Genomic DNA, 144179 nt, shown 5'->3' with positions numbered 1-144179 from the left:
TCCAGATTGGATAAGGTAAATCTGTACGTCCAGGTTTTGACAAACATATATCATCAAGACTATGATGAGATTAAAACATTTTATCCAAAACATTTATTGGCAAAGACATATTGAAATGAACAATATTTCAATCTTCCCAAACCTTCCTGAATATATTGAGTTAATCAAGGTGTGTTGAGGTTAAAGACTAACAGTATAATTAAAAGGCATTTGATAAGATTTTTTGTTTGTGGGTTTTTTCTTTTTCATTTTCTCATAGTCTCAAGAAATTGAGAACTGAATGAGTCGACAGAGTTATACATTCATTTGCAGTATCCACAAATTATGTCTAACATAATTTAACCTTATATGGGCACTTATATGGACAAGTTTATTTAAACCATTTATTTTTATTAAAAACTAAAAATTCAGTGTAACTGTTTAAACTGGTAATGAATAATTTCAGATTCCAACCTAAAATAATGTGTGAGAGAGCATACAGTGCAATTTTTAAAGTACAAACTAATGAAAATATTTCAAAAAATCACTATTCTGGAAAATAGAGGCTGGGTTATTGTCTGTGGCTGTGAGTGTGGAGCAGGAAAGAGGTGCAGGGAAATTGACTAATACACTTTTCATTCTTTTGTAATGAACCAATAGCAAAAAATAAGGTATATATATTATATTAATCAGATTATTCCACTACACTGTGTTTCTTGGAGCAATTTTTGTGACTTTTATTATTTTTGTTCTTATTCATCCATATAAAACGATCCCTGTTCCTTTTAATTCTTTTCAGATTTGACTAGGACCATGTTTTCATAGCACTTAATTCTACAAAAAAAAATGTGATTTTTTTGAAACCTGGGTTTGACTATCCTAAGACAAAGAATCTTGTTTATAATAGTCAAGTAGGACTTATCAAACCCAAGTATCTCTATATTGTGAAATATGTAACTCATATATGAAAGGGCTAACCCTAGTAGAATACACCCAGCAAACAGCTTTATCAAACATACTTTACCACATTTGCTTCTTCTACCACTTGGTGACATCTAGCTAGGAGAGATCCAATTGATTTCTGTTCTATTTGAACCATGAGAAGATTACACAAATTTAGGTATTTAAAGTAAAACAAAACATACCTGAATTTAAGGTTAAAAAAAAAAACAAAATGATAAGCTAAGTCAAATGACAAGGGACAAATAGAGAAAATATTTGTCAATCATATTGTAAAGGACCAAACTTACTGCACATACAGCATCTAGAAATTGAGAAGAAACTACTATCAAACCAAAGGAAAAATGTACAAAGGTGTCAACAGAGAATCCTCTGAAACACAGAGGCCTTAAACTACAAAGAGGAATAATCTCAGACTTAACTGGAGAAATTCAAATATAAAGGACACTAAGATATAATTTCTTCCTTCTCAGATTGGGAAAAATCCAAAAGTTTAACATGATCAGTTGCAGAGTCTGTTGAGAAATAGATATACTGATAAGTTGTTGCAGTGCAAAATGGTACTATTGCTGTGGAGTGAAATTTGGCAATACTTATCAAAATAAAAATTGCATTTACCCTTTGACCCAGAAATCTCAGTTCTGGAAATTTAGCCTCACTCTGCTAGTTCAGTTTTTGTGGCAGCAATAAGCAACACGGAAATCTCGGTGGCTTGCAACAAAAGCATTTAATTATTGCTTGAATTACACGAGGGCAGCAGGTCAGCTTCTGGTCTGTCTGGGGCCTTCTCATTCCTGGACCAGGGCTGAAGTATCTCCTGCTATCGGGTTCATGCTGTTCTTAATGCAGGGCAGAGGCTAAAGGGGCTTAGTGGAAACACAGTGGACTTCAAGTCTCTGCTTGAAATTAGCACTCTCTTACTTCTGCCCACATTCTATTGGGCAAAGAAGTCACATGACTAAGTCTAACGTCATCGGGACAATGAAGTATACTCCACCTATGGGGAAGCATTGCAAAGGCTCATGGGGAGAACTGTGAATGCCAAATCCTATTACAGACAGGAAGCAAGGACCTGAAAGCCCTGCCTGCCTGTCCATGGAAGATAAGAAATACATACAAGGTTATTCATTGCTGCATTGTTAGTAATAATAAGAGCATTGATTTGTAAACATTTATGGAGAGGTATCAGACAGACTGTCTCAGTACATCTATCCTTTCTCTTAGAAAAGTGTATGGTGGACAGTAATGCTCTCTGTGTTAAAAATTCCTATTTCCAGCAGCCATTGTGCTTGAGTGTTTTTCCAGGTGCAAAGTGATCTTTCCTGGACTACAGATCTTACATCATTTAAAACATGAACTTGTGCTTCCAATTCATTCATTCAATAAACATTTGTGGAGGGCCTGGTATGGTTCAGGCTGACTTATGTTGAAGAAGTCTGATGGATTAGGGTTGTAGGAAAGGCATAATTAACCCTGCAGAGAACAAAATTCAGTATCTCTCAATCCTGGTTTTTCTTACTTGGCTGCCTTTGCCAATGTCCTAGCCCAGCTTATTGGTACAGGAGTTTGAGAGAAATGAACAAGGGGTAGACTTTTGACACTAGGAGCTAGGAGTCTGTGACAAGAAAGTCTTTGGAAGAAAATTAAGTCAACTTAAAAAATGTGCTTGAGGGTGTTTGTTTGGGCCTAATATTACTGCAGAAATGTCTGTGGAAGGTCCCAGTCGCCAGTCACCAGTGCATAGCCAGCGTAAGCTTTTAAAATGTTTGTTTGTTTGTTTGTTTTTTGAGGATTTCTAGCCTGAGAAGGGCTCTGAAGGAACATTCTAACTTGGGAAGGCAGATGGTATTTTACAGGGCTTTAAAAGTAGGGAAGCAAGCAAAACGTAGCTTGTTTTGGACATAATTGATTAAGGATATTTCTCAGAAAAGAGAAAAACTATACTGTGGATTAGAAGCCACTGTTTGGGCATTTTTAGAAGGACAATTAGGAGAATATGTGAAACAGCCATTTCAGACAAGAATGCAGGAGGGCTGCAGTGAAGTGTTCTCAGTTCTCTGGTGTCATGTGCACTTTACTGGTAAGAAATATTTAAGTTCCATTGGTAATATTAAGAACTGGAGATTTCAGGTGTCTGCCAGAAGCAAATTCTTGGGATTTTTTTGATACATGGCATTGTTACCAAGAGAAGTTTTTTGAGCAGGAATTGGCAGGCTACAGTTTCAGCCCGTTTCTCTAAATAAAGTTTTATTGAAACACAGCTATACCTGTTTATTTACATATTATCTACGACTGCCTTCACAGTGTAACAGCAGAGTTGAGTAGCTGACACATTTTCTTATGACCCACAAAGCTGAAAACATTTACTATTTATCTCTTTGTAGAAAAACCTTGTAGATACTTGTTCTAGTAGTAGGTTGGTGGTTATATTTGTCGGCTAGGGCTGCCATAACAAAGTACCACAGTCTAGGTGACTTAAGCAAGAGAGTGTTTCTCACAGTTTTGGAGACTGGAAATCTAAGATCTAAGTGCCCTCAGGTTTGGTTTCTGGGCATGCATTTCTTCTTGGCTTTTAGATGGTCACCTTCTTGCTACATCCGCACAGGGCCTTTCCTCTATGTGTGTACAGATAGAGAGCAAGTGCTCTGGTCTGTCCTTCTTATCAGACTACGGCCTCACCCTTATGACCTCATTTAATTGAAGTTACCCTGTCTGCAAATGCAGTCACATTGGGGGTTAGGGTTTCGGCATTCAAATTTTGAGGGAACAAAATTCAGTGCATACAGTCTAACCTTGATTCAGGGAGCAAATGGGAGGGTGATCTCTATGAGCATGTTGCAAATCGGGACTAAGCTAAATGTTTCCCAAATATTCAAAGAGCTAAAACAATTAGTTATTATAGATTAAAGCAGAACCAAAAAAGGCAGGTCAATAGCGTTTGTCAAACTTTATTTTCAGGCTAAAATTGTGTTATGTTTATCTGACATGTCCCTATTTTGAGGGATGCAGTTTTAAAGGATTATATAATTCAGGCTGTTCCTAATTTCCTTTTTTCTCAGGAAATATAGTATTTGGTCTTCTAGGGCCTCCTAAGAGCAAGTGTTTAAATGTCTTATGGAATTGGGTATACACTGAGTGGCTAGATATTAGTTTTCTAAATATTGCAAAAGCTATTTTACTTAATGGTATTTATAGTACTCTCTTCTGAAAAAAAACACTAAAAACAATAACTGTGTCTCACAGATTTGTGTGATATTGAAAAGAAATTTTTAAATACTTGAAAATTGTGTTGCTTAAAAGAATAGTTTCCTTTTTTTCCAGAACAGTCCCCATTATATTTCTTTTTTTTAAACAATCAATAGACTTTAAAAGTCCTACTCAATGATACACTACACTTTGATATTTAAAGTGATTAGAAATATTGTTTCAAGAAAAATGGTTATAGTCCCCACCTTACTATAACCACCAAATTCTTTCAACCCTCTGGCAACCACTTGAGAACCTAGAAATGGCTTTTGTCTCTTCAGATGCTTCCTTCCAACTCCTGGGATTTGATGATCTCATTTAATTATTTTCAAAATATGTTATCATCATGTTTTCTCTTGTCCTTAATTAAATTGATACAAGTTCCCAGTTATATTCATTCCTCAATGCTTTTTACTTTTGATCTGTCTTTCTTTGTCTTCAGGTGTCTCTTGGATCCATTTATCATTTTACTCAAGTCCTTTCTCAAGTATGGAAATACGGAACATGGGTAGACACATTTTCTAAATTCTTGCATAGGCACAAGTATCTTTCTAATCACCCAGAGAGACGGATTAGTTCTTGGGATTCTTAGATTTTGAACCCTTGTCTCATGAGCCATTCTATGAACTATTCTCTCTCAAACTTTTCCATTGCTTCCTAGTTCCCTGTGTTACATATGAAAAATCTCAGCCGAGTTTGATTCATCTCCACATTTAGTCTAGAAATCTGTAAGGTTTTTTTTCTTTATTCTTCCACGTCTGGAATTCTTCCATACTCTTCCAATCAGAGTATGTTGACATGTGTGTAAGCTTTGTCATGAGTTCTGTTTGTGACTCAGGGATCTCTTTCAGTCTTATAAGGCAAACCATTCCACAGCTGAGGGGAGTATTCATCTATTGTGTTAATCATTACCCTATAAGTTATCTTCATTTTCTTTTGTTCCCCTTTGCAGAATTTTTAAGAATGCCCCATTGAAAATTCTTTTTATATCTATCGTGGTCTGTTTGAGATTTTTATCAGGTTTCATAATTTTTCCCTCACAATTCCTATCTGTCTTTGTCTCTCTTTCCAATCCACCACTAATTATATTCTCAATGATAACAACTCCTTTTACAGTTCATCTATAGAAACTTTATTTTAAACAAAAAAATTCTGTAAAGTCTTTCTTCTGGGCTCTAATCACATAACCCCAAGAATTATTATATTTTAAATTTTGTTTGGACTCTTTTCCTTCAGTTCTAATTAAAAGGCAACCCCTTCTTCTAGATGTTCAGCTTGATTTTTATCCTTTAGGCTTTGATTTCCTTAGATGTGGGGTTTTAGTTTAGTTTAGTTAGTTAGTTTGTTTCTTTTGCCATCTTGTATCATTTTGCTAGAGCCTCTTGACCAGAGTCTGGCTAGTTTGGTAAGGGCACAATATTATTTTTTCTTGAGAGTTACCAGTAACAGATGGGCTTGGCTGAATTGAGTTTTCCTGCCATCGTCAGAAATTGAAAGAAATCTAGACATCCAGGGTAGTTCCCTATCCCATGGGTGGTGGAATTGGAGAGTCAGTTTAGAAGCACCAGCATTAAAGTGACTGTTGAAAGTCTGTCCTCAGGGCATTTACAAGGTTCTGCCACCTGACTCTGCAGGGAACCTGGAAAGCATAAACTTTGCCTCAAGCAGTGGTTCTCTAACTTGGATACAGATTTTTTAAAAAAACCTAGGGATTCTGGGTTATTCACAGTGTTCAGGTCACATCCAAGGCCTACTCAATTAGAATTTCTAGGATTGAAACCCCAGCATCAGTACTTTTTATAGTTCCCCACTTGATTCTAACAAGTAACCAACACTGACTTAAGGGCTCCAGGAAACGCAGGCCTTCTCTTTTATCACTGATAACCTCGGCTCTCCCTCTGGACCAACACTTATTCTACTAGTAGGCTTCACCTGTTTTGCTACTCCAGACAGATGGGGAGGATGGGATGGAACTGTGTTTGTTACCTTCCCAGAATTTGACATGTGGGAGATGTTCTCTCTCTTTTGAATTTTTTAAATTAATTGCCTGTAAAAAATCACACCACATAATCACTTGATTAAAATTAATTTTTTCAGTAGCTTCTCTCAGGAAGAGAATTTACCTTCTTTTCTCTTTAACAGTACAAGTGGGAGATCACTCCCACTGGTCATGTTCTTTGATTCAGTGTTTTCACTCCCTCAGCACTTGGACAGGTTTTTGTACTTAAGAGATGCTTTTTCAACCTCACAAAAGTTGAAGAGAAAGCCTTATAATTTATATTCTAAATGCCTAGTATTACAATTATTTTTCAAGTTCTGGCCTAGTATTCTCTTTAACTTAGTATGTTTATTTATCTAAATAAATAAAAGGAAATGATTTCTCAAAATGACAATGTGACACATTCCCACCAATTTTTATTTCTCGAAATATATTTATATCATTTAGCTTGTCATGGAAACACATCAAATTGTTTTTCTCCATCCTCAAAATATCTAACGCTATTCCTTTTAAAATATTCTCTGATGTTTAATGAACCATATGCTATAGCTTAAGAATCTGGGAATCTTATTGCTTAGTTTTTAATTCAGTTTCACTCTAGATACTTTCAGCCTTCATAGTATTAATTGACCTTAAATATTTAGTCTTTAAGACTAGATGAAATGAGATTTAATCAGCTTCATGAGAAGCCATTCTCTTTTAAATAATTATATTGCTTTAAAACTAAGAAAAAAATTGGTATGATAAATATTTCACTGATAATATGAAAAAAAGTCACAACAGACATTTTCTTGTTTTATCCTGATGCAAAGAAATAGACAAGTCTTAATTTGGGGAGAATTTACAAGGTAAAAACTTAGAAAATATAACAGGACGAATCCATCTGTTTCTCAAGAATTGTCCATTTTATGAACATGTATAGTATTTTAGAAACCCAGCAGGGCATATTTCTTGAAACTCATTGAAAAAGGCATATCCGTAGGCAGCAGAAGTGTTAACAGGAGGGGGCCAGCAAACTTAATGCTACTATACATATGTATTATTTGCTCTTTTCATACCCAGCACACTTTCTCCGACACATGTATTGCTGGTTTGTCAGTTGATTTGTTAAACTATGGAATAATTCAATATACAAATAGCTAAATAATAGTAGCCATATTTCTTCACTTATTTTTTCTTGAATTTAACTTGTCTTATTTTCAGAAATTCTTGTTAAAATTCTAGCTTCCTGCCCTCTTATAAGAAGTTGGTCTTTGTAATAAAAATATAGTACAATAATTTCTAGCAGGATTTTGAAGAGCCTAGAAGAAGTATTAAATTTTTATTTTGAGAACTCCTTATTCAAGGAGAAATTATTCTGAAAACTCAAAGGCACATTTTTATTATCATATTTGTGACATTCAAAGTTTATGTTCATTTGAAGATAAGTTCTCTATCATTGATAAATACAGATTTTTTTCTATGTATATAAACTCAGCTTTGAAAGTTTTTTTAATAAATCTACTCTAATTGCAATAGACTCCTATTTATATGTTCTCAAAGTTAATAACAGAATCAGGGAGTGGCCAATATCTTCCACTGCTGCTTTTCCTATATTCTTTCTTAGTACCGATGGTGATGTACAGCCCTGGGCTTGTCTGGGAGGAGCCTATGGCAGCTTCCAGCATCCACTTAGCTCAGGAAATACATTGTGATACTGCATCTGATCTTAACTTTATCTCTAAATGTGGTCACATAAGCTACTGAGTTCTCACTTGCACTAGCAAAATTGACACCATAACGTAGGGCAGAAAGATTGAGATTCCATCTCCTCCGTTTCCCTTTTGGACAAACAGGGAAATAAATAATTGTAGCCAGCACACATTACTGTGAAGAGAAAAGGAAAACCATTTTTCTTTTTTTATGTTTTTTTTTAAAATGGTTTAAAAAAACCATTTTCTTTTATGACTTCTACTGAGATTGAAAATATTTTTAAAAGAGTGTAGTTAACATTTACATCTCATACAAGTTTTTTTTCCCAGCTTCTTTCTCTAGATGACCCCCAAAGAAGGTTATCTTAGTTATATAGGGAAATTTTCACTTGAGCAGTCATTTTCTGAAGGATATTTCATACTGAAAAGTCTGTGAAATACCATTTTTCATCTACCCACTAAACCTATTGAAAATGTCTCCACAGCACCTGAAACATTTTCTCTGTTGAAATATATCATTTTACATTACTCAGATGTTCTGAAAATTCATAAAGTGGCAATCATAATTTATTGAAATTTCTTTCTGTCAGTCAGAAATGAATAGAACTATACAGTGCATTCAAGCGGAAAAGGAAAAGAAAAATGAAGAGAGTAACTCGGTACTTTTGGTTTAGAAGTAACAGAAGATTGTTCTGAGTAAATAACCTTAATTTCAGCAGTTCTCTATAATTCTTATTATTTATTTATTTCAAGCTTGTGAAAAACTGAGCCTAAAATCGTGTGGCAAACTTTACACTGTAGATCTCTAATAAGATTGTTCTTTTACTGACATCAATAATTATTCAATATTTTTTCTGTGGGATTCCAACAATTTAGCCTTGTTTCCTTTACTCCTCAGCTGTCTTTTACTTACTTACTTTCTAGAAGATGGCTGAAGGGCCTCTGCTGCCCATTCCTTTTGTAGGTTCGGAGCCTGGGGAGTGTCTAGGTTTGTTCTTATCTCTGCTGATTTTGAACTTTTTTCTTGCACATCCATCTGCTTTTGTTTCTCTAGCTATACACGTCCATCTGATTAATGCAAACAGGATGTTATATTGAATGGCGCTTTTTCTTACTTTACAGGAGAGTTAAGGATACAAGGTACCAACAGCAGAGGATTGGTATAAGGATTATATGAATTAATAATGGTAATCATAACATGAGCCTGGCATAGCTCAACATATGTTCTTAGTATTTTTGTTATTATTACATGTTCTGTCATTTCAGAAAAAAAGAGAAAATAGAATTGCTCCAAATTACTTACCTTACTTTTTCAATGCGTGGTATCTGTGTATGCTGGAAACTATAGAAATTTTAGCAGGAAAATTTCTCAAAAATACAATTGGATAGATATCTGGAAGTGACTTCATTCCTCAATTAAACTTGAGCCATCTTTGAGGAAACATATATTTTTGAACGGCTTCACCATGATTTGTTTATTCACCTGTGGTATGTTATGTTTTTAAATACATTTTTTTTACTGTTATATACAATTCACAGTAATGAACTTGTGTCTATTTCTTTGCAAACTTCTTTAAGTATATCGGTAAGGTTAAAACCAAGAAGTAGACTTGCTGAGCTAAAGGACATGAGGCACTTTAATTTAGGTCCATATCATGAAACTGCTTTCTGAAGTCGATGCTGATCAACATTAGCTCTAAGAATGAATGCGTGTTCCCGGTCCCCATGTTTTTCCAACACTGCTAAATATATACTTTCAGTGTCAACAATTTAAGAAGTGAGAAGTGGCATCTAGTTCTACTTTAGATTTCTCCAATTATGACTGAAATCTGACATGGTCTCATATGTTATTGGTTATTTTTAAGGGGAGAGAGGCATCTGCCTTATCTGTTCTTCATTTTTATCCTAAAGATCCAAGGCATGCCTCCTGCTCTGAAATAACTTTTGTGTTTGTTGTATATCCTGCCTCTTTTTTTCTTTCATTCCATCTGCTTTAGGTTCTCATTTAATACAATCTCATCTCTTTTCCTCACAATTTCAAGTATACTGACTGTTACCGTTTCTTGTTTATAGCACATTTAAAAACACGTCTCTATTACACTGAGTTGTTGTGAGGACTGGATGAGCTAATATAGGCAAAGGTTTGAAACGGTGCGTGGTATACAAGCGCAGGTCAAAGTGTGGCATGAAATTTTTCTTCTTTGCATTTTAAAAAAATTAACATCTTACAATAAGTTGATTACCATATTATACAAAATTAAGGTTACTTTTTATTTATAAGAGCTCTTTTTATTAAGACAATATTGTCTTATATGTTGCCTTTTACATTTTTCTGGGTTTTTTCCCCCTGGAAAAAAGAATGTTTATGTACATTTATTTTCTGTGTGGTTTTCACTGTGGGATTATTTTAAGTGGATATTGCTTATAAATAAATGAAATCAAATAATGAGAAGGAAAATAGGGAAATTGTAAGGGGGAAATTAAAGAGAAAAATAATACAGGTAAGAATAAAAACTAAAAATTTAGCTGAGCTCAAATATAAATAGGTACAAAAATTAAGATATTAGGAAACAAAAATGAAGAAAAAAGTTAATATAAAAATTAGGCAAGGGCTTCCCTGGTGGCGCAGTGGTTGAGAGTCCGCCTGCCCATGCAGGGGACACAAGTTCGTGCCCCGGTCTGGGAAGATCCCACATGCCGCAGAGCGGCTGGGCCCGTGAGCCATGGCCGCTGAGCCTGCGCGTCCGGAGCCTGTGCTCCGCAACGGGAGAGGCCACAGCAGTGAGAGGCCCGCATACCGCAAAGAAAAAAAAAAATAGGCAAGATGAGGAAACAAGAAAACAAATGAAAAAATATGATGCAATTTTTAAAATTAAATGTGATTCAAGAAGAGAAATTTACAGAAAAAAAGTATGTTGCTCCTTCCTAGCCATTAGAACCAATTTCTTTTTACCAAATATGTAGCATAGCTGTTATCAATACATCATGTAGATATCCTACTTTATTGCTCCTCATCAAAAGCAGAAACATACCCACATTTAGGGTCCAAAATCACAAGGCCTAAATTCAAGTGCTGGCAACTGGGGAAATTACCTTCGGCTAATTCTTTGAAGCTGCTAAAACCATAGACACCGATTTCAGAGTTTCTCCAACTCAACTAAGAGAGTGTTAACACTCAGATCTATATATTCAGTTAGACTACAAAGTTAAATTGAGATCCCTTCTCTCCCCTAACCAATAACATAAATATATGGTAAAGAATAATTTATTGTTTTACTGTAGAATTTGTTGTAATATTTTGGGGGATGAAGAAAATATCTGGGACACCATTATTATTTTATGTTGTCAGTTGTATAACATTGGATAAGGTGATTAATGTCAAAGTACCTTACTTTTTGAATCTAAAAGTAACTCTTAGGGGCACAAGGATAAAAATAGAAAATAGATATTAAATATGTATTCAATATGCTTACTATGATATAACCTAACACTGGCTATTATTGTAAAACAATACAATTTATAGAGTCAATGCAATTCCACTCATAATCCCAGCAATTTCTTTTTGTGGAGTTGGCAGGCCAATTTTAAAATTAATTTGGAAATGCAAAAGACCTAGGAAAATCAAGGCAATCCTGAAAAAAATTAAAAACAAGCACACTTGCATTATCAGATTTCAAGAGTTATGAAGTGAAAGTAATCAAGACAATATGATATTGGGACAAGTACAGGCATGCAGTATAATGGAACACAGTGGAATAGAATAAACATTCCAAAAGTAGACCTCATATACCAAGACCTGATTTAGCACGAAGACCTGATTTAGCACAAAAACAAAATGGCAATTTGGTGAGAATGAATGGCATTTCAATAAATGGTGCCAGATTAACTGGATATCTGTATGGTAAAAACAAACAAACAAACAAAACCCCCTGAAACTTGAACCTTTATAACTTACACAGAAATTAATTCAAGCTGTATTAGGAACCTAGAGGCAAAAAGAAAACAAAAAAGCTTCCAGATGAAAAAAGGGCAATATTTTCATGACCTTGGGTAGGAAAAATTTCTTTTTTCCCCCCACACTTTATTAAGAAAAATTTGAAAGACATTTGTTGTAAGTACCTGTATATACATACCCTAAGTTACACTATTAACAGTTTACCCTACTTGTTTTATCATATTAAATTATATCAACTTCCTTTTCTCCAAGGATGAAATCTTAGATTCTCCTAGGAACAAATTCCATAATTACCCATTTTTTTCACTTCATGAGATACAGACAACAGTTATAGACTAACAATACTAATATCAACACAAATTAGGTTTCTAACCAAATGATTTTAATATGATTTAGGGTTCCTGTTCTTTTTAGATGGTATCCCACTAGCGATGTAAAGATAATTATGTTTTAAATTCACTTGAAATATTTTTCTATCTTTGATTATACCAGCAATTCATTATACAAGTCAATTCATTTGCTTCCTGTTACTCTGATTTTTTTAGGGATTGCTTATTTAATTAGAGTTTGATTTTTACCTAAAATTTACATGGTCTTAAACTCAGGTTGATGGAAATAATATATTAAAAGAAGTGTAACTTCTATCCCTGTATATGCCACCTTGTTTTCTCCCACCTCTCCATAAACAATCATTATCTAAAATTAATTTTGTTTTACACTACCATTGTTTTATTTTAACACAATGAAAATGTTCTCCTCTTGCTTTGTTCATTTGTTTTCGTTTTTAATAACCTTTATTTTTTTAGGGCAGTTTTATATTCACAACAATATTGAGCAGAAGATACAGAGATTTCCTGTATAGCCCCTACCCTAACACATGCACAGCCTCACCATTATCACCATACCCCACCTGAGCGGTAAAGGCTCTACAATTGATGAACCTACATGTTACATCAGTGTTATTCAAAGTCCATACTTTACATTAGGATTCACTCAATTCATCCGTCCCTCCCCCCAACTGCTAGCAACCACTGATCTTTTTACTGCCTCCACAGATTTTTTCTTTTCCAGAATATCATGTAGTTGAAATCATACATTATGTAGTGTTTTCATTGGCTTCTTTCACTTAGTAATATTCATTTAAATTTCCTCCATATCTTTTCATGGTTTGATAGCTCATTTCTTTTTAGTGCAAAATAATATTTAATTGTCTGGTTGTACCACAGTTTATGTACCCACTCACCTACTGAAAGACATCTTGGTTACTTCCAAGTTTTGACAGTTATAAATCAAGCTGCTATAAACATCCTTGTGCAGGCTTTTATGTGGACATTCAACTCCTTACAGTAAATACCAAGGAATGCAATTGCTGGATCATATGGTAAGAATATGTTTAATTAGGTCAGAAACAGCCAAACTGTTTTCCAAAGTAATTGTACCATTTTTCATTCTTAGCACAATGATTGAGAGTTCATGTTGCCCCACATCCTTGCCAGGTTTTTCTGTTGTCAGTGTTCTGGATTTTAGTCATGGTGAGATGTGTGTAGTGGTATAGCATTGTTGTTATAGTTTGCATCTCCCTGATGACATATGATGTGGAGCATCTTTTCATATGCTTATTTGCCTTCTGTATATCTCTGGTGAGGTGTCTAGTAAACTCTTTGGTGCACTTTTTAATTGGGTTGTTTGTTTGTGTATTATTGAATTTTAAGAATTTTTTGGATTGCAGTCATTTACAGATGTGTCTTTTGCCAGTCTTTTCTCCCAGTCTGGCTTGTTTTTTCATTTTCTTGACAGTGTTCTGTAATTAATTTTCACTTGATTCTAATGAAGCCCAGCATATCCATTCTTTCCTTCATGGATTGTGTTTTGGTGTCATTTCTAAAAAGCCACTGCCATACCCAAGGTCTTCTAGCTTTTCTCCTATGTTATCTTCTAGAAGTTTTATACTTCTGCATTTTACATTTAGGTCTGTAGTCAATTTTGAGTTATTTTATTCAGGATATAAGGTCTGTATCTAGACTCATTTTTTTGCATGTGGATGTCCAGTTGTTTTGAAACTTGTTGAAGAAACTATCTTTGCTCTATTATATACCCTTTGCTTCCTTGTCAAAGATCAGTTGATTATATTTATGGGGGTCTATTTTGGGGCTCTCTATTCTGTTCCATTGATCTATTTGTTCATTTTTTGCCTCCCTCCTGTCCTTTTCTGGATCTGTACTTTGGTGTCTGACATTAATTTGGGGAAATACTCAGTCATTGTTATTTCAAATATTTCTTCTGTTCCTTTTTCTCTTTCTTCTCTTGGTATTCCCATTAAATATATGTTATACCTTTTGTATTTGTCCCACAGTTTGGGGATGTTCTGGGAATTTTTTTTTCAGTCTTTTTTCAGGTTTTTTTTTTTTTTTGAGCTTTGGGGATTTCTATTGAGATATCCTTAGACTCAGATTCTTTCCTTAGTTGTATCCCATGTAATAATAAGCCCAATAAAGACATTCTTGATTACTGTTAACAGTATTTTTGATTTGTAATATTTCTTTTTTTTTGCAAGTATTTTATTTTATTTAAATTTTATTTATTTTTGGCTGCATTGGGTCTTCGTTGCTGCGTGTGGGCTTTCTCTAGTTGCGGCAAGCAGGGGCTACTCTTGATTGTGGTGTGTGGGCTTCTCACCGTGGTGGCTTCTCTTGTTGTGGAGCATGGGCTCTAGGTGCCTGGGCTCAGTAGTTGTGGCTCACAGGCTCTAGAGCGCAGGCTCAGTAGTTGCGGCACACTGGCTTAGTTGCTCTGCAGCATGTGGGATCTTCCCGGGCCAGGGATCGAAACTGTGTCCCTTGCATTGGCAGGCGGATTCTTAACCACTGAGCCAAAAGGGAAGTCCCATGTAGTATTTCTTTTTGTTTTTGTTTTTTCCTTAAGATTTCAACTCTTTACTTACATTTACTTCCATCTATTCTTTCATGCTATCTACTTTTTTTCCATTAATGCCATTAGCATCTTAATCATAGTTGATTTATATTCCAACTTCCTTGCCATACCTGTGTCTGGTTCTGATGCTTACTCTGCCTATTCAAGCTCTATCCTTCGCTTTTTTGCGTGTAATATATATTTTTGGTAGCCAGGCCTGATATACTGGGTAAGAAAAACAAACTGCTGTAAATAGGCCTTCAGTAATATGATGAGGTGGGGATGGGGGAAGAGAAGCATCCTATTTTCCTATGATTATGTTTCAGTCTTTCAGTGGCTTGTGCCCTGGGGCGTGAACTTCACAAGTGTTTCTCATTTTTTTCTCCCTGCTCAGGTGGGTCAGGTTGGCAATCTGGGCTGTAGCTTGTTATTTCCCTTCCTTTTAGTGGAAGCCTTGACAGCTGAGATTGGGTGTTTCCCTTCCTCCCACTCATTTAGGCTCTGATAAAACCCCCGCGGGTTAAGCTCTGGTTAGTTTTTCCAGAGGGCCGGCCGTGTTAAGAAGAACAAAATGCTCTGGTGTATTTCAGAGAGGTTCATTTTCTCTTCCTCCTGCTTGAAGCACAAGAGGATTTTTCTCAGTCACTGTGAGAACCTGGTAGAACCCCAGGAGACTAAAAAACTGAAAAGACTGGAGGCCCTCGTCCCCCATCTCAGATGACTGGACTCCCCTGGAGTTTTTATCACTCAGACTTGTCTACACTGAGCCACAAGCATCTTGTCGTTTCAAATGCCCGTTTTCCTACCTTGGCACTGCTTCCTGCAGATGTTTCAGGTCCGTGGGTGTCTGTTCTGGTAAGTTATCCTTCTCTGTATTTGCCTGTCTCTCCAATTTTGGGGGAAGCGTTATACCCGGAAATCTCATTCCTCTTATAGTTCTAAGAAGAGCTGATGATTTTTCAGTTTGTTTAGCATTTACTTCTTAGTACAGAGTGGTGACTTCTAAGCTTCTTTCATACTGGACCACAATCTGGAAATCTCTCCTCTTTGTTTTTTTAATAAACAATCCAAGGTAGAGTGATCTCCTTAACTGTATATAGAGGTATATTTTATTCATTTTGAAATCCTCATGGTAACGGTTGTTCTATTTTTTATTAATTCTACAGTTTACAAATATATTCAATTAATTTTGTATTGATAGACATTGGGTTGCCTCTCAGTTTTGCTAGTACAAATGGTGCCACAATGAATAGTCTGTGCCTGTGACATTTTATGGTTTTTACCACTATCTTTAGGGTAGATGTCTTGAAGTAGGAGTTCTGGATCAAAGGGTCGATATGTATTTAATTTTGTTAATATTGGCAAACTCCTCTGCTTAGCGACTGTATTACTTTGCAACCCCACCAGCACTCTCTGAGAATGAGGCCTAGTCACAGCTTTATGCAATTGTGTGTTTTGTCAAATGTATGCATTTATGCTAATCTGACAGGTGATAATGGCCTCAGGGTGTTTTGATTTACATTTCTCTAATTGTGGCAAGGTTAACTATTTTATCATAAATGTAACGGGCATTTGAATTTATTTTGAATGTATGTACTCGTGTAATGAATTTATCTCCTGCTTATTTGGGTTGGAGTATTGATTTACTTTTTTTCTTTACTATTTTTAGGAGCAAAGAAAATTCCTTTCTGTATTAGGAATATTAACGTTTTCAGTGATAAAAGTTGCAAATAGAAAAAACTTTTAAACAGTGATTTTATTTAAGTAGTAGCATGAAGTGTGCTATTTACAGTCTACCTCTCTATACTTCTGAACTTTCCACGTTTTGAAAATAGGCAAAATCAAGAATTGTGGAATAAATGATACGCTTATTTTCCTTTATTAATATACATTTTTCTTCTTACTCCAATTCTTCACTTCACAGACTTTGTTTCCTATACAGAAAGAAATTTAGACTCTAATTTTCTTTAAATTTGTCTATTAAAATTTTGACTAACCAAGAATTCATAACTAGAGTCATGCATTTCTGAGTGTAGGGAAATGCTTTCCCATTTAAAAAAATCCAGCCTCCTAGCTTGACACTCTAGTCATTGTGACCCAGAGAGATGACTTTGATCCCCTAGAGCCCCAAACTGAGTAGCAGTTCATGGATCCCTGAATTCCTTCTGCCAGGGAGCGTGGTCTCAGCAGTATCAGCAGTAGTAGTGATGTGCCAGGTGATAGGAAGACTGCAGGGCATAAAAAGAAAACTCTACATTTTCTTCTCTTGTTTTGCTTAAAATCTAGTGGAAAAGTAGGGCATTCAGATATATAAAATCACATCCCTGGGCTCCACCACAGATTCTGCTTGAGTTGATCTTAAACGTAGGAGGAATGTGGTGATAGATGCTCTAAGATGTGAAAACAGTAAGTTCAGTATCAGGGGTCCTACCCCATCTTCCCACAATATGAATTTCAGTGCTTTCAGAGAAGTAAATGTTGCTGTTTTATCATTTTATTTTAACCACTACTAATCATACTGAGCATTAGGCAATCACTCTAATTTCAGTAGTCTTTTTGTCTGTAATTTTCAGATTAATTTTGTAAGCATTCCTCAGAAGATAAGAATGGAGAAGGTGATTATTTGTACCCTGAGAGAGAAATTTACAGAGAGAAGTTAAGCAAATGTTTCCATTAGAAATAGATAACACACTGGATTTTATATGTGACTTCAATTATGTTATGTTCTAGGGATAGAAAAGTTTTTTTTTAACCTGGGAATATTTATGGACATATAATGCCAACTATGACACAAACTTATTCTCCTTGAAGTTATTCATTTAGGGTACTCACAGAGGAGAGAATATCTGATATGACAAGCTTGTTATGTTTGTTACTGCATTTTAATGAGTTTTTCACATAAACCCTACCAAAAAAGATAACTGTAGTAAATGACAAGTAATAAAAGACTGTACTTTGATGCAAATAAATTTGTTATTTTTGTTAGGTGGTGAATCAGACTGCTTAAGGCATTCAAATACTGTCTTCTGTTTCTAACAAGTCTTTTTTTCATTTTAATAAAAAGTATTTTCTGACATTCTGGAAAGGTGTTTTTTGAAAGAAATAGGAACTGAGCATTGTTCTTAATAAGCTTAATTAAAAAATAAAATATGTAAGCCGACATTTTAAAATGTGATACTCATTTAATTTGCATGTTTTCCAGATACTTATCATGATACCATAATTTGCCCCTTTGTTAGGTGTAGAATTTGGTGAAAAGGCAGGATGACAGATTTAACCATATGTTTTAACCTGGGAAACATGTTGTGGATTTTAATCAAACTGAATTTCAATTAAATTGAAGTTTCCCATACTCTGTAATAGAGAATAATTTGAAAAATCTTTAATATGTAGCTCAAGTTCCTCTTCTGTCTCTTTTTGTCTTTCCTCTCTCCTTCCCATTTTCCTTTCTTCAAGAGATTTTCATCTCTATTTATACTCTAACTGCTTCCAAATATATGCCTGGAGCTCAGACCTCTCCCCTGTGTTCTAAGTGTCTAAATGAATGTGGCCAGGACATTTCAAACACAACATATACAACATTAAACATATACATTTTCTTTTCAAACATCCCCTCCTACTCTATTTCTATCTGTTGTTCACCAATCAACTAGTATAAAACTGTGACTATCCTTCCCTCTAACTTATACTAAATAATTGATTAGTTTTCTTCCTCCAATTTGTTTCTTAAATAGCATTATTATCCCTTTGATAAAGGACTACATTCAAGTATTTATTCATAACTAGATAACATGTTCTAATGTGTCTTTAAACCCATCCCATTTCTGTTACTGAAGTTTTTCTTTTTTAATTACAAGACCTATCACCTTATTCTCCTGTGCATAGATCTTGTGACTGTCCACTGTGTACAAAATAAAGGACAAACTCTTCTTCATAACACTCAAGAACCTTCATGTTTTGCTCCTGTTCAATTTGAATCTGTCTCCCTCATATTACCTTACAAACTAGCATTTCTGGAGTATGGCTGGTGCAGGCACGAACACGGCCTTTCACATTCTGCTGCTCCTATTAAAATCTGCTCATCATCAGTTACTGACTCTTCCTCCCTTTCGGCACTAAAGTCCCTGTGAAGTTATCTAAGATACCACCTCCATTCTCCAGATGAAACGAACACCTGTTTAAAGTGGTGCTTCAAGCATAAAACAATTTACATACATAAAACAAGGGATCACACTTTACCCTACATTTGTAAATAAGCTCACCCTCTAAACTGTGGGCATTTTGTGTGCAGGATCATTTTGGTATCCCTAGCATAGCACTCACCTTCTAGTAGCTACTTATGATCTATTACTTCATAAAGAGAGGCTGATTGAAAGCCAAGACACTCATTCCTTTTTTGTCTCGTATCACATGGCCATGTTCAAGTCTCAGTTTCTTCGAGCTTCGGTGTTTGTGGCTGCCAAGTAAGGAGGTTTGATTAGATTTTAACCTTCTTTCAACTAGCTGATTTTTCTGAGTTGTTTCTTTGATCTTTGGTAATATTTGTTGTTTATTCTATACAGACAGATAGTCTAAAATTGTAATTACTAAAGAATAGATGCATCAGCCTAGGTGAATATTAACACACCTGCTTCATTTGGAAGCATTTGCTTTTGTTTATAATAAGACAGTTTAAAGAATAGTACATGATTTTTCGTTAGAACTGAAGTTGGAAAAGATTTTAAAACTGCTTGTTACTGAAATCTGGGACAGATACTGGCAATATTTCATATATTCCATATATGAAATATAGTCTTTCAAGGAGCTCAGATTATTTTCTAAATATGATTTTACTATTCTTTCAATCCAGCTATGGAATTGCAACGGATGGGTCAGCTCTTTTATAGTATTTATGCTCTGCGAATTGTAAAGAAATTAAGGTAAAGCAATATCATATTTTTTATAAGGTTCTTTCAGCATAGAGTTACCCAGCATGAGGTAACACACAGGGAGAGTCTGTCCTTAATAACATCAAGTCTGTTCATCAAACACAATGAGCTGTGTGCATGTATTTTCTTCCTTCCCTCTCCTCATCCTTCTTCTTCTTTTCACAAATATGTTTTCAAGTGATGTGTAAAATAATTTTCAGGGACTTATTTGAAGTAACTATATTTCTCTCCATTGGTATTATATAGTACCTACTTGTCTTTAAAGATAAATTTTAATTTCATTTTATATTAGTTAGGCTACAGTGAGTTCCAACAATTTCACTAGGTAAATTGTGGCCAGAAATTGCAATATATTGAAGTTATTAAATATTTTTTAATATTTTGACATGTACTTATATATGTTACTCATAACATACTTATGCGTGTTACTCATTCCCATATTCAAGAAAAGTTTTATTTTTGAGGATATTCTTTCTTAATTTTGTTAATTTATTGTGTTCTAAATATTAATCCTAGTGATGACGTTGAGATAAATGAAATGTCTGTTTTCACTGACTAAAGATGACTTATAGGAAATTTTTGGATAGAACTGTCCCCGTTGATTTCAGTGAATGTTTTTTACAGTAAGTAAAACAGTTTTAATAAGAAGTGTTAAGGATTCGTGTGTGTGTGTGCGCGTGTGTGCATGCACACTTCTTTTTTTGATACTTGTGTATTTAGGAATGATAAACGAAGAAATCTATATTTTGAGGTATACGTTTTTACATGATCTATTATTAATATCTGTGGCAGGAACAGAAATCGTGTTCAGTCTTTTACTTTCTTTGGATAAGAAAGGAAATTCTAAGAAAGAAGGTGAAGCATAAAAAGCTATTATCTCTGCACATTCTTATAATATTTTTGAGACAAAAAAATATTGAGGAAACAGCACATACACAAAGAAAACCCTGAAAAATTACCAAGAGGAATTGAAAATGAGAGATTGATATCTCCCTAGAGAATTAAAAGTTCACTTTCTTCATGATGGAGAATTCCTCCCCTCAAAAAAGAATGAATAAATAAAATGAAATGATATGTTTAATTAAAATATTGAGAACACTAAGTTAATCAGTATTCCTATGGATAATCATGATGTTAGAGACATGAAATATGGAAGGAAAAGATTCAAAATCTATTGAGGTTCCTTTCTAAGCCTGAAATAAGATACAACAGGTATACCCTAAGGAAAAGTAATAACATTGTCACAGTGCAAATAAACCATATGTTTACAAACGTATTTTAAGTAGGAGGGAACATCTTGAGAGCAGTGCAGTCTAACCAAGGCCCAAGTTTTTCTAAGTCTTGATTCTTTATGAGCATTCAGGGAAGATACTTAGAAATGCTTAGAACAATGTTATGGAACAGACTGACTATACATTATTTATTCTTTCCTCAATTTTATATTTGAAATCTTTCAAAAATGGAGAAAAAAGGAAAGGCTAGTACACTAAAAACCTGTATCCTTTCCCATCTAGGTTTAAGAAGTATTAACATTTTTCTACATTTACTTTTCATCTCTCTCACATTCTCTCTATAAATATGTAGAGAACCATTTTTAAAATAATTTGCAGACATTGTGAAACTTTCACTCTAAATGCTTCGGCATGCATTTACTACAAATATTATATTCTCTGACACAATTGGAACACTTTCTCCTCATCTGTATCTGTATAAGTAAAAAATAGTGGTAAAGTGACAGTAATTTAACAATATTATCTAATAGTCAGTCAATTTTCAAATTTCTCAAATAACCCCCAATGACTTTTATTGTCATCATCCCCAACAAGGATTTACATTGCATTTGGTTACTACAAATTTCAAATCTAAGAGCATTCTTATGCTTTAACAATGTTTTGAATAACATTGATGTTTTTGAAGAGTGTGGTTCAGTTTTCTTATAACAAATGTTGAATGTATCTGCTTGTTTCTTCATTGTTCTCATTGAACTTGTTCTGTTATCCCCTGTATTTCCTGTCAACTGGAAGTTGAGTCTACAGGCTTGATTAGATTCAGATTATATCTTGGGCGAGACAATTTACAAATGATGTTGCATCATATCTGCAGGCCCAGTAAGAACTCCTGCATGCTGACCTCTGTTTCCTATAACATAACCCAGTTAGGCTTTACACAGTTTCTTGCTTCTTGCCACTACCAGAGGGCCCAATTTGATCTGCCCCAGATCTAGAACTTCTCAAGTGGGAGGAATGTGAAACTTTGTGAGCAAGAGGGCATACTTTGATAAACTGAAGTACTACTCAGTAAATATCCATTCATGTCTCTCTCTCTCTCTCCCCCAACTTCCCCTCCCCCTCCCCCTCCCTCTCTCCTTCTTTTGCCTTGGGGCAGAGGATACTTCCCTTGCTCTGTTACTTTGGGGCTAGCCCCATGATTGGCTGTGGTCAATAGAATGTGAGTCGATATGAAAGCAGAAGCTTTAAATGTACTTAGTTGTTTTGTCTATCATGATCTGTTGATTCACCATGAGAATATGCCTTGGATAGGTTCTAGGTAAAGGAGAATGAGGCATCCATAGAGCAGAACTAAACTCAATCCACAGCCTGCTGGATATAAACAACTTAAAAAAGAACAGCCACAGCCAATGCTGCGGTAAAAATAATAACAATATTCTCATTTCAGTTGCTAAAATTTGCTTCTTTTCTTATGCAGTATTTTTGTGATAATAGCTGACTGATGCGTAGGTCAGAGTATATGCATAAGTAATCCTGCTACATATTGCCAAATTTCCATCCTGAAAAGAAAATACCACTTTTACTACCAAAAACAATGTAAAAGAGTTAGTGTTTTTACCCAGACTTGTCAACAAAATGTATCATCAAACTGTTGAATTTTACTCAAGCTGGTGAAAAATACTATGTAATGTGCATTTTTTATTGTAGTAAAAGTGAGCATATTTGATGTGTTTAAGGGCATTTCACATACACCCTTCTTCTGAGACTATCTATTCATACCCTTATTTTTAACAAGTTGCTGTTTTTTACTTCGTGATTTTCAATATTTCTTTACATTTAAGGATGTTAATCCTTTGTCTGCTATGTAAGTTGCAAATATTTTTTCAGTTTGATTTCCTATATGGTATATTTTGTCAAGAAATATTGTACATAGTTTGAGAAATTATATTTCTAAGTTAGCTAGAAAGACCTTACTCCCATGTTTTAAAGAAATTTAGTCATATGCATTTCTGGTTCTTGTATGGTTAACTTGTAACACAATGCATGTGTGCATGTGCACACACACACACACACACACACACACTTAATCATAACGAATGAGAAAATAAGCCTCTATGAACAAGAGTTAGTAGACCTAACAAAGAACTAAATTAGTCCTAAAATATATCAGATACCAGAATATTAAGATGAAAAATGCAAAACCAGTATTTTAATTATGTCTAAGTAAACAAAAGAGACATATTAGATGAACAAGGCATGACAGGGAAGTCAATATTTTCAAAGATTCAAACAGTACTTAAAGCAAGATCAAATGTTTGACATTAAAATTTCAGTGAGTGGATAAAACATCAGTTTAAACCCAGCTGGGAAAGAATGATTGCTGTGGCTAGTAGATCTCAAGAAATTACTTAAAGTGAATCACAGAGAAACGTGAGATTGAAAATGTGGCAGAATGTCTAAGAGTCTAAAGAGCATGAAGTAAAGCATCTAATAATTGAGCAAATAAAAGTTGAAAAAAAGAAAGAACAATGAAGATTAAAATGAAGGAAGCTCAAGAATAGTATGGTTCAGAATATTCTAGAATTTATAAAAACATGAATTCTCAGGTTGAGAATAAAACAAATCTGAAAAAGGATCATATGAAGTTACACATACCTAGATACTTCACAGTGAAACTTTAGATAACCAAAAACAAAAAGAAGGTCCAAGTGCCTAGGGAGAAATCTAGATTTATTATGGAGAACTGACAATTATAGACAGACAGCAGATTTTTCAATGGAAGCAAATGAAGCTGCAAAGAAATGAAATGTTTTCTACATAGTGTATTGACAGAATAAGTGTGAAATAATATTCTAAAATACTGTATACAACAAAACTTATAGTTTTACATTTAGAGACTCACTAATTAAAATTCCAAAATAAAAGTACTTTGAGAAGAAGAAAAAAAAAGATTTCAAAAAGAAATATGAAGTAAAATATGACAAGATAAGGAAAAAGAAAATGGTGGATAAACCTAAAAAGTGACTATATAAAATAACAATGACAATATCTAATTGAAATATAAGGAAATAGTAATATATAGGTGAACACATTTCAAAAACTGGGTGTCATTCAAATCAGTGTTTCTGAAAAAAAGTAAGTGGATTAGAAACATAAAGTTAGAGATGGTAATATCAACACGACATAAGTACATGGAAGAACATTTTTAGAGTGTAGCTTAATTACCTAAGTTTCAAAGATTGGGCTTCCCTGGTGGCGTAGTGGTTGAGAGTCCGCCTGCCGATGCAGGGGACACGGGTTCGTGCCCCGGTCCGGGAAGATCCCACATGCCGCGGAGCGGCTGGGCCCGTGAGCCATGGCCGCTGGGCCTGCGCATCCGGAGCCTGTGCTCCACAACGGGAGAGGCCACAACAGTGAGAGGCCCGCATACTGCAAAAAAAAAAAAAAAAAAAAAGAAAGATTAAAATGGCCTTATAGAATTACTAAAACTGAATGTAAATAATATGAAAATATGAACATTCATTTATTATTAATAATTATGTTATATATGTTCCTTAGTTTACAATGCATTTTTAAAGTACAATTCAGGTATTGTATAAAAGATGTGTGAGAAAATAAAAGTGTGTATCTACATGTGCCTATACATGTGTACATGCGTTTAGTTTTGGAATTTTTACTTTGCATGTTATGAAAAATGTTTTACTTTATTGTATGAAGTTTAAACACTTTACTTAGACAACCCACTTTCTGCTTTCTATGTATTTACCCAGCTATAGCTTAATTTAGATTTTGAGATATAGAAAAACATTAAAACTGTGAGGAGATACATGCCTAGAACGTGAACAGCTCTGATATTTTGCTGCTAGTTCATATTTGGAAATTCGTCAGCAATGTTCAAATAATATCCATTACTGTAGACTCTCAAAATAGAATTTTGCTAATTAACCTATTTCTTTTATATATCCAAGTATTAAAATTTTTAAGAGCAAAGTGAGTAGTATTAAAAAGCCAAACTTCTCATTGTCTGCATTTCTCCATAGAACTTAGATTTTAGAAAGAATATTTACAATTACACATATCAACTTCTTTTAGAAGAGTGAATAAAAACCCATATTTAAAGAAAAAAATACTAATAAAGTTAGAAATGGCTAACACAACCTTAGCCCTAATATGTTCCAAATATTTTGAAGATTCTTACATATATTAATTGATTTAATCCTTAAAATACTATTATTTCTGTTTGCAAGTGAGAAAAGGACATCTTAGTGAATTAAAGTAATGAGGAACACGTAGAATGTGGTAGTGTTAGAAGTGGAGCAGGTGATTTAACACCATAGCCTGTGCTTCTTATACCATTACACAAAGGAGAGTCAAAAATTACACATTTCCCTACCCTGAAACTGGACAGAGGAGAAAAACGATGGAGAAAATGAGTGGGACCAAGAGAAGGTGTATTTGAATATAGTACAACTTGACCTCTTTTTAAAATTCAGTGACACAATTCAGGCCCTTACAGTAGAACAGAATCATAGAACAATGCAACGAAGATGTCCTTAAGTCTGAAGAACCAAAAATGAAAGTGTTGTGCTTAGAAGGAGGAGAGCTAATGAGGATGGAGATACAGGCACGTGATTCTGAGGAAAAAGAGCAGCTGACGTAAGCCATACTTGAATACACCTTGTTAACCTTAAAGTAAGTTTGAGTGAGTGGGGTTGATAGGGAAGATACAGAGCTTATGTGAGTGGCAGCAATGCAAAATTAGCAAGAAACCAATAACACTGTAAGGTATGCAAACTAATATATTGATGGAGAACAGAGAGATAAGTTAGACATTAGTTGGTATAAACATATGTTGGAGTGCTTGGAGCCATTGGATTCATTATAATAGCACATTTTTTCAGAGCTCAGGAGACCAAAGCAGGCAATAAACAGGAGCAAGTAGATTAACCAGGGTCTAAGAATTGGAAAGACGGATGCAGAAAAGAGAAGATACAAGGCTTTAATCATTTAAAAGTCCATCCTCAAAGAGACCTAAGTAATAAACTGTGTAGGACCAGAAATTGTAAAATCGTTTTCCTCTTATTTACTGCCAGAGAGTATTTGATGATGGAACAGCTTCAAATTATCACACATCTGCACATGACATTGTTTTATGTGAATTATAGAAAACATTTGGTGATTAAAAGCCCAACCAAAGCAATGAACCTAAGGAATGAATATACAATTGGACCACTTTCACGCAATTTGGAAAATGCGAATTCTGTCTGTGTATTGTTTTTACCCTGGCCAATAAATATATTTAGGAGTTTTGGGATTCAGCATGGTTCAAGAAAAAGTGTAGTTGTGGTCTAAATGGAATATAGACCAGAGTGGACCAGACACTTTGGAGCATGGAGACTTAGCTGGCAGCATCAGTCTGCCTCATCTACTCAAGTTCCTTCTGCTTATCTTCCACCACGGATAACAGAGACCCATGTGTTACGTTGGAAGGGATTGGACTTGTTGTAAGGCTGCCTAGAAAGTTATTTTTATTTTGGAGTAACGACATCTTTGTTTTTGCTGACTCAGCCTTGTGTGAGACAAGATTTGTATTCTGTAGTGTCAAAGGCAATCATGTGGTCTTTAAAAATCTCCCAATATTCTTTTCACAAATTCTATCTTAATTATGCACACACCCAATTTTTTATCAGCTTTGTTGGAGTTAGACTATAGATAATTGGTATGGGAAGGCATAAAAGAGAATACAATTAAAAGAGGAAAACATTTTGGCTTAGTTAGAATAGAGGTGATGTTTCTGATCATCCAGGTCAGGCTGGGTAGAGAAGCATGTGAATCTTGGAAAAAGCTGATGGAGGAAGAAATTGGAGGTGGTGTCAAGAAAAACGAAGCCACAATGAATGGGAAGGAATCATGTTATCATCTCAGAGAAGTAGAAAATTTTAAATGCATGGGATTTTGACTGAAGTTAAGTTTTCAATATGAGACCATGGCATCAGAGTATATTCCAGTAGAAATGCCCTTAACTTCTAGTCCCTTAACAATATTTTAGAAAATTGTCTCTAAACAAATGACCATCTAAACTTTTATTAACACATCAATGGATGGGAACAACTGATAGGAAAGGTTATCTCACAGGTATTTAATCCTAATTTTAAGGACCTAGTTCCTTCTTATTATTAAGTGATATTTCTTTTCCTATAACTTGCATTCATGGAATCCAATTTTATCTTCTGGGACAACCTAGACAATTTTCTACATTGCTCTTTTCCTCATATTAAAAAGCTTTAAGTATTTTTAGGGCTTTTCTGTTTCCTTCAAGTCTTCTGTTTTCAAGATAAATATTTTCCATTTCTTCAGCTAATTTTTAATTGTATCATTTCAAGCAGTCTCACCTATTCTCTTCTAGATCTTTTGTATTTGCCAACAGCTCCTAACAAGTATGGCCTACAAGCCTCAGTGAACTATCTAAAATACAATTCCAAGTCTAAAGGAGAGTGACTATTATTTCTCTTCTTATGTACATTATAATCTTTAAAGTGGTCTAAAAGCTCTATGTTTATCATTTCCCTAATATTTTGACTCTTCATTTCATATGCAGAGAACTAAATTCCCTCCCTTTTGTTTTCCATACATCATGCTGTTAGTCAGGCTTTACCATCTTGCACTTGACATTTACATTCATGTCCCCATTAAATGTCATCTTCTTTCAATCTGTATTGGATTTTTATTTTTTGCTATCCTTCCCACATTCATGCTATTTAAAAATTAGTTACGTGCACAATCAGTGTTAGCCTTGAAAGACTTAGATAAAAATGATTGAAATTATATGACTGCAGGACATGGTAAAGACAAAATCACTAGAATGTATATAATGACAAGAGGAAGAGGTAAATGGGGGAAAAAGATTGGGAAAAAGAAGAATCGTATTGAACTACAATCCTGCTAGCAAACAGGGTGTTTTCAGATATAATTAATTTTGCGGGGAGGGAGCTAAAACAAAGATATTTGCACCAGCAGGATCCAACATGTTGGCACTTCAATATGGACAGATTACCAGGAGGGATGGAGAGAGGGAAGGAGGTGGGGGAACCTATATACCATATATTCATTTCATTTAGGCTTACTTCTGGTGGGTGATTTTTCTTTTCCAAGCTAAAGCTTATTCTTTTTCTTATGGAGAAATATTATATATTTGAATCAAGGCAGTGCCTGGACTAAGTGGTGTGATAAAACCCAAAACTGACATTAGATAATATAACAGAAATGAAGTATAAGTCAAAAGAGCTCCTTTCCTAAATAATTGAATTCATAACCCATGTCTTTGAATTTCAGATTTTACTCATTCATATTATAATGGCTTTCTAAATTGGCTTTCTCCAGCTGATATGCCAAAAACACTTGATAGCCCAAATTTTCCCATTATAGAAGTACTTTGATAAACTAACTTTGAAGTCAGTTGGATCATTACAGGCAAAAAGAAATGCAATGTTTGCAAATTTAGGTCAATATATAGAGATCTTCTTAAAGATGATTTTGTAGTTGGATGCAGACATTTTCCTGTCAAGGTGCTAAGTATTAAGAAGGATACGAATAATTAAAGTTTCAGAGCTTATCCTTAGTGTGTTTGAAATCTCATAAGGTAGAAAATAAATGTAATATTCATTTATTCTTTCATCATTTATTTAACAAATATTGACAAAACAAATTCCATGTGCCAGACACATCTAGGCATTTGGGCTACATTAATTAAAACATTCTTGCCTTCATGAAGCTTGCATTGGAGCCCTCAGAGATAGACAATAAACAGTACAGGAATTAAATAAGTAAATTAAATGATATGCCAAGATGTGATATTGCTATGTATAACATAAGAACACGAAAGGGAGTTATTTAGGCTTTAGAGGTGGGGGAAGGATGCTGTTTTATACTAAGTCCTCATTGAGAAGGAAAGATAAGAAAATATTTGAATGAAGTGATGGAGTTAGCCTTGGAAGAAGAGTATTACAAACAGAAGGAGAGCAGAGAACAAAACCTATAGGGACATGCTTGGTGTGTTTAAGGAATTAGTGGGGGGCCACAGTGACTGGGGCAGAGTACCAGTGGGGATAGAATAGGAGATGAGGAAAGAAAGGGATAGGTTGAGAGATTATAAATGATGTGGTAGGTAGCTTCTAACCTGGCCCCAATGATTCCCCACCTCCTGGTGCTCATAACCTCTGTCATCCTCTACCCTGGAGTGTGGGATGAACCTAGTTAATTGTTTCTAGCCAGTAGAATATGGCAAAAGTGATAGAGAATCACGTCCATGATTAGGTTGCAAAAGATAGTGACTTTCATCTTGCTGGTACTCGCTTTCTTCCTGGAACTCTTTCTTGCTCTCTTCCTTACTCATTCTGATAAAAAGCCAGCTGCTGTGTTGTGAGATGCTCTGGGAAGAGGCCTACATGGTAAGGAATTGAAAGACACCTCTGACCAACAGCTCACAAGAACCTAGGTCCTTAAATTCTACTACCAATCTTGTGAGTGATTTAGAAAACAGTACCTTCCCTGTTGAACCTTGAGGTGGTTGAAGTCTCTCAGAGTTGCCACATAAATGTATGCTCAGTTAAATCTGAAGTTAGGATAAACAGTAAAATTTGTTATGTGTGTAAGTATACAATATTTTGGACAGAAGCTAAGATTGTTGTTTATCTGAAGTAAAAATTTAATTGGTCTTCCTATATGTTATCTGCTAAAACCAGCAACCCTACTTGTGAATGACCCAGAACCAGAGGAATGATCTAATCTTCTCCCTGATTCCTGACCCACAGAATAATAAATGTGTGTTTATTGCTGTTAGGTTTCAGGGCCATTTGTTATGCAGCGATAAATTTAAAAGCTAGCTAAAAATAAAAAAAGCCAGCTAAAAATAAAAAAGCTAGCTAAAAATAAAAACAGCTAGCTAAAATAAGGTAGTTTTGATAAAAGTGAAAGGAGAAAAGTGCTAACCCAGGTTTGAATGAAGACCCAGGAGGTACTGAGGAAGAAAGTAGGGTTTGTACTATGTTTTAATTAATTGGTAAGAATGCTAAGGTGGATTAGAATATACATAGAAGTTTAAGTTTTTCCGTTCTTCTTTTACATTGGCCTAGAGGATATCACAACTCTTCTATTCACTAATTTACACATCCATAATAATCATAAATTGTCTCTTTGAACATATTCCTAAAGTAGCTTCATTGTATTAACTTTGCAAAAAATTAAAATATTTTATGATATGTTCTTGCTGTATCTCCATGCTATAACAATAGCAAATATATATGTATATAGCCCTACCTATGTGCCAGTTACTGTTCTAAATGCTTTCTGCATATTAATTTAATTGCCATAATAGCTAAATAAATAATGTTATTATTTATATAGATGATGAAGTTGAGACGCAGGTGGTAAAGTAATTTGCCTAGGATCATAGAGATGGTAAGAGACAGACCAATACACACTCAGTGGACACCAAACTTTTTGATTTTAACAAACATAAACTACTTTTTTTCTGTTGTCATCTCGCACAAACTCTAGATTCATCTTTAACTATTTAGATGACTATTTTATCATAAGAATATACATTTAATCTCTTAGAAGCTTCATTATTATCTTTTCCATGAAATCCATCCCTTGCAAATCCAAATTGTCACAGTCAGCTCGATGTTACACATGAGGCTTACTTTCATGTGATCTGTTTATCCCCTCTGGCGGGTACTCAGTCAACCTGGGTATAAATCCTGGTTCTGTTTCAAGTGAACTTCAAAACCTTTAGCAATTAAAAAAAATCCTCTTAGTCTCAGTTGTTCTCAACTATGAAATGGGAATAATAATAACTATTATAATAAGACATGGAGAAGATTTTAACATATATTTTACATAAAGTGCCTATATAGCACCTGAGTTAAGAAATGCATACCAAACACTAATTCCATGTCACCTCACATTTTTCATTGTGCCTAACCTCCAATCACTTCCATCTAATCCCCTGAAATCTGGCCAGAATTCACAGCTAACACTGAAGTATTCTCTTCGGACACATCCGTGATTCGTTTCTGTCCAAAAGCAGAAGCATTTCCTCCGTCCTAATTCCCCTCGTTGTCTTTAGAGTTTTTGACACTTTTACCGCCCCTTTGATTTAAAAATTTATTGCTCCCTGACTTGTTGCATCATCTTACTAGAATCTTACCATTCTCTTTGACCCTTTCTTTTTGTGTGATTTTGCTACTGATAAGGAGATGACTCTGTCAGTCGCCAGGTGTTACTAAGCCTGTCCCATGTGATCTGTAGATTGGGCTTCTCAAGATCTATCTACATCCTTACACATTTTCTCAATGTCTTCTAATCGTATTAGTTTATTCCTGAAGTTCTTATGGTTAGTCACCTAATTCTTCCTTAGACCAGGTATTGATTTGTGGCCTCTCAACTCCCAGTCTACCCGTATTTACCTTGCTTTATGACTTATGAATATTTCTTTTTGGTCAGCTGATGTTAAGCTTTGCCAGTAAAGGATGCTGGAGAGATACTGTGGAGGAAAGGGATTCTCCTCCTGGTTCTGATGCACTTTTCTCTCTCTTGCTCTGGCTGCCAGTATTGTACACACCAAGACAGTGTTTGCCCTTCAGCAGGTTTGCTTGCCCATCCTGTCACATGGTGTCCTGCACGCCAGCCTCAGCCTCCCAGCAGTCTGGCAGGAAGCTTCCTGCTCATCAGGATTTATCTGCTAGCTGTGGGCTGGCTCTACCAGGGGACAATGTAGGCACCATCTTCACCATTTAGTTGGTTTCTTACTTCTCAGCCTTGTCCCCACAGTGGGACTTAATGTCCCTGCAACTCAGGAACTTTGTCAAGCATCAGTGGGTTACGGCCACACCCTCTCCAAGAAGGCTTGAATCTCAGCCTTGGGGAGGAAGCTTCTTCTCTAGTTGGTTTCTTCCTTGCCTAGTTCTCTCAGCCCTAGGCTATTCTATAAAATTTGAGCTTATTTTCCTTTGGTAGGTTTTCCCCTGTTTGTAATTAATACTTTTTTTAAAGTCTTTATTGAATTTGTTACAATATTGCTTCTGTTTTATGTTTTGGTTTTTTGGCCGCAAGGCATGTGGGATCTTAGCTCCCCAACCAGGGATCGAACACACACCCCCTGCATTGGAAGGTGAAGTCTTAACCATGAGACTGCCAGGAAAGTCCCTATTAATATGTTTTTAATATTACTTTTTAAGTATTCAAACTACTGGTGTGGTTTATGTGTCCTAACTGAATTCTAACTGTTACAGGATAGGAATGTGAAAGGTCCTAGGAGGTAAATCCTAAAAGATGGTATTGTGGAATTAGTTTAATCATGTTTGTGGTCCTAGCATAGTGCCGGGCTCCTTGCCAATGGGAAGTGAGATGTTAATAAACCATATGAATGCATCTGACTTAGTATGTTAGGCCAGGTAATTCTCCAAAATGGCTGTACAAATTTACACTTTGACCAATAGTGTATTTGAGCTCCCATTACTTTATGTCCCTGTGAATACTTGCCATGTGTATCTTCTTGGCTTTAGCCATATTGGCAAATGTGTAGTGCTATCCATTTATGGTTTTAATTAATTTTTATTTATATTAAGATTAATGAGGTTGAGTACCTTTTCATATGCTTACTGTCCATGTGAATATCCTTTTAACCATTTCCTGTTTGGATATCTTGCCCATTTTTTCCACTGGCTCAGCTACCTTTTACTTATTGATTTATAGGAATTCTTGACATATTCCATAAAACATAACTTTTATTAGTTGCATGTATTGCAAATACTTTTTTTCAGTCTATGAAGATACCGTTTAGAATAATAAGAACATGTAAATGCTAAAGAATAAATCTTAAAATAAATGTACAAGACACCACTGTAAAACTGTAAGTTGAAGAAATAATATGATCTACACAAGATGTGCTATGTTTATGGATAGTAAACCTACAAAATGTAGAGATAACGATTCTACCAATCCTATCTATAAAATCAAAAAATCCTCAATCAAAATCTAAGCTAGTCTGATTGGAAATTGGAAAAACTGATTGCAAAATTCATATGGAAACATGACAAGCTTGAAGATTTACTCTACCAGATACCTGCTCTAAAGCATCACGAATTTATAGTGTGAATATGGAACAAATATACATATATTTGTATTTATATATATAAAGCAATGAAAAACAACAGTTTAGTAACAGAACCAGCACTCTTTTCCTCAGAGTTGTGTGCATGGTGCCTAGAGATGATTGATTTGCACGTCTTTGGCCTCTATTTATATAAAAATATTTGCTCTCCAGGTTTCTTCCAAATCCTATACTGTATTGGCATCTTATATTACTTCCTCTTCAATTTTCCCTAAATAGGATTCATGAGGAAAGTTTTTAATACTTCTTTGCATATATATCTCTGACACACAGCAAGGGATTTCCCTTTGAAGTCTACTGTATAATGTTTATTTCCACAGAAATTTTCATATGTTTTATTTCTTAAATTATTTCAAGGTAGTATTTAGCATGTCAATTTCCAAATTACATTATATTTCCTCTACTCTCCTGTGAGTAAATTAATTCCTTTTTAGAAGTTACTGTGATACTTTATCCGAGATTAAATTTAGCATCTCTCTTTAAATTTAGAGACATAATTGTGGTGGTTGTGTGGGAGGGGAAGGCCGTTTCATCTCATCAGCATTGTTCCCAATGAAAAACATCGTGTTGTGACAGACTTGTGTGTTTTCAATGAAGAACATTTAATTTCCAAGGGCTAGTTTTATAGAGAATATTATTGCCCATTCATAGAAAACAGCAAGAGCCAGTGATAACAACATGCTTACCTTTGAAGATATTGTTCTGCTTTTGAGCTTCCTTGAAAAGATTATGCCAGTTTGGGATGGCATTCCCAATAGGAAAAATTGAAAACTCTATTACAAGCATCACTAACATACATGTCAAGTTTGAGCTCGCTTTCTTCCCTGCTGATTCAGGTAATTACTCTTAAAAATAGTTTCACATTTTTTCCCCCTGCAATTAAAGGCAAGGTACTGCTCAAACGATCAGTACAGTACAAATGATTAGATATTTTTTCCTCAGTCTTTCACCTCTTCCTTGTTGATATTAATTTAAAATAGTTGCATTTTGAAAAAAATAATAGAAAATTTATCTTTCAAAGGATGAGTAGAGGAGAGTATAGACATCTACAGGAAGGATGAGCTATTCTGAACTGCTTCATAAAAGAGAAACTTTTATGAATGTTATTGAAAAATGTACTTAATAGATTTTTTATTTACAAATAAAAGATTAAAATTTATGGAAATATTTTATATTTATATTAAGACAGCTGTGAGAAGGGAGAGGGTAGGTGACATCCTCCAGCTGTTAACTTAGGTTTTGCCTCAGCTGCACAAACAGAGATCTCGTTTTGCTTAGGACACTTCCAGTACCTGAGCAAGGCAGGGGTCATTGAGGATGTGCTTTTCAGGGTGGATGGTGGCCACTGTCTGAGCAAAGCCATTGTGAAAGGTCCTAGACATTTGCACCCTCTGTGGGACTCCCTTATTGGGCAGGATTTACTCTGAAGCTCACCTTTGGGTTGAGAGAGACTCTAATGACAGGTCTTCATTATGGTCTGATCAGTCCCCTGCCCAATCCTGCTTCTCCCCCTGTTGGTTCACAAGTGTTCCTCCCTGATAAGCCTTTTCCACACCTATCTCCATCTCGGCATCTACTTCCCAGAGAACTGGACTTATGCCAGGGAAGTTTTTAAATGTAATATAGAGTCTTGTTAGAAATCAGAGACAAAAGGAGACAGAGACAAAGCAGAGACATAAAGTTAAACCAAATAGTGCCGGACTTTTTATCCACTAAAATAAATTGGCTTAAAGCTTCATAGTTAAAGCGATTTACTATGGATTCTTTTAAGCAACTTTGAAATGCTTTCTGTAAGAGTAGTAGAAAAGAGAAGAAAATTCTTCTAAGCAAAAACATGTACATGCTGACTGAACAATTTGGTATCAAATAATGACTGCTATGATGGTGAGACCATTGTTAAAAATTACTTTCATGTTGTTAATTGCTTTTTTTTTCCCTAAGTAATGCTCTTTTGGAGAAAAGTAAGTTGATATCTTAATATCAGTGGAAAAGTAGACAATTTCATTAGTATGTTTCAGGAATGATGACTGTTATTAGCAGGGAAGAATACTTGTCAAATACTCTGATTTTTAAAATTAAAAAAAAAACCTAAAAAAATTTTACTTATACTTTTGCTCTACTTTTGCTCAGTAACAACTATTACTTTGGAACTACATTTTAACTACACAGCATATTTGAATTTAATGATCTTTATTTTAATCAAAAGAAACCAAATTCAGAAGTTAAATTGATATCTACCTCTACAGTATTCTAATTGGACTATATACATGATGTTAGTTAATGTAATTGTGGATTGCCCTGTTTAATATGGACCAGAATTTGGCCTTTAAATATAGCATTTTCAGAGATGTTCAAATACATGTAATAATATTTGAGATGCACATATATCCTTATGAAAACATTGCTAACATAAAGCTCTTCCTTTCTTTTGTTTTGAGGGAGTTGAAGAGAGTCCCTGTTTAGATGCTGGGGTTATGCCCTACAAACACTCCCACTGTTCTACTTTCCTGTATTCTGAATTCCATAATATCAGTACAGAGGAGTCATACCAGGAAGGGATAGAAACTTGATGCTTAAATAAGGTTTCAAAAAGTTTGGGCTGGGCTTCCCTGGTGGCGCAGTGGTTGGGAGTCCGCCTGCCGATGCAGGGGACGCGAGTTCGTGCCCCGGTCCGGGAAGATCCCACATGCCGCGGAGTGTCTGGGCCCGTGAGCCATGGCCGCTGGGCCTGCGTGTCCGGAGCCTGTGCTCCGCAGCGGGAGAGGCCACAGAAGTGAGAGGCCCGCATACCGCAAAAAAAAAAAAAAAAAAAAAAAAAAAAAAAAAAAGTTTGGGCTGTTGGAGAGATTGTTTCTTCTCACAGCTAGCCATATTTGTCTTCTCTTTTCTTGGCATGTAAGATTTACAACTCTGTCTCAAGTTTTTAAGTTCTTTAACGATAACCATAGTTTCCTGACTGTTTCAAGAGGCTTCCTCCTAGGACACTGGGTAGCATTTATCTACCTTTCTCCTAGCTATTCTTAGGCGTTATTATTTATATGACTTATTTTAGCATTTGATTATATTCAACTTAGCACTTTCTTGTATTCCTTTTATTTCTATATTTTTAGATTATCCCCTACTTTTGAAAGTACCTAATATGTCACATTTTCCCCAAATACTATCACTTTCAGGGATGAACTATGTCAAGTATTTGTTTGGTATCCATTTTTTCTCCCCACAGTATTCCAACTTCTATTAGGGACGAACCATGTCATCTATTTAAACATCCATGAGAATATTTAAAGTTTAATAAATCTTTTATTGAATGGAACTGACAGTAAGTCTCCTGTGGATAATACTGTGCTTAGTGTTATCTTCAGTTAATGTGGCTCAATGAATGGAGTGAGCCGTTCATAGATAGTGAATTTCAGATGTTCATGTTTTCCACAAATAAAATTCAGTATCTATGAGAATCACTTGTTGAGGGATCTGAAGAGTAAATAATCAAGGAAAACATATTTATTTTCTCTTATAGTATTTTCTCTTATAGTATGGGATTTAGTTGTAGCCACATGTGAGAAAATATTAAAATGTGTAATTTTCTTTAACTCAAATATGATTCGCTTCTTTGTCCTTGGTCTCTCTTCCTTTACCTCTCTAAATTCCACTGATGATGTAAACAGAATTTCCCGCACTGCCACCTTGGTTTCTTTTCTGTCAGACTGAAGAAGCAAGGCTTATTTGTGTGGCCTTAAGTGAAATAAAGATGGGCCTAATTTGTATGGTTGCATCCTACCTTTGCAGAATCTACTTAATGGGTCTTAAAAACTTTTGAGATTGTTTCAAGAGTTAATAGACACGGGAATTTTAAGACTAGAGGTATTTTTCCAAAGTCACTCAATGATAATTTATAATATATGATTCAAATTAAAAATATATAATTATATACATACTTATATATAATTAAGACTCAATGTTGTTTAGCATTCTCTTCAACATTATGTTTTGTATATTTATTTGTGTGTAGGAGATGCATAATATAGATATAACTTAATAAAAAAACAATTTTCATTCCATACGTGCTTTTACTCTGTGTATATTCATATATTCATTAAACAAATATTAAGTTCTTAATATATTTCAGTTATTGTTCCAAACTCTTGGAATAAGGTGGTAGAGAAGAAAGTAAATCTCTGTTTCCAAGGACTTCAATTGCTGAGTTCTTGAGAATCTAAATTGTTTCAGACTCTTGCATATATGATGAGCAGTTTTTATGTTATAATTCCAGGTGAAATTGACCTGTCTGACCAAACTTGTTAGACTGCTAAAACCTTGTCAGTCTTTCGTGTGAATTATTTATCATCATGTAGACATGTTTAATAGTTTAAAATCCACCTGCTAATAATTGCTGTCTTTACCTCATGCCTTGTATTTGTGAGTAACACAGGTAAGAACTTTTGTACATAGTCAAGAATACTGTAGCATTCCATAAGAGCATCTACACCATATAAAAATCCCAAGATGTTCAAGGAAACAGATAATAGATTCCATAGTCACAGACACATAGACACAAGTGTGTATGTACACCTGTGTGTGTACGTGCTGTATGTCCCACAAGCTGATTGTATAGGTGCAGAAATTAGAGAGTAAGTAACTATCACTGTTTTGGGGGACCACTCATCTCCACACAAGAATGCTGGCCTAAAGCAGAGCATTTCAAGAGAGCTGTAATTCCATTCCTTCAGGGCAGATATATGACAGATGCAATGAAAAAAAATGGATTCAATACAAATACTTCAAGAAGGTTGTCAGCTCTTTTTACTTTTTGCTGAGCAGCCTCGGGGGGAAAAGGAGACATTACCAATTAAGATAGGGTTGTGGGAATCAACACAAAGGAAACAGAGAGGATCCTGCTAATACAATATCACTCTCATCTAAGCAACTGCATTAGCAAGAAAATAGAGTGCTCAATTAATAGAGTGGCAGTGCATTTTTTGGGAGATAATTTTTGCATTTAGATTTTTAAGTAGCTAAAGTATTCAGTTCCATTCCCTAAAAATTAAACAAAAATAGTAGACTAATTGAACTATCAAAAAGAAATGTTTTAAGGAATTTGAGGCCAGATGATAATCCATTATGGAAAGAAATTTAACGTTCTCTAGCTCTGTTGAAACAGTTGATGAAAGATCAACTAGCAATGAAATATACCAGTCAATATTCTAGTTTATTTTACATTGTCTTAGGATCAATTGATATTCTGCTACTGCTTTTTAACATACATAGTATTTGGTGTCTACCTATATTTAGATGTGTCTTTATTAATTCAATATTTTTCATGAGAAAACCTTGTTAGTAATTTGAAAACTGCAAACTAGTTTAGGTTTTGAATGCCAGCCTGAGAAGAATGGTCAGTATAAAATTTCTAGGTGATAACAAAGCCACAGGAATGTGTTTTGAGCTCTCGAGCATGATGAAATGGAGTTTAGGAATTATATCAGAATTTCAGAGCTCAAAGATACCTGTGCTACATTTACTGGTCATGAGATGCTGTACAATGCTATTTCAATATTTTAAAAAATGTAAATAGTCATACCTACTTTGGAATATTTTCTTTTTAAGGACTTCTAGTTAAAGTATAACATTTATACAAAAGTGTATCTATCATTAGTATACAGCTGGAAGCATTTCACAAATTGACTCTTAAAACGGGTACCCAATTCAGGAAACAGAGGATTCACACCTGAGAATCCCTTCTTATGCTCCCCTCCAGTCTCTACTGCCTCCCAAGTTTAGCTACTATTAATTTTTTCCACTTTAAAAAATTGAGGTGAAATTTATATTACATAAAAGTAACCATTGCAAAATACATCATTCAGTGGCAGCTAGTACATTCACAATATTGTGCAACCATCACTTTTATCAAATGTCAAGACATTATCATCTCTCCGATGATAAGGTGTATGGGAAACCCCATACACATTAAGTATTCACTTCTCATTCTCCCTTCCCTTGAGCTCCTGGTAATCACCAAACGCCTTTCTGGATGTTTTGTATAAATGTAATTATACACTACATGGCCTTTTGTGTATGTCTTCTCTCACTTAGCATGAAGTTTTTGAGGTCCAACCATGTTGGAGTATGTGTCAGTACCTTGTTCCTTTTTACAGTTAAATAATATTCCATTGTATGTATATGTGTGTGTATCTTACAACTCAACAGAAAAAACTCAATTAAAAATAGCCAAAAACTTGAACATACATTTCTCCAAAGAAGATATACAAAGGACAAACAAGAATATTAGGTCATATTAGTCATTAGGGAAATGGAAATCAAAACCACAAGGTAGTATTTTATACCCACTAGGATGGTTATAATAAAAAATATGGAAAATAACAAGTGTTGGTGAGGAGGTGGGGAAATTCAAACCCTCATACATTGTTTGTGAGAACCACAAACATGGAAAACATTTTGGTGGTACTTCAAAAACGTAAACAGAATTGCCATACGACCCAGCAATTTCACTTCTGGATATAAACCCCAAAGAACTGATAACATGTATTCAAACAAATACTTGTTCAGTAATGCTCATTGCTGATATGAATAACTATCCTGACACAGGGAGATTAGACTGGGCCCTAAATGTAATCACAAGTGTCCTTATAAAAGTTAGGCAGAGGTAGATTTGATGAAAGTAGATGTGACCACAGACACAGGCAGTTGGAGTAATGTAGGGAAAGGGTCATGAACCAAGGAATTGAGGTGGCCTCCAGGAGTTAAAAAAAGGCAACTAAACAGTGTCCCCTAGAATCTCCAGAAGGAAGTAGCTCTGTTAACACTTTGACTTCAGCTTAGTTAAACTAATTTTAGACTTCTGGCCTCCAGAATTGTAAGAATAAATTTGCATTGTCTGTAGCTACCGAGTAAGTAGGAATTCATTACAGGAGTCATAGGAAACTGATACAGGGTCAATTCTTATTATTTTTTATTCCACATGGCTAGCCCAATGATCTGGATTATTTATTAATAATCCATATTTTATCCCCTGTACTACAGTATCATCTTGTCATAAATCAGGTGGCCATATATTTATAGATCCGTTTCTAGATTCTCTTCAGTTTCCTGGTAGATTTGTTTGTCCTTGCATCAATGCCACACCATTTGAGTTTCTATAGGTAAATAATAAATCATGATTTATGGTAGAATAAATCCACCAGCTTTATTTTTCTATTTAGGTTTGTCTTGGTTATTTTTCATATTTTACATTTCCATAAAAACCTTTAAAATTAGGTTTGCATTTCAGATAAAGTATTTACTAGATTTTGGGGGGGAATTGCTTTACATCTATAGATCAATTGGGGAAGAACTAACACAGCACTGAGCCTTTCAATCTATGAAGATTTTATATCTCTCAATGTATTTAGGATTTATTTAATTTTTCCTTCTAATTTTTTTCTGTATTGAGGTTGGGCACATCTTTCTTTTTTTAAAAAATATATTTCTATATATTTTATGCTTTTAAAGCTACCTGGAATCTGTTTTTAACATTTTAATTTACTATTTGCTGCTGGCATAGAGTCTAATTATGTGTGTTATGTGTATGATGATTTGTATCCAGTGGCCTTGATAAATTTTCTTATTAATTGTAATAGTTTGTAGAATCTTTGTTTTGTCTATGTACATTATATTTTTATTTGGAAATAAGAATGCTTTTATTTCTTTCCAAAATTTTTGGTTTTTCTTCAATTATTGTACTTTCTAAGATATCCAGTTCAATGATGAATAGAAATGGTGGTGAGAATCTTTGTATCATTTTCAGTCACCAGGGACAAAGATTTTAATATTTCATCATTAATTATAGTGTTTTATATATTCAGTTCTGTGGATAGTATTTTTAAGATGAAAGGACTTTCCTTCTATTTCTAATTGGCTGAGAGTTGTTTATCAGGAATTATATTGAATATTTTCCATATTTTCTGCATAATTTATTGCTGAGGTGTTTTCTGTAAACCTCTTATAAGAATAGGAATTTTCCTTCTATTTCTAATTTCCAGAAATTATTTAACAAGAATGGATAAAATATTTTTAAATTCTATTTTTAAAATCTATTATCATGATACTATGGTTTTTAATTCCTGTTTTAAAATTTTTTCCTATTCCATCTTTTCTTTATCCTTTGCTTCTTTTTTCATGACTTTCAGTGGATAATGTATTTTTGTTTTACCAATTTTTACTATAACACTTAGTATTCTCTTCAGTGTTTACAATTTGCATTCTTAACATTACAATCCATCTTGAGTTACTATTCTATGACATCAAACAAGCTATAAAACATCACATTATAATTCTATTTAACACCATCTGCATGTAGTCATTATATATTTTATCTTTACATGTAAGACCTATAATACATTATTGTTGTTTCAAAAAAATCAGTAGTCTTTACATATAAAAATAATTTTCAACATGTGTCTTAAGGATGGGAGATGGGGGTTGGGGATGAAGTTTTAGATGTTTCCCCTTGGCTTTTCCCAACAGAGAAATTTGAGGAAATAATAAAAATCTCATTAAAATAGAACCAGAATGGGCAGGGAAAAATTGATGCTAGAACGTAGTTAAATACTGAGAGTACAGGGAAAACTAGTAGATTAAAGGTCAAATTGGGAGCAAAGAAGGTAGGTAAGGAAATTCTAATTTCACTGGAAGTGAGGATATTCTCTGATTATTTTATTGATTAGTTCATTTATTTAACATAAGTGATGTGTTACTTAGAGGCATAAAATTGTTAACTATACTAAAAACCAGATATAAATAAGCAAATTCCAAACTAAATAAGTACATAACTAAGAATGTGACAGATGCTATCATTGAGTAAGTATAGGGATTCTTCTAGCACATAGCAACAGGACCTATGTTTGTCCAGTAAGGTTTAAGAAAAATCCCCCAGGTTTTACATTTGAGATTCTACTTGAAATATAAATATAATATTGGCTGGAAAAGGGAGAGGAATAAGAAAAAAGCACATGAGTTAGTATGATCATGGAGACAAGGCATGCAGACTGGAGCAATTCTGGGCACCCTATGTAACTGATTCTGAAAATTATCCAGGATTTATTTAGTTATAGACACCAGAATTTCTAATTTTCAACATTCAGAATTGGTTTCTTGGAAATATACATTGTAAAAGGTCCACAAGTTTTCTGATTAGTCTCCCAAGCAGTGCATAGAACCATACTCTGGAAGTTCCATCATACAGAGAGTAAAAATTTAGGGTCAGTTTACCAAGCATAAACTGAGTCAAGTTGAAATAAGCAGGAGGAGATATAAAGGCATTCAGTCTAGAACTTTGAGCTGCAAAGCATAGGAAGGTGAACAGAGCAGAAGTAAGGAAGAAAGGCCTAGAAGGATCTTCAATACTGAGTTTCAGGCTTGGGCATCTTTGTGTAAAGTGCTGGCTCTCACTGGTTTCAAGAGTATGGTCTGCCTAACAGATTAAATAGATTTTTAGGAAAAGACTTTCAATTTGTGTGTCTTAAGTGAATTTATCTAGAGACTATTTCAAATAAACAGAGGCATATATGAAGTAAAAATAGAGAAACTCACAATGGGCAAGGGTGAAGTTTAGACTTTGAAGTTTTGAGCTGATATGGATAAGATTGGATTTGTTCATGATGAAAACAGTGGAGAGGCAAATGTGACTTACACAGATGAATGAAGTAAAAGTCTGTTTGAAATTAGTAAGAGGGGATGGGGGAATTGAATTGATTAAACTGGAATGTTGGTGTGAGTATAGTTTTAACAATCTCACATATGGTGGAATTAACCTGATGTGATTCTGAAGATGGGTTATGTTGACCCTTGACCCAGGTCCACCTCTACTTGGAGTTTTTCAATAGTAAATAGTATAGTACAACACAGAGATATGTAATCATGAATGTGGAAGAACCATCAATACTGACTATAAATTATACGTGGATTTTCCACTGCATGGAGGGTTGGCTCCCCCAACCCCTTTGTTGATGAAGGGTCAAATGTATTTCAAAGTCTTTTCATTTACACACTAAAAAATTCTTCATCGAAGCAAGTTCATGTTATGAAAAACCTTCTTAGTCCTCAGCTGCAAGAGTAAATTGCTTTAGGGCTCAGTTTGCAGTGAAGACTCTTACAGGTATTTTACCATTCGTTTACAGCAACTATTTTTACCAGGAATTTTCTTTTGGGTGGTTTAAATGTGTGTAAATACTGATATAGCAACTTAAAATATTCTCATATGAAATAACACTAAAATATCAATTCAGAGTTCTTTATTTTGTTCTAAAAGTTTTATATTAAATTTATGATCCCTTTTGAGTTATTGTATAAGTTATGAGGTTTAAGAAAAATTGTGGGTTTTTTGGCCTAAGGATATCCAGAATTATTTGGTGAAAGAAGTATTGTTTCTCATTTTGATTTGCTTTTGAAACTGTCAAATATCAGTTGCCTATACTTATGTGAACCTATTTCTGGGGTCTCTAATCTGTTACTTTGATCTATGTGTCTATCCCTCCAGGATAACCAAATAGTCTTGACTACTGTAGTTATGTAATACATAAGTCATGGAATCAGGTAGACTGATTCTTCCTGTTTTATTCTGCTTTAAAATTGTTTTAGCCATTCCAATTCCTTTGCATTTCCATATAAATTTTAGACTAATTTTGGCTATACTTACCAAAATCCCAGTAATACTTTTTGTAGGAATTGCTTTGTACCTGTATATGAATTTGGAGAAAATTAACATCTTTATTGCCTTGAGTTTCAAATCTATGAGTGCCATATGTCTCTAGTACTTATGTCTTCTTTGAATTCTTTCATGAACATTCTCTAGTTTTCAGTATAAAAGTTATGTAAAATTTTCTTTTAGATTGCACCTAAGTATTTCATCTTTGGATGATTGTAAATGGTATTTGTTATTATATATAAATAAAATTGATTTTTGCATATTGATTTTGTATCTTGTGAACTTACTTAATGCATTTATAATTTCAGAAGGGTTTCTTGTAGTTTTCTTGGAATTTTCTAGAAGTAGGTATAGTTATCTGCAAGTAGGTGTAGTTTTATTTCTTCCTTTCTGATCTCTTTGCCTTTTATTTCCTTTTTTGTTTTTTCTTATATCACTGGCACTTATTCTTTCCATTAAGTATGCTATTAACTGTAGGTTTATTGTAGATCTTTTTAATCAAGTTGAAGAAATTCCTCCTATTCTCATTTTCTAAGTTTTAAAAAATTTATGAATAGATATTGAATATTGTCAAATACTTTATCTGCGTCAATTAACATGATCTCTTCTTCTTTACACTGATAATACAGTGTATTACAATAATTATTTTCCAAATATTGAACTATCCTTGCATCTATGGATCCCTGGAATAAGGCTCACTTGATATTGTATATAATTAATTTTATAAATTGCTGAAATCTATTTGATAATATTTTGTCAAAGACTTTTGCATCTATATTCAAGAGGAATAGTGTTCGGTAGTTTTCTTTCATAAATGAGTTGGGAAGTGTTCTCCATTTTATTATTTGGAAAAAATTGTATAGAAGTATTAATTCTTGTTTAAACATACTGATAGAATGCTCTAGGGAAACTACCTTGACCTGTAAGTTTACTTTTCAGAAATTTTTAAATTATTAATTCAATTTCTTTAATAGTTATGGAGTAGTTCAAAATATCTATTTCATACTGGGTTACTTGATACAGTTTTATTTTTTTGGAGCTCATTTCATCTAATTTGTCAAATTTATGTATGTAGGGTTTTTTGTATTCTTTATTATGTTTCTGATATATGCAAGTTGTGTAGTGATATCTGCTATTTCATTCTTGGTATTCTTCATTTCTATCTTCTTTTTTAATTTGTCAGTCTTGCTAGAGGTATATTAATTTTATTGATCTTTACAAAGAACCTACTCCTTTTTTCATTGATTTTATTACTTTTTGGTTTTCAATTTCATTGATTTAGGTTTTATCATTATTATTCCCTTACTTCCTATTGTTTGAGGTTTATGCTGCTCTTCTTTTATTTGGTTTTTTAGATAAAAGTTCAGATAATAAATTAGAGACTACTTTTTTTATAACAAGAGCAGTTTACATTTGTTGCTATGTATCCATTGAATCACTGTTTTTCTTGTGTTCTGCATATTTTGATAGCTGTATTTTGAATTTCATTCAGTTTAACACATTTAAAAAGTTTCCTTGGAGATTTCCTCTTTCCAATGAGTTATTTAGAAGTGTCTTAATTTCCAAGGGTTTGAGGGTTTTCCTGTTATATTTCTTTTATTGATTTCTAGTCTGATTTTGTTGTAATTAAACATACTCTGAATGATTTAATTATTTTGGATACATTAAAATTTCTTTATGATCCAGGATATGATATATTTTGGTATTTGTTGCATAGAAACTTGTAAATAATGTACTTTCTGATGTCGTTGGGTAGAGTTTTCAATAATGTTCATTATATCCTGTTGGTTGATGATACTGTTGAGTTCTTCCATATCCTTACTGATTCTTCTAACAGTTCTTGTGAGAGGAGTGTTGAAGTCTCCAGCTATAATTGTATACTTTCTATTTCTCATTTCTATTTATCAGCTAGTGTGTCACATATTATGCAACACTTTTTTCGATGCATACACGTTTAGGGCTGCTATGTCTTCTTCGTGAATTGATTATTTTATCATTATGTAATGTCCCTCTCTGTCTCTAGAAATTTTCTTTGCTCTGAAGTGTACTTAATGTGATATTAATAGAGCTATCCCTCCTTCCTTTTGTTAATAATTTTGTGATCTATCTTTTTCTATATTTTTTACATACAATCTCCTGTATAATTGTATTTGAAGTGAGTGTGTGATACAGACAACATTTAGTTGGGTCATGTGATTAACCATTCTGCATTCTGTCTTTTAGCCTGTGTATTTAGAGCATCTACATTTAATATAATTGCTGATAATTTTAGGATTGTCTACTATTTTATTATTTGTTTTGTTCCTTCTATTTTTTGTTTCTCTGTTTTCTTATTCCTGCCTTCCTGTGGAGTCCTTGAACAAATTTAGAAATATATTTTTACTTATCAATGCTGTTTTTTAGTGTATTTCTTTGTATAGCTCTTTTGGCAGTTGGTCTAGGTATTACACATACATATTGTACATATACAGATATACCTATTGTTCCATTTTTAAAATTTTATTTAATTTATTTTTTATGCAGCAGGTCCTTATTAGTCATCAATTTTATACACATCAATGTGTACATGTCAATCCCAATCGCCCAAATGATCACCCCCCCCCCCACCGCTTCCCCTCTTGGTGTCCATACGTTTGTTCTCTACATCAGTGTCTCTATTTCTGCCCTGCAAACCGGTTCATCTGTACCATTTTTCTAGGTTCCACATATATGTGTTAATATACGATATTTGTTTTTCTCTTTCTGACTTACTTCACTCTGTATGACAGTCTCTAGATACATCCATGTCTCTACAAATGACCCAATTTTGTTCCTTTATATGGCTGAGTAATATTCCATTGTATATATGTACCACATCTTCTTCATCCATTCGTCTGTTGATGGGCATTTAGGTTGCTTCCATGACCTGGCTATTGTTAATAGTGCTGCAATGAACATTGGGGTGCATATGTCGTTTTGAATTATGGTTTTCTCTGGGTATATGCCCAGTAGTGGGGTTGCTGGATCATATAGTAATTCTATTTTTAGTTTTTTAAGGAAGATCCATACTGTTCTCCATAGTGGCTATATCAATTTACATTCCCACCAACAGTGCAAGAGGTTTCCATTTTCTCCACACCCTCCCCAGCATTTGTTGTTTGTAGATTTTCTGATGATACCCATTCGAACTGGTGTGCGGTGATACCTCATTGGAGTTTTGATTTGCATTTCTCTACTAATTAGTGATGTTGAGAAGCTTTTCATGTGCATCTTGGACATCTGTATGTCTTCTTTGGAGAAATGTCTATTTAGGTCTTCTGCCCATTTTTGGATTGGGTTGTTTGTTTTTTTAATATTGAACTGCATGAGCTGTTTATATATTTTGGAGTTTAATCCTTTGTCTGTTGATTCGTTTGCAAATATTTTCTCCCATTCTGAGGGGTGTATTTTCATCTTGTTTATGGTTTCCTTTGCTGTGCAAAAGCTTTGAAGTTTCATTACATCCCATTTGTTGATTTTTTTAAATTTCCATTACTCTAGGAGGTGGATCAAAAAGATCTTGCTGTGATTTATGTCAAAGAGTGTTCTTCCTATGTTTTCCTCTAGGAGTTTTATAGTGTCTGGTCTTACATTTAGGTCTCTAATTCATTTTGAGTTTATTTTTGTGTATGGTGTTAGGGAGTGTTCTAATTTCATTCTTTTACATGTAGCTGTCCAGTTTTCCCAGCACAACTAATTGAAGAGACTGTCTTTCCTCCATTGTATATCCTTGCCTCCTTTCTCATAGATTAGTTGACCATACATGCGTGGTTTTACCTCTGGGCTTTCTATCTTGTTCCATTGATCTATGTTTCTGTTTTTGTGCCAGCACCATATTGTCTTGATTACTGTAGCTTTGTAGTATAGTCTGAAATCAGAGAGTCTGATTCCTCCAGCTCTGTTTTTTTCCCTCAGACTGCTTTGGCTATTCGGGGTCTTTTGTGTCTCCATACAAATTTTAAGATTTTTTATTCTAGTTCTTTAAAAAAAATGCCACTGGTAATTTGATAGGAATTGCATTGAATCTGTAGATTGCTTTGGGTAGTGTAGTCATTTTCACAATATTGATTCTTCCAGCCCAAGAACATGGTATATCTCTCCATCTGTTTGTGTCATCTTTGATTTCTTTCATCAGTGTCTTATAGTTTTCTGAGTACAAGTCTTTTACCTCCTTAGGTAGGTTTATTCCTAGGAGTTTTATTCTTTTTGTTGCAATGGTGAATGGGATTGTTTCCTTAATTTCTCTTTCTGATCTTTCATTGTTAGTGTATAGGAATGCAGGACATTTCTGTGCATTAATTTTGTATCCTGCAACTTTACCAAATTCATTGATTAGCTCTAGTAGTTTTCTGGTGGCATCCTTAGGATTCTCTCTATATAGTACTATGTCATCTGCAAACAGTGACAGTTTTACTTCTTCTTTTCCAATTTGTATTCCTTTTACTTCTTTTTCTTCTCTGATTGCCGTGGCTAGGACTTCCAAAACTATGTTGAATAATAGTGGTGAGAGTGGACATCCTTGTCTTGTTCCTGATCTTAGAGGAAATGCTTTCAGTTTTTCACCACTGAGAATGATGTTTGCTGTGGGTTTGTCATGTATGGCCTTTATTATGTTGATGTAGGTTCCCTCTATGCCCACTCTCTGGAGAGTTTTTATCATAAATGGGTGTTGAATTTTGTCAAAAGTTTTCCTGCATCTATTGAGATGATCATATGGTTTTTATTCTTCATTTTGTTAATATGGTGTAGCACATTGATTGATTTGCATATACTGAAGAATCCTTGCATCCCTGGGATAAATCCCACTTGATCATAGTGTATTATCCTTTTAATGTGTTGTTGGATTCTGTTTCCTAGTATTTTGTTGAGGACTTTTGCATCTGTATTCATCAGTGATATTGGTCTGTAATTTTCTTTTTTTGTAGTACCTTTTCTGGTTTTGGTATCAGGGTGATGGTCTCCTCATAGAATAAGTTTGGGAGTGTTCCTTCCTCCGCAATTTTTTGGAAGAGTTTGAGAAGGATGGGTGTTAGTTGTTCTCTAAATGTTTGATAGAATTCACCTGTGAAGCCATCTGGTCCTGGACTTTGTTTCTTTGGAATATTTTTAATCACAGTTTCAATTTCATTACTTGTGATTGGTCTCTTTATATTTTCTGTTTCTTCCTGGTTCAGTCTTGGAAGGTTATACTTTTCTAGGAATTTGTCCCTTTTTTCCAGGTTGTTCATTTTATTGGCATAGAGTTACTTGTAGTGGTCTCTTAGGATGCTTTGTATTTCTGTGGTGTCTGTTGTAACTTCTCCTTTTTCATTTCTAATTTTATTGATTTAAGTCTTCTCCCTCTTTTTCTTGATGAGTCTGGCTAAAGGTTTATCAATTTTATCTTCTCAAGGAACCAGTTTTTAGTTTTATTGATCTCTGCTATTGTTTTATTTGTTCCTATTTCATTTATTTCTGCTCTGATCCTTATGATTTATTTCCTTCTACTAAGTTTTGGGTTTTGTTTGTTCTTCTTCCTCTAGTTCCTTTAGGTGTAAGGTTAGATTGTTTATTTGAGATTTTTTTTGTTTCTTGAAGTAGGCTTGTATTGCTATAAACTTCCCTCTTAGAACTGCTTTTGCTGCATCCCATAGGTTTTGGATCGTCGTGTTTTTGTTGTAATTTGTCTCTAGGTATTTTTTGATTTCCTCTTTGATTTCTTCAGTGATCTCTTCGTTTTAAGTAACATATTGTTTAGCCTCCATGTATTTGTTTTTTTTACGGTTTCTTCCCTGAAATTGATTTCTGATCTCATAGTGCTGTGGTTGGAAAAGATGCTTGATATAATTTCAATTTTTTAAGTTTACCGAGGCTTGATTTGTGACGCAAGATGTGATCTATCCTGGAGAATGTTCCATGTGCACTTGAGAAGAAAGTGTAATCTGCTGTTTTTGGATGGAATGTCCTATAAATATCAGTTAAATCTGTCTGGTCTATTGTGTTATTTAAAGCCTGTGTTTCCTTATTAATTTTCTGTCTGGATATACTGTAACCATTCAAATTTTTTTCTCTATATGTGTTCCTCTATTTCTTTATGTAATATCACTATTATTAGTTAATGCTATATTTTTTCATTTGCTATGCAAAATCCATTATTAAAATTGTTAAAATTAGAATACTTTGGCATGGGTAATGAGTGCAAAATTAGATCTCCATTATTTTTAGATTAGAAATTTCATAATATTAATGTTATTTATATTCCATTTTTATGAGACAATAAATCACATTGTAAAATCTGTTTTCAGATGAGATATAACTCTACATAGATGGTAATAAACATCAAAAGTTGTTTTTGCATTTATTTTCATCCTTCTTTTCTGATATTAACTTTGTTTTATCAGTAGCAGAATGCTCAGTGCCAATTTAGATTTCATTATTAGCTTCAAGGAAAAGATTAGTATATGGTTGGGTCACACATTTGAGTGATCTAAAACAATAAAAACTAAGAAGAAAAAGAATAATAAATCCATCGTTTTAAAAAATATAAAATATATTCATTAATTACTTTCTTCTACTTCCCTGAAAAAACGTTTAAGGTTTTCCAGCTTTTTTAAAGCTTTTTTTACAGCCTTCCTTTTGTGACTTTTTTGAAAAGCTCTAACATATGCCTTATTCACATTATAGAGAAACACTTTTATGTTTTAAAAAGTTGATGATAATAGTCAGTGTTTGTGGTACCAAAAAGTCATTTTTGAAAATCAAGAAATTTATAGATTTTTAAATTACACGGAGTTGAATAATAAATTGAAACTCCCCCCTTTCCACCCTAACAGAATTATTAACTGCCAATTTCCTCTATACGTTTAAATATATTTGGTTTTATCATGGAAATAGTTGATTATGTGAGCAACAAAATATTCTTCTGCTTAAAATTTGTTTGATTTACCCTAAAACTTAACCAACCAAAAAAATCAAATACTGTTCTTAATCCTCTTAAAAAGATTAACATCATATCATAATTTTAGGCAGAATCCAGATGAAAAGTACAGTCATAATTTGGTCAGCTTTTTACTGAATTGTTATAGTCATACACTATTTTAAATTAAAAGTCAGTGGGATATTTTCTGAATCTCAAAACATTTATTCTAAATGAATCTCAGATGGAAATAAAAGTGGTAAATTTGGATAAAGGAGATAATTTACCCACATATCTTTTTGAAGTTTGAAAATTTATTTTTTGTTTGTTTCCCAGTCTTATTTTTATCTAACTTTAAGAATAGAATACTAAAGCTCAAACAGAATCTATTCCTGGACTTTTCTGATCTACCTTAAGCCAAAATGCATTTACAGTATCCTGAGAAGTTGTTTTCCCACAAAATGTTACTATATTTTCAAGACCAGAAAACTTCAGATATAGTGTTCAGCTCTGAGCCCCTTGTCTAAAAATATAATGCCAAAACTCAGTTGTACTCACTGGCTCTCCAAATCCAACGAATTTATAGGAAACATGGTATACATTATTTTCCCAGTGCATAGCCTTTTTGTATTCTAGCTATTTATATGTGAACTTGGTGGAGGTGGCTGTTTTTAAAGAGTATGCCTTATGGTATAATTAAATCCCTATTTACCCCCCAAAAATCAGTTCTACGATGTCTTTATGTGTGATTTTAAACAAAGGGCAATACAGTTGATGACAGAATTTATAAGAAATAGACAGGTTCAGGAATATAGAGGGCAGGGCAATGTATAAAACAAATTATTTTAGACCAGTGTTAGAAAGATAGCTTATTGAGTTATTACTGTTATCAAGCCATATCCCTTTCACTGACATTGTTTCAGAAAATGTATTGAATTATTAAGAATATATAGGGTTTTTTTTTTCTTTTGCATGGGAGAAAAGATAGCTTTCTTTACTTAAATAGTAGAAACAGATTTAGAGATTATGCCCCGTAAAAATAAGTATTTTATTTCTATTTTTCTCTTCTTTTCAAAAGAGAGGAGAGAAAATTAAATACAACAAAAATATTCGATTTTCTAATGAGTACCTTTATTTTCCAGTTTTTATGACTTTAGCTCTGTGAAGACAATTATGTTTTAAAATGTGGTGATACAGATATGTCTTCTTTTGAGTTCTTCTTGACTACAGTATTAAAAAAAAAGGACTTTAGTGATGGTAGTTTTATTTAGGGGGAGATCCCAGGAAGATGTGAGGTGTAGAGAAAGTAAAAGAAAATAGGACAGGGAGAAAAACCAGTAAAGGGGTACATTGAGGAGTGGGAAAAATGATGTAAGCAGCAGAGGCTAAAGCCTATTGGAGTCCTCTAAGGAACTATGTCGAATTAGTCTCAGAATTGTCTTTTTGGATTTTACTTCCACAACAGATGTCTAAAGCTGGTATGGCCAGCCACTGACATCCTAATAACAAAGAGTTGGATAAACTACAAAAATCCTATGTTTTCTTCAAACCATCAGGCAGCTGAGGTTGCAGGGCAAGTAAGTAGCCTGAAATCTTTGGAAAGACCAGCTCCTCCAAAGAGAAATGGAAGACAAACACTGGGTCACCTTGTCAGAACATGAGCTAAAGCACACCAAGTATTATATGAGCGGATGAAAATAATTTAGCTGCAATACTTAAAAATGTACTGAAGCTTGAATGTGTGCTGGGGGAGAGTGTAAGCTTCAGACACCAAGAGAGTTAGGACCTCTTTGCAGGCTTTTCTCCGTAGAACTCTACTGGGTACTTAGAATGGAGAGAGGTAAGGCAGGGACTGAAGAAAGCCTCCCTCACTGGTACAGACCTGGAGGATGAAGGATGAAAGTGCTGTCACTGAAGGAAAAGGCAAAATGGGCCAGAAAGACAATTAGTCTCTACTGAACAAAAACCTTAAGCCACTGGAGAAGGGCAGGAATCTCTGTGAGCACATGTGAAGATGCTGAGTGGCTAGGGGATGGGAACTAAAGGCAAAACAAAACACAAAACATCTTTGCCACAGCCTGAGGGGCAGGAAATGATCCTGAGATGAGGACCTTATACAACTAAACTTAGAGATTCCCTTCCTCTGAAGGAAAGACAAGAAACCCTTTCCAAAGAAGAACTGCCAAAAAGGCAGAGTTTGGCTTCCATGAGAGGAGGAATAGTATCACTGTTATCGACCAGGTTTCTTGGCCTCCTCAATCAATAGAAATTGATCAGAGGCCAGATAAGAAATTCAGGCAAGGCTTTATTGGGGCCCCTGCTGCAGCAGGAGGCAGAGAGAACAAACAACAGGTTCCCTTGCTCGCTCCCTTGCTGACAGTGGTGGGTAATGGGGTGAGTGTAGGGGGTGTGTCCTGGGGTCAGGCCGGAGGGGTAGCTTAGGTGGTTTGCCCTCCCCTTTGGAGGTGTTGAGTGCAGGGGGCATGCACAGTACCCTGGTTTTGCTCCCACCCTTGGGAAGTGGCAGTGGGCTTTTCAGTCTCTTTGTATCTTGTTGTCCAGAATTTACCCCAACTGCTCATGCACACAGTTATTTTTAGTCCCTTATAGTTTCTTTGTATTTTGTTGCTGAGGAGATGTTTGTCCCATGCACGCATTGGGACTCTGCAGCAAAGGGTCCCAGGTCCCAGTCTGTCTCATCACCAGGAAAGCCATATCCCTGAGGCCCAGGGCATATATGGCGTGCCAAAGATCCAGACTAGACTAGGACAACAGAAACCCACCTAACTCCACTGGCATGGTAACAAACACTGACATAAGCAGTAGCAATCTGCCACTGAAGGAGGGGTATGTACATCGAAGCAACCAAGCCTCCATCCTAACCACAGGTAATGCTGGAAGAATTTGAACTGGAGCCATAGAAGTCAACCGTATCAACAACCAACATCTAAACTAGCACATCTCTGGAAGAGATTGATTCAAAAACACACTCTAATAATCTAGTGCAGGAAGAGGTATATTCAGGTATACCATTTTCAGGTACAAATGCTTTGTAACCCAGTCTCTATGGTTTTTCACATAATGACCAGAATTTAATAAAAAATAATGAGGCAAACACAAAAAGCTAGAAAATAAGCACAACATACTGTCAAGCGGCAGACAATACACATATACTCAAATAAAGAGCCAGATGCTGAATCTATCAGATAAGGATGTTAAAATAACAATGCTTAATACGTAAATGAATCTAGTGTAAAAGATGGGTGGGCAGGCTCTATTAATTTCAGGAATAAGATGGAAAGTACCAGAAAGAGTTAATGGAAATGCTAACACAACAACAACTACAACTACAGGTTGAAGCCCAAAGAGAATGACCTTGACAGGCTCATGAGTAGACTTGAAAAATCCTAGGAAAGAATCAGTGTCCTAAGAGATAGCTTAATACAAATTATCCAAACTGAAACACAAAATGAAAAAAGAATTACCAGCAACAACAGCAGCAAAATTCCCAAGACATCCAAAAGCTGTTACTATCAAACTGGGCAACTCTTTTGGAGGGGAATTTGGAAATATCTAACAAAGCTACATATGCATTTATCTTTTGATAGTCCAGGACTGAACAAATAAACTATATTTTAAATACTGAGAGCCACTGTCAGAGAAGTGTTACAACTAAGGAAAGGAGGGAAACTAAAATGAAGCTTGAGGTGTTGAATTGGAATTGGAGTTGTCACTAAGAACGCATGAGGTGTGGGTATGTGTTTGTGTATGTAGATAGAGCACATCTAGTTCCCAGATATTTGTTTCTACCTACTATTTCTTGATAAAATTAACCAGGGCTCTGTAGCAAAATCAGTTTCATTAGAAATTCCACTGGTTTTAAAAAGTGCATTTGTTTTTTGTCCACAGTTGCTAGAAAGATAGGTGTTTTGGTGTTTAGATGGACATAAACAGGAAGTATTCACAAAGAAGAAAGAAATATTATGTAACATTGTCTCCATTTATTTCTTTTTTAAATTTATATGCCCAAGCTAGATGTAGCATTTTACAATACATTTAATGCATTGAATTTTTGTCACAAACCTCAGCATATACTCTTCAAGCGATTTGAAATTAACATAAATTGTAAAATTCATCTTGTAAAAAAATATGGAAACATGAGATGAAACTGATCATTTGAAAATAATAAGAAATGAACCCTCCAGAGTAAAAATATGTATATATATACTTGGTCACATTATTTTTTAGACTAAGGAATCAATCAGTTCCACAATAAAATCCAACACACACAAAATGCTTCTTTTCATAACCACCACATCTAATAAAACCTTACTTTTTGAGAGTTGATTTCCATTCTCCTTTTGCACAAGGTTGTATTGGCATTAGCAACTACCATCCATTGTCATTGATGTAGCCACCGAAGTGCTAACCTCTATTCAGACTCTTTCAAAAACATTAGTTTCAGAGATCTGATTTTTTTGTGGAAGCTTAGACATAAATTTAACTATAATATTGTTTAAAATTTATTTATTTGGTTGCACCAGATCTTTAGTTGAGACACGTGGGTTCCTTAGTTGTGGCATGTGGGCTTCCCAGTTGTGGCATGCAAACATCCAGTTGCGGCATGCAAACTCCCAGTTGTGTCTTGCATGTGGGATCTAGTTCCCTGACCAGGGATCAAACCCTGGCCCCCTGCCTTGGGAGTACAGAGTCCTAACCACTGCACCACCAGGGAAGTCCCTAACTATAATATTTTAAAGCCATTCTTTCAAACCTAAAATTCATGACTGATACTGAGTGGAAATTAAAAATAATATTTCTAATTCTTTCTTGGTTTTGCATAGCAAATGAATTTTTTTAAAAACCCATTTTAACGTACTTTTAATGTCATATCTCTGCAAGACAGATCATCACTCATTTCCATCAAAAATGTCATCAGTGATGCCGGTGTTACACCTAAAACAAATGTCTTTATTTTTTCCTGGATTTACATCAATTTTATAAACACATGCTTGATGACAATCAATCATATGGTGATTGAGCCAGGGCATAATTTGACATGGCATTCAAAGTATGTTTATACTCACTTAGTCTGGCTACCTTGTACATAGTATGCAGTTCTATTTCCTTGAGTCCCAGGGATTCTAGACTCTTGAATATTAAAGAGGGATCCTTCTACTTTCTAGATATTGCTACCATGAAAGAATATCACATGTGGTATGAAAATCTTTGTTCTGCCAATGTCCCCTGGGAGTTACAAGGCTTTAAAGTACCAAACTAGATGAATGGGGAAATTTGGATATACAGGAAGGTTTGCATCAGAGGAAAGTGTATCATTATATACCAGGAACTGCAGAGGAGGTCCATATAGTAGGAGGGGTGAATTCTTGTGGATAATATACTATCTGTGACTGAAAACACAGGTCCTTTCAACATAGACAATATTTTACTACTCCCAGTTGTGATAATGGCCATCCTTCCTATACCTCATTTTCTGGCAGTTGCATCTCAGCAGTGTTCCCAAACAGCAGTCCTTTTGTACAGTGCCACCCTAGTCTTGGTTGACCAGTATACAAATGGACAAATATTAATGTTGGCTCTCTCTTGGGCACAGTCTTTCCACCAGGTGGAGGGAGAGAGAATAGTGAAGACATATACAGGAAAAAATCCCAACATCTGATCCCTGGTTCTAGTAGTTCCTAAGGGGCAAGTATCACTGACATTCCTGCAGCTTTCCTGATGTATCTCAATAAGATTCCAATAATTTCTCCCTTTTTCTTGGATTTTCACCGGAATCAGTGAGTTAACAAGCATAGCAAAACTTTTTGGCTTAAAATAACAATTTATTAGTGCTTAGGAGTTCATGAGTCAACTGGGCACGTGGGCTGGTCTGAAGTTAAGTGAGCACAACTGATGTTGGCTGCACTCCCACAGATGGTGGATGGCTTGTTTCTGCTCCATGTGGTCTCTTTTAATCCAGAGAGCCAGTCCAGGCTTAATCAAATGGCAACTGGGTAGAGTTCCAAGAGAAAGAAAGGAAGGGAACAAGGCCTTCTAAAGTCTAGGCTTGGAACTTATACACTGTTCTATTTGCCACCGTTTTGGCAAAGAAGTTCCAAGGCCAACCAGATTCAAAGGGTGAAGAAATAAACTCCATTTCTTGATGAAAAGAACTGCAAAATCACAATGTAAAAGAGCATTATCTGGGGAGTGGTGGACAATTATGGTCATTTTTACAATCTGCCACACTATAAATCGCAATCTAACCTATCCTGAGTCCTCATTATGAAGAGAATTCTGTTGCTAAAACAGAAGAATCTTGCAATGTGACTCAGGCTTGCTTCAGAATGCTTTTTATACGACAGTGGGAATTTACTTAGCCTTTGTTTAATTAAATTATTGAATGACGATTTAAAGTCTTGATAGCACTGCTCTACCATAGTAATATCAGAAATTTTGTTAAGATAAATGATTAAAAATAACTAATATGAATCAGAAATGAGGCTTAATGGTTATTACTGGCTAACGGAACTTTCCCAAATTGTTTGGACTGTGAGAAAGGCAATTTTTGTCCCTCCTGTAGATGTAAGGAATAAAATTATTATCAGTATTGAGAGAACAATGTGAAACTTATGTTGAACAGGCTGCTTAAACTAAAATACACAGGGAAAGCAAGAACTGTTCAACTTTAAGGTACTAAATGCATGAGGCACAGATGGACTGAATAGATGAGGGAATTCTAGAATTATTACATGATTAGTCAACTGTGAAGACATCTTCCACTTTATAATGTCCTATTACCATAGAGAGAAGATAATGTAGTAGATTTGAATCCTGTTTAGATCGACTGTAGTACTGATTTTCATTTTGATGATAGTGATGGAGGTAGGGGACCAAAGTGAATTGATCTTTTAAAAAATCTAAAGTTATCTTACATACAGTCTTTATTCTGTTTATAACAATGTGAAATGTATTTTTATATAAAATTTGACTGCAAAAATCATAACAATCATTAATAAGAAACATTAATACGTTCTTACAGTGGACAGTTTGCTGGGTGTGCCAATCAAAAGGTCTTTAGACCTAACCAAGACCTAAGTGTTTCTGGAGGTTATACACTTACCTTCCTCACTTTGCCAACATTTCTGAAAGTTAGTTTATCTCTTTTGCCTCCTTCTCTTCTCATGAGTCGTGGTGTAAGTTTTAATTAATTGGTTGATTCAATTGTTTCATCTCAGTTTCTGGGTAAGTAGGGAATATGAGCAGTGCATCTATATAACAGAATCTATTTGTAGACATCTATTCCTATTGATATATAAAATACAATTTTAAGCAGGTCTTCATGAAAATAGTACAGTTCATAAACAAAACATACAGCTTGGACAAATGGCTGTGACAATATTACTACATAATTTGTGCTATTGTGTTGGAGATGCAAAACATATAGGCTATTATGCCAACTCTAGGAACTTATTAAAGTTATGAATTCTTCTCAAAAGTGGGCTTTAGTGTAAACATTTATAAAGAAGGAAACGAAACACTTTTTTCTCCAATCAGTTGTTATTTGTTTCAAAGCTATGGGTAGAATGTTATAGAACAAGAGGAAAGTCAGAGGAGAACAATTTGAAGAATCAAGATAACTACTTTTTACTTGCTAGAATTTGATAGATTATGTAAATTCTCTTTTATGCTGCAGTTTTGATTTCCAGGCTAAGACAAAATAGGCAATTTTGCCAAAATACAAACTGTATTTGATATCTTTTACATTTACTCTTAATGGAAATGGAAATAATATTATTCATTGATGATATAGATTTGCATCATAGTAAGGTTTTGGGCTCTTTTATTTTCTCTATACTATTATGTCCAACAGTGAAGTTGTCACTTATCCTCACCATTTTTCTTCTAATTTCCACTATCTTTTTTTTTTTTTTTTTTTTTTGCGATACGTGGGCCTCTCACTCTTGTGGCCTCTACCGTTGCGGAGCACAGGCTCCGGACGCGCAGGCTCAGCAGCCATGGCTCATGGGCCAAGCCGCTCCACGGCATGTGGGATCTTCCCGGACCAGGGCACGAACCCGTGTCCCCTGCATCGGCAGGCGGACCCTTAACCACTGCACCACCAGGGAAGCCCTCCACTGTCTTAATTCAAGCTCCCATCTTATCTCACTGAGATATTGCCACATGCTTCTAAACCAAGAGTCTTGAACTCTTCCAGTCTATCTTCCATACTAATTCTAGAAAAAAAAAAAACTTTATTGACTGCTACAATAGACAGAATGGTTGCCCAAAATGCCCACATCCTAATCCCCAGAACCTATAAATATGCTATATGGAAAGAGGGGACTGAGGCTGCAGATGAAATTCAGGTTGCTAATCAGCAGACCTTGAGATGGGGAGGTTACCGTGGATCATCCAGGCAGACCCAGTGTAATCATAAGGGTCCTTGTAAGTGTGGGAAGAGTCAGGAAACGGTGTCAGAATGATGTGATATAAGAAATACTCTTTAATCCTTGCTGCTTTTGAATAAGAAAGGGGACGAGAGCCAAGAAATGTGGGCAGCTGAAAAAGGAAAGGAAACCAAGTCTCTCTAGAGCTTCCAGAAGGAAAGCCCCACAGATACCTTGATTTTGGCCAACTGAAATCCATCATGGGCTTCTGACTTTGAGAACGGTATGATGACAATTATGTTGTTTCAAGCCACTGAGTTTGTGGTAATTTGTTGCTGCAGCAGTAGGAAACTCAAAGTCACGCCCTGATTTAAAATCTTTTAATGATTCCTCATTACACGTGCGGTAAAGTCAGTAGTATGTCAGTAGATGCTTAACAACTAGATCTCTGGGATAAAAGCCATAGTTTGTAGTGTTTGTCAATTTCCATGGTATAGTTACTCAAATTATGGCAAATTATGGCCTATTTCAAGCTACCAGCCTGCCCTAACTGAAGGCCGAGTTGAAAGGACATACCCAAGCATCATGTCGTACAAGCTGGTGCAAGCTTGGTGATGGATAAATTCTATCCCCCCGGTGACAGGACTTTTAAGATCATCCTTAATCTAACCCCTAAGTCTCTAGTTGTACTTCATACATCTTTGCTTGGTCTCTTTCATGTTCTTTGCTTATACTGGCCTTTTCCCTGGGCTACCTCCCCTGTATCTGTCTATTGGAATTCCACTAACTATTTACAAATAAGCAAAGCCAATACCTCTGTGAAGCCTTCCTCTACCCATGTACTCCAATGCAATTAAGTTTCCACACAGCAAAGAGATCACAGATGCCCTTTTTTTTCTGGTAGCAAAACTACCTTGTAGCTTCTTTTATCACAGAATTAATCCCAAATGGTTGTGATTTATTTATTTTCATTTTCTTCCCTTAGGCTGAGACTCCAGAAAGGGCAGAAATTTCTGTTTTTTTAAGTTCAATATGTAAAATACCTAACATAAACATAGCCCCATAATAAAAATGTGAAAATGTTTGATAAAAAAAATAAGATAATGTGTGTTAAGCTCATACTCAAATAAGAGAAATGCAGAAAAGATTAGTTTCATTTGAAAGAGAACCATTCACCATACAGAAGCCATATTTCAGTTTTGTAAAGAAGATGAGAGGTTGAAGGCATATTGGGTATGAATGGAATAATTGTGGTAAATGAGTAAAGCTTAAGCTCACAATTGCTTGATCCTCTCCTTGATCCCTGACACTGTGCTGGCCGAGCAGAGGAAATATCACATGCCCTAGGCAGTCTGGAATGTAAAATATAAATCAGCTCTCTGAAAATGAGAAATTCTCAGATTAGATTTCAAAAGAAGAAAAAAATAATTTTATGGTGTTTTCAAAGGCCAAATTTAAAAAAATCGATTAAAAGAATTAAGAGCAAAATTTTGGAATTTTCATAATTAGCAAATTAAAAAGCCAGTATAGTAATATTGGTATCATAATATGAAATCTAAGGTGAAGAATTGTAATAAAGTAAAAGGATCACAACAGAAAATATTCAGGTAATCCACAAAAAAGTGATAAATCAGTCATGCACTTATAAGCAATTCAACTAACAAAATAGAATCAACCTATACAAAGGAAAAAGTGCTGATTTTATTAGAATAGGATCATGACTAATTTGGAAAAGTTCAAAGCATCTATTTCACAATCTTATGTATCAAGAAGAAAAAGAAAAGAAGGCAGAAAGAAAAATAAATTATTCCAGTTCCAATTAATACTTGAGATAGGTAGATGGATGTATCTTCCACTGAAAACAACCAAAAATCCTAGTTAAAACAGTTAAAATGTAGTTTAAAAAACTTTTATAACTAGTAAAGATGTAAGGTCTCAGTCTTAATTGTACACTGTACTGAACACACACATGGGTATTGTATCAAGTACACAATAATATATACAATGATTAATTATTCATAATTTTATCATACCTTGTACACTGCTCATTTTTATCATTAATCAGTGCATGCTTAAGGGTCTACAGATGTCACTATTATCTAGTTAGAACCTAGAGCTTCATGAAAATTAACATTAGAAAAAAAAATCTATTATGGGACTCATCTGTCCACAAAATATATTTTGCTATCTCTTACATCTTTTCTTTTAAGTACCCAGATTTCCAGAGTCGAGATCAATTTTGTTGTTTAGATAACATGTATAACAACTGGTAATCCATGTATGTAGATTAAAGGAAGAATACTTACTGGTCAAGATCTCTTTCAGTGGCCTGTTTCTAAATGATGTGTGTATCGATTTGAAAGAAGCATCAGTGTGGCAAAGAGAACTTACAAGATAGTGGCTGTGAGGTCTTCCACTATCTATCTATCTATCTATCTGTCTATCTATCTATTTATTTATTTATAACTTTTCTGGAATCCTGGTCTCTGGTATATTCAGAGATAGAATTTTTTGAAAAATCGTTTTATGGTCCATCTCTGAATCTGTGGTTACTAGCTCAAACAACATTCACACATACTTACAACTTACCAGGAACTCTTCTAAAAACTATACAAATGGGGAATGATTTGATACTCTTAATACCTTCCAATAATAGTACCCTCAATTGACAAATGAGAAACTGAGGTACAGATATCCCTGGGTCACACCACTAATAAATGCTAGAATGTGAATCCGTATATTCTCTCTCTACAGTCTGTGCATTTACTTTCTATGCTGATTTATCAGTTCATTTTTCAGAGAACAGTGATGTTGATTGACTGCATGATAGAAAAGTTATATATTGTAGCTGGGACCTTTCCTTGGCCAATGTACCTTTTGTTGTACCAGAAGTCCACATTTACCACATAAAACAAGGAGAAAAATGTGCCACAGGGTCTAACAAAGTCTATCAGGTCTTGCCTCATAATATCCAGTCAAGTCCCATGAGATACTGATTCCCACCTTTTCCCTTTCTCTCTAGGATAACCTGGTTTCTGATGTCTGCTTCTCTTGGTTTCTCCTTCATTTAATTCTTTCTGTAAACAAACAAACAAACAAACAAAAACTCCCCAGGGTGACATTCCCCACCCCTCCCCACAAAGGCCTCATTTTATTCTTGGATACTTAGATCATTGTCTTTTTTCTTTTTTTAAATTGGGGTATAGTTGCTTTACGATGTTGTATTAGTTTCTGCTGTACAATGAAGTGAATCAGGTATATGTATACATATATCCCCACCATCTTGGACCTCCCTCCCACCCGCCCCCCCATCCCACACACCTAGGTCACCACAGAGCACTGAGCTGAACTCCCTGAACTATACAGCAGGCTCCCACTAGCTATCTGTTTTATACATGGTAGTGTATATGTGCCAATCCCAATCTCTCAATTCATCCCACACCCCGCCCTGTGTCCACATGTCCATTCTGTACGTCTATGTCTCTATTCCTGCCCTGCAAATAGGTTTACCTGTGCCATTTTTGTAGATTCTGATTTCCCAATTAGTTTTACTCCCAAGGCTTTCTGGTGTGTAATTATCCAGTTTCATATTTGTGACAGACATTTCCTAACTCTGGTGCTCCTAGAGTTATTACAACATACCAAAAAGAGAGCTAGACTTTCTGTAGTGGGCTGTGGTCAAGTTGGCACTGTGACCACCACTTCCATTTATGCCTGGGCACGCTCCTTTGTATTGTTCTTGGTTAGGGATTTCCTATGATGGGGATTTGTTCAAGATTCAGAAGACAGAAGTGAAACCACATAATCACTGGGAGGTCAAGAGTGTTATACCTAGAGGCTTCATCAGTTTGTCGACTTTGATATTTACATATGGCAAAAGCAGCAGCTTCTGGGACCCATGCCCTAGCTTCCAGTCTGCTTTCGTGGAGAGATTGCAGATTTCCTTGCAAATTCTTCTTTTCCAAAATGCACTCCTATCCTTCAGACCAAGGTCAACATGTGTGTGTATCCGACCTTGGGCAGCAACTACCCAGATCTTCAGAAGCATCTTTCTTGTCTTTCTTTCTTGAACTCTTCTAAGAGTCATGTAAGATCATAATTTCTTTTAAATCCTTTTTAATAAGAATGAATAGATAAACTTGTTTTCCTGAATAATCCCATACTGGTATAAACCCTTGTTATGTCTTAAGAAATTTTTTTGTTTTTTATATGCAATGTTGATTCAAAATCATGTCCCAATAATTTAGTTTAAAATATATTGACTATTCTTAGGAGAGCGGCAACATATCTAAGCTGTGGTTTTTCCTACTTTTATCTACATTACAAATTTAATGGCCTAAAATACCTACATTACCGTGTATGGATATAAGAGCACCTCTGCTTGAATGAGTTTTTGAGTAGCTCAATTACAGAAAATAGATAACACCAATCCCCATGAGGGCACTAATGTCAGTATCCCCTGAAGTTAGTACACACTGAATAGATTCACATTATTAAGAAAGACTCTACATTTTTTTCTTACTAAATTTAAAATCTCCCTTCAGTCAGAAACAGAAAAAAAATGAGGGCATGAAATTTTGGAACACTACTTGTTAAGGGAAACTCCATTCATTTAAGCTTATCTTTTCCATCCTAGATCTTTTTTTCTGAAATAAAACTTTCAACTTTTATGAAAATGCTCTCTATATAGAGGAAAAAGATAAGCCAGAAGGTAAAGTATACCTCATAGAGATGACAATAACAAGACCAAAAGAAGAAGGATGAGGGGACAGACAAGAGTCTGGAGCCCAATACATTGGTTGCTGAAAATTGCTTCCCTTTCTCATCACTCTTCTTTTGTCTTTTCTTTTTTTTGACAGTGAAATATCCATGTAGAATTATCTTGTACATAGATGGAAAAATGGCACTGGAGTTTGTAGGAAGATAGGAAACTGAAAATATCTGTCGTTATCAGTACTGACATGGTGATGTCATCACTCTTCTAAAGAATCACATGCAGAGGAAATAAATATGAGGAAAAAATTTAACTCACTCAAATGAACCTGTATCAAAGAAAACAGATTTTACAATTAAAGTAGTTTTCTTAGTGTAATCACTATTTCCTATACTTAACAAGACAATTTTTCTAGCCTTGTAAAATAATTATAATGGTAAGATTCAATTCCATGTTTCTATATTTTATTTACAGAATTTCTAAGTAAATATTTGATAATATTGTTAAGACAGCTTCATGATGTACTTCTTTAACTCTAGAAGTGGTGGAAAAGGTAATATTTACTGAATGATAGTTTGATTGATCATGCACGTGTGCAAGAAATGGTTTTAGGTTGTATCAGTTAGGGTTTTCCAAAGAGAGAGAGAGAGAGATTGATTTTCAGCAAATAGGTTACACGATTGTGGGAGGTGCAAGTCCAAAACCTGTGGGGCAGACCAGCAGGTAGGAAACTAAGAAAAGCTTTCTGTGTTACGCTCTTGAGGTAGAATTCCTTTTTCTCCAGGAAACGTCCATTTTTTGCTTCCAAGGGCCTTCAATGGATTGGATGAGGCCCACTCACATTATGAAAGGTGATCCAATTACTTAAAGTCAACTGGATTGTAACTATTAATCGTATCTACAAAATACTTTCACAGCAACATCTAGACTAATGTTTGACCAAACAACGGGGCACCAGAGTCTAGTTGAGTTGACACATAAAATCATCACATAATCTTATCAAAAATCTGTCATAGATAGACAAAGATAGATCCAGAGGAGAAATAGGAGGGGACTGTAAAATTAAGGTGACCCATAAAACATAACTTGGGAAAATTTTTGAATATTAGAAGAAAACTCTCAGTGTGGCTGTCAAACTTCCCTATCTTATATTTCAATAAGTGGATAGATTGTGGGGCCGCAGTTGGCTGATCTACACAAGTATTGATAATTTAACTTCTCTGTGCCTCAGTTTCCTCATATGTCAAATGGAGCTGAAAATAGTTTCATAGAGTTTCTATGAAGACTAAGTTATGGAAAACATATAAAGTACTTAGAAGAGTGCCTACTCATAGTTTGTGTTATTATTATTATTGTCATTATTAGAAATAAAAACCTTTTTTATAAGAAAGTTATTTATATAATGGGAGGCATTGTATTATTAATCATTTAAAATCATTTCTAAGTGAAAACAAGTTGCTGTTGTATTTTTTAAATTACCACTACCACTGGAAATGAGTTTTATTTTTTTATTTTAATTTTTTTTATTGAAAATAGTTGATTTACAATGTTGTGCCAGTCTCTGCTGTACAGCAAATTGACTCAGTTATACACATACACACATTCTCTTTTTCATATTCTTTTCCATTATGGTTTATCACAGGATACTGAATATAGTTCCCTGTGCTACACAGTAGGACCTTGTTGTTTATCCATCCTGTATATAATAGTTTGCGTCCACTAATCCCAAACTCCCAGCCCTTCCCTCCCCCACCCCCTTTTATTAAATTGAATAAAATTCAATTTAATTTTAACATAAAACAGGATTCGTTATAAATATAAAAATGCCGAGTATTTTTATAATGTATGTATTGATTTTATATATTTATATTGTAATTTCAAAAACTGTTTCTTTTTAAAAAAAATTTGTGAGTTAAATTTACCAGGTGCATATCTAAGTATGTGTATAGAGGAAAAACATGCACAACTTTAGCGCTCTAAAGATCATAAATGCCAAATCCTTAATTTTGCAATGAAATTGAGGCCTTTGGTACTTGCCTCCTACTTCAAGATCCTGTATTTTCTTGTGTCACAACACCTCTGTTTCCAAGCAATAGTCCCCCTTATTCATTTGACTACATGTACTGTATATGCATTCAACAGATACTAGTTAGGTTCTTACTATATCCTGGATATTGTTCTAGAACTAGAAAATACACAAATCAAAGAATCCTAGACTCTAAAGAGCTTAAATTTGAAAAGGGACAGATTTTGACACATTCATAAACAAGTGTCAGAATTGTCCTAAGTGTTTCAGTAGAAGCATACAGCCACTGAGTATGGAGTTTTTAATTATCTGAATGAGAATGAGGGTGGGTGGGGCAGGTAGGGAGTGTGAAACTTAAGCTGAGCATTGAAAAGTCAAGAGGTATTTGCTAAGCAATATACAAAGATATTATGAATAATCAGAAGGGTTTGAGTAGACCAGGAGAGAAGAATGGGAGAATGAAGTAAAGTATATGAAGAGAGAGGCAGACGTGAAATCACAGGTGGCTTTTGTTATTTTTGTTTTTTTTTTAAAGCAACGACGATTAAATGCTGATTTAACTTTGTTTCTTATCTTACAAACTCATAACACTATTTCCCCACTTCCAGTTGCAGCCAGCTCAGAAGGATCTGTGATAGGGAAGACCATTCTGCATTATTCCCCTTAAAAGCTCAATATTTATGCAGTAATTTCCACCCCTCATAGCTAGGCCATGCCAATGCAGGCATGCTCACCTCTCATTCAAATTAATAGAAACTTTCATAGTAGATTTGGACAATCACATTTGTTAGTCATCTGCCTGGCTTTCATTCCCTTAATTGACTGCCTTGTATTTTTTCTTGACACTTGGAACTTGCAGGCCCCTGTAGTCTCAGTCAGACCATGATAAAATCCATCCTATTGTCAACCTACTATCCAGGTTAACAATAGATTTGGGTTTTATGAACTCTCCTTTACCCAGTCTACTTCTGCTTTCAGAAGTCAACTGTTCTACTTACATATGAAAGAGATCTCTAAAATATCCTGAGGTCTTTCTTTTCTTTAAATTTGGTTGGACAAGATTTTCTTTAAAATTTTTTGGTTACAAAAAAGTTTAGAGAGACCTGTTACCTTTATCCATCACTTTGTTTCAAAGCAGAAAAATCCTATTGTCAGAGTAAAAGTACTATGTTGGTAGTTTGCTTCCAAAAGGCAAAAACAAGCAAACAAAAAACAAACAAAATCCTTAAAATAAAAAGCCATCAGGGAAGTGTTTAAATACAAACAGCTTAATCAAATATTTTGCTTCTGCTCAACATGGTAGATACAGTTAAGAAAAATAAGGTGTTCTTCTCTTGCAGGACATACTATAATATTACATGTGTCTTATGTAGACACATTGATAATGTCAACAGAGCAGATTAAAGTGACTTGGCATATAAGCAACTCCTTCAATTTTAATGTTAGTGTAGTTTCTGTGACATTTTCTTCAGATCCCAACTGTTCCATGAGAAAGTCTTAGTAACATTTTCACGGGCATTAATCTTCCTATGATGATTTGATGAAACAGATTAAAAGAAACATGCTTTTTTCAAATTAAAGCGTTGTTCACTAATGATTGCTCACTGATGTATCTTGTCAGTTGTTTCCCCATAGCTGATATGAGTAGTCTTGTCACCCCCAGATACACAGGTGGGACTTTTCAATTTTATATGATTCTTAGAGATTACACCTATTCCTCTAGTAAGTAAGAACAGGCTCATGTAATATATAAACATTACATAGAGATGAGATATTGGAAATGTAGAAATTGAGGCCAATGTAAAATTTTATGTCTGAGTAAATTAGAGTAGAAAATCTTCATTGGTTGAGATATTTTTCATATACATATTTTATCAATTACTGAAAGAGAGGTATCGATGTCTCATACTATAATTATAGATATGTCTATTTCTCCTTTCCCTTCTCTCAGATTTTGCTGCATATATTTTTAAGCTTTGTGACTGGTCCATACACATTTAGAATATTTATGTTTTTTGGAGAGCTGACTCCTTTATCATCGTACAATATCTTTTTTTAGTCCTGGTAAATTCCTTGTACTGAAGTCTACTTTATCTGAAATTAATAGACCAGTTTTAGTTCTTTGTTTAAAATTAGAGTTTGCATGTTATATCTTTTATATTAGTATTTTTTGACCAATTTATTCCTTTATTTTTAAAGTGCGTTTCTTGTAGACATTTTAAAGTTGGGTCTTACTTTTTCATCCCATTTGACAATCTCTGTATTTTAATTGGTACTAACAGATTTATTATATTTAATGTCATTATTGATAAGGCTGGATTAAAACACCATCTTGACAGCTGTTTCCTATTTTTTTCTAACTGTTCCTTGTTTTTCCTCTTTTTTCTGCCATTTTTGGTTAATAAGATTTTAAAATCAATTTTATCTATACTATTGACAAATTTATAGCTTGTAAATATTTTACATATTGTTCTAGGCCTTATAATGTAAATCTTGAAATAATAGGAATCTATCTTCAAATAATACTGTTCCACTTCACATGTAGTTAAGGACCTTACGGTAGTGTGTTCCCAATGCTTCTTCCCATTCCTTATACTGTTTTCGTCAAGTATTTTCCTTTTACTTCTGCTATAAACACACAATGCATTGCAACTCTTTTGCTCTAAGTAGTTTCCTTTTAGAACAATTAACATTAATGGAATATGTTTTATTTTTATTTATTTCGTTTCCATGATTTTGTATAGGTCCTTTTTTCTATCAAGTATTATAATACATCTGCATGAAGGTCTTCCTTAACATTTCTCTCATTGCAAATCTACTGGCCATTAATTCTCTCTTTTTTCGTCTGAGTCTTTATTCCCACTTCAAATCAGAAGGATATTTCACTGAGTTGCCAAAGAACAGTCTGGTACAGGAGTGAGAAAGGCACAAGAGCCAATGTCAGTTTTGTCTATGTCGCAAAAATTCTGTTTAACAAACAATAATCATGTCGTATTGAACATGACTAATCCAAGGATTAGTAAATAGTGTCTCAACAGATTAAAATAGTTGAGTTAATGAGAATTAGGAAGCTACTTTTAATGACTTTGAACAAGGGTGTAAGTAAGCCCATATAAACGTAAAAGCACATCCCTTATGTTAGAAATCTTGGAGCAAAGGGGATCAGTGAAGGGTAGGAGAAATGTTGAACAAGAATTGATTCCTGGTCTTGGGAGACTGCTGTCTTATCCTAGCCCGCATGAATGTATTTACGGAGCGACAACTAAACTCCTTGGTTTCTGCCTCTGCCCAAGCAACCGAAGATGGAATCCCAGTGATTTTTAAGCCATGATCCAAAAGGTGCCAATATCATTAAATGGTTGCCCTGGTTTTAAGAGTGGGAAACTAGGAGGGACAGAGAGTGGTTGCCACTATTTATTATTCTACTAATTCATCTAAAAATATGCATTTTATTTCCTTTGGAGAGACAGGTGTTCATTTATCATTTTCCATATGTGAAGTTTTAAGGAACGGTGGCATAAGGTCCATTACCCTGTCTTAAATTAATCTAGTCAATTTCGGGGACAAACGGGAAAAAAAAATAAGGAATTCTAAAACCCATATTTACCTACTTCTCAAGTTCAAATACAAAGGCATAACTTTCTACCCCTCCATGAGCAATGCAAATTAGAGCATGTTTTATACTCTTCCATGTTTTTAGCAGATCTCCTATATCTATGATGGTGAGTTTACTCATAAGTAAAGTACTCCAAGAATTTTTAAAGTTCCAAAATTGCTATTTTGCTACTGAAAGGACAGCAGCTTACAGTGATACATAAAATGCAACTAAATAGATGAGTTTAAAAAAAGGGAAAAGAAAAACAAGGGCAGGGCAGCGTGTGTGTGTCTGTCTGTATGTGTGGGTGTGTTTGTGTGTGTATGGATGTATGTAGGGGGGTGTAGTTTGGAGGATTTTAAAGAAAACTAAAAAGGTATAATTCCACTAATCTCTCAATCCTAAAGTCTCTTAGAATATATATTCAAAGTACTGTAGAATCCTACCTGAGTCATACTTTTTCATGTTACTACAGTCATCTTTTCTCCCTAGGTTCTTGTTTTCTGATTTTACATCTGTGGTGATTGACAGTCTTTGCTGAGAGTCTCCTCTCTTCCCTCACAACTTGTTTTTCTCTCCCTGCCTTTGGTTCCCGCTGACTCTAAGCAAACAGCCCTCTGGGTGGTTGAATCATCTTGCTTAGCTCAAAGAAATACAAAGCCAGATGTTTTTACTGTGAACTTTCCATTTTGACACAGTTTGTCAGTTGTTGTGAAAGCACTTTTCTGTCAAAAGTCTGTCCTCTGATTTTATAAGGAAAAACAAAAGAAAACAAAATCTTTAAAAGTGCCGAACACACACTTGAATAACTGAAGTCAGAATCAAAGAGATGAAATGAAATGACAACACTAATGAAACAAATACAATGATAATGTAATGGATTCGCTTGTCCAGTTAATATCTGAGGAAACTGCAGCTTAAAACAATTAACTGCCCTTGTTTGTGCATTTATAAAAAAGCAGAACCAAAATTTGATTCCATCAATAACATCAATCTTATGTCCTTTCATCTACAAAACATTATTTGTCAATGCTAGAGCATGGTGACAGTTTTTCCATATTGTGAAAGATGTGGCATATCGTGGCCATCCATGGAACAGATATTTGAGGAAAGAAATTTGTGTGAAAAATCATAAATATATCTTAGTGTATAGAATATGTATCAGCAATTTAAATATTATGGAAAATACTTTCAAAAATATTTTCAGAAAAGAAAAATAAATTATTACATTTTAATGTATTAACATTTTATGATGGAAATATAATGGATTTTGTCCGTAGTTAGTCTCTCCCATAAAATGCAACAATGATTTCTAAGGAAAACAAAATCCCATAACTACACCCATAGATGCTTAAGAAGATTTGAAAGAAATTCAGTGTCTATTTTTGATTTAAAAATCAGTCAGACAGATATTTACTTAACAAATAGATATTTACTTAACACCTATCTATCTCAGACATTATTCTTTTTTTTTTTTTTTTTTTGCGGTACGTGGGCCTCTCACTGTTGTGGCCTCTCCCATTGTGGAGCACAGGCTCCGGACGCTCAGGCTCAGCGGCCATGGCTCACGGGCCCAGCCGCTCCGCGGCATGTGGGATCGTCCCGGACCAGGGCACGAACCCGTGTCCCCTGCATCGGCAGGTGGACTCTCAACCACTGAGCCACCGGGGAAGCCCTCAGACATTATTCTTAATGTGGAAAAATTCACTTTAAAGTTAAGTGCTAAGAAAAATAGCCTCAGTCTCTCTGCCAAAACTGCTAAACATTGAACTGGAGATATTAGTCATTTGGTTAAACATAAGTAAAATGAAATTAAAAATGTGAAGAAATAAAGTATAACCTTTGCCAAAGATATGATTATTTTTATAGAAAACCCTAGAGAGTGAGAGATTTATCTTAAAAATACTACAGAGTAATTTAGTGGAATACAAATAGTGACATAAAAATATATATACAGATAGCAATTGATTTCATGTTTACCGCTAACCTGATAGAAAACATCATGGGTGATTAAAAAAAAAAAATTACAGGGCTTCCCTGGTGGTGCGGTGGTTGAGAGTCTGCCTGCCGATGCAGGGGACACGGGTTCATGCCCCGGTCCGGGAAGATCCCACATGCCATGGGAGCAGCTGGGCCCATGAGCCATGGCTGCTGAGCCTGCACATCTGGAGCCTGTGCTCCGCAACGGGAGAGGCCACAATGGTGAGAGGCCCGCGTACTGCAAAAAAAGAAAAGAAAAAAAAATTACAATAGCAAGTCAAAGTCACATTATATGGGAGTAAATTAACTAATAATGTGCATGCCCCATGTAAGAAAATTTAAAACATAAAATTGGACTTAAAGGGAAAGACAAACCAAGATTATGTGTAAGAAGACTCAACATCATTAAGACATCAGTTCTCCCTGATTAATTTAGAAATTTACATGACATCTGTAAAAATTTTCAAGTGTCTTACTTTACATATTGTATCTCAAAAAATGGATTCTAATATGCATTTGGAAAATCAAACAGAAAAGGTAAACACTGGAGGGAAAAATGATCAAGAATGGTGAAACTGTTCTACCAGATATTAAAATATATTATTAAGCTTCAACAATTAGAGCAATGTGAGACTAGAATCTGAATAGACAAGATAGAAAACTCAGTGGGGGGGAAATTCAGTCATCAACATGTATACAATAATATAGTATATGATAATGGTAGGCCTCTAATCAGTGGGGGGAAGAAAGTCTATTCACTAAAAGTTTTTGAGACTCCAGGGTAATATATCTATTTCTTCCTCTCTTTCACTTCACATTTTACACCATGTAACATGTTTTTCTTCTTTTTAAAATTATTTATTTATTTATTTATTTTTGGCTGTGTTGGGTCTTAGTTGCAGTGTGTGGGCTTCTTGCAGTGGCTTCTCGTTGCAGAGCACGGGCTCTAGGTGCACGGGCTTCAGTAGTTGTGGCATGCGGGCTCTAGAGTGCAGACTCACTTGTTGCAGCGCATGGGCTCAGTTGCTCTGCGGCATGTGGGATCTTCCCAGACCAGGGATCGAACCCATGTCTCCCACATTGGCAGGCAGATTCTTAACCACTCTGCCACTAGGGAAGTCCCTCTCCTTTTTTTTTTTTTTTGTAGCGATATATTTGATATATAGCATTGTGCAAATTTAAAATGTATGTGTTAACTTGATTCATTTATAGTAATATTGTCACTGTAGCAATAAAATTAGCACTTCTATAATGTTTCAAAATTTCTTTGCTTTTTGGTGTGCTAAATCATTAAGTTCTAATCTCTTAGTAAATTTGAGATTATAATAAAATATTATTGTCTATATTCACTATACTGTGCATTGGATCTCCAGGGCTTATTTACTACTTGTTTCAAGTTTGTATACTTAAACATCTTTACTATCCCTCATAATCCCCCCATCACCTAGTAATCACCATTTTACTTTGTTTTCATAAATTTTTTTTATATTCTACATGTAGTTATATCATACAGTATTTGTCTTTCTCTGACTGACTTATCTCACTTAAATAATAAGCTCAAGGTTCATCCATGTTGTTGCAAATGGTGGGATGCCCATCTTTCTCATGGGTGAATAATATTCCAGTGTGTGTATCACATTTTCTTTAGCTATTTATCTATGGACACTTAGGTGTTTTCATGTTTTGGCTAATGCAAATAATACTGCAAAAAACATGGTGGTACACATATCTCTTCAGTATCCTGTTTTCATTTCATTTCAGTATATACCCAGAAGTGGAATTGCTGGTGGATCATATGATAGATCTATTTTCAATTTTTTGAGAAACCTCCCTATTGTTTTCCATAGTGGTTAAACCAGTTTGCATTCCCACCAAACAGATTTCCTGTTTCTCCATGTCATCACCAACACTTATCTTGTCTTCTTGATGATAGCCATAATGGGTGGGAGGTGATATCTCATTGTGATCTTGATTTTCATTACCCTGGTATTAGTGATGTTGAGCATCTTTTCATGTAACTATTGGCCATTTGTATGTCTTCTTTTGAAAAATGTGTATTCAGTTTCTCTGCCCATGTTTAAATGATTATTTTTTTTGCTATTGAGTTGTATAAATTATTTATATATTTGGATATTAATCTTTTATCCATTATATGGTTTGTAAACATTTTCACCATTCTGCAGGTTGCCTTTTCAGTTGTTTCTTTTGCTATGCAGAAACTTTTAAGTTTGATGTAGTCTCATTTGTTGATTTTTGCTCTTGTGCTTTTGATGTCATAGACAGAAAGTCATTGCCAAGACAATGTTGAGGAGCTTTTTTCTTATGTTTCGTTCTAGGAGTTTTATGGTATTGGGTCATATATTTAAATTTTTTATTCATTTTGAGTTAATTTTTGTAAATGGTGTAAGATAGGGATCCAATTTCATTGTTTTGCATGTGTTTATCCAGTTTTCCCAGCACCATATGTTGAAGAGACTATTTCTTCCCCATTGGGTGTTCTTGGCTCCCTTGTGGAATATTAATTGATTGTAAATGTGGGGTTTTAATTATGGGCTCTCTATTCTATTCCCTTGGTCTATGTGTTTATTTTTATGCTAGTAGTTTGCTGTTTTTATTACTGTAATTGTATGAAGATTGGTATACTGTTGGGGATTACATTGAGTCTATAGATGGCTTTGGATAGTATGGATATTTTAACAATATCAATTCTTCCGATCCATGAACACAGATGTCTTTCCATTTGTTTGTGTCTTCTTTGATTTCTATCAGCAAAGTCTTGTAGTTTTTGTTGTACAGATCTTTCACTTCCTTGGTTAAATTTATTCCTAGGTATTTTATTTTTTTGATGCTGTTATGAGTGGAATAGTTTCCTTTATTGTTTTTCAGATATTTTATTATTAGTGTATAGAATTGCAACTGATTTCTCTATGTTGATTTTATATCCTGTATCTTTACTGAAATCTTTGATTAATTCCAGGTTTGTTGGTTGAGTCTGAGATTTTCTGTGTACAAAATCATGTCATTCATGTGGCAACAATTTAAAAAATCTAACTGGATTAAATATTTAAATACAAAAATGAAATCACAAAAGTAGTTCAAAGAGTGTGAAAATTTAAACCTTGGAGTGAGGAAGCCCATCCCAACTGAATCAAGATCCAGAAACCATAAATTAAAAAATAACAAATATCACCTAAATATAAAAGAAATACTTTTGTATTGTTAATTAAAAACCCCACAAATCTCAAAAATAAATGACACACTGGGAAACAAATATTTGCAACTCATGGCTATAATCTCCTGGATATATAAAGAGAAAATAATCCAAACCCCAATCAAAAAATGATCAAAGGTTATGAACAAGATGAATACAAAATGGAAACTGTAAGTGGTTCTTCACCATGTACAGATGGTACAAATGTCTAAACGTCCAATTTCACTCATAATGAGAGAAGTGCAAACTAAAACTATGCTGATGTTAAAATAAATAAATAAATAAAATTATGCTGAGGCAAGGAGATGTATTTTAACCCTATCAATTGACAATAATCTAAAAATTTAATCACACTGAGGTGTTGGTCCATGAATAATATGTACTCTCATAAAATGTAACGTAAATTGTGTGCAAACTGGTTCTAAGCCCTTTAGGATGAAAACTTGGTAATTTGGCAAAATTATGAATGCAAAGGTTCTATGAATTTAGTCTAGATACCCTTATGTGTGTATAAAACAACATGAGCTATGTTATTCATTGCATCATTGCTTATAAAAGCATGAGACTGGAAACTAAAGGCAGTCAATAGGTGTGCTTAAATTAACTGGTACATTCATGCAATGGAATATGATATTGCCAAAAAAAGAATGGGTAAACTCTCACCATGATATAGAAAAATATCTCAATATACATTTTTATAAGCAAGAACTAATGGACAGAGGAGTATCTATGCAATGACATTTGTGTCTAAAAGAGAAAATACAAGTTATATACCTATATTTATTTGGATATTCATAACATTTGGAATGGTTCAGGAAAAATAATAAAAGTGCCTGATTTTGTAATGGGTAAAAGAAATCTTTAACTTTTAAAATACAAATGTTGTGATCTATTATGTATCCAGAAAATTAAATCAATTAAATTAATTTAGTTATTTTATCATCCAGGACAGTATTTGAATACTAATAAAAGCTTCTGAGGTTAAAACCTCAATACAAGGACAAACACTTTTCTCCCACTAGAATGTAAGTTCCATGAGTAAAGGGATTGTGTTTTGTTCACTAATATATTCTAAGCATCTAGAAAACTTCTTGGCACATAGTAGGTATTCAATACACATTGAATGAATGAGTGAATGAACAAATGAATGAAGCATATGTTAAGAATCATAGGGACTATAGGTATATACCTTCTGGTACAAGTTGAGTGAAAGAATTTGATTCAATAAGTATATGTTCTGACATGAACACACTTATAGCTTTTCCAATGCCCTCCAAGGTCAATAATAAAAATATATTGTTGCTTTTTCAAGCTGATAAAATTTAGAAAAACGCTATGTCAGAGCAAAAATGAAGTACTATGTAAGGAAAAATGAAATACCCATATGACTAATTCCATTATCAATCATAACAAAACCATAAATTTCTCTGAAGGAAAGAGAATAACAGAAACTAAGAGGAAGGACATTACAATCTGCTTAGTTTCAACCTTCCTAGGGTGGCAGTGAATCACTGCTAGTTATGCAGAGTCTATTTTATCTGAGTTTAAACTCAACTAGGAGAACTCAGACACCAATAGTAATTCAACTACATCAGAATTTTTCAAACCTTAAAGCAATTCAAAATTCTTTTAATCCACTCTACTGTTCAGATCACTGAACAGATATCTGTCTTCAGACCAGATATCCTAGTTTTCCAGGTCAGTCTGGTTTATACATGTTGTTCCAAGTAATTACGAAAAGCTCCCTCATTTCCTGTTCAGGATTGCTCCAGTTTGAATGATAACGTATTTGGTTACCCTTTCTGAGTCTGTGCCTTCAAAAGCCATGACCAGTCAGAGGCAAAGAATTCTGCCGGAATGCTGCTCCTACAGTAAAGCCAACACTGAGAGCTTACACTGTGCCAGTTATAGAACCTAAATGTTTTGCATCTATTAACTAATTTAATCCTTTCAAGAATGCAAACGATTTATTGTTATCCCTTTTTACTGATATAAAAACTGAGGCACCAACTGGCTATGTAAATTGTCATAGATCATACGTTTAGTAAATAGTGAAGCCAGGATTCAAAACCAGGAACATGACTCGGCTCTGGAACTCTTTAACTACTTCTGCCTTACTTTTTATATATGTCTACCTTAGAAAATCAATAAATTAATGAGTTTTTGATAAGTCACAGTTATCAAAATTAATCTCATCTACTCCATACTGCTTTTTTAAAAATGGTGATTACTAATACAAGGATGAAATACGAAAATAGTGTAGGAGATATAAAGAGCAAAAAAGTTCTTGCTGATACTCTCTGAGTTGACATCAGATATTCCTAGGCTTAGTAGGTGTTTATAGGTGACACTCTCATAGACTATTTTTGTCATGTATTCAGGAGTCATCTCCTCTCATTTGGCATGTTCTTTGAGATTCATCCATGTTGTAGCATGTTTTAGTATACATTTCTTTCTACTGCTGAGTAGTAATACATTGTAGGGATATACCACATGTTGTTGATTAACCAGTTGACAGACATTTGGATTGTTTCAGTTTTTGGCTATTATGATTAATGGTGCTATGAACATTCAAGTACACATCTATGTGAGAACATATTTTCATCATTTTGGAAAGATTACAAAGAGTGGAATTTACCAAACCATATGTTAAATTTACATTTAACTGTTTGAGAAACTAACAAACTCTTTTCCAAAGTTCAGTGTCATTTTACATTCCCACCAGCAATATATGAGTGCTTCCATTCCTCCACATCATTGTCAACACTTGTTATTGTCTATCTTTTTGATTATAGCCTTGCTACTGGGTGTGAAGTGGAATCTCACTGTGGTTTTAATTTTCATTTTCCTAATATCAGTCACTCCATACTTCTAATTACTATATTTTTCATAACTTCAAAATGTATCTTTCAGTCCAGAAATCTCTCCTGAGATCCCTCAAGCATCTCTACCTAATCTTCAACATCATCATGAGTGAACGTCTTATCATCCCCCAAATATGACTGTCCTAATTTTTATATGCTGGTTGAAACTCCTTGAATGGGTATCTATACTCAATATTTCTAAATCCTTCCTATCATTTTTTAATTTTTATTTTGCATGAAAAAATCTTAACCACAAAGTTGCAGGTATGATATAAAGAACTGTTTTCCTGACCCATTTGATAGTAAGTTACTGATACAATGCACTATCCCCTTCAAATGTTACTTCAGTGTGCACTTCCTAAAAACAAGGACATTCTCATGTGTAACCACAGTACAACCATGAAAATCAGGACATTTGCTGTAGTGCGCTACTAATTTCTAATCCTCAGGTCTGATTCAAGTTCCACTGGTGGTCCCACAATGTGCATCATAGCAAATCATCTAATTCAGAATTGCAAGTACTGCTGAGTGTTCACGTCTCTGGTTATCTTCAATCTGGGTCACTTATTCAGTCTTGCTTTGACTTTCACTATCTGGACACTTGTGACTCTATAGACCAGTTATTTTACAGAATGTTCCTCAACCTGTGCTTGTCTGATGTTTCTCATGATTAGTTTCAAGTTGTACTTCTTTGATTATGAAAGTAATCCTCTTGTTTTTATCGTTACATCCTATCAGGCGGCACATGATTTTGATTTGTTCCTTTACTGGTTATGTTAACTAATCACTTGTCAGACTTCTCAGCTGTCAGACTTCTTACAGACTTGTCAGTCAATAAATATTTCACAGGGAACTACAATGAGACTGTAAATACCTTGTAACTTACAAACTTTCAATATACTCCATTCAATAGAGTATTCAAACTGACCGTGGTTTCCTATTTTTTTTAATTGTTACTATAATTACTTGTTACCATCATTATTAATTTTTAACCTAAAATTGTCCAAGTTTAATCAGTGAGAGTCCATTCAAGTTGGCTTCTGTGACCTTTTAACATGCTCCTTTTTTTCTTTGAGCACGTCTTTTCTAGTACAAGATATTCCAGGCTTATTTTGTTTTTCACCTGCCCCTGCCCTGAAATCAACCATTTCTTCAAGGAGTCTTATTTTCCTTTTAGTAGAAAATAACACTTAGAAACCAATATCCAGGTGCTAGGTTTGCTAAAGGCTACAGAGATGTCACTGCCGAGCCTTCTCAGCAGACAGAACTGAAGAAATGTTTGTATCTATCTACCTACCTACCTACGTACCTACCTACCTACCTATCTGTACCTTTTAATGCCTATTTACTTCTGTGTAGCTATATGTTGAAAACCATGTGTTCACACTAATACCTCCAATTTCAGACTAGTACCACAGACTTTAATCTACTGTTATTTCTTTTTCAAAACAAAATTCTATTTATTTAAACAAAAACAAAAACAGTTCACCCACTCCTCCTACCTCCCCACCTCCCCTTCCCCCCACCTCCCTTGCGTCTGGCAGCCAAATCCATTCCCTGTATCTATGAGCGGGCACTGATTGATTGTTCTTTCTTCCTTCCTCCCTTTCTTCCTTCCTTCCTGACCTCCTCCCTCTCTCCCTCTCTTTCCTTCCTTTCCTCCCTCCCTTCCTTCTTTTCTTCCTTCCTTTCCTCCCTCCCTCCCTTCCTTCCTTTCCTCCCTCCCTTCCTTCCTTCCTTCTTTCTTTTCTTTTCTTTTTTCTGTATTTGTTACCCCTTTTTCTCATAGTGCAAAACCTGGTCCTCATAAACATCAAAATATCTTTTTCTTAATCTCCTTGTATGTATCTGATCATTGTCTCTTCTCCCGCCTACATTCTGTCCTCAGGCCACTTGGCTTTAACACCCTGCCTGGGCTATTTCCACTGTCACACACATGAAGGTTGTCCTCATCCTACCCAAGGCTAATACTCTATGCTGGCTGCCTCTTCCCAAGCCTAACCACTCATGTGCTCTGATACCGTGAACCACAGAGCACCCCCATGTAACACCTTCTCCACCCTGGTTGGGATACCAACCTACTCTAGCCCATTGTGGCTGTCCTCCCACCAGTGCAGATACTAACCTTGTCAAAAACCCACTTAATGACTTTAGGTTTGAATTGTCCATGACGGGAAAAGGAAACCTCTCCTTCTCTCTTAAATCAGTAAGATTTTTCTCACACCACTGCACCAAATATGCACTGCCAAGGGGACAAATGGCTTTCACCCTGCTACATCCAATTGTCAAGGTCCAGTCTTTTCCTAGTTTGATCTATTCACAGCATTTGACACAGCAGATCCCTCTTTCCCCCTTCATATACATTCCCTAGTTGACTTCCAGGATACCACACTCTTGGTTTTCCTCCTGTCGCTGCATTTCACACTTATTTACTGGATCTTTCTCTGTTCCCTGACATCTCTGTTTTGGAGTGCCCATTATCAGACTTTGGTTCTCTTCACATTTTGTGCACTTCTCTGGTAATGTCGTCCAGCCTCATCATCCAAATGCAGATGACCCTGAAATTTCTATCTGCAGTCCAGATTTCTATGGAACTCCCTGCCCATATATTCAACTGACCATTAAGCATCTTTATTTACATGCCTAATGGATCTTTGAAATTTAATGTGCCTCACGCTGATGTTTTAACTCAAAGGGTACCATACTTGCAGCTTCATTGTGTTCAACTGAGGCAATTCCATGCATCCATTTGGACAGGACAAAACCCTGGTACTTATATTAGACTCTTCTTACTCCCTTACTCTCCATATCCAATCTTTAAGAAAATATTTCTGGTTTTATTATTTTTTTTAAGTTTGTACTTTCATAACTACATATATGTTACAGATATGGACATGGATCCAGATGTAGACTTGAATAACCCTATAAGTGAATGTACTTTGAGGTTTGTATTCTTGCTCTGCCAGGTAGTTATGAGTACTTTCATGACCTGATAACTGAGTTTTGTCTTTTTGATAGCAAAAGTAATAAAATGCTAGAAAATTTAGCCTAACATATTAAATTAAAAGTGATATTCCTATGATGTGTAATAAAAATTTAGGAAATTCATCTTTAAGTTTCCTCAAGCAAAGATAAAATTCGCTTATCACATAATTATTTAGCTCCCTCTATGCCCAGACACAATTCCAGAATCTGGTAATACATCAGAAAATAAAGCAAGTAAGGCTGGCATTCATGTTACTTACAGTCTATTCTATAGAATATTGAGAATAAAGCCATTATATCTTTATGAACTAAAAAATTTACCTATGTAAAACAGAAGCACTTCAAAAGTATCAGAGCAGATTATTTGAAAGGGGTTTGTACAAATGTTTAAAGATAGTTTCACCCATGACTTTGATACTCTGTCAATATAAGTTGGTTTTAGTTTTCCTCCTATAAAATGATGCAAGTAATTGGGTATAAAGATAGATGTACCTTTATACCTTTGTATTCATCCTTACAATGTACTTGTCATGCTTAGTTTGGCTAGAAGAAATAGGGAGTAATTTTTCATTTATTTTCCATTATCCTCACCCCAATAGGACCCACTTAGTTTATGAAAATAAAACTGCATGGACATCTGTTTGCATGGACATTTCATATTGCCACCACGAATCATTCCAGAATCAGATACAGTTTCCATTACTTCACATCTTTTGCTTATAATTTATGAAGCAGACAGGATTTTGTTTGATTTTCCTAAGCTTCACTGAATCCGTAGGTTTGAGAACAACATTTATTTTGACTGGAAAGCTGAATAAACACAATTTTACAGTTTAACGGGAATCATTTATCAAATTCATTGAGGTAAAATAGTGGCATAATTCAACAGAATATTTATGTGTTTTCTTCTTTCTTTTAATCTTAATTGTGTCAATAACATTTCAGGGTATGGATTAGGCTACAGACACTAGACTACAGAGAACAAAATGTGATTATCCATTGATTCTAAGATGTTCACATTTGTTTTAATCTGTGCTACTTATAAAGTATGTTTGTTTCTAACCTCCATTCAATCTATTTGGATAATTTGATTTTGCCATGTATTCTTGAGTATTGTAGTCTGTATTTTGACCAAGTAGGTCCAAGAAGTAACATGGGAGATTAGAATTTCAAAAAAAATTCGTAAACACCTGATTGTTCTTGAGTTAAGGTGAAATTTTAGTGTCTTTTCCAGAGAATTTTTTTATGACTGCAAGACTGTTTTAAACTTCTTAATTTACAGCTCTCAAAACTTGTACCATTCAAACAAAAGTATGCCCTGTCTGGTAGTACGATGTAAAAAGATTACAAGTCGATTTCAACCAACTCTTTAAAATATAGATAGTCCATAAAAGGTTGATCATAATTCTTATTCCTATTTCCCTAGAACATTAGTTCCTTTGAGATGAATGAAATGTAATGACTGTTCTTTTAGATAAGACAGAAGCTCATGGTAAAACATGAACATTTTTAGAGTATTTGCTTTTTGGTTTTCTTTTTAATCTTTGTGTCCTGTTCAAAGTGAGTTAATTTAGACACAGGATAGGTATTAATTTGGGTAGAGGGTAAAGTTTGTTTTGGGTGAAATGATTAACATTCAGAAACTCCTAAAAGTTTATCTTAGGTAGATTTATACTTGCATTTAATATCAGTAAAAGCAAGTTTTAAGAACCACAATATGATATTAGTTTGGGACACTATTTGGATCCAGTAGCATTGGAAAAAAAGAAAACAAGGATTATGTATGTTTAGGGTAAGCTGAAGAAACAGGAGACGGACATGAAATTAGCTGGGCCTAAGGTAGACATCAAAATATTGGTGAAGACATGGTCAAGAGTATGAAACATATCAACATATGACATGAATCATAGATTCATATTTTCACTAATCACAAAGTACCTCCTATATGTTAAGTCCTCGTCTAGAAACTGGCACACTGAGGTGACATACATGAGTAAGACTGGCTACCAAGAAACTGACATTTTATCAGCTAGAGAGATCTCCACCAGAAGAGGATAATAACCACGGGGCATGGTAAAATCTGACCATAACAAATATCATGATAATTATAGACACTAGTAAACAAATGCTCATTTAGTATCTCACATTTTAAGATAAAAGTAACGGAATAAACATGAAAAAAGGTCTTCTTTCTCAAAATATAAGTTTTTTGTATTAATATTAATAAATTTTCTTCCCATTTGCTTTGGGAAGAATCATAGCTCATAGTTTATTCCTTCTGCATCTCCCCCAAAGTCCAAATTAACAGTGTCTCTTGATTTTCTCTCTTTAATATCATTATATTCTGTTCAGTTTCTTTAATTAAATGCAACTAGATACTCTTCCTGCCTCTAGTCTTGTCCATTCTAGTTGATTCTAAAAATTGAAGCCAGGCTTATCTTTTAAATACACATATCTGATCTAAAAAGACTGGAAGAAAATTTTGGCTAGCAATACACGTGAAAAAGAATTTGCATCCAGAATATATAAGGTTCTCTAAAAACCCAATGACAAGAAAAGCAAACAGCCAAATAAAGTATGTGGAAGATGTGGAGACACTTCACCAAAAAGATATATGGATAGTATATAATAGCATCTGTATTAATAATGTTACTATCCAAACTATATATGGAGAATAATAAAAATATGAATGTTCAATATCAATAGTCATGAGGAAAATGCAAATTAAAACCACAATGAGGGCTTCCCTGGTGGCGCAGTGGTTGAGAGTCCGCCTGCCGATGCAGGGGACATGGGTTCGTGCCCCGGTCCGGGAAGATCCCACATGCCGCGGAGCAGCTGGACCCGTGAGCCATGGCCGCTGAGCCTGCGGGTCCAGAGCCCGTGGTCCACAATGGGAGAGGCCACAACAGTGAGAGGCCCGCGTACCCAAAAACAAAAACAAAAACAAAAAAACCACAATGAAGTACCTCTACATGCCTATTAGAATATCTAAAATCATAAACATATAAGATAGCATGGATGCAGGGCAACTAGATCTCTCATATATATTGCTGGTGTGAATACCAAATTGAACAGCCACTTCAGAAAATATTTTGGCAATTTCTAGTAAAGTTAAACCTATAAGTGACATATGACCCAGCAATCCCAATCTTAGATATCTTATCAAGAGATACGAAAACTTATGTTCACACACGTTTATAGCTATATCCATTGTATCACAGAAACAGGAAGCAAGCTAGTGCTTTTCAACTGGAATGGCTTAACAATCTGTGGTAAATTGATAAAATTAAATATTACTTAGCAAGAAAAGATGATAGACATAACACCAGGGATGAATCTCAAGTGTGTCATCCTGAGTAAAACAACCAATTATAAAGGCTACATAGTATATGAGTCCATTAATATGATATTTTGGAAAAGCCAAAATTATAGTGATAAAAAATGAGTCAATATTAAGACCTGGAGATGGGGGAGAGAACAAGGGATTTCTTGGGTGAGGAAACTCTTCTATAATTTGACTATGGTGGTGTTTCTGACTCTATCCCTTTGTCAAAACTTATAAAACTCTACACTGAAAAGGGTGAATTGCTGTAAGTAATTACATCTCAGTAAACCTGAAGTAAATAATGTGGTTGTTCCACTATTTAAAACCTTCAGTGATTCTACATTATCCGAAGAATGAAATCCACACTCTTACCACATAAAAGAAGTTTTTATTTCATGATTTTCTCTGACTGGCCTCCCTAAACTCCTCATTTCCCATTTAGTAATCAAATCCCATATTGTTTTTATACAATTTTTCAAGTCTTTTTTATTCATATTCTTGCTCATCGCTTTTTAATTTTTCTTAGTTATTACTTTTTATAATATTGTGGTAGAAATCTTAAAAGATGCAATCTTTTATTATGTTTTCTAACTGATATTGGTGTAGAGAAAATATATAGATTTTATGCCTCTTTTATCAATTTTACTATATTTTTAACATAATAGTACCACTAGATGATATTTTTATAAATCACTTTTTTCTTTTGTAAAATTTTCCTTTAAGTGATGACCATGATAAAGGGAATCCTTTTTCTTTTTACTGTGTCTTTTTTTTAATCTTTAACACTCTTTAAAAAATCTATATTTAGCATGGCACAGATAATATACAAATGATTTAAACATAAAATGTATCAATTTAAGCAAATGTTTAAAGACATTTTATAGCTGTACATCCCTCAAATGAATTTAATGCTAATAAATTAGCATTAGATAGTTATTTTCTTTTGTGGTTAAATTGTTAAAGTATTTGAGGCCAAGAGGAATTGACTAAAAGTCAGTGCACAATTATTTAAAAGGCATTTGTTTGTGTGTGTTAACCTGTAAACATAAGGTAAAATAGGACCCGACTAAGTCAAATAAACTTGTTTCTCAGGGCAAGTTAGCTGGGTCCCCTAAAGAAAAAGATAAAACAAATTGAGTGCTTCAATGTGAACAGGGTCTATCAACCAGGGTTACAGGCATGTATGTCTAAGACAACTCAAGGTTATAAAACAAATTCCTAAAAGTTCAGGTTTATGGCTTCACAGTGAGTCACTGTAAAACCTTCTGAATCCCACAGGGAACCTTTTATTTCAAAGTCAATGTTGGAGTTGTTTGAAGAGACGAGAACTGTCTCTGAACCAAAGTTCAGAAAGGATTACAGGTGTTTGAAGTAAACTTCTAAGGGGCTTTTCAAAAGTTGAAGAATGGGTATCACAGCTACCTTTTACATAACATCTGCCAGAAACACTATTGAGTTTATCTGTACATAACTAGTACATATTGCCATTAAGGATTTTTATGGACTTCGTGGGAAACCATTGCTGTTTGTTCAAAATAGAGATTTAAATTTGTGATCTTTCAAGTAGATGCCCAAGAACACCACATATTCAGTAATTCTGATGCAGGCTTAGAAAAAGAAGGAGCCAATTTGCATTTAGAATTTACAAAGTATTTACAGATATTTATAGTGGGTGGTTATACCTAGTTTGAAAAATAGCAATACATATAATCAAAATATTAACTCCAATTATATGCACAAGTTTGTGGTTTAATGTGGCACACAGAGATAACAAGATGTGATGTTTGTTCTCCAGAGACCACCCTCCAGTAAAGATGTTTAAGTTCTTGTTTTGGATAACTTCTTAAATGATCGGTAAAGAGGTGGAACCCATGCTAGAAGAATATTTATCTTAATTTTATTTTCACCTCTCTTATACAATTGATTTAAAATATTCAATGTAATATTAAATATTTTAAAATAATATGTCTAACATAGAGATGCTAGAAAGATTAACAATAATATAAACACTCAGGTATACATCACAAAGGGTCTTTTTTGTGTTAGTTTTTGTTTGTTTTTAATTTTTTGGCTTACACAACAGAAATTTATTGTCTCACATTTCTGGAGGACAGAAGTCCTAGATCAAGGAGTTGGCAGGGTTGGTTTTTTCTGAGAGCTGTGAGGGGAGGATCTGCTGCAGGCTCCTCTCCTTGGCTTATAGACGGCCACCTTCTCCATGTGTCTCTTCACAGTGTCTTCCATCTGTGTGTTTCTCTTGCCAAATTTTCTCTTCTAATGTGCTCCTTCTTCATCTCTGTGGTGAGGGGGCGGCTTCAGTTTAGCCCTAGTGTTCTAGGATTTTCACTCTGGTATTTTGTCAGTGGTTAGTTGCTAGCTGATCTCCTTGTGAGGGGGACTGAAATCAGGAACTACCTATGTCACCATCTTGATGTTACTCAACACAAAATTTTAAAAATAGAACATAACCCATGCTCTTTCTCCTTGACATGTCTCCTTGCTTTTCATTATGGTATAAACAGATATGAATTTAAGACTAAAGAATACATTGTTCATAATTCCCTGATTTTGAACTTTATATAAGTGGAATATTTGTAGATAGCTATATTTGCTTTCTTCCTTCAAAATTAAAAATCATAAGGTTAATTATGTTCACATGTTATTATGTAGTTTATTCATTTATTGCTGTTGGGTTTTCTTAGCTTATTTGAGGTATAATTGATACATAGGAATAGTATATATTTAAGGTGTACAATTTCATGTTTTGATATATGTTGATATTGTGAAATGATCACCAACATTAAGTTAATTAACACATTCATCACCTCTCATAGTTACCTTTTCCTTTCTTCCTTCCTTCCTCCTTCCTTTCTTTCCTTTCCTTCTTTCCTTTCTTCCTCCCTTCCCTCCCTCCTCCCTCCTCCCTCCCTCCTTCCCTCCCTCCTCCCTCCTTCCTTCCCTCCCTCCTCCTTTCCCTCCCCCCTTCTTCCCTTCCTCCCTCCCTCCTTCCCTTCCTTCTTTCTTTTTCTCTCTCCCTCTCCCCTTTCCTCCCTCTCTCTTCCTTTTCCTCTCTTTCTCTCCCCCTCCCTCCCTTTCTCTGTACCTCCCTTTCTTTAATAGTAAAAACACTTAAGATTTATAAGTGTTTCTCGGGCCTCATGTTTACCCACATTTTTTTGTTGTTCTCCTGTATGTTGGTTGGTCTTTGCTGTATCCCAGGGCCCCAAGGAAGGTAGAAAAGGCTTGAAGTCACAGTGATCGATGGACATAAGTTAGGTGGGTGACCAAAGAACCATGTGGTGGGATTGGAAACACAAAAGCAAAAGTTCAAATAAATATTTAGCAAAACACTAAAAATAAAATTTAAAAAAAAGGAGAGGGCTTCCCTGGTGGCACAGTGGTTAAGAATCCGCCTGCCAATGCAGGGGACACAGGTTCGAGCCCTGGTCCAGGAAGATCCCACATGCCGTGGAGCAACTGGGCCCGTGCACCACAACTACTGAGCCTACACTCTAGAGTCCATGAGCCACAACTACTGAAGCCTGCAAGCCTAGAGCCCGTGCTCTGCAACAGGAGAAGCCACCACAATGAGAAGCCTGCACACCACAACAAAGAGTAGCCCCCGCTCGCCGCAACTAGAGAAAGCCCATGTGCAGCAACAAAGATCCAGTGCAACCAAAAAAATAAAGAAAGAATACATTTTTAAAAATTAGCAAATTGCTGCTTATAATTCCATTACTTGAATACTTGAATGTACAGTTGGCCTTTGAACAACGAGAGCTTTAGGGGCACCAACACCCCCTTCCCCCAGGCAGAGTAGAAAATCTCTGCATTAACTTTACAGTCAGCCCTCCACATCCCCAGTTTCACATCCTCAGGCAGATTCAACCAACCACAAATCGTGTGGTACTATAGTATGTATTTATTGGAAAAAAACCAGCCTATAAGTGGATCTGTACAGTTCAAACCCATGTTGTGCAAGGGTTAATTGTACTATAAATTATTTTTCTGTTAATGGACCTTAGTTTGTTTTCAGTATTGCTTTTTTTTTTTTTTTGGCGGTACGCGGGCCTCTCACTGCCGTGGCCTCTCCCATTGCGGAGCACAGGCTCCGGACGCGCAGGCCCAGCGGCCATGGCTCACGGGCCCAGCCGCTCCACGGCACATGGGATCCTCCTGGACCGGGGCACGAACCCATGTCCCCTAGCATCGGCAGGCGGACTCTCAACCACTGCGCCACCAGGGAAGCCCCAGTATTGCTTTTCTTAAATGAATATTCCTATACATGTTTCTTGCTCCCTGCTGCCTATATGCCAGGTATCTTTAGAGTGGATTGCTAAGTTGTAAGACATAAGAAAAGCTGAAATATTTTTCAAAGTAATTAAAAACATGTACATGTGTGTCACCATTGTTTCTAACCTTCATTACCACTTGTTTTTCTCAATTTTTCATTTTTGCCACTATCATGACTGAAATAGTTTTTATTGTGCTTTTAATTTTCATATTCTGATTAAAGTTAGGTTAGGCAAATTGTCAAATATTTATTAACAACTTGTGTGTCCTCAACTATGTCACTCCTAATATGTTGAAATTTTATAATTGATTTTTTTATAAGTTTGTTATATGTTCTGAGTATGTTTTCCTTTGTTGGTTATATATATATTGCATTTATTTTTCCCTGACTTGTGGTTTGTCATTTTCATTTGACTAGAAATTCATAAGTTTTTGTTTTCAAATGGCCAGTGTTTTCCTTAATTGACCTTTTTGTGCTTATATAAAACATTTTTTCCTTTCCTTAAGTTATAAAGATATTCTGCTGCTTTTGTTTCTAAAAGATTATACATTGCTTTTTATATTTAATTCCTTGATATATGTGAGTTGCTTTTTCTAAATGGTCATAGTCTTAAATTTTAAGGCCTTAAAGCTTCCATAGCTTAAAAAGCTATGTACTGCTTTGGAAGTTTAAATTTGATATGTGTGATATTTCAGCAAATGTAAACAGTTGCAAAAAATAAAATTTTTGGTAATTTGTAAATTTAGTCTTTTCAGCAGAGAACTTGTGTCACTTTTTAAAAAGTAGCCAGTGAATCAAAATACTGTGGCAATTTGAAATCTATAATCATCCAGTTAAAAAAAATCAGTAGTAAGAGCTTATTTAACATTCAGAGTTTTTGCCTTGCTTTATGTATTCAATATTGATATGCTTTATGATTACATTTTAATCACATTATATGTAACTGCGACAAAAATATAAGTATGATCTGAAATAGCATTTTGAGAATTTTGGCGTTTCCAAAGCTATTCACAAGTTAAAATTTTGTCAGGAATTTTTTCATTACATTTGAGTTAGTGTGAAGTGTGAGCACAAAAATGAACAAAGTGACATTGATATTTATCTGAATAATTATTAAAGATAAGAAGTAAAAATGAGATGGAAGAGGCTTTTTTGTTTTTCCCAATTAGTTCGTATATGCCCAGATGATTATTATTTATTGTTAGAATGAGAATTTTTCCTGGTTTTCTTCATTATAGATGTAAATGATGAGACAATTTATCTACTTAATGGAGAGATACAAATGAAAGTAGTTCTGTAATAGCATTGTTACTCAGTTTTTAAACTCTTTTCAAATTATATTCCAAATAAACTAGTGGTTTCTCATAAAACCTATTTTTAATATTATATCAGCTGACAAGTTGATTACTTCCTCCTTCAGTTTTATTGATTGCAAGGAATTGAATGACCCAACTTTCAAAAAGATTTGTTACCTAGTCATGAAGATCAATCACAAGCTCAGTTTCTAGGAATTACACCTAAAAGACTTTATGAAGACTTTTCAAAAGACTATTAATTATTCCTTTTAATTCTTTTTCAACATAGAGGAAATCTGTTTACCCTGATATACAAAACATTTATTAGAAGAAAATAAAAATAGAATTGATTTCAATATACCCTTGCCAGTGCAATACGTATTTTATCTATCTTATCTCATGTTTTAAATATATTTGAGTGAGAATTCTGGAGCCACAGTTAACTTGTTTAGTTTATGGGAAAGAATAGTCATATAATCTAATTGGCAAAGTCAATCCTTGTCAAGCGAATCAACCAAATGAGCTTTACTTTCTATTAGAAAGTAACATAAATATGTTAATAAGCTCCTCCTTGGCAATCTTTGAAATTCTAAATTTCAACTCTACAATAGATAGATTCCTAGCATGATTTGTGAGTCTGGTTAAAATAAAGAGCTACACCATCAGCGTTTCTTAAATTCTCATTCAGTCTCATTCATCTCTCTCTCTTCCCCCGCACCCCCAACTCTTTCTCTTTCTCTTTCTCATTTGTACCATTGGATTTCCCTCCAATAGTGATGCATTAGTACTTGACAATTATCTGGGAATAATTTAGGACTTGATCACTCCTGTGCTCCATTTGGAATAAATCTGGTGAATAACAGTTTGATATGCAATGAAATGTCACAGTCCTCATGCTAAGCTTTTTCCATGTAAGAGAGAGGAAATAAGACTAGTCTAGGGCAAGAATATGGTGTATAGGTATATTGGTGGAAGCGTGTTGATGTCTCCCTTTATCAGGTACTTTGCCAGTTTTATACCACAGGATAATTCTGGATGAGTGAGAAGTATGGCCATCTTATGCAAATGTAGAGAAAGGCAAAAGTGAAAAGGGCCATAAAAAGAGGAGACCATAAATGATGGCTCCACTCAAATGTGTTCTCAGGCACATGAAAGAATAGACATTGAAGTTAAAGATCTAGAATTTTTTTCTCTATAAACTATTTGTGTTTACATAAGACTTAATCAGTAGTTAAGCTCTTAATTTTTACGTAGGTCAAGTTGAAGGTGATTGGAATATGGTGGGTGAGAGGGATTTATTTATTTTCATTTTTCTATATTTACATCCAGTTGAGGTATCACCATATATTGAATAGGTACCAGTGGTATGCAGTGGTATCTGGGTCAATGATCAGGATTCCATTTATTATCCAAGTGTATACTTGAGGACCTTCTATACTGTTCTGATGTATTTCCCTGCATCAATACCACAGTGTAATTAACAGGGCTTTATAAAAATACTTGCTGTGTAATATTGCAAAGCAATAACTTTTATTCTCCTCTTAACGTTTTTCCTCCTCTTTCAGGAGTTGCTTAGCTTTTTTTTTTTTTTTTAATTTAAACTTCCAGTCAAAACTTACCATTACTTTGTGAGGATCAACAAAAGCCCTAATGAGAATTTTTTTTTTTTTTTTTTGGTGGGTATGAGGGCCTCTCACTGTTGTGGCCTCTCCCGTTGCAGAGCACAGGCTCCGGACGCGCAGGCTCAGTGGCCATGGCTCACGGGCCCAGCTGCTCCACGGCACGTGGGATCTTCCTGGTCCGGGGCACGAACCCGTGTCCCCTGCATCGGCAGTCGGACTCTCAACCACTGCGCCACCAGGGAAGCCCCCTAATGAGAAATTTTTAATGAAATAAGTTTGAGTTTAATATCAATCGAGATTGATATATTGTATTTATGATGTCATATTTTGTTTGTGAACATGCCATGTCTCTCCATTTATTCCTTGTTATTGTTATAAATTTTATATTTTTCCCATTAAGTTATTACCCTAGTTTTCAGGGTAATATGCCTAATTACCATGCATTTCTATTACTATCTTTAATGGTATTTTGTTTGTAAGCACCTATTAATTGAGAAACTGTGCCAGGTGTCTTTCATAAATCTCAGCAAAACTGCATGATAATTTTCAGATTTTTAAATTTTATAATTGAAGTAGTTAATTCTCAGAGAAGTTAAGCAGCTGGTCAATATTAACTGAAGGGCAGAGATTGGTTTTGAACTTAGAACTAATTTCCAAGTGTCCTTGGCTAGACCTCACTTTCTAGAGAAACTTCAATGTATACAGAGGAGACCAAATGTGAACAAATTATAATGCAGTGTATAGTATCAAATATGGGATTATAAAAGTATAATTAGAACCCAGAGGAAGAGACAATTAATAGTTTTTTCCGGGCTTCCCTGGTGGCGCAGTGGTTGAGAGTCCGCCTGCCGATGCAGGGGACGCGGGTTCGTGCCCCGATTCGGGAAGATCCCACATGCCGCGGAGCGTCTGGGCCCGTGAGCCATGGCCGCTGGGCCTGCGTGTCCGGAGCCTGTGCTCCGCAATGGGAGACGCCACAACTCTGAGAGGCCCGCGTACCGCAAAAAAAAAAAAAAAAAAAAAAATAGTTTTTTCCTTGCTTACATTGGAAGATATTTTATATTAGATATATATAATTACATATTTATAATTATATAAATATAGATTATGTCAATATAATTTATATAATATGCATTTATAAATTATGTCAATATAATTTATATAATATAAATTATGTATTATATCAATATAATTTATATAATTATGTTAATATATACTAAACTATACTATACTAAATTTGCTTAGTATATTTAGTACTAGATATACTAAATTTAGTACTATAAATACTAAATTTGCTTCTGCCTACCTGAGGTTCCATCAGCCTATCAGAAATTTTGCTTCCCTTTTTAATATACTAAATTGTCCTGTATTAGTTATGAGCAAACTCAGAGGACATATCCACAGAAAATTCCTAAACAGACTGCTACCATTTCTTTTTAACTTTGTGACTTCAACTTATTTACCTAGTCACTATGTGTGGGGACAATAGTCATAATTTTCAGTATTTGTTACAGTTTTGTTCTGAATCATCTTTTCAAGAATGTTTGTATAGCTGAATTTTTGGAAAATAAAGGTGGCATTTTTCTTTGGAGCAGAGGGCAGGTTTGTGTACTCCCCAATATAATAAAGACAATGTATCTCTCCAAGGCAGAGGTTGAGCAAGTTTTTGTAAAGCCCATTTAAAAAAATTGGAGTTTCCCAAGCTTTGGGTTCCTCAGTTACGATGAAAACCCGCTGTTTATGCAGCATCCACCTGGGCTGCTCTGCATCACAAGCAAAGACAATGCAAATGTGAGTGAAGTTGCTTGTCTCTGACTCAAGAGTGTCATGTCATTTGCTAACATCTATGAAACTGTTGAAGGCCTACTTTATAGCTTGCGTGTCAGGTAAAATCTCATGCCATTTACTGTTTTTAACAAGGCTCAGAGAAAATAGGTACACGTAGAAATACTACTGGGTATGAATGAGAGTTAATACTATTAATATTATTATTTTGTATCATTTTATTATAGATAATTTTTAATTTCTTAGAACTATTTTTTTCTTAACTATTTTATATCCTTACATAGCTTTTGGTACTAAAAAATCTTCATAGTGCAAAAATTCTCTATTTACTCACTTAAAAATATTGCCTTGTCTCTAAATACTGAGTTAGCTATAGTTTAAAGGTTGAATGTTATATTTTACTTATCAGGTTTGGTGATTAACTTTTTATAAAAATCTAAAATGGATGAAGATAAAAATAAAAATAAGCATGATAATTTCAAGTAGAGGTTTCCATATTTTTTTAAACCTGTTTACTCTTTTTTTTAAAATTTATTTATTTATTTATTTATTTTTAGCTGTGTTGGGTCTTCGTTTCTGTGCGAGGGCTTTCTCTAGTTGCAGCGAGTGGGGGCCACTCTTCATTGCAGTGCATGGGCCTTTCACTATTGCGGCCTCTCTTGTTGCGGAACACAGGCTCCAGACGTGCAGGCTCAGTAGTTGTGGCTCACGGGCCCAGTTGCTCCGCGGCATGTGGGATCTTCCCAGACCAGGGCTCGAACCCGTGTCCCCTGCATCGGCAGGCAGACTCTCAACCACTGCGCCACCAGGGAAGCCCCTTCCATATATTTTTATAGAGCCTTTTTTAAACACATATTTTGGTCATCTAATTGAGCTCATTCCTCAAATTTTATTATTAAAAATTCATTTATGCCATACCTTATTTCAGAAAATATGAATTTAATAAGAACTCAGTGTCAGTTTTATATTAGGCTTTTCCGACTTGCTACCATACCATAAGTATTTTAGTATGCAATTTAAATGGTTATTAAACGTTTTTTAGCTGGTGCACTTTATTCTATCAATCGGATACACAATAATTTATTTACTATTTTCTTATTGGAAATTTTATCTGTTCTATTTTTCACCCTATACATAACATTGGCATGATCACTTTTGTGCATAAATATTTATTCACAAATACAGCAAAATGAAAGAATAGATTCCCAGAAGTAAAATTCCTGTTCAAATTTTGATTGTAGTTAAGAACTTTGGTTTATAGTTTAACATTTATTCAGAATGCCATTTGACTTTTGGTGTTAAAAGAAATCTCAATAATATGGCAGGTGAAATGTAGCGGTTACACTTGGCTTTATTTGGGTTTTCAGTTTGGGAGGTTAATCATGAAAAGTATATTAGTCAGTCATTTATTTATATGTACAGTTTTTCAAATTGTCTGCCCAAGTTTTTCCAGCTGTAATACTATTCTATTTCTCTGCACTGTGGTCAATTTCTGTCCCAATATGACTCCATAAATTATTGAAGAGAGAAAGGAATTGCGTACTGAAAAAAATCCCATTTATTCATCCTTATAGCCACATATCCCTGAACAGCATATACATTTTGTGTTCAGATACTTTTCCTCAGCGTAGGGTCAGTGAGAATCATTCGTGTTGTGGCATATTGTTGTCAGTGTTTTGTTACATTTTTACTTTTGATTCGTCCATTGTCTGTATATACATATTTTCAGTATTTATAAGCATAATAATATTAACATTATAATAATAACTAGCAATCATAATATTTTAAAGTCCATTGTCATAATTGTGCTGTTCCCAAAAAAAAGGTAATTACTTTTAGTTCTATATTCCTTTAATTCCAGAACTTGGTTTTAGTCTTGAGTATTCATGTTGCATTCAGCAGAAATTTTTCTAACTCAGTGTACACAGACAGTTCTACTTTTAAACTTACTTTTGGGTAAATTGTCAAATCAAACATTTTAGGTAGATAATGTCTCCTTCTGATGCAAAGGTTGAGCAGGTTTTCTTAAAGCCCATCATAAAAAGGTGGAGTTTCCTAAGTTTGGATTCCTCAGTTATGATGAAAACCCAGTGCATGGGCAGCATCTACCCGGGCTGCTCTGCATCACCTGGGAGAAACGGTGTAAATATGAGTAATCAAGTCCTTTGTCTTTGACCCACAAGTATCATGTCATTTGCCACCATCTACGAAACTGTTGAAGGCTTACATGGAATTCTACACTGTTTGCTATGGACTGAATGTTTGGGCCTCCCTCCCCAAAATCACATGTTGAAACCTAATCCCCAGTGTGAGGGTATTTGGATGTGGGGTCTTTGGGAGGTGATTGGGTCACTTCAGGAGGTGATCAGAAATGGGATTAGTACCTTTATAAAAGAGACACCAGAAAGCAGCCTTGTCTCTTCTGCTATGTGAGGTTACAGCAAAAAAAGTGGCTATCTGAAATAGGAAGCAGGCTCTTACCAGACACTGAATCTACCAGTGCCTTAATCTTAGACTTCCCAGAGTCCAGAACTATGCAAAATCAATTTTTGTTGTTTATAAGCCACCCAATCCATGGTATTCTGTTAGAGCAGCCTGAATGGACTAAGATACTGTTTAATCTTTACTAGCAAAAAGGGCTCATGTAATTCTAAATGTTTCCAATTAGCATAGCCAGTTAAAGCTGGGTAAAGGGCAGTTTTAGCAGATAACCCCTATAAAAGACAAACACATAATCCTTTCCCAGGTTGTAGCCATTCCAAATATGCATTCAGGTAAAGGTTACTTAGTCCCTGAAAAATCTCTCCAGTCACACTTTGCAGTTTGTAACTTTACATTTGTTCCCTTTTGGATCACAGCTCTAAACGCACACAGCTTCAAGTTACAATCTTTTAGCACTGTTCTTATCTTTCATAATATTTGCTGTCCATTGTACACCAGCATCTTAAAATTGTAAGAAATTATGCATGTCACCTGTAGGCCACTTCACCCAAATCACTGCACATTTCCTGAGGTCCCCTCATGGTAGCACTTATTTCTGTAATGCAACAGGAATGGGTTGTGCTTCTGGTTTGCCATATTGCTAGAGTGAGGAAATTCCAGCGGTTTCCAGTAGGCATTCCTATTATTTTGGCTATTTCTCCATGGGTCAGAGAGCCAATATGGAAATTCTAAAAATTGTGAAATATGTCTATCTCAAGGATACATTCAGAAAGTAACCACATGATGGGTCACTACCTGATCTTACTGCAAGTTCAGTTTGGACCAAGACTCCATCTATCACCTGACACCAAAAATACACACTTTGCCTAATGAGCTGCAGTGACAATTTGGTGGTCAGGAATTAATGTCAATTCAGCACCAGTGTCTACTAATCTTTGAAAAGTCTCAGTATTTCTCCCCAGTGCACAGTCATTCTAGTAAATTGTCTTAAGTCCTTTAAGGTGAAGGCTTAGAGGAAGACTTATGTTCTATACTGTGATAGTGCTGCAGGATCTTTCCTCAAATGGACCCGGCTTCTCTTTTTATTTATTTTTATTTTTATTTTTTGCGATACGCAGGCCTCTCACTGTTGTGGCCTCTCCCGTTGTGGAGCACAGGCTCCGGACGCGCAGGCTCAGTGGCCATGGCTCACGGGCCCAGCCGCTCTGCGGCATGTGGGATCTTCCCGGACTGGGGCACGAACTCGTGTCCCCTGCATCGGCAGGCAGACTCTCAACCACTGCGCTACCAGGGAAACCCCGTCTCTTTTTATTTTTAATAGACTATTTTTTAACAGTTTTACGGTTACAGAAAAAATTACACAGATAGTACAGACAGTGCCTATATACCCTCTCATAGTTTCCCCTATTATTAACATTAAGTAGTGTGGTTCCTTTGTTACAATTAATGAATTAGTATTAATACATATTTTTATGAACTAAAGTCCATACTCTATTCAGATTTCCTTTGTTTTTACTTTTCTGTTCCAGAATCCCATCCAAAATAACATATTACATTTAGCTCTGTATGTTTTTAAGTTCCTCTTGAGTGGGACAGTTTCTCAGAATTTCCTTGTATTTGATGACCTTGACAGTTTCTGGAGTACTAGTTGGGTATATTTAGGATATTTTATTGGAATTCGTCTGATGTCTTCTCATAGTTAGAATGATGATATGGATTTGGGACAGAGATCACAGAAGAAACACCATTTTGTCACTCATATAAAGGGTACACACATCAACATGATTTATCTATGTTGATAGTGCCCTTGATTACCTGACTGAGGTAGTATTTGTCAGGTTTCTCCACTACAAAGTTACTGCCTGCCCCATTTCATACTACCCTCTTGAAGAGGAAGTAACTATGTATAGCCCACACTTAAGGAGTGGGGAGTTATACTACTCCTCCAGAATGGGATGGAATATCTCTACAGATTATTTAAAATTCATCTCAATGGGAGATTTCTGTTTTCTCTCTTCTACCATATGAACTCATGGATAATTATTTTATACTTTGGGTTAGAATCCAATACTGCTTTATTAATTGTCGCTCAAATTGTTCTAGATTTATCCACTGGAAACTCTTTCAGATGGCTCCTGTGTGCCTTTGCCATACTCTAATCATTACAGTTTTTTGAGCAATTCCCTACTTGATAGCATTACAAGATGCTGCAGACTCATCTTGTGTATATCCCACATCAGTCTTATCAGCCATTTCTCAAAGAAGCTCTAGGTGTGTGTGTTGCTGCTGAAGTATCGTAGCTTCTAGTCCTTTTTAGCACACAGAGCAAAGAAATATATGCATGTATACTAACCTGTGCATAGACACATATCTGTAAATATTTATATATGAACCATATGTATCTATATTAAGTTAAACATGAGTTCTTACTGTCTCCAACTCTGACGTTTCACCTCATGGATCATTCTAACATCTTCTGCTTGCTTAACTATGAATTTCCTCTCCAACAGTAAGGAACCTGGCTCTCACAATCCCCCATCCATTTACTTTGTTGGTCAATACCAGCATAACAATTGGTCTGTGTCCAGCAGTATCAGAATTGTTGCCTGTACCTCCATGGAGGACAATGTTTTCAAGTAACAGAGATTATGTGCAGCCCCTTTTGACTTTATTCTTATATACTCCATTCATTTCCAAAGTTACTTCAATCAACACTTTTCCCCCAACTCCCTTTAATTCATGTGTAGTTTAATGTTTAATTCATGTTTAATTCATGTGTAGTACAGGTAGATTCTCTTGTCCCAGTCTGCATTCTTTCTGGGGATCCCACAACATCCTAAATGTTCTTTGCTTTTAAATTATACACCCAAAGTTTCTCTTCGCTATTAAGTTCTAAGAATGGGGACAAATGTTTCTTTCACTTAGCAATATATATTTAGAGGTCCTCCATGTCTTTTTATGGCTTGATAGCTCATTTCTTGTTATTGCTGAATAATATTCCATTGTATTGTAGTACCATAGTTTATCCAATTATCTTTTAAATAACACCCTGCTTGCTTCCAGTTTGGGGTGCTATCGACACTTTAAATACTTCACTTGTCTTTTTTATTTTTTGCATGGTTTCTGATGTGCAGTCCGATTATTTCTTAGTCTTATTTAACTATTGGTAAGGTGTGATTTTTTTCAAGATTTTCTTACTGTCTTTGGTTTTCTGCAGCTTGAATATGATATGACTAGATGCAAAATTGTTGATATATATCCTACTTGGTGTTCTGTGAGCTTCCTGGATCTGTGGTTTGTTGTCTTTAATTAATTTTAGAAAGTTCTCCGTCATGAGTACTTCAAATATTTCTTCTCCCCCTTTCTCTCTTTCTTCTCCTTCTGGCATTCCTGTTACATAAATATTACAGGCATACTTCATTTTATTGTTCTTGGCTTTATTGTGCTTCACAGATAATATGTTTTATACAAATTGGCACTTTGTGGCAACACTGCATGGACCAAATCTATTGGCACCATTTTCCAAAAGCATTTGCTTACTTCATGTCTCTGTGTCACATTTTGGTAATTCTTGCAATATTTCAAACCTTATTATTATTATTATTTTTTACCATCTTTATAGGAGTGTAATTGCTTTACAATGGTGTGTTAGTTTCTGCTTTATAACAAAGTGAACCAGCTATACCTATACATATATCCCCATATCTCCTTCCTCTTGCATCTCCCTCCCACCCTCCCTATCCCACCCCTCTAGGTGGTCACAAAGCACCGAGCTGATCTCCCTGTGCTATGTGGCTGCTTCCCACTAGCTATCTATTTTACGTTTGGTAGTGTATATATGTCCATGCCACTCTCTCACTTTGTCCCAGCTTACCCTTCCCCTTCCCTGTGTCCTCAAGTCCATTCTCTACGTCTGTGTCTTTATTCCTATCCATTTGTTATGGTGATCAGTGATGTCTGATGTTAGTACTATGAGTCGCTGAAGGCTCAGATGCTTGTTAGCATTTTTTAGCATGTAAGTATTTTTTATTAAAGTATGTACAAATTTTAGACATAATGCTATTGTACACTTAATGCCTGTATAATTTTATATGCAATGGAAAACCTAAAAATTTGTGTGACTTGCTTTATTGCAATTCTCACTTTATTGTGGCGGTCTGGAACCAAACCTGCAATATCACTGAGGTCTGCCTGTACACCTTTTGTAATTATACTACTCTTCTTTCATTTTTCTTTATGTTTTTCTTTTCAATGTTTTTTCTCCCTGCATGTCAGTCTAGGAAGTTTTAACTGATTTATGTTGAAGTTCACTGATTCTTATTTTGGCCATGTCCAGTCTATTGATGAGCCCAAAACAAATGCATTCTTTTTTTTTTTTTTTTTTTTTTGCGGTACGCGGGCCTCTCACTGTTGTGGCCTCTCCCGTTGCGGAGCACAGGCTCCGGACGCGCAGGCTCAGTGGCCATGACTCACGGGCCCAGCCGCTCCGCAGCATGTGGGACCTTCCCGGACCTGGGCACGAACCCGTATCCCCTGCATCGGCAGGCGGACTCTAAACCACTGCGCCACCAGGGAAGCCCAGCATTCTTTATTTATGTTCAAATGTGTTTGATTTCCAGCATTGCTTTTGATTCTTTCTTGGAGTTGCCATTTCTCTTTTATAACCCCCATCTATTCTTGCATGCACCCACTTGCATACCTTCATTAGAGTCCTTAACATATTAGTCATAGTTATCACAATTAAGTTTCCTGTCTGATAGTTCCAGTCTGTGTAATATTGGAGTTTGGTTCATATGACCAATTTGTCTCTTCAGACTATGTAGTTTTGGTTTTTAGCATTCCTTGTAAATTTTTATTGAAAACCACACATGAAATATCAGGTAATTACAAATGAAGTAAATAAGCCTTAAGTGAGAGACTTTTTGTTAATCTGGGTAGAGTTAGGCTGTGTTTAATGTTTGCTATAGTTTTTGATACCAGATGTATCAAAAACTTGGCTCCCTGTTGAGTATTATTTGACTATATATCAATGGTTTATTTCTGGTCTCTCACTTCTGTTTCATTTGGTCTATGTGTTTATCTTTATGCCAGTACCATACTGATTTTATCTCTATAGTTTTTAATGTACTTTGAAAGGAAATGTGATGACTCCAGCTTTGTTTTCTTTTCTCAAGAATGCCTTGGCTATTCAGGGTCTTTTGTGGTTCCACATGAATTTTAGAATTTAGTTCTATTTCTGTGAAATATACCATAAAATTTTTGATAGGAATTACATTGAATCCATTGATGGCTTTGAGTAGTATGGGCATTTTAACCATATTCTCCTCTGTGAAGATCTTTCCACTTACTTGTGTTTTCAGTTTCTTTCATCAAAGTCTCATAGTTTTCAGTGTATAGATCTTTCATCTCCTTGCTTAAATTTATTCCTAAGTGTTTCATTCTTTTTGATACTGGTGGGAGTGGGCTTGTTTTCTTTATTTCTTTTTCAGGTATTTGTTGTTACTGTATAAAAACACAACTGATGTTTGCTGATTAGTTCCAACAGTTTTTTGGTGGGGTCTTTAAGATTTTCCTATATATAAGAGCCTATCATCTGCAGAGGTACTTTTATCTCCTCCTTTGTAATTTGGATGCCTTTTATTTCTTTCTCTTGCCTGATTGCTCTAGCTAGGAATTCCAATACTATATTGAATAGGGTTGGTGAGAATGGGCACTCTTTTCTTGTTCCTGACCTTAGAGGAAACAGTTTCAACCTTTCACTACTGAAGTTTCTGGCAGTAAACCCCAAGAATGTGTCAGGACATCACTAAGACTAGGCTCCCAGTAGTTTCTTACTATAAAGCTAGTCTCCATTTAATCTCCAGCAACTTGTCAAAATTGCTACTTAAGTGTTCTTACCAATTCCTGGCTGTAGCAGTGTGTACTCCAAGTAAGCTGCTCTAAGCTCTGATTCTCTACATTTTCCTGTCCTTTCAAATTTGGGGTTGTCAGTTTGACCTGTGACATCAGTTCTCTGATAGGCCTACAAAAAGCTGTTTATTTTAATTTGTTCAGCCTTTTTTTTTCCTTGTAAGAATCATACAACAAGATTTCTAAGCTTGATTAGATGTCATAACTAAAACTAGTAGACCTAGACAGATTTTTAAAAATAAGATGATAACACTCTGTCTTCCATTTTAGTCAAGGGGTTTTAGGCTTATTTTGTGACTTAAGTCTCAATGTTAGGTTAGATTTCATGATTCTCTATTATGGCAACTTATGTGGGGATTTGGTCAACAAACATCATTGCTGGTGATGATGATTTTTCAGTTATATAGATCAAGCAATATTATAGTATGTTGATCATCTCTTTCATTCCTCGGGACAATATGATCAATTAGCCAGCTCCAGAGATCCCAGAAAGCCAAAATATTCTGATTAATGGTATGATCCTACTGTTCTTCATGGTAAATAAACTCCTCCTTTTTGATGATTATGTGCTGCCACTTGGCTTCTGCTACAGTGTGATCCAATTATCCCAAATGAAATCAGGGAGCACATTTCAGGAGCAGCATCCCCTCGTGGTCATTCCTGACCCACAAAGGAAAACAACCATAATTTTTTCAAGGATATAGGTGTTCCTCTCACTATGTGTATCTCATGAGCATAGTTATGGGAGTGTCTTCTTGACATTCTTATGAGATGTAATTGAGGGTTGGTATGAGGGTTGCAGAAATTAAATACATCCCAACCTTCATGTCTCCTGATGTTGTTTGACTCTTTTCTCCACATCATGCCTGGGAAGATCTATCATATCAATCTCACTAAAGGTATGTTATCTTGAAGTCCAAGTTTCAGTCAACAAAGCAAGTAGTTGGAGCTACCTTCAGCTGCATAAGATAACACATTAAATCAAGAATCTCTACTAAGGGCATGTCCTAGTGTTTTATTTTAGCCTTATCAGTCTAGCACCCTTAGAATCCATTCTCACACCAGTTCCCAAGGTTTCTTTTGTCATATATTTGCAGAATATTGGAATTGTTTTGTGTGTAAGCTATTTCCTCCTGCATCATAGTATGTGTCTGGCCTTCTGGATCATGCCGATATTTGACTTTAGCTATGGGTCTCATGCCAACAGGCAGTGATGGTGGTAGGCTTAAGGAAAATTATTACCTCGTTATAAGATATATGCTCCAGGTAAGGTTAACAGAGTTTTCAGCAAAGAGAGGCAAGTTTCTTTAGACACAGATGGACAGCTACTTCCACTGGCAAGGAGGCTCAGGGTGACTGAATGCACAGATTCTCAGTGTCAGTGGAGCCTATCAGATGCCTTCATTCTAAATGTCATGGTCCTTATGCTTCCCAATCAAAGTCCTAACTTTCATATGAGAAACTGAGCAAGACTATAAATTAAATCAGCATTCTAATTCTGTAACTAGCACACTTAAAATTTGTGTTTAATGGTAAAAAAAATTGGCTCTGAGGCTGCAAAAAATAGATTATTCTGCTTCTACAATGGAAGTTATCTCATCCTGAAATCATGACTTGAGCTGATAATTTAATAATCGGAGCTCCCTAGGAACTTGCTTCCATTGTCATATCACAATAAACCACAAGTAAACATCTTGATTCATTTTGATGCCAGTAGACACCATAGATTATTATTATCCCATTATCCATAAACAAGATGTTCAGCAACACCATGACTAAACCAATCCAAAACTTCTGTAATTGAGATACAGTCTCCTAGGACCGCTGGTGGTATCAGTCAGGGTCCTAATACAAGGCAAAAACTATCCTAATAGTTTAAACAGGCAGAGATTTACTAAAATATGACTTCCTTAGTGAAGCATTCTTTTAACACCCTATTTAAAAATGCAACCTCATGTACTGCCTAGATACCACTTGCTTTATTTTCCTCCAAAATTCTTACTGCCACTTTTTAAAATTGATATTTTATTGTTAAGTCTTATATGTGCTTTATTACACTAAAATGTAAGCTCCACAGTTTCAGAGATGTTTGTCTGTTTTGTTCATTGCATTATTCCCATCACCTAGAACTGTACCTGTGAGATGGCAATTCTTGGGAAACATTTGTCAAAGAAATTGAGCAAACTCCATTCAAAATGAAGAAAGAGTGCCTCCTATATAAAGGAGGGGGGTTGTATTTCCTTTTCAGAATTAGGACAAATTATAATCCCAATATGTTTAAAAGACATAAGAGATATATATGTATTTTTAGAAGCCTGATGAGATGCTTTCATGAGAGGTTATTCTAAGAAAAATGATGTTACCTTTATGAATGATTTTTAGCTTTAAACATTAAAAGCACTTTTTGGGGCTACACAAAACTTTACCATTTGAGAAAAAGGGAGAGACTTTTAAAAAATCATTTTAAAATTATTCAGGGCCTCCCTGGTGGCGCAGTGGTTGAGAGTCCGCCTGCCGATGCAGGGGATACGGGTTCGTGCCCCGGTCTGGGAGGATCCCATGTGCCGCGGAGCGGCTGGGCCCGTGAGCCATGGCCTCTGGGCCTGCGCGTCCGGAGCCTGTGCTCCGCAACGGGAGAGGCCACAGCAGTGAGAGGCCCGCATACCGCAAAAAGAAAAAAAAAAAAAAAATTATTCATATTAATAATAAAATTGAAATGTGGTAAAGAGCTGATGATACTGCAATGAAGTTATACATTTAGTGAATATTTATATGCTTTTCGCTTCACTAAACAAACTAATATTTCTGACATTGAAAATTAATATGTTCTTACATCTACTTGAGAAAAAGTGTTCCATCTGCACATTGGTTATATTTGTCTTTTCCACTTATGTCCTGGCCTTCTTGCCCAGGGCAAAAGGAGTAAAAAGAGCTAGAACTGGTATTTATTACAAAGAGTAACCAACCATAAAGACTGTAATTGAACCTACAAGTGCAGTCATTACATGATTAATTACTTTGGCAAATCAGCCTCCTACATATATCATAAAAATATTTGAAGGAGCTAGAAGAGAATGTACAAAAACCAGGTTTGTCATTAGCAAAATCACTGCCATCCATGGTTTGTTTTCAGTATTTCTTTGTTTTCACCACTGTTCCTCCCTCTAATCCTCTATATTAATGACATGTTAAGATAAATGCTTTGATGATTAAGTAGTAGCAATACTAGAATAGGCTGAGGCGAACATTTTTTCAAGTTTTTGTCACACAAACAAAAGATTAAACTCGACGGTTTATTTGGCAACTTACATGTCTATTGTTGTTTGATAGATTACTGCTCTCATTTCTAACATTTTTATAATGTTTCAGTTTAGTAGACAATATATCAAAATAGTTTTTTTCTCATGTTAAAAATGTATTGAATACCATATACAAGGCTCTAAAAAAGTAGTGTAGAGAATAGTCAGATGTGGTGAAAACTGAGATGGCTTCCTTTGCTCTGGCTGTTCTCATGCCTGGATATAAAGCCTAGAATTTCTGAAGCTGTCCTATAACCTTGAGAAGAATCAGCCTGGGGGTGTGGGGAACCATTATACTTGAGATGGCAGATCAGAGAGGTGAGAAGAACCCAGATCATGGATGATATCATTAAACTATTGGGACAAGTAAAGGTAGCATGTGTCCTGAATTTGAACATTGAGTCTCCTCAGGCTCATTCTCTTGCTCAAAAACCTATAATGTCACTTAGGTTGCTTCCATGTCCTGGCTATTGTAAATAGTGCTGCAGTGAACATTTTGGTACATGACTCTATTTGGATTATGGTTTTCTCAGGGCATATGCCCAGTAGTGGGATTGTTGGGTCGTATGGTAGTTCTGTTTTTATTTTTTTAAGGAACCTCCCTACTGTTCTCTGTAGTGGCTGTATCAATTTACATTCCCACCAACAGGGCAAGAGGGTTCCCTTTTCTCCACACCCTCTCCAGCATTTATTGTTTGTAGATTTTTTGATGATGACCATTCTGACCGGTGTGAGATGATATTTCATTGTAGTTTTGATTTACATTTCTCTAATGATTAATGATGTTGAGCATTCTTTCATGTGTTTGTTGGTAATCTGTATATCTTCTTTGGAGAGCAATGTCTCTTTAGATCTTCTGCCCATTTTTGGATTGGGTTTTTTGTTATTTTGATATTGAGCTGCATGAGCTGCTTGTAAATTTTGGAGATTCACTTTGTTATAAAGCAGAAGCTAACACACCATTGTAAAGCCATTATACTCCAATAAAGATATTTATAGGTTTTTTCATTTTTTAATGTCCCTCATTACATCTGTACTGTTATTAAAATCATTTAACTTTACCATTATAAAAAACAGGAAGGTACTTTGGTCTTACTTTTCACAATATAACTCAGAGTGAATTTTATTTAGTCTCATCCTTCCAATCAAACTACTTATATTCATCTAAAATTACACTGAAATGTATAATATTCGTGCTTTGATTGAAACACCCATTGGATGGTATACTATTCCTCTTATCTATTTGGTAAGATTGTGAGTATCCACTTCAATAACACTCAGACCCCTTTCCAATGATGCTTATCCCAGGACTGGGGAGCTCCTTCAAGCTGGGTCATATAAGTTCCCCCTTGGATTTTAGAAATGACTTTAAAAGGTTCCAATCAATCTTTTTATTCCAGTAAATCACAAAAATATATCTTTGGAGCATTGGTGATGATGATTTCCTTCAGAAAGATTTAAGAAACTGTGGGCATTCGTGTTAACTGAAAGCAAGATAAATTAGCCCTGCAATGGGAAAATAATAAGCAATTTGAAAGAGAACATTACACATTACTGTCACATGTTGAAATCATATTACACATTGAAAAAGAGAAAGCAGAAAAAACGTAAGGGCAATATGACTGAATATGAAACAATTTTTTATTTTATGTTTTTTAACTTTATTGAGGAATAATTGATGATATAAATTTGTACATATTTAAAGTGATTTGATATACATATACATTGCAAAATGATTACCAGTATCAAGATAATTAACACATATATCATCCTACATGGGTAACATATAGTTAAAATAGGTAATTCTTTTTGTGTGTGTGGTGAGAATGTTTAAGATCTACTCTCAACAACTTTCAAGTATACAATACTGTATTATTAACTATAGTCACTATGCTATACCATAGATCCTCTTCTTCTAACTGTAAATTTGTGTCCTTTGACTTCCAACACCCTATTTCCCTCACCCCCCAGCCACTGGCAACCACCATTCTATGTTCTGTTTCTATGAAATCAGCTTTTTTTCTGTATCATACCACATATAAGTGATACCATACAGTATTTGTCTTCTTTCTGGATAATTTCAATTAGCATAATGCCATCTAGATACATCCAGGTTGGTGCAAATGGCAGAATTTCCTTTTTTATGACTCAGTATCCCATTATATATACATATATATATACACACATAGATATACATATGTGTATATACATATATGCACATGTATGCACACACACACACACACATACCATTGAAGGGCATTTAGTTTTTTCTATATCCTGGCTATTGTGAATAATGCTGCAGTAAACATGTACAAATAACTCTTCGAGATGCTAATTTCTATTCCTTTGGATATATACCCAGGAGTGAGATTACTGGATCATATGGCAGTTTGATTTTTAATTTTGTGATTAAAAAATCCATTTTCCATAATGGCTGTACCATTTTATGTTCCCAACAACATTGGATGAGAGTCCCATTTCTCTACATCCTTGCCAACATTTGTTATCTCTTGTGTTTGTTATGATAGCCATCCTAACAGGTGTGAGGTGATACCTCATTGTGAGGTTTTGATTTGCATTTTCCTGATGATTAGTAATGCTGAACATCTTTTCATATACACCTTGGCCATTTGTGTATCTTCTGTGGAAAAATACTTATTCAGGTTCTTTGCCCATTTTAATTGGATTACTTGCGGTTTTGGATATTGAGTTTGTTATATATTTTGGATATTAACCTTTGATCGGATATGAACAGGCACAGAGGCTAGTGGAATAGAATAGAGAGCCCCGATATAAGCCCACACATTTATGGTCCACTAAGTTTTGACAAGGGTGCCAGGAACACGCAATGAGGTAAGGGTAGTCTCTTTAATAAGTTGTGTTGAGAAAAATGGATATGCACATACAAAAAAAAAAGACACTGTACTTTTGTTTTACACCACTTACAAAAGTAAACTCGAAATGAATCAAAGACTTAAATATAAGACCTGAAACCATAAAACTAGAGGAAAACTTAGGAAAAGAAAATCCTTGACATTAGCGTTAGCAATAAAATTTTTTGCATAAGACATCAAGAGAATGGGGAAACCCCCCCCCAAAACCCTAAAATAAATGAGTGGGACTACATTAAACTAAAGAGCTTCTGCACAGTAAAGGAAAAAATAAATAACTTGAAAAGGCAATCTACAGAATGAAAACTATTTTTAAATAAAGTCAAAACACACCTTCTAAAAAAGAATATATTCATTACAACAAAGACAAATAAACCTCAAAGGATTTGACCAAGAGTTAATTAGGCATAACTATGAATAGAAATGACAGATTTCTGAGGAAATCACCAAAATGCAGCACAAAGATAAAAATATATGAAAATATCAAAGTGTCTTAAGAGAAAGCTAAAGAAAAAAAGGAATAAAGCAATAGGAGTTGAGGAAGAAGTAAATAGAGATTGGGGAAAAGTCAATATTTAAAGAGAAATTGTTATATGCATTATACAGTGCTGAAAAAAAACAAACTTTTCAGATTGAAGAAACATATCAAGTCCTGAGCAAGACTAATAATGTGTTTGCCACTGGAAAAGAATAATGGTAAACCAGAAAATCAGTGGCAAATCTGAACAGCTACCACAGAGAAAATACAGATTACACTGAAGAAAATAAAGTTGGGCTCATGATAGCCTTCTAATTATTAATAGAAGATGCCAAAAGGTCATGAAATATGTTCAAAGTGTTGTAAAATATAATTTCTTACCTAGAAATTTACATCTGAGGAAAATGGAAACATTTAGATGAACAAATACAGAAAAGGTGTAGTTTCCTGAGGATAAATTTGAAAGTACTAAATATACTCCAGTTAAAGTGAAATTAAACCCAGAAAGGACTGGAAAACTAAAACTATTAATGAATTTTAAAAAATGCCTAACATATTGGAATGTATAAACTATAACTGTAAAACCATAAATAATACTGGGTGTTCAGGGTTGAAAAAAATTCAAAGATTTCAGCTTTTGTAAAATTATAGTTTAGATATTGTGATTATTTCTCCTATAAAAGAGTACATAAAATATCAGTTAATTTACTTTAAAAATATTTTAAATTCATAGCTGAAATTGTAACAAAGAAAAAGAAATCTAAAGTGCCTAAAGTAAGATACATCTGCAGTCTAGAAACTATTACATTTCTTAAAAATTTAGAACATGTTTACAATAAATAAAAAAGAGCAGAACGAGATATAAAAATCAGACATTTCTTTCTTCCTCTATGATGATGTAGACTTCTGCCTGCTTTATCAGTGCAGTGAATACATCTCCAATCTTGTTAGAATTGTTGTAATTTAAAGTTTTTTATTTTATCATCTTTCCCCATGTTAATGAATTAGTTTTTTAAACTTTACTATATTTTGAGCACCTAGAGGGGTGGGATAGGGAGGGTGGGAGGGAGATGCAAGAGGGAGGGGATATGGGGATATATGTATACATATAGCTGATTCACTTTGTTATACAGCAGAAACTAACACAACATTGTAAAGCAATTATACTCCAATAAAGATGGTAAAAAAGAAACTTTACTATATTTAATTTTTTTCCTTTGCTGTGCTCATCATTGTTTTGAATAGTCTATACATTCTTGGGTTTTTTGTAGCTGATATTCTTTCATTAATAGTTTTTTAAATAGTGGTTTACACATAGAATATTTTCTCAGTATTTGTTTTGAAAATGTCTTTATTTTGCTCACAGTCTTATCATTTTGATAGATATAAAATTTCTGGTAGAGTTATTTTTTAAAAAAATACTTTGAAGATACTCTGCCTTCTGGTACTTTCACTGTATTCACTAGAAATAAGTCTAAGATTAATCTAATCATTGTCCCTGTGTAGATAATCTTTTAGTTAGCTGGTAGCTTTTAAGATTGTATCTATTCCTGATCATTTTTGTCTCATTATTAAGTATGTAGATGTGGATTTACTTTTTTATTTTTCACTGCTTAGTAGTCAAAGATCATTTTAGATTTTCCACCAGTGGGATCATTCTAAGTCAAGTATTATACAATGATTTCAAGGTTTACTTATGAAATTAAGCTGCTGTCATCCACTATGGCATGTAACTTAATAGCACGTCATTATTAGTTATTCTATCTTCCTTCCCTGTACTATTTTCCTTTGCCATCACCAGAATTTCCTTTATCTTACAAAGTAAGCCTACTTATACCTGAAACCTCTTTCTGGGGAAACACAGTCTAATAGACATGGTAATAAGTAACATTTTTTGCTAACTCACCTTTTCTATAACCACTTACTATGGAAGTTCTGCAGTTCTTTGTACATGGCTTCTCCCTTCCTCTATCTCCACTCATGTTCCTGGTTATCTGATCCGGTCCTTGGCTTTGAATACCATTAAAATTATCTCCAAAACCCAGATTCTTCCTGAACCCTAGACTCATATCCCAACTGCCTATATGATATTTCCACTTGGAAGGAAACACTTTAAGCTTAGCATGTCTAAAATTGAACTCCTAAATTCCTCCAACCAACAAAATCACTTTACCTCTCCTCCCTTTCCAGTTTCTGACCAGTCAGTCCTTCCAATTGCTCACACCAAAACTCTGGAGATATTCTTTTTTTAATTTTTATTTATTTTTAATGTTTTTTAGTTAATTTTTATTGGCGTATAGTTGCTTTACAATGTTGTGTTGGTTTCTTGCTGTACAGCAAAGTGAATCAGTCATACATATACATATATCCACTCTTTTTTGATTTCCTTCCCACTTAGGTCACCACAGAGCATTGAGTAGAATTCCCTGTGCTATACAGTAAGTTCTCATTAGTAATCTATTTTATGTCAGTCCCAATCTCCCAATTCATCCCACCCCCTCCTTCCCCCGTTGGTAACCATAAGTTTGTTCTCTACAACTGTGACTCTATTTCTGCTTTGCAAATAAGTTCATCTCTACCATTTTCTAGATTCCACATATAAGTGATTATTGCATTATATTCGTTTTTCTCTTTCTGACTTACTTCACTCTGTATGACAATCTCTAGGTCCATCCACGTCTCTGCAAATGGCACTATTCCATTCCTTTTTATGTCTGAGTAATATTCCACGGTGTATATATACCACATCTTCTTTATCCATTCCTCTGTCGGTGAACATTTAGGTTGCTTCCATGTGCTGGCTATTGTAATTAGTGCTACAATGAACATCGGGGTGCATGCATCCTTTCTGGAGATATTCTTGACATGTGTTCTCTTACCACTGCACCCAATGCTGTCTTCTCTACTTTAAAACTATATCCAGAATCTGACCACTTCTCCACAACTCCTAGTATCACCCTGATCCAAGGCACCATTTCTCCTGCCTACATTCACACAAGAGTGTCCTAACTATTCTCCATGCAACCATGCTTGCTCTATATTCCATTTCTATAGAACCTACAGAAATTATGATCATGTATGATCATGTTACTTCACTGGACAAAATTCTTTACTGGCTTTTCACCTCACTCAAAAAAATCAAAAAAATAATATCCTGCAAGTGTCTACCAAATGAGGGCCTCCATCATCTCTCTGACCTCCCCTCCTGTACTCTCCCCTCTTATTCACTCAGCACTCATGGTGCTTTGGCCACAGTGTTTCTCCTTCCTGGAAAGTTCTGTTCCCAGATATCCTAATAGCTACCTCTCACCTCCTTCAAGCATTTTAACAAACATCACCTTTTTTTATGGATGACCCTAGATAAGATTGCCAACCACTTCCACCCTATTCACATGTATTTTATACCCCTTACTCTATGTTTGCTTTTTAAAGCATTTATTACCTATTAATATAATAGATCTTTAAATTATTTACTATATTTAATATATTGTGTCTCTCCACCAAATAGAATGTCACCTACCTTAGCCAGAGATTTTTGTGTTTTATTTATAATCTAACTCAAGCACCTAGAGGAGCTCATGATACCTAATAGATGATCAATAAATATTTGAATGTGTGTGTGTATTTCCATGAAAATTTCTGAAAGGATAAATAAGTAGCTATCGGTGGAGAAACTTAAGTGCATTTTATAGCAGGAGAATGAAGCCATAGAAAGAAGTATATGAGCATCTAGGATGAAATAATAGGTTCCCTAATGTACTAGCAGAAGTGGGAAGGGATCACATGAAGTTCATTGACCCAAAATGATGAATTTTCAGGCAGAGACTGCCCAAGTTGAGTTGAGAGTGTATATAAATGTAATCATTAAAATACACACAGTGTCTGATACACAAGGGCCAGTTGATAAATGTCAGTTACAATGAATAAAATATCCTAATACCATAGTCTCATAAGTTGTGGTACTGGGCTACAGGTTAAACCAAAAAAACAATAAAAGCAATAAAACTGTCAATTTCCTGATCACCTGAAAGTGTGATGCTGCAGTAGGTAAAAATATCAGACTAAGTTATGTAGTATTTAATGGCTTCAATGAGGGTAGTTAAACCATATCAAGATATTTAAATATATGTCTGATTTTCCATGGGTTTTTTCATTTTAGAATCAGTTTATATTTGAGTCTAATTATTTTCAGCAAGTGATCTATAAGAGCCATGTGGAAGTATATCTAGTCCTAATCTGTTTTTATTCTTGTTATTTCAATTGAATTCTTTCTAAGGCACTGCTGATATTTCTTTGCACTCAGTTTTCATCATGCCTATTTCCCCGTGATCACACTTGGCAGGAATTTCACATTGAGTAATGATCAGTATTAAAGTGCTCATTTGAATAGAAACAATAGTATGCATGTTACAGTTGATTAATTAAATATACAAATGACTCCCATCCAAGTTTTTATGATTATCTGGAATTTACCCCAGAAATTAATTAATCCTTTTTTATCATAACTAACTACATGATTCATGAAAGCTTGTAGAGATTAATTCTAAATTATTAGATTGTCAGTGAGAAGAAAGTGTGATGAAATTAAAATGTAAATGACAAAAGAAGATATATCTCTAATTATTCTGAAATAATTATTTTGGTTATCATGATAATTGATTTTATTGTTTCTATGAAATTATTTCCTTCAGAAACCAGACAGGTGTTTTCAAGAAAAACTGCTAACTCTAGACTATTCAAAGATGAGAATGTTTCATTTATACAGAAGTCATTCATGCAACAAACTAACCTTCCTAAAAAGAAAGCCAATAAACCTGAAATAAGTGAAAGAAAATGTTTGAGTAGCTAACAGTAGGTATAAACCAAGATATAAAAATTATAGGGCTTCCCTGGTGGCACAGTGTTTGAGAGTCCGCCTGCCGATGCGGGGGACACGGGTTCGTGCCCCAGTCTGGGAGGATCCCACATGCCGCGGAGCGGCTGGGCCTGTGAGCCATGGCCGCGGAGCCTGCACGTCTGTAGCCTGTGTTCCGCAACGGAAGAGGCCACAACAGTGGGAGGCCTGCGTACCGCAAAAAGAAAAAAAGATATAAAAATTATATATGTACTTATGGAAAAATGGGAACACATTTAGGACACCATAATAATACACATAAATGAATTATTATAGTTTAAAAGGTTATACATAAAAGAATATGTAATTATTTGTTCCTTATGGATATTTCCTTCAGTAATATATATCAGTTGTTTAGAATTAATTCCAGAGAAATTCAGTTTAAAATGGACTTGTAGATAACACTCAGCAAAACGTGTGTTGGCATGTCATCCTTTGACATGCAAGCCTTTGGCAATAGAAGACTTAGGTGTACATACATGTGTTCATTTTATATATGTGTGTGTGTATATATATATATACATCTAAGAATGTAAGTTGGGATAGTATTTGGAACAAAAATAAAGAAATGATGATTTAATAATACGTATTTTTTTTCAGTCTGCAGTTTGTTTTTTAATTTACTTAAATATGTTTACATTTTTAGAAGAGCAGAAATTAAAAACTCTTATGTCTAACTTACCAATTTTTTCTAAGAATCATGTTTTTGTTATATATAAACATCTTTGCCAAAACCAAATATCTTTTCTTGTATTTTTCTTCAAAAAATTGAAAGATTTTTAGTTTTATATTTAGGGCTATGATCTATTTGGAGCTAAATTTTGTAAGGATTTATTATTTTGCATAATGATATATAATTGTTTCACCATCATTTTTGATGACTCTTCTTTCTCTACCAAATTATTTTTGAAGTTTGAGAAAATCAACTGACCATACCTATATGGGTTTATTTCTGGATTTTCTGTTCTATCTCACTGATCTATGTATCTATACTTTCACAAATACTATGTAGTATTTATTACTGTAATTTATAGTAAATCATGCAATCATTCTCTAATGTTGTGCTTGTATAAAATTGGTTTTGCTATTGTAGTTCCATTGCTTTCCATAGAAATTTTAGACTCTATTTGTTGATTTCTACAAAAAACACCCTGAAACACACAAATAAAAAATGCATGGGCTTCCCTGGTGGCGCAGTGGTTGAGAGTCTGCCTGCCAATGCAGGGGATACGGGTCTGTGCCCTGGTCCGGGAAGATCCCACATGCCACGGAGCGGCTAGGCCCGTGAGCCATGGCCGATGAGCCTGTGCGTCCGGAGCCTGTGCTCCGCAATGGGAAAGGCCACAACAGCGAGAGGCCCGCGTACCGCAAAAAAAAAAAAAAAAAAAAAAATGCATGTTGGGAATTTGATTGGGATTATGTTAAATCTATAGATTAGTTTGAGGAAAATTGACATCCTACAAACGTTTCATTCATGAAACTAGGATATATTCCCAATATTTTAGGTTTACTTTGATTTCTGTCATCAGTATTTTATTGTTTTTAACAAATAAATCTTATTAGCAGCAAACATATTTTGTTAGATTTATATGAAAGTTTTTGTGCATATTTTGTGTTTTTCTCATTTCTTGAGATGCAGTTGATATATGACTTTTTATTAGTTAGAGGTGTACACCATAATGAATTGATATTTGTGTATATTGGGAAATGATTACCACAATTAGTTTAGTTAATCTTCATCACCTCGCATATTCACATTTTTTTCTTGTATGAGAACATTATTTTTAACACTTTATTAGAGTATAATTGTTTTACAATGGTGTGTTAGTTTCTGCTTTATAACAAAGTGAATCAGCTATACGTATACATGTATCCCATTATCTCCTCCCTATTGTGTCTCCCTCCCACTCTCCATATGCCACCCCTCTAGGTGGTCACAAAGCACTGAACTGATCTCCCTGTGCTATGCGGCTGCTTCCCAATAGCTATCTGTTTTACATTTGGTACTGTATATATGCCCATGCCGCTCTCTCACTTTGTCACAGCTTACCCTTCCCCCTCCCCATATCCTCAAGTCCATGCTCTAGTAGGTCTGTGTCTTTATTCCTGTCTTACTATATTTATATTTTTAATAAACATTTAACGTGGTAGTAAAACATTGTTCAAATATTACAGTTAACAAATGTGTTAAGGGAACTAGGAAGATTAAAAAAATACTAATTTAAAGAGATGTATTTCATGTTTTAAATCCTCAATTTAAGGGAATGGCCCACTTGCTACAATGTATGTAAATTCCAGCATTTCATATTAAAATACCACAAATAAAATAAAAAATAAAAAGGGGAATATAAGAAAGAACATTTTATAAATTTGTTAATATACAAGTGCTTTACCATGTTTTAAATATAAATAAATTTTGTTTGTAACAATTTTTCTTTACCTGAAATAAACTTTACAGTGATCAGATGAGTGAAATATTATTTAAATTAGAATACATATTTACTAATGTAATTTATATTTAAAAATCAAAAATATGGATTCTAAAAGATACTTTCATTGACACAGATAATACTTATAATTTAAATAATATTTCACTAGCAAAATTATGGAATTTATGAATATGAAATGAATACTTATATTCAACAACAGCATTAATATGAAAATATATTCAGAAATTTAGAGATTCTGAAATTTATTGCAAGATATGCCTTCTACTTCAGTCTTCAGATGTCTATTTTTTTTTTTGGGGGGGGTTTGCGGGCCTCCCACTGCTGTGGCCTCTCCCATTGCAGAGCACAGGTTCCGAACGTGCAGGCTCAGCGGCCATGGCTCACGGAACCAGCTGCTCTGCGGCATGTGGGATCTTCCCAGACCGGGGCACGAACCTGTGTCCCCTGCATCGGCAGGCGGACTCTCAACCACTGCGCCACCAGGGAAGCCCTCAGATGTCTATTTTTATCTTAAAAGAATCTTGTAGCATGAAAAAATTGCAGCAAGTTGAATTACAGAATTTACGAAAGAAATATAAATTGCCTGGTATATGTGCATTTCAAAGATGTTCAAAGGAACATGATTATCCCATTTGCAATTCAGTTTTAAAATCTGAATACAACATACACAATATTTGTCACAATTTCTCATTTAGAATTTTAGAAGCTGACAGCCCACACGTTAAGTTCAGAGTCTTCAAAAAATATACTTATGGCACAAGATGAGCTAGAATAATAGAAGATAATAAACACTGAATTTTTATCTTTGAACTTTTGTTTTCATAATAATGCTACATTGTTACATCTATAAACATTGTATATTTACATTGTGTCTGGTGTTGGGCAGAAGAAGATATGTACAAAATCTGTTCAGTGAATGGTGAAGGATTTGATTTGGTTTGGTTGGCTTTGGCTGCTCATATTGCAAGGCTCATGTTACAAATTGACAGATAAATGGATGTTAAGTACAGATTATTGCATATCATGTCATTAACACAATGTATAATCTTATGGCCTTCATTCTGGAAAACAATGGGTGCTATGACAGTTTTTTAATCTTTTAATCAGAAGGTGAATATCATTAGCATTTTAGAAGTCTAATCCTGAAGAATGAAGGGACCCAAAGAGTTGGGGAATGGGCAGGGGGGAGGACCAGTGTAGAGACATTTTAGAATTCTGGGTTTCAAGTACTAAGATCCTGAACTGTGCCAGTGGCAGTTTGATACAAAGAGAGGGATAAACTTAAGAAATTTTGAGGGGAAAAAAATGACGTTTTTAACTTATTTTTCTTGTCTAACAGCTCTGTCTAGGACTTCCAGTACTATGTTGAATAGAAGTGGCAAGAATGGGCACCCTTGCCCTGTTCCAGATCTTGGAGGAAAATGATTTCAGTTTTTCACTGTTGAGTATGACATTAGTTGCCAGATTTTCACATATGGCCTTCATTGCTTTGAGGTAAGCTCTTTCTATACCTAGTTTACTGAGAGCTTTTGGCATGAATGGGTTTTGAATTTTATCAGATGATTTTTCTGTGTCTATTAAGATGATCATGTGATATTTATCTTCTGTTATGTAGTGTATCGCATTTATTGATTTGCATATGTTGATCCTTCCTTGCATCCCAGGGGTTAATCCCTCTTTGCTATGGTACATGATCTTTTAAATATGGTACTGAATTTGATTTGCTAATGTTTGGTTGAGGAATTTTACATCCATGTTTATTAAGATATTGGCCTGTAGTTTTCTTTCCTTGCAGTGTCTTTGTCACAGTGATGCTGGCTTCATAAAATGAGTTTGGAAGTGTTTCCTTTTCTTCTACTTTTGAGTAGTTTAAAGAGGATTGATATTAATTATCTAATTGTTTGGTAAAATTCACCTGTGAAGTCATCTGGTCTTAGGCTTTCAGTTGTGGAGTGTTTTGATTACTGATTCAATCTTCTCATTTGTTATTGGTCTGTTTTCTGTTTCTTTTTCATTGTCTTGGTGGGTTGTATGTTTTAGAAATTTATCCATTTTTCTAGGTTGTCCAATTTGTTGGTGTATAATTGTTTATAATAGTCCCTTATGGTCTTTTTAAAATTTCTGTGGCATCAGTTGTAATATCTCCTCTTTCATTTTTTATTTTACCTACTTTAGTTTTTCTTTTTTTCTTGGTTAGTCTAGCTAAGGGTTTGTCATTTTTATCTTTTTCAAAAACCATCTCTTAGTTTTGCTGATTAAAAAAATTTTTTTATATTCTCTATATCACTTCTTTCTGCAATAATTTAAATTATTTCCTTTCTCCTGCTAACTTTGGGCTTAGTTTGTTCTCCAACTTCTTGAGGTATAAAGTTAGGTTGTTTCAATTCTTTTTTTTTTTAATGTAGGTGTTTGTCACCATAAATTTTCTGCTTAGTACTGCCTTTAATGTATCCCATAAGTTTTAGTATGTTGTAGATTTATTTCATTTGTATTGAAATATTTTCTAATTTCTCTTGATTTTCTCTTTGACAATGGCTGTTCAGTTGTGTGTTGTTTAATTTCCATGTTTTTGTGAGTTTTCCCATTGTTTGTTTGTTGCTGATTTCTAGAGAATTTTACAACATATTGGTCAATTTAATATTACACAGGAAAGGGGAGGGAGGAAGTATAAATTTATTTGTGATTTTTGCTTTAGGCATTAGGAGAATGATACCACTAAGAAAAATGCAGAAATCAGTTTGGGTCAAGAGGTGATGGGGTTGAATGGAAGACTTATAATTAACTTAATTTTAGGATGAATATGGTTTGCAGGATGGATACAACATTTAACTGGAAATGGCCATAGAGATGGAAATAACACATAGAGATGTAATTGCTTCTGGAGAAAGAAATGTTTATGAAAATTATATTTTGGTGTAAGATCATGCCTCTCAATGTAAGGAGTCTATGAATTTGGGTCAATTCTAGAGAGGATCATACAATTTTTTTTTTGTCCTCACTTTTGGCATCATTGAAATATAAAGATGGTGATTTTAGTCATAGCTAAAATATTGTCTACCACTGAGCCCTTGCTCTTACTGTCCAGGTTACTATTCCTCAACTCAAGAATCCCTATAAAAGGATCTGGTCATCAATTTTCTTCATAAACACTACATTAACTGTACTCAGCTATGAAAATATATCACAGAATGAGAAGCTTATGTCAGGATTATTCGTTCTAATATGAGCTGATTATGGATTTCTATCTTAACTTGGGGGAGTAGGTAAAATGTATTGAAACTTTATTTTAGCTGTCTCCAAGAGACCCAGATTTTATTAAATCAAGCCATCTGGCTGATGTTTACCACTTTTGATTTAGAAGGTAAAGGAAATATTCGTTATCTATAGTATAGAAAAAAATAGAACCACGTGTATCCTGAACTTTCACTGGTAACATGAATTCAGTTTGCACCAGTTTAAATGATTTTAGAGTTAACAAATAAAAATGTATTAGGTAGTGTCTCTTTATAGCCTGGGGACTGAGGCTGCAAAGAAAAGGGCAGAGAATGTTATCCAGGAAGACATATGGAACTGCATTATAGCTCCTTAATTCCAAAGAAAATAAATCATTATTCATGATAAATTTATGTGGAAAATATTAACATAACTATGTTTTGGAAGCCTGGTCTGTCTTAAACTGGAAAACTTTATTTCCCTCCAGGGCATATTTTATCATTTAAATATTAAAAAATGTGATGAATATAATGTTTGAAATACTAGAACGAACCTGAAACTTATCTTAAATGAGATTAGACTATACCATTGTTCCTAAAAGTATATGTCTTTTTTTAAACAGCTGTTGGTAAAAGAATTTTTCATATCAACATCAGTTCTGAAAAACCACTATATATCTTTTGAGATTAATTGGCTATTCAAAATTTCTCATCTGCATATTAAAAAAAAAAGGAAAGAGATGCTGGAGGTCTGTATCAGAGACAGTTAATGCAACTATGAAAACACATGTTCATGGATACCTAAGGGATATTTAATAATCTGTATCCTTTTTAATAAAATTTTAGTTGGGTTTTCCTGAGAGGTGATGGGGAAGCCTTGACTAAATACATAAATTCTCTCATTTATTTTATCTATATATTATTAATATAGATTTTACAAATAAAACATCCACAGGGAAAATTCTGAGTGAGACAGATCTTGAATTACACATTCAGTATATTAATAGTCAAAGAGGATCCCTGCTTTAGGATAACTTCAAATTTCTTATTTAGCTTTTGATTTGCTAATAGAGTATTTTACAAGAGACAGGTAGAATTCAGTGATTCCAAGACAAAGAAATATATATGTGGTTACCTCTGGAAAAGGAATTTTGTCCCCCAGATAATTCCTAAGTATTCAGGGATTTACAGTCTCAGGACACAAAATAGGATTTAACCTTTTATCCTATGATTTTTTTCTTTATAAAATGGTTCAATGAAAATTATTTTATAGGCTTGTATTTATGTTGAATAAGAGTATAAAATATTCTCTTGTAATTGTTGTAAATAATGTGACAAACCTTAAGATGTAACAGGTAATCATATGACTCATATTTGTATTCCGTTGCATGTGATGTAATATTGAACCCCATACAATAGTTCATTCGAATATAAACAAGAAAACATGTGACTAAAAATAATCCCTTCCATCTTTGGTCAGTTTTCCCTGATTCTAATGTTTCAACATTATTATTTTGGCCTATAAGTTTCCTTTCTGCAAAACATAATTGTCAATGTAATTTTAAGTGGTTATTTGGTGACCACACTTTGGCTCTGCAGTATAAGTAAAGGAAAATCTGATTATAATTACAGCACATGATACTTAAAGAGGAAAGAGCAAAAGTAGCAGGTGGTGAGAAGTGTTAGTGACAAGAAGTGATGAAAGGGGATCGAAGCCTAATGTTATCTGCTTCACAAGCTTTCTTAATGCTGTCACTACTCAAAAGATACTAGTTTCCCTGTTCCTATATTATAAGTGGAGATAACTTCTTCATATCAGCAGGGGACAAGTACTTTCCAATTATTACTTTATTCTCATTTTGAAAAGCCAAATAAATATCAAACTAAAAATTATAGATATTACAAAAATGCTATGTCTTTAATATTTCTGCAATAGATTATCAATTTCAGGTTTAAAAATATTTTAGCTTCCTGTCAGTTGTATATAACCTATTTACTTTGAAACAACATTAAAAAGAAACAAGTTAAATTTTAAAGTTGTTCATAAAGTAAGATAACAAAAATAGATAAATGTAGCCATATATTATTAATGGCAGTTCCTTTTTGTAATAACTTTAGTTTCACCAAGGGACAATATTCCCTTATCTATTTTTAGCCTAGTCAATAAAAGAAAATAAAATCCATGATAACCCTAGGATATTTTTTCAGGTATAAGTTGAATTTACTCAGCTATCTTATATTTTGTCATGGTTGGACTACAATATTTAAAGTATATTAAAAAATAAATTCAAGAGTGAGAAATACTTTCTTTTCTCAAAGTCATTACTTTGAAGAGTGTCATATTCTGTTGATTAAAGTATATTTTGAGACAGTATGCTCTTGTTAATGGTATTTAAATTCTGATTCATTGTAGAAACCAATATATTTTAAAGCAAAATAGTTAAAAAAAAGAAAAAGAAACCTATAAGAATGGTTCCAGTAAGGATACCAAATAAAGGGTACTAGATTTACCCTACTGCCTGAAACAACCAAAAGATTAACTAAATTAATAGAACAATGGTTCTAAAGACACTAGATATCAGGAAACAAAGGACAACAATCCATGAGATTAAGTAACTAAATGAGGTGAACCCTAAGCTTACCCAAATGTACTACCTTGAATGAATTTTCAGATTCTGAAAAACAGAGAGAAAGAGTCCAGGCAAAGCCCAGTTTTATCCTTAAGTTGAAGAAATGAAGCTGAGACCAAAGTGGCTAGAACTCACAGGACATGCTGCTGGAATGGAGAGAATTACACAGACACACAGCACTCTGAAAATATCCAGAGTACAGATTAATACATGAATATAAAGAAACTACTTGAGGCTAGAGATATTAAAGATATCAGAAGTTCTTAGAGATAAATTTGTTCTCTGACCTTAATGGATTTACATTAGAAATCAATAGCAGAAACTTCTTTGGTAAATCCCCACATGCTTAGAAAATGAATGACACACTTCTAAAAAACTCATACGTCAAAATGGAAATCAAACGTGAACTTAGAATATATTTCAAACTGAATGAAAATTTAAAAATTACATATAACAGTTTGTGTTGATACCCTACAAGCAATATTTAGGCAAAAATGTACCAGTAAATTCCTATATTAGAAGAGGAGGAAGATCTTAATTCTATCACCTCAGCTTTCCCATTAAGCAAATAGAAAAAGAAAAGCAAAATATGTGCAAATTAAAAAGGTGCATTGTGCGATCTGTCTCAGAAAACTGAGCATATCAGCTTAGCCATGGCTAAACAAGGACTGTTTCCCTTCCTTTATCTCAAAGGGTTCTGTACTCTAGGGCTATTTTTATAGAATTTCATTTATTTTTATGTCAGGGACCACTTCTCTTTATAAAATCTTGATACTGGACCAAAAGAATCAGATTTTATTGTTAATACTACTAACTGCTAAGAAAGATTGACTATTATTATCATTTAAGCTTTAATAAAGGGTTCATTAATGATTTACTCATCCTTTAAACATAACAACGACTAAAACTTTTATTTTTAAAAATAGTTCAACATATCATTTGGGTTAAACACATAATTTTAAAATGTGTAAATAAACCAAAATATTCAACCACTTTTAGTAGTATATGATTGTAATTTTTCATCAAGCGCAGATGTTAAAATCCAGTTTGGAAATTTTATATAAAACACTATTAAACAGAAATAACCTATATGTATTTAAAATCAATTAAATAATTACCTAATGGGATATTAAAGCAAAATAAAAGATGAAAAGTTTAGCAGAATATAAGTCTATGGTACCTCCATTAGATTACCTAAATAAAAATATAATAATTTATGTCAAGATGATTTTGCTTTCATTACAATAAGTCTTTACAGTTAAATAATAATATCCATTGATGTGTTCTTATTTCAGTGCCACAATGGAACCTGATTTTCTTCTAGTGATATTCATAACCATGAATGATGAACCTAATATCACTTTATTAAATCTAAAGGTAATAATGACATTATTGATATTCATAATGTGTTCAGGAGCCAGAATTTGAAAATTTATTTGGTTGTGAAACTACTATTAGAACTGTAATTTGCTTTGTTACCTAGATTGAGGTTTAGGAAATAAAATATACAATGTATGTGATATATTATATGTCATTAGGTAAATTACTTAACTCTTCATGCAACATATAGCAAAATATCTAATTAATATACAAACTGTTATACAAAAATGTTTTCATAAACTGCTTTTATATACCTCCAGGAGATTGTCTTTTGAGTAGGACATTACATGTTTTCTTCTTCATAAATAGGTAGAATGTTAACTCTCAAGGACTGGGTTCTTCTGTTTTTATGGTTTTATTTCTTCACCTCCGTTTGATTTAAACTGCAGTGTCTTGATAAGAAATATATATATAATTTCCACTTGATATCTATAGTTTTTCAATAACATGCTTCATAAAATCAGATATATTAGCAATGAAGTCGTTTCCTTGGGATATCTAAAATATATATAAATCTATACTCAAAATATAAATTATAGTGCTAGTAAATTAGAATGACATAAATTTTTCTGACATTCAAGCATTTCATAAATCAATTTGATGTATGCAATCAACATTATTGACTTAACATAAACTGTTAGATGTCACACAAAGTATAACACAGTGCTAGAACTGGAATACGGAAAGAATTTTCCTCATCATTTAAATTCAGAAAGGTTAACTTAGAATAAATTACTTTAAAATTTCTTATACTATTTTTAGTGTTAGTGTAGTATTAAGTTGAAATCCTTTCTGAAGGACTGTAAGATGTCCCAAGAGCAAATTAACTTCTTTAATAATTAGGGAAAATGAGGAAATTAGTTTTGTAAATATTTAATCCTCTAAAATTTAAAACCAAACCATAATAAATGCTAATCAAATTATTATTTTAATGCCACAAAGTAAATATTTTAATAATTATTATATCCAAATAGTAAAGTATTATAAGTTTATTTGGGATTTTCTGTTGTTTTTATTGTTTTAAAGGTCTACACATGTTGTAGCAGAAATGGTCCATATGCTTGCTTTATAAGAAGTTGCTTAGATGAATTCAGCATGTTTCCTGACTGACCTATTTATTTGCAAAATTTTCTAGACTCTTTAAAAGGTGTAAAGTTGAACAGAGTATATTTGTGTGCCCTCAATGAGCTCATATGTCATGAAGGAAACAAGATATATGTGTAAAAAACACAAAACAAATTATAAGTGCCTCAATGTTAATAAATCAGTACAGAAAAAATAATGTGCTAATTCATAGGTGGAGAAACAATATTAGACTGACATTTTATCACATTATTTGTTACCTAAATAACAGATATGGAAAAGTCAATTAAATCTCAAATAAGAAAGAAAAATCTCCAATATGCACAGGTGTCTATGTTAATTGATACCTGTGCAATACTTTTCAATACCTTCCAGTGGTTTGATTTTTTTACCATGAGATAGTAGAGGACATTTTGCTTGTTTCTCAGCACCTCTCATAGCAGCAGCATAGTAAAAACACCAACATCTTTGTCTTTTTTTGAAAAAATTGTGTATTCATGTCCTTTGTCAATTTTTAAAATCAAGTTGTTTGATTGTTGGTATTGAATTGTATAGGCTCCTTAGATATTTTGGATAACCTCTAATCAGATATGTGATTTGAAAAGATTTCCTCCTGATCCTTAGGTTGCCTTTTCATTTTGTTGATTGTTGCTTTTATTGTGCAGAAACTTTTTGGTTTGATTTAGTCCCACTCATTTATTTTTGCTTTTGTTGCCTAAGCTTTTGGTGTCATACCCAAAAATTCATTGCTAAGGTTAATGTCAAGGATATTTTCTTTATGCTTTCTTCTAGGAATAGTTTTAGGTCTTATATTTAAATCTTTAATATATTTTGATTTGGTTTTTGTATGCAGTGTAAGATAATGGTGCAGTTTCATTCTTTGGTGTGTGGATATCCAGTTTTTCCTGCACCATTTATTGAGGAGTCTATCCTTTCCATATCTACATATACTTAACAACTCTAGCCTATTCATCAAAGTGTTTATTTGAAATTCTCTCCCAAGGGATATACTGACAGAAACCATTTCCAAAGCCAGATAAATTTGGGGATCTCTGCACATTCTTTGGAGATTTTAATTGCACATTTACATATTAAAACCCTTCTGAACCCTTGCAGTAAAGACACCTATGTTTTATCCCAGTCTCCCAAAGCTATTTGCTCATGGATTTAAAAAAAAATCTTGTTAGAATGCATTTGCATCCCACAAAGCAGTGTTCTGTGGAACAAGTTTTTGGGTAAATCATTGATTTAATCCAAAAAAGAAGCAACTGAGTAGGTATTTTTGGTTTGAGTTGTAATGGGTCTATTTCTGGAATCTCTTTTCTGGATATTTTTCTATCTTTTGATTCATTGTACATTGTCTCAATCACTGTAGCTTTATAGAAAATTTGGGCACAGAATACTGTTGATCTTACACCTTTGTTGCTCGTTTAAAATACTGTGTTATCTACTTGAGATCTTTTGCATTTTTATGTAAATTTTAGAAGCAGGACGACAATTTCTTCAAATGCTGCTGGAACTTTGATTGGGATGACATTGAATTTATATATCCACTTAGGGAAAGTGAATATCTTAACAATATTGTGTCTATTCTAGCAAAATTTGTGCTTGGTATATAACTCCACTCCTGTTGGTCTCCTTAATTTATCTCAACAATGTTTTGTTGGTTTCAGGTATAGTTCTTCTACATCTTTTGTTGGATTTATTTGGACATAATTTATGTTTTTTTGATGTTATTGTAAATGACATTTTAATTTTTTTCAAATTATTTGTTGTTTGCATATAGAAATACATTTAAAATTCTTTATATTGACTTTGTTTCCCACAAACTAAATTTACTTGCTAGTTCTAGTAGTTATGTTTGTCTTAGTTTGCTAGAGCTGCCGAAACAAAATATCACAAGCTGAGGGATTTAAACAACAATATCGTCTCCCAGTTCTGGAGGCTAGATGTCCAAGATTAAGGTGTTGGCAGAGTCATGCTCCCTCTGAAGGTATTAGGGGAAGATCTGATCCAGGCCTTCCCCCTAGTTTCTGGAAGATTCTTTGCTTGTTGGCAGTATAACTGCAATTTCACAAAATGTGCTTTCTAAATGTATGTCTGTGTCCAAATTTCCCTTTTTATGACATCAGTCATATAAGATTAGTGGCCTACCTTTCTCCAGTATGATCTCATCTAGTTACATCTGCAATGACCCTATTTCCAAATAAGTCACATTCTGAGGTACTTGGGGTTAAGATTTCAACATATGGATTTTAAGAGACATAATTCAACCCATAAAAATGTTTATATATAGATTTCACAGGGTTTCTTTATGCACAGTCATGTTATCCTCCAACGATGAGAGTTTGACTTCCTCTACAATTCTGCCTTTTGTGTCTTTTTCTTATCTTATTGTCTCTAATATTTCCAGTACACTATGGAATAGAAGTGGTGAAAGTGCCTATAGTTGTCTTCTTCCTGTATTAGGACAAAACATTCAATATTTTACCATTAAGTTTGATGTTACACATAGGTTTTTCACAGATATCTTACGACAGATGATGGAAATACCATTCTATTCCTAATTCAGTAAGGTTTTAAAATTGATTTTATTAAACTTTTAAAATCTTTATTCTTCATGTATTATAATGATCATACAATATTTCTACATTATTGTGCTGTACTGTTAATTTTCAACTGCTGAACCAAGTTTGCTTTCCAGGGATAAATACACTGGGTTTTATATATGCCATTTATAGGATGTTGAATTTGATTTGCTAACTTGTAAAGGATTTTTTTGTGTATATTCACAAAGATAATCAGTTTCTAATTTTACTTTCTTGTAATGTCTTTATCAGGCATTGGCATAGGGTGATAATGGGACATGAAGAATGAAATTAAAAGGGTTCTGGCCTCTTTTGCTTTATTAAAGATTTTGTGTGAAACTGGTATAACTTCTTCCTTTAATCATTGATAGAGATCACCACTGAAGACTTCTGGGTCTGGAATTTTGTTGGTGAGAAGATTTTTAATTAAAAGATTAGTTTTTAATTTATTCAAATTTTCTATTCAGTTTTCTATTTTAATTGTTTGTTTTATTTTTTTGGTAAATAGTCTTTTGATCAAGTGGGTATACTTATTGTTAGAAAGCTCTTCAAAATACTTCTTTACATTTCTTTTAATGACTGTTGGATTTATAGTAATGTCCTATATCCTATTCAATGCATTCATCAATTCTGTATCTCTCTTTAGTTTTTTTCCCTATCAGTCTTACTACGTGTTTATAAATTTTATTAAAATCTCAAGGATGAGCTTTTGGTTTGTTTTTCTTAATTATCTCTTTTCTATTTCATTACTTTACTCCCTTATTTTATTTATTGTGATTATATATGTTTAATTTGTCCCTCTGTTTCTAGCTTCTGAAGAGAAAGCATAGATCACTAATTTTAACCTTTATCTTTTCTAAGTAGTCTCTTAACTGCAATGCATTTCCTTCTAATCACCACTTTAGCTGCAATCTACAAATTTTAATACAATGTGTTTTCATTTTCAGCAGGCTTAAAATATTTCTATTTTTCTTTATGATTCCTTCTTTGACTCTTGTGTTATTTAGATGTATGCTGTTTAAATTCCAAATATTTTAGGATTTTACAGATACTGTATTCTTATTGATTTGTAATTTAACACTGTTATTGTCAGAAAACTTATTCTGTATGATTTCAACACTTTGTAAGGTATTGAGATTTGTCTTTTGGCCCAGCAAAGGACTATATTTGTTAACATTTTACATGCACTTGAAAAGCATGTGTATTCTGTTGTTGTTGGGTATAATGTTCTATAAATAACAATTATGTGGAAATAACCTAAGTGTTTGTCAGTGGATGAATGGATAAAGAAGATATGGTATAAACACACACACAAACACACACACACAGTGTGATATTATTCAGCCATGAGACAGAAGGAAATCTTGCTATTTGTGAGAACATGGATGGACCTTGAGGACATTATGCTAAGTGAGACAAGTCAGAGAAAGACTAATATGTATGATATCTACTTATATGTGGAATCTAAAAAATCCAAACTAATAAAAACAGGGAGTAAATGGTGGTTACTCGGGGTGGAGAATGGGGGAATAGGAGAAATGTTGTTTATAGTGTATAAACTTGCAATTAGTAGATAAATATGTCCTGGAGATGTCTGTTGAATATAGACAACAATATTGTATTATAATCATCAAACTTGTTAATTATTCCCAGGACAAAAATGAATGATAATTAGTTGAGGTACTAACTATTGTTATAGTGCCAGTCATATTACAATATACAAATGTATCAAATCAACATGGTGTACTCCTTAAATTTACACGTTATATGTCAAATAGATTTCAATGATCTGTAACAAATACATACACACAAAATATCAATTTTGTCAAAAATTTTGGTAGTATAGTTTAAATAATATATCCTTACTAGCTTCTCCTGTTGGTTACTGAGGAAGAGGTGTTAAAATATTCAATTATGATTGTAGGTGTGTATACATTTTTCTTTGATTCTGTTACTATTTTTTTAGATATATTTTAAATTTTTTGCTTTAGGTACGTATTCATTTAGGCTTGTTAAATTTTCTTGATAAATTGATTATTTTATCATTATGAAATGTCCCTTTTTATTACAGGCATACTTCATTGTATTGTACTTTGCAGATATTGCATTTTTCACAAATTGAAGGTTTGTGACAACCCTGTGTCAAGTATATCAGTGCCATTTTTTTCAACAATATTTGCTCACTTTGTGTCTCTGTGTCACATTTTGGTAATTTTCAAAATATTTCAAACTTTTTCATTATTATATTTGTTATGATAATCTGAGATCAGTGATCTTTGGTGTTACTATTGCAAAAAGATTACAACTCGCTGAAGGCTCAAATGAGGGTTAGCATTTTTAGCAATGAACTATTTTTTAATTAAGGTATGTACATTGTTTTTTTTAGATGTAATGATTTTGTACACTTAACAGACTACAATATGGTGTAAACATAACTTTTATATGCACTGGGAAACTGAAAATTTTTTATGACTTGCTTTATTGCAATATTCCCTTTATTTCAGTGGTCTGGAGCTGAACCCACAATAACTCTAAGGTACCTGTATTGATAATACTCTGTCTTGAAACCTACATTATCAGATACTAATCTAGCTTGTTTTACAATTAGTGTGATGGTTAAATTGTTTTGTCAACTTGACTGTGCCATGTGGTGCCCAGACATTTTGTTAAACATTATTCTTGGTGTGTCCATGAGGATTAGCATTTTAATCAATAGAACTAGTAAAGCAAATTGTTCTCCCTAATGTGGGTGGGCCTCGTGTCCAATAAGTTAAGGCCTGAACAGAACAAAAATGCTGATGCTCCCCCTGCATAACTGCCTTTGAGCAGGGACATTGTTTTTTCCTGCCTTCAGAACTGAACTGAAATATTAACTCTTTGTAGGTCTTCAGTCTGCCTTCCTTCACACTGAAACTACATCACTGGCACTCCCAGGCCTCCAGCTTTCCAACTGCAGACTTTAGGATTTATCAACTTTCATCGTCATGTAAGTCAATTCCTTAGAATATATATGTCAAAAATACACCAAACGGATGTGTGTTTGTCTTTTTGGTTCTATTTCTGTGGAGAACCCTTATGGCGTAGTCCATTTGGGCTGCCATAACAATAACATAGACTGGGTGGCTTAAACAACAATCATTTATTTCTCACAGTCCTGAGGGTTGGGAAGTCCAAATCAAGGTTCCAGCAGATTTGGTGTCTGGTGAGAGCCCACTTCCTGGTTCACAGATGGTCATTTTCTTAGTGTCTTCACATGGTAGAAGCAGCAAGGGAACTCTCTAGGGTCTCATTCATATAGGTACTAATACTATTCATAAAGGCTCCTGCCTCATGATCTAGTTATATCCCAAATGCCCATCTCCTGATGCTGTTACATTGAGGGCTAGGATTTCAACATTTGAATTTTGGTGAGACTCAGCCATTCAGTGTATAGCACCTAAATAATACACTTAATGTTTAGTGTTGTAAGTACCAGAATGGTCTATGTTTTTATACTTAAATATGTAAATTTGCAGTGTAAACAGTCTTGGTAATTGTGTTTTTTCCCTTTGTGACAATCTCTTCCTTTACAATGAAGGTTTAGTCATTTAAACTTAACCCAAACCATATCAGCCCTTTTTTAAGTCAACCATCTTGATATTTGTTTTGTATTTTTCCCATTTGTGCTTTTATTCCTGTTTCTGCCTTCTTGTAGATATATTGAATAATTTTTTAGCATGCTATTTTACATCTTCTATTGTCATCTTAGCTATGTTTCTTTGTTTAATCTTTAGAATAATCATTATTAAAATAAAACTATATTGAGCTTAAAATTTAATTTCAAATATTATGAATAATAGTCTAATTTCACACCTCATTTATGTTTTATGCTTTTTTCATTTGTTTTATGTATAAAACACTAGTATTTTGCCTAAAGTAGTAAGTTGCTTATGAAAAATATGAAAAAAATAATTTCATATACATATAATCACTCTTTGTTCTATTCTGTAGTTTACGGCCTCAGTGTGATATTATTACCCTTTGCCCTGAGGAACTTTTTATAATATATCTGTGCATACATGTCTGTTGGAGACAGTATTTCTCTTACTTATGTTTCTGAAAATATCTTTATTTTTCTTTCATTTAGAGGAGAAATTCTGTTATATGGGGAATTCTGGGCTAGCAGATTTTTTTCTTGTGCTGGTTTAAAATATTTCAATCTCTTTTATCCTCTCTCATTTTGAATGAGAAGTCACCCATCTGTCCTAAAGCTGTGTCCTTTTATGGACTATGACCCTCTTCAATCTATTTTTTAAAATTTCTCTTTGTCTTGCCTAGTACCAATGTAACTACAATATGTCAAATTGTGGTTTTCTTAGCATTTATCCTACCTAGGAGTCTCTGGGTTCTTGAATCTGCAGAGTGGTTAGTTTGTTCAATCTTGGAAAATTCCAGTCATTATTTTTTCTCTCTTTCTGGCATTTCAATTACATTTTATATTTCATTTCACATTGTCTGAAAGTCTTAGATTCTATGTTACATTTTCTTAATTTTCTTCTCTTTTAGTTTTAGTTTTGATAATTTTTACTGACTTTTCTACTAATCCATGGCTCCTTTCTTCGGTTGTGTTCAATCTATTGATAAAATCAACAAATATAATATTTTTCATAGCTAGCATTTTCATTTGGTTGTTTTTTGGAGGGGAGGGGGGATTTCATTTATCTTTGTTGAAATTTCTCACCTGTTAGTTCATGCTTAACGTGTTTAATATTTTTAATAGTTATTTTAATGTCTTACCTGGTAATCTGTGAGTCTGATTTTACTGACTGTTTGTCCCTTGATCACGTGTAACATTTTCTTTTTCCTTATCATGCCTTGTATTTTTTTAAACTGCTTGACATTATTTTAAAAATAATAATAGGGACTTAAGTCATATTTATCTCCAGGAAAAGGCACATTGGTGTCATCAGGTCACAGCTGTAGGCAGAGAACTAAGTAAAGTTAATCTGCAGTGAGTTGGGTTTAAATTTTGTTGCAGGTTTGGTTATATTCATTTGCCCACTAGATGTGAATATTTTGAAGTTATGAATCACAACATTTTCTTTGTGGGGTTTGATATCTTAGAACAAATAAGACTCTAGAGATCTTTTAAGGCTATAGAGATCTCTTTTTGCTTTACAGCTCAGGTGCCAGCTTTACAAAGCATGGTGAATTCTCTATGATATACAATCTGGTTACCAGGTTTTGGATCACTGAGGACTTTTACTTTACTCTTTCTCCTTACTCCCAGCTCTCCACATCTTGATAGATCTCTTACCATTCTGCAGCACTACCTGCAAAATTTGGAGATTCACTGCAATGCACTAAGTGGACAGTCTCAACTATACATCTTTATTGTTCCTGTGCTCTACCACTGTCCTATTATCCAAGCATTTTATGATCTCTCCTGCCTGTCCCCTTCTCAACACTCCTCCCATACCTACTTCTATATCCTTCTAATGTGTATGTCAGGAATGTATAAATGCATGTCTTTCCAAATTACAGAAAGCCCACTCATGCTCTTGCAACACCTCAAAGTTGCTGACTCTTACAGTCAAGTCCCCATGGTAGTACCACATTTAACACTTATGGGTCAAAGAGGAGGTTCAAGCATTACTCAAATCCCTCAGGCACTTAGGAAAGTTCAATTGCTTACACACAGCCAACTCTTATATAAAGCAGCCTTTACACATTATCTGGTATCTGTAATTTGTGGGGACTTCCAGTGCTCTGACTTCAAAATGACATTGTTGTTTGTTCTCATCCAAACTATCTTCACTCTTTTTATCCCATCACACTTTTCATTTTCTTCATAATGTGCAGAATCATGGAAAGTGCTAAGGTATTTCACCTCTCCCATGACAGATATCCCTTTTGAGAATTTGTATATTATTTTAACAGTTTTTCCTTTTGAGAATCTACTACAAAAATATAGTTTATTTTCTCTTTAGAGGATGGGGAAAGGTGAAATGCTTAACTGACACAGACTAAGAGGAAAGACGGAAAATTCACAGATGAATTTGTTTATCCTGCTATGCTACTATGCTTTTGTACATTCTGCTTTATATTTGGATTTTACTTTCTGCTCTTACTTTCCCTTGATATTTGAGTATATAATTACATGTAACTACTATCTATAATCATATATCTCCTGTTAAACTGTGTTATTGCACAAAGGACAGAGATAAAGGGATTTCCATAAGTAAGTCAACCCATTTCTCAGTGCTCACACTTAGTAAGCAATGGGCACAGGCTTGCTGAACAAAACGTCATCAAATTAGTTGTGTAAGTTGAACAGGCATAAACATAAAGGCAGAAAATATAAAATATCAGATAGGTGTTAGATACATGCTAAGTGCTTTATGCTGTACTTTCCTTTTTTGTTGTTGCTCTATAATTAGCATTTCCCCTAAAATTTCCAAATGTTATTCTTTAATGTGAGTATTCTTTCAGTTGAATATTATATATTATATTAGGTGATAGTGATTATACATGAAAGATATTAGATAAGGAACTAGAGCTCAGAAAACACAGCAATATTCGGAAGCAAAAGGCAACACTGGGAACATAAATCAATTGGTCTTTAACATCATACTGTGCTGATGTGAACTGAATGTTAAATTCTACTTATATAGGATAAAAATTCCACTTAGAGGTTGTTAATCATTCCCATTTTTTGTTACAATTATGAAATTTAATTTTTGTACCCAAGAGCCCCTATGTATAGGAAACATCTCTTTATTGTACCTTTGACTTTTACCCGTACAGTTTAGTACCTGCTGTTGTTCCTGGAATGACCCAAATGTAGGGGCAATATTCCAGGGGCATATTCTTCAGAGTGATCTTTTACTAGTTCTATCTGATAATTTGATATGTGGGTGCATTTAGCATAAAATGCTACTGCAAATTTAAGGAATTTCCCTGTAAATATGTTATAGCCCCAACGTGTTTGTTTTATAAAACTGTGTGTGTACCTTGTCCAAACATTTTCATCCTTCAGGCCAATGCTAAGATACAGGTAAATATTGGGCTATTTAAAACCTTATATTAATGGGAGTATTGAAAGACTGGAAAACAATAGCTGGTGTTGGTCTGATACTTCCTGAACTGGATTACTTATGTCTAATATGTAGTACAATTTAATACTTGATAATCCAGGCTCTCAAAAATGTACTCTAATACTATTAAAATGCATTCTATGGAACATATTGGCAGGAGGAGTATTCTGTGGGAAAGAAGTGGTGCATCCACTAAGGAAAAAAATCCCAATATTAATTGTGAAGGGTCAGGGAATAAACTGAGTTTTGAAATGAGACAGTGAAGTTTTGCATGCATGTTTTAGGGCCTGGTTGTTATTGTGCCTGAAATAGAAATTGTGAAGATACTTGGAGAAGGCTAATGGTGGGGACTAAAGTGGACTCTATTATAAGGAGCTAAGTAAGAATTCTGACATCATGTTTGGACCTATAGAGCCTAAAAGTAAGTATTTCTTTTTTTTTTAAAGTAAATATTTCTAATAGTTTTTACATTGCTCTCCATTCTGAATTTTTCCCAATTTCAAAACATAAGGGAAGCTTTCTAAAAGTCACAGCCTGGACTTGAACTATACTATGTATAATTATGTAAAAAATATACCCTCCTCAATTCAGAACAAGGGCATTAGAAGAGGTTATTGCCAACAGGAAAATAAGTACATCCAGTAAAGCATCAATATGCTGAGGGGTACTCACCATCAAGGACAGCCACGGGAAGGACAGGTAATTTAAGGATCTGGAGCCTTGTCCATATGGCATATGGATGGGAATTTATGTTCACTAGTCTCATTTGCCCCAAACGTGAATTTCTCACAGGTTGCTAGTGAGCTTCTATGCCATAATAACTTGTTTATATAAAAGAAATGTAATTTTATTTCAACCACGCCAGTGACATATGAGGTAATTAAAAGAGAAATGATAGAGATAAAATAATAGATGCATAGCAAAGCAATGCATTTAAAGTGCTTTTAAATGTTTTGAAAAAGTAAGTAACATTCCCAAGGTCACTATAGCTAGTGACAGGAGGAACTGGCATTTGAACTCTTCAACCTGTGCTCCTAATGACTGTATACTGTTGCCTTTGGCAGTAAGCTAGGTAAGGCTCATTCTCCACTTTGAGAATTTTTAAAAAAATATTTTACAGCACCCTACTTTTCAGGTTCCTGGCTCTCATTCCATTCCAGGTTTTCATCTTTTACGTAGTTCTAATGTAGAGACTTTGAGGATAAATCCTATACTAATTTTATCTTTAAAACCCTACAATTTAGCAGAATGGCCAATACATTGTAACCATCAAATACATGTTTCAGGCATTTAAATCTGTAATGGAGCCTTTAATTGCAGTGAAAATTCAATGAGTTCTGGTTCAAGATGGCACCTTAGGAGGATCCTAAACTCACCTCTTCCCATGGACATAACCAAATCTATAGCTACATATGGAACAATTTCCTCTGGGAGAAAACCTAGCTGAGTAACTTCTATACATTGGGTGAACAAGAAAAAAACTCACATTGAAGTAAGTAGGAGAGGCTGAGTCACAATATCACCATAAACCCCATACCAGGAATGGCAACCCACCCTGGGAAGAGAACTCAAATCCTAAGTTTATCCTAAGCTTCTCACTGAGGAGCAGAGTTTGAACTCCTTATCTGGCACTCCAACTTTTAAGACCTGCACCTGAGAGGTGAGCTCCCAAAACATCTAGCTTTGAAATCCAACATGTCTTGCATCCATGATACCCACAACACCATAACAAATTGAGTTGAAGAGTTCAAACTCTGCATACTTTAAAAGCTGCTGCCTGCGGTTCTGGCTTCCAAGTAACCTAATCTAGGTGCTAAGATCCTCCCCTTGGGGACAGTGACAGTTGTTGGCACACCTCCAACTACTGGGACTCACACACAATAAAATCGGCTGCTTGGACAACCATGAAGATTTGAGAGACAACCTCAAAGAACTAGGGAAGAAATAAGGTACACCCCTTACATGAGACCCTTCCAAGTCTCAGAGAGGTGGGTGTTTATCTAATGCACAGAAACCAACACAGAGAGTAAAGGAAAATGAAGAAACAAAAGAATATGTTCCAAATGAAAGGATAAAATAATACCTCAGTAAAATACTTTAATGAAGAGGAGAAAAGTGATTTACCTGATAAAGAGTTCAAAATAGTGGTTATAACAGTGCTCACCATGCTTAGGAGGAGAAGAATGTATTTAAAAAGTGAGAATTTCAACAAAGAGAAAATATAAAAAAGTACAAATAGGAGTCACAGAGCTGAAGAATACAATAAGTGAACTGAATAATACAATAGCGGAGTTCAACAGCAGACTAGAAAAGCAGAAGAGAGGCTCAGTTAACTTGAAGTCAGGGCAGAGAAGTCACCCAATCAAAGCAGAAAAATGAAGAATTAAAACATTGAAGATAACTTAAGGGACTTATGGAACAACAAGAAGTGCATGAACATTCACATTATAGGAGTCCCAGAAGGGAAAAGAAAGGGGCAGAAAACTTATTTGTAGAAGGAAATGCTGAAAACTTCCTTACCTTGGTGAAGGAACACATCCAGATCCAGAAAGCTCAGAGAGTTCCTAATGAGATGAACCCAAAGAGACCTACATCAAAAAATATTATAATAGAAGTATTAGAAGTTAAAGACAAAGGGATAATCTTAAAAGAGGCAAGAGAAAAACACTTGCTACCTGCAAGGGGGCCCCCATTAGACTACCAGCAGATTTTCTAGCAGAAACTTTGCAGGTCAGAAGGGAGTGGTAGGATATATTCAAAGGACTGAAATTTTAAAAAGTAACAACCAAGAATACTCTATCCAGCAAAGTTATTCTTCAAAATTGGAGGAGAGAGAAAGAGTTTTCCAGCAAAAGGTAAAGGAGTTCATCAACATTAGACTGGCCTTGAAAGAAATGTGACAGGGACTTAAGATGAAACAAAAGGGTGTGAATTAATAACAAAAACATAAGAAGGTATAAATATCACTGGTAAAACTTAATATATAGTAAAGTTCAGAATAATCTAATGTTGTAAAAGTGTTGGGTTAATCATTTATAAATCCAGAATGAAGACTAAAATACAAAAATAATTCAAATATAACTACAATAATTTGTTCATTGATACACAAGTTAAATGATGTAAGTTGTGCCATCAAATACATAAAATGTGTGAACGGTGAGTAAAAGTATAGGCTTTAGAATATATTTAAACTTGCTATTAACTTTAAATAGACTGTTATGAATGAGGTGTGTTTTTTTTTAATGTAAACCTAATGGTAACCAAAAAGCAAAAAAAATTAGTAGATACACAAAAGGTCAAGATAAAGGAACCAAAACTACCAGTACAGAAGATCATCATTTAACAAAGGAAGAGAACACAGAAGAATAAAGGAACAGAGGAACTACAAAATATCCAGAAAACAATTAACAAAATGGCAACAAATACATACATATCAATAATTACTTTAAATATAATGACTAAATCTCTAATCAGAAGAAATCAAGTAACTGAATGGATTAAAAAAATACAAAAAACCCATCTAGATGTTGCCTAGGGAGACTAACTTTAGATTTAAAAACACATAGAGACTGAAAGTGAAGAGAAAGAAAAAGATGTCCTATGCAAATGGGAACAAAGAGAAACCTGGGGGTGCTAGGCATATACCAGACAAAATAGACTGGAAGACAAAGAAGGTCATTAAATAATGATAGAGGTGGGGGTAAGTCAAACAAGAGGATATAACATTGTAAATATTTATGTACCCAACATTAGGAGCACCTAAATATGTAAAGCAAACATTCACAGAGCTAAAGGAAAAAATAGATAGCAAAATAATAATAGTTGGGGACTTTAATACCCTATTTACATCAATGGATAGGTCATCCAGACAGAAAATCAATTATGAAACATCAGCTTTAAATGACACATCAGACCATATGGACTTAACAGATACAACAGAATTTTCCATCCAAAAGCAGCAGCATACACATTTTTTTCAGTTGCATATAGAACACTCTCCAGGATACACTGCATGTTAGGCCGCAAAACAAGTCTTAATAAATTTAAGAAGACTGAACTCATACCAAGCACCTTTTCTGACCACAATGGTAAGAAAGTGGAAATCAACTATAGAAGAAAACTGGAAAATTCACAGATACATGGAGATTAAAAACATGCTACTGAATAACCAATGGGTCAAAGAAGAAATCAAAATTTAAAATACCTTCAGAGAAATGAAAATGGAAATGTAAAATAACAGAACTTATGAAATATAACAAAAGCAGTTCTAACGAACAGATAAGTTCACAGTGATATACACCTACCCACTTATGATTAAAAACTCTCAAAGTGAGTGTAGTGTGAACATACCTCATAATAATAATAGCCACATATGACAGACCCACAGCTAACATCATACTCAGGATGATGAACACAAGGATGACCACTCTTGCCACTCTTATTCAACATAGTATTGGAAGTCTTAGAGCAATTCAGCAAGAGAAACAAAAGTCATCCAAATCAGGAATGAAGAAGTTAAATTGTCACTATTTGCAGGTAACATGATTTCATACAGAGAATACTCTAAAGACTTCACCAAAAACTATTAGAAATAATTTAAAAATACAGTAATGTTGCAGGACACAAAATCAATATACAAAAATCTGATGTGTTTCTATATACTAACAATGAAGTAGCAGTAAGAGAAATTAAGAAAACACTCTCATTTAAAATTGCATTAAAAAAGAATACAATACCTAGGAATAAATTTAACCAAGGAGGTGAAAGACCTGTACACTGAAAACTGTAAGACATTAATGAAATAAATTGAAGAAGACACAAATAAATGGAAAGATATTACATGCTCATGAACTGGAAGAGTTAATATTGTTAAAATGTTCACAGTCCCCAAAGCAATCTACAGATTCAATGCAAGCTCTATCAAAATTCCAATGCCATTTTTCACAGAAATAGAACAATCCTAAAATTTGTATAGGACATGAAGACTGCAAATAGCCAAAGCAATTTTGAGAAATAAGAACAAACCTGGGGGCATCATGCTCCCTGATTTCAAACTATATTACCAAAGCAATAGGTATCAAAACCGCATGGCCTTGGTATAAAAACAGACACATAAATCAATGGAACAGAATAGAGAGCCCAGAAATAAACCTATGCATAAATGGTCAATTAATTTATGACAAAGGAACCAAGAATATATGAAGGGAAAAAGACAGTCTCTTCAATAAATGGTGCTGGGAAAACTGGATAACCACATGCAAAAGAATAAAATTGGACCACTATCTTATACCATACACAAAAATTAATTCAAGATGGATTAAAAATATGAATGTAAAACCTGAAATCATAGAAGAAAACAAAGCAGTACGCTCTGTGACATCAATGTTGGAGGTTGATATCACAAGCAAACAAAAGCAAAAAGAAACAAATGGGATGACATCAAACTAAAACAAAACAAAACAAAACAAAAACTTCTGCACAGCAAAGGGAACGTCAACAACATGAAAAGGCAACCTATTGAATGGGAGAAAATATTTGCGAATCGTGCATCTGACAAGGGGTTAACATCCAAAATATATAAACAATTCATACAACTCAATAGCACTTCACCAAACATAGAGTCAATTCTCTTTCGTCATTTCATTTAGAAATTTTTTTGTGTTTGTATTTAGCATAGTTAAATGAGTTGCCTTAAATGAAATATTGCATCCACAACACTATTAAAAACAGCACAGTCTACAAATAATACACCTTAAATACAAGGACACACATAAGTTGAATGTAAAGGGATGGAGAAAAATATCCCATGATAACACTAATAAACAGAAATCTTGAGTAGCTACATTATTTCCTGACAAAAATTTAGATGAAGCTTAATTAGCAGAGATAAGGAAGGGCATAAAATAACAATAAAAGGGTCAGTTCTCCAAGAGAATCCAAAATCTCTATGTACCTAACAACAGAATATCAAAATATAAAAGAAAAACAGAATTGAAAGGAGACATAGATAGATCCACTATTATAACTGTATATTTTACTGTATTATTTTTTAGTAATTGGGAGACCAAGCAGGCAGAAAACTACTAAGGATAAAATTGACCTGAAAAGCACTATTAATCAATTGACATTTAAAGAATCCTCTATCTCACAACAGCAGAATACACATTTTTCTAAGGCTCACATGGACTGTTGCATAGGACAGATCACATTAGCTAATTTAAAAGACCATAAATCATACAAAGTATGTTTGCAGGACACAACGGAATCAATAATTAATAACATTCCACAGTAGAAAATAATAGGCTCTGTTGATTTCACTTGTGAATTCTGTCAAACAATTAATGAAAAAATGATAGCAATCCTCCACAATCTCATCCAAAAGATAGAAACAGGGGGAACACTTTCTAATTCACTCTATGAGGCCAGCATTATCTTAATAACAAAGCCAGGTAAAGCTCTACAAGAAAGGAAAACTAAAACTGTATTTTCAAAAACATATCAGCCAATGGGACCCAACAATGTATAAAATAATTGTACAACGAAGTGAGGTTTACTTCAGGTATGCGGGACTATTTCAACATTCAAAAGTCAATTAAGTTAATCTATCAAATCAAGAGACTAATAAGAAAATTCACATGATCAGATCAATTCATGCAGAAAAGCATTTCACAAAATCCAACACCCATTCATTATAAATCTCTCAACAAGGTAGAAGTAGAACTTCCTTAACCTGAAAAAGACTATCACTTCACAAAGGTACACAAATTGGGGTGCTATAGGGCAAGTAAATATAAGAGTGAGCCTATTTCCCTATCCATCCTCTGGTGGGTTATGGAGGGTAGATGTCAAGTTTTCTTATTGGTCATTGAAATTCTCACCTAGTTTTTCTTTGTCATCACTTCTAAGTATTACGAAACACTTCCATTTGTAATTATAGCTATCTATGGCTGATAATAATAATACAATTAATGTAATAGCTAATATTTATTTAGCATTTATTGAGGGCTTATGTGTCAAACACCGTGTTTAGCCGTTTATATGGATTATCTTATTTGGACTTCAAACAATTCTATAATTTACTTTTGATTCCTATTTATAGCTGAAGATCCGAAACTACAGAAAGCAATTTAACTTGTGCTAGAAGCTTAGTGGAAGTCAGCATTCAAGCCTACACAATCAGGCTCCAAAAGCAACTCTCCTCTCCCATGTTGAACTGCCTCTCAGGCAGGTGAGTATAGTTAGAAAAATAACACCTCTCAGTTAATTGTGGTGAAATGCAAGGCCTTCTCTCTTTATCAGGGATTCCTGGAGTAGGTCTAAACTCTCTGCATCAGAGCATCAAAGGACCAATTATAGAATTTCAGCAACTTCTGCCTTTTCAGATAGTCTATTTTCAAAATATAAAGATGGAATTTAACATACATTGAAACAATGGCTTTTTTCTCCATCCAATTCCATGTCATTTTGATCACTGTTACCTTTTGCCACAGGCTGGCATTAGATTATTCTGGTCTCAATGTCTGAGGTTATTAAGTTTTTGTTTCTTTTGTTTTATTTCATCATATATGGAAAGCAGAAATGTTTCTTTAGGGGCAATTAGAAATGTGCCATTCTATCCAGATGCATAAAACTAGTTTTTAATTAGTTAAGGTAATAAATTTATCCCAAACTAAGGAGTAAGTCTTTCTGGGATTTTAATTTCCTGATTTTTTTCCCCTAATATTTCCAGTGCCTCTAAAACGAAAAAGAGACATTAAGTATTTTGATTTCAGAAAGCGTAAACACTTAAGAGCACTCAGTTTCATAGAGTTTATTATTTTCTTGGTCTTCTCCATAAAAATATATTCCATATAGTGCAGTTAATAAAGATAAATTGATTGTTTGCTGAAGAAAAACACAGAGCACTAACCATAGAGTTAGTATAATTAAATTACCAAGTAGATAAAAGTATTGAAATGCCAAATAGAATTCCAAATTATTTGTGCTTTATATAAATATATGACTTGCTAAAAACAATATAGTTCTATGTTTAATGGCAACTACATACTTTTCTGCAACTTTTATGGAAGAAATGTCCAGAATATAAAAATAAAAATAAAAATAAATAAAAATACATACCCTGTAGGTGAATTTGAAGTTTTCCTTTGTTAAGGATTTATTTGTTAATGAAATTAAGTAGAATACACATTAAAATTAGACCAAAAATTCCAAGAATGGAAACAAGCATATTTAGAAAAAGCTTCCAAATTAAGTGTTTTTTCTTCTAATGGCTTACCTTAAAAAAAATCATGGCTTTTTTATCTCCCTTAGTCTCCTTCTACATAAAATACTAGGGGAAAATATCCTTTAGTCTTTACATTTATATATAAGAAAACTTACGTAAATTATAGAGGAGTTGTACTGAGTTAGGTATGCTTTTTAAAGTTCTTTTCATAAACTACATGCCTATTTAATGGTACAGTACAATCTATTACAACAGTGATTCTTGGGATTTATCATCTTTCAATCTTGAAAAAAGTCCATATTAAAAAACTCCTATTCTGCTTATGACTAAAATAAGGTAAGAGCACACAAATTTACATTCCCAGTTCAAACAACTAAAAAGACTGAACACAGTATATAAATAACACTTCAAGGCACTGGAGATTATGCAGCTAAAGGCAGTATTCTCTGAAAGATGGTTAACGAACAAGGTGAGCTCTGTAATTGCCACAGTATACTGTCTGGAGAGAATTTCCAGTGTCACAGTGGGGTGAAACCCAGGCAGAGGATGGTTCCCTCACTGAGTTGAGGAGTGGGAGGTGGAAGTCTGGGGTGGGACTAGAGGCTAGAGTAAGAAGGGCAGGATCCTGAGAGGAGAAAGCAATCTAGAGGTGTTCAGATGGTCCACCTTAAACTGAGTATTGATCAGTTTTTACGGTGAGGAAACCACCTGAGACCAAGGGAGCAACCATCTAAAATAGAGAAACAACCCTCAGTGCTCACATGAAAGCACGTGTAGCTCCTATTCCCACAGACTGAGTGGAAAAGCTCATAATTCACAGGTCATTGGGTATAGACTACCCAGAAGGAATTTATCCCAGAATTGGGGAACAATTAGACCTAGACTAAAGCTGTTCTGGTCCTGCCTAACAAAACTTAAAATCAAGACAGGAAAATATCATACTATTTTCAGGTAACTTAACTGTGCCAGATAACAAAGTTCAACACTATTTAAAGGAAGGAAAATGTATACAGACGCAAGAAGGTGTTCATCTAAAAATTACCCGATATGCAAAAAAAGCAGGAAAATATAACCCAAGATGAGAAAAATCAATCAAAATTAACCCCAAAAACATTCATTGTAGAATTAATAACAATAACACTAAAACACTTATTATAATTGTATTCTACATGTATAACAAACTAGAGGAAGAGACAGCATTTTAGTAAAACATAGAAATATCAAAGATGCAAATTTAATTCCAGAGATGAAAACTACAATGTCTGATATACCAATGCACTGGATAGGATTAATGTCAAATTAGGCACTGCAGCATACAAGATCAATGAATTTGAAGACATATCCATGGAAAGTAAATAAAAAATAATATTGTGTTGTGGACTTTGTAACATATATGACAATAGTGACACTGGCTAATAAAGGAAAAATGAAAGCCTACTATTGTCAGGTTTTTATATTATGCATGAGCTGGTATGATAAAATTTCAAAGTAGATTATCATAAGTAAAAATGCATGATATAAACATAAGCAAACACTGAAACAAACAAAAAAAGAGTTATAGCCCATAATTCAACAAAGGAGATAAAATAGAATCATAAAATACACTAAATTAATCCAGAATAATGCATTACAGTGGAAATAAGTGGAGCAGGAACAAACACGACAAATAGAAAACAAATAGCCTGTGGTGGATTAACCAATCATGATAATGATCATATTAAATGATATAAACTAATGAATAGGCAGTGATTGTCAAAAGGGGTAAAAAGCAAGACCCAATTATATTCTGCTTACAAAATGCCCACTTTAAATATTAGATGCAATGAACAAATTAAAAGACAAAAGCTACCAAAGCTCATTCAAGAAGGAATATGTCACCTGAATAGCCTTAAATCAACAATTTGTACTTATCCTTCCCACAAAGAAAAATATGGGCCAACATGTCTCACTTTAGTAAATTAAATACAATAATACATAAAAGGTATAATAATTCAAGCCTTGAATCACTTATAAAATTTACATAATATGGATCATAGACCTAAATATAAACACCAAACTTCTAGAAAATGTAGAGGAGAAAATACTTGTGACAGCATTAGGCCAAGATTTCTTAGAAACAAAATAAATAAATAAAACAATTGATAAATTGTGTTTTATAAAAAGTAAACACTGGATGAAATTATATCTGACAAAAAGCTCATATTCTTAATATATAAAGAAATCTCAAAATTCAATAAAAGGAAAACCAACAACTCATTAGAAGATGTGCAAAATATTTGAATAGAAACCTTTTGGTTCACTAAGGAAGAAATATAAGTTGCAAATAAGCATTTGAAATGTTATTCAACATTATGTATAAAAAAGTGCAAATTATTAAAATCACAATGTGATAAAACTCCACATTTTTTAGAGTGTCTAAAATTAAAAAGCCTCACTAAACAAATTGTTGGCAAGATTATGGAGTTAATGTAAAATGGTAAACATATTTTGGAAAATAGCTTGGCTCTCCCTTAAAAAGTTAAATATACATGTACAACATGACCAACCATTTTAGTCCTAAGCATATGTCCATGCACAGACTTGCACACAGAGACAAATACAAAGCATGTGTAGGTAGTTTGTAGAGAAGTCAAAGGAAATATCCTAGGGAGGTGAAGCCCTTACTTACCTCCTGCAGATCTCAACAAGGGGTGAAGAAACTTCTAGGCTTTACAAAACTTGTGTGAGAAAAAAAATATATGTGAAAATGTGAGAAATTGAATCATATAAATCAAATCAAATGCAGTAGGTTGAAGAAGAATATAAGCATATTATAGGTAAGGGAATGTTAGCTCAAAATACCTATTGAAAGTAAA

This window comes from Mesoplodon bidens, assembly GCF_964165515.1.
Source record: "Mesoplodon bidens genome assembly, chromosome: 9".
Lineage (NCBI taxonomy): Eukaryota > Metazoa > Chordata > Mammalia > Artiodactyla > Ziphiidae > Mesoplodon > Mesoplodon bidens.
The sequence above is the reverse complement of the archived record's forward strand: the minus strand, read 5'-3'. Positions refer to the sequence as shown.